This window comes from Anabrus simplex, chromosome 7 (genome assembly GCF_040414725.1).
Source record: "Anabrus simplex isolate iqAnaSimp1 chromosome 7, ASM4041472v1, whole genome shotgun sequence".
NCBI lineage: Eukaryota > Metazoa > Arthropoda > Insecta > Orthoptera > Tettigoniidae > Anabrus > Anabrus simplex.
This window is the reverse complement of record NC_090271.1, coordinates 342058711-342197783: the sequence shown is the minus strand read 5'-3', so window position 1 is coordinate 342197783 and position 139073 is coordinate 342058711. Positions and strand designations below refer to the sequence as shown.

General features: G+C 38.2%; 1 protein-coding gene across 3 annotated transcripts; it reads left to right on the top strand.

The window, feature by feature from the left end:
- Positions 1-52081: 52081 nt before the first annotated feature.
- On the top strand, positions 52082-118895 carry LOC136877636 (serine/Arginine-related protein 53). Of its 3 annotated transcripts, none has more exons than XM_067151827.2 (6): positions 52082-52311; positions 72265-72354; positions 72446-72565; positions 91543-92015; positions 105809-105987; positions 118569-118895. In XM_067151827.2, exons 2-6 carry the CDS (start codon positions 72272-72274, stop codon positions 118659-118661), a joined length of 948 nt encoding a protein of 315 aa, XP_067007928.1. In that variant the 5' UTR covers positions 52082-52311; positions 72265-72271; the 3' UTR covers positions 118662-118895. The 3 variants fall into 3 exon arrangements, with proteins under 3 accessions (XP_067007928.1, XP_067007930.1, XP_067007929.1); XM_067151829.2 differs by having other exon boundaries at positions 52120-52172; XM_067151828.1 differs by lacking the exon at positions 52082-52311 and adding an exon at positions 52525-52813.
- Positions 118896-139073: the final 20178 nt, after the last annotated feature.

Genomic DNA, 139073 nt, shown 5'->3' with positions numbered 1-139073 from the left:
GAAGTGCTTGAAAGACTGCGTAAAGCAGGTCTAACCCTCAAGACATCCAAGGTTTCCTTCGCACAACTCCAGATGTCCTTCTTAGGGTATATTGTGTCGGGGAGGGGTGTCTCAATCGATCAGTCTCGCACTGCCGCCATCCAGAATTTTGCCCCTCCAAAGGACGTCAAAGCTGTAGCCAGATTCATTGGCATGGTGTAATTTCTTTCGCAAATTCATTACCAATTTTCCTGAACGTGCAGTCTCCTTAAATGCTTTGAGAAGAACGGATGCCAAATTTGTGTGGGGTGAGGCCCAACGTGAAGCCTTCATGGACTTGAAATCTGCCTTATGTAACGCTCCTGTACTGGCTATGCCAGACTTTTCTAAACGCTTCATCCTTCAGACGGACGCTTCTTCCTCAGGCATATCGGGTGTTCTTCTTCAGGAATTTCAAGAAGGTCGTCATCCTATTTCTTATGCTTCACGTGCCCTGAATCCTGCTGAGCGAAATTATTCCATTTATGAGTTGGAAGCCTTGGCTGTTCTCTTCTCTTTAGAACGCTTCAGAATGTACCTGGAATATGTTCCTTTCGATCTGTTAACTGACAATCAGGCGTTGAGTTTGGTACTGGCCAAGCCGCCAAAGACCGGTCGTCTAGCACGTTGGCCAGTGCGCATCTCAGCCTTCCAATTTCAAGCCCGCCACATCCGTGGCACGGAAAACGTTGTGGCTGATGGCCTCAGCAGGATGTTCTATCCAGGCAGCTCTGACCCTCTATCACAGCAAGCAGACTCATCTCCCGAACAGGTATCAATTTTGTCAATGTATTTCTCACTGACTCTCCCTTCCTTTTCAATAATATAACCAAACATAAAGAGGACGATACTGAGTTAAAGGCTATTATCGACAGGATTAAATCCGGTGAGCATGTTGAGCCCTATATTCCTAAGAATGGTGTCCTGTGTTGTCCTGCTCGTGGTCGTAGAGACCCCAAAATTGTAGTCCCAACTAACCTGGTCCCGGCTCCCTTCAAATATTTTCATGAAGTCCCAGTGGGCGGTCATCTGGGCGATTTCAAAACAAGAGAGAAGTTTCGTAACCACTTCATTTTTAAATCCATGGATAGTGCGATCCGTACCCTTGTCGAGTCCTATAAGATTTGTAACATCAGCAAACCCGCGCCGAATACTCGTCGAGGTCTCTTGTCTTCTGAGTAAGCTTCTCGCCCAATGGAAAGACTGTTCATAGATTATATCGGGCCCTTCCCGAGATCTCGGAATGGTCACCGTTTCATACTTGTGTGTGTTGACGCCTTTTCGCGTTTTTACGTGGCCGTTCCTCGCTCGGATGGCTAACGCCAACACCACCATCTCGTGCTTGAAACAGATATTCGCCTCGTTTGGACCCTCTCAATTTTTGGTAAGTGATAACGCAAGAGCGTTTACTTCTGCCCAGTTCCGGAATTTCTGCTTTGATCTATCCATTGCTTATGTAACCACCACCCCGTATTATCCGAAGCCAAATTATGCTGACAGAGTGAATCGTAACCTGCGATGTGCCCTCATCGCTTATCACTCCTCAGACCACTCCAAGTGGGAAACCTCATTAAATTGGTTGTCATTTTGCATTTAACACTGCTGTCCATGAAAGCCACAAGCAAACCCATGCTTCGTTAATTTTGGCTTTTACTCCGAATTCTTCTCTGTCTAATCTGTGGACAATTAATGATCTTCTGCCCGACGATGCCAGCCCAGAAAAGATTCGAGCTAATTGGCACCGTGCACGGAAGAACTTGAAGGTTTATTACGCTGAGGTCCAGCGTAATTACAACCACAGGCGAAGGCCGCACGATCTGTCTGTGGATGACCAGGTTTTTATTAATACACATCCGGTCAGTAGTGCTGCGGACCATGTTATCAGTAATTTGGCCCCCAGATTTCGAAGTCCCTGCACCATCTTCAAGTTCCTTACCTCGATGACATTATTGGTGAGCGATCCCGAAAGGAAAAGGATCAGCAGAGTTCTCCTCTCCCAGATCAAGGTAGCTTAAGTCTGGTAGGGAGGGGTAAATACCATTGTTGGTGACCATGTAGATTTAGTTATAAGATAATGATAAGTTTATTGTAAGGTATTTATAAGGTAATAATAAGTTTTGCTGTAAGTTAGTTGTAAGTAATTGTGTAGGTGAATACTTCAGGTATCCTCTAGTGTAATAGATTTAGTATTATAAGTTAGGTAGGTTGTAGTTTAGGGTCACTCCTTGGAATTTATCCCCCTTACTTTTAGGCTTAGGCTAAGCTCCTATTGGTTCCATTCACCTCCACCATAATCTTGTCAAATGAATTATAGATAGTAGTGCTTACCCCGGCGCTGGTGCCCTAAAATCCCTGGTGTGCGAGGGAGAGTCCCTACTGCATACTCATTAAGCCACACTTTGGGTGACTGCGTAAGTGAGCCCAGCAGCATACTTTCCTTAAGTATTCCCTGTCTACTGCGGTTTTTTATGTTACAGTGGCTGCAGTGACCAGCTTCTTCTGACGACAACATGGAGTGCCAAGTTGGGAGGCACACTCTGTGCCTTGGGACCTACCATGCCGCACCACGATCCTGTGACGAACTTCCTATGGAGGCAGTCGGACTGGACGGTGTCTCACCCATCTGCCGATTCGGTTAAAAATACCACTGGACTGCAATTACATGGCTACCTGGGTCGGACTGAAATTTAATGGAGGCTGGTGGCAAACGGCCGTGTCGGCAGCCGCATCACCAGCGAGAACCTGTGGTATAGCTGTGTTGTGTCTGGTGTGGAAAAGTGGTGCAAAATACTTAGTCCATAACTCGCCTAATAGGAGGCTTTGAACGCTGTTTGGCAACAAAGTGAGAAGTTTCTGGATGACTAACATTTGGCAGAAGGAAAGTCTGTACATCCTTTGGTGGACAGAGTACTAATTGTCTAAACAACTGTGAAAGGGTCAGAAGGCATTTTCGAGTGTAAAGTGAATATCCATGTAGATTTTGTGATATTTATTGAATAGGTGGATCTATGAACACCTTTTTATTTTTGAAAATTATTGATTAAGCGTAAAATCTTGGCTACTGAAGGGACCTGTGTTGTGCTGGTAGTTTGTTTTGTTTGCCATCAGAAAGTCTACTTCAAGAAATCATGTGTGTTAGAGTAATGTATCTTCACTATCTGTACTGTGTGAGAACGTTTTATCGCTTTCTCCCCAGGGAAACTGTGTTAATGGTCGAGCGTGGCTCGACTTTCGAGGGGAGGAAGATGTCACAGGTGACCATATAGTGGAAGTGGAAAGTGTTTTTGAAGACCTTTTTTGTAAAGTATGATATAATGTTTTATTTGTGATGACCTAACCTGTACTGTGTAATATTTGTAACATATGTATTTGTAAATAGTAGTATTCAGTTCCACATTTACTAGAAGTATCCAGAAACTTTTGTTACATAAATTTTTGAACAGGGTGTGTTACCTTTTGTTGGTTAGGTATTCTAGAATGTATTTTCTGACTGTTCTGAAAATGGAAGGTTCGCGATCGCGTATTCGAGAATGTGGGTTAAAGTTCGCGACTGAAAGTAGGAATTGTGATTGGTGAAACTAGGTGGGGATGGGCGGACTAATGCATTCTGATTGGTTACTCCAAGGCCAGGGTTTACCTATATATAGAGAGCGAAGCTGCTTTCGTAATAATTCGGTCTTGTCTTGGCTTGATCTGCCTTAGTCTGTGTTGGTCTGTCTGAAGTTTTGCGTCGTGTGCGACGCCTCGCTACCGGGATGGCCACCTTCGGGTAAGCACTCTTGAATTCCGTTCCGGCTAAAATTTCCGTAATGTTCGGTTGCTATTTCGTATAGGAGTCTGCCCTAGCTAACCTAGATTCGCCAAATTATTTATTTATGACGCCTTAGCTTTTCAGCTGGGCTTGCCTGTTTGTTTTCGAGACATTCCCATTTCTTATTTCACTAAATATGTAGATTGTAATTTAATATATTTACCTTGGGGTTTGCCTCTGGTAGTTCAGTGTCACTTGATGTACGCTAGAGTTTTGGAGAGTACGTTTACTTCACTGTAAATTGCATTGTACAACTGGATTTGTAACTAGATGTATAGTTGGTTTGGAATTTTGTAACTTGTACGTAGATATTATCAAAGAAGCTCTAAGTTATGTGTATCAAGGAGCTTATAGTTCGTAAGTTGCAAGTTTGTGGATTTGTTTACGGAATGTATTTGTAAAATTTCACTTGTAAATAATATTTTTTTCAAATATAAGGATCATGGCGAATTATTTCGGAATCTGCAACCTAAGCCATGTCCTTGGCGTCAGCAGGTCGTAGTTCCTTCCACTTTCCTGGTTTATTGTCCACTAGTTGGCCCTACTGATATTTACGTATGTTTTGGTCGGCGGAGATCCGCGTAATTTCAGTTAATGTTTCTGAGTGTGTAGTGGTTTCTGATGTTGTGTAGTTGCTCTTACCTTCTCCCTTTACTGTGTTTAGTGCTTTGTTTTGTGTAACCACTGTAGAAAGGTTACAGTCCACATTAACACGAAAATGCAGTTTTTACTTTTCCGTAATTTCTGTCTGTCTGTATGTATGTATGTATGTATGTATGTATGTATGTATGTACACGCATCACGAGAAAACGGCTGAAGAGAATTTAATTAAAAAATCGGTATGTGGAGTCGGGGGGTGAGCCGCTACAATCTAGGCTATAAATTATTTTATTCACGCTGAGTGAAATGGTGTTTAGGAGAAGGCCTAAAATTCAATTCTCAAATATTTATATTATTAGTGGTCATATCGATAAATAGACTACTACATAACTAAAGTTATATAGAATTACATTTCTGATCATTTACGTCTTATGCATTTTTACCGTACCGGCTATGATAACACAGATATTCATGAATTTGGATTTTTGTTGCTAAGTCCATATCAACGCCGAGCCCCGACAAAATGGGTAAACAGAATTAAATGAAAATCGGTATATAGAGTCGGGGAATAAGAAACTACAGTTTAAGCTATAAACAATGTTATTCACCCTGGATGAAATTGTAGTTTAGGGGAAGGCACCTAAAATTTAATTTTTAAATACCTGTAATCTTGGTCCTATGGAAAAGTACTACATAACAAAAGTTATAGAGAATAATTTCCGATCATTTATGTTTTATTCAGTTTTACCGTATCGACTATGATAAGAGTGGTATTTCAGAACCGGAAGACAATTAATAATGTGAAGGCCTACAGTACCGAAAGCGCGTAACATAGATCAACAATAACATTACACTGACCGTTGTTTGTTGTAATGTTCTTTGTCTCTTATGCTGACATTCAACTCCGATAGATGGGATTACTGCTGCGTACCGAGTATAACAGCCTAACTGAATATTGGCGGGAAATATATGAGGAGGTAGATAACTTTCTTCTTTAACATGCCAATCCTCTGGTTCAAAAATTTATGATACTGCTGGTACGTAACACACTGTTTCAACGTAGTATTCCAGCTATTCGATACCTACTCTGACGCGTTGTTTTGAATGAGCAGTGTGTGCACTTAAGTCAGAGGCTAAGTTAGCAGTAGTAGGAGTAGTAGTATGAACTGGTCTGGAATTACAATTTAGCCCTATTCCAAATTATAGTACCACAATTCACTAAATAACTCAAAATTCAACCCTGAAAAGAGCCGTTTCTTAATAGAAGCTTCTTCCTATTCACTTTTATTAAATCTACATTAATTTTATTCCAAATTAGCAGCGAAGATGTGGTTTCTTCTCTGGCTTGGAGGAAAAATTGCCTCAACGTCAGGTAGTTCTTTCCTCCGCAAGTGTAGTGAATTGAGATTTTCCGAATCATCGGGTACTCCCAGGAAACAAGTAAGTAAACGGGCATAGTTTTTGCCCTGGGACTATCCACTATTTGAACACCCCGCCGAAAAAAGGACGAAGACTGTTCACGGATCACGGATGTCTGCGTCTTGGTTATTCCAGCTCTGTAGCTTTGGACTGTTAGTTCGGCAGCATAGTACTGTTCGATAAAAGTGAGAAAATGTTTGGTTTTTCATTTGATCGAGTATTTCATATGAAGGCATTGCTTTTAATCGCGCCATTCCTACTGACCTCATTGTAATGACCCATGTTCATTTCAGTTGGGAAAAACCACTAAGAGAGTCTTTCTGAGAATCTATAAAGGCAGGCGGAGAGTGAGTGTCTGCCGTTACAATGAAAACTTCCCAACCTGATTGTAGGGAAGCTGTCCTACCATTACAATGAAAATTCCCTAACCCAGTCTTCATATGAGAAAAGACATTGGTGACTTGCCCGTCGTGCTTCTAGGGCAACTTTAAGAGCTATGCAACTTAATACAATCTTGCTCACAACGTTTACACTACCTAACCTAGAATTCTGTATAAAATTTAGAATTCCGTAGCGAAGCACGGGTATATCAGCTAGTTATTGGTCCAGGGATTATGCTATTTTCCTTTCAACAAACAAGTAATAGATTTATAGGTCCAGGGATCATGATATTTTGCTGTTTGAACTGCCCGCACTAGTCATATGGACAACGATAATGACAATTCACAGACATAGCACTCCCATCCGTCGGTTCAAGGCCTGGGCTTCGAGAAAGAAACAAAAGACGGCACGTGCAGCGGAATGAGCAACATGAAGAAAACGACACCTAATCAGTTCAAACAACTTCAGTGAGCAAAGACATCACACATGAAAGTGTTAGAAAAAACCCACACACGGAAGCGCTGCGACATAGCAGAAAAAATAGTTGTAAGGTAATAATTTCGTGTGGCTATTTCTAGCCGAGTGCAGCATCTGCCATGTGTAGGTAACTGCGTGTTATTGTGGTGGAGGATAGTGTTAGTTGTGAGTTGCAGGGATGTTGGGGACAGCACAAACACCCAGTCCCCGCGCCAGTGGAATTAACCAATGAAAGTTAAAATCCCGGTCCGACCGGGAATCGAACCCGGGACCCTCTGAACCGAAGGCCAGTACGCTGAACATTCAGCTAACAAGTCCAATAGTTATACGATAGTAAAGTATGTAACCATATTATTTCCTGCAAATAAAATATTTCGTACTATTTTTTAATTTACCGCAGATTTTACACTTTATTTGAGTGGTAAATGAATTATTATATTCCATTTGGGACAAATAATGCAGTTATATTTCGCCGATTCCTTTGGTCTATATAACCACCGTTGTTTAGCAGAGAGAGATTTATTTCTGTTCGTAGGATGTTTTAACATATGCCCAATATCTATCAAAAGTTCTTCCACTTGTATTGTACTTAACCTAAAACGTCCATTGTATTGAAATACAGCGTTAAACCGGAAGTTTATTTCCATACAGAGACGGTAGACTTCATTTTCATTACCATCATTATCACTACTGCCAGACCACTTATTTATTAAAATGTATCTGAAATAAGTATATTTAAATAGCACTAGTATATTTATATATCATTGTCCTTTCATAGGTAGAGAATACGTCCCAATTTACTAGTAAGTTACAAGTACTAGTACTTTCGTGGAACACACCCATAAAATCTCACTGGTAATTTGTAGCCTAAGTATGGAGTAGCAAAGTACAACTGTAGAAAATTCTTTTATGGAATAGAAACTCTGGTATTTGTACTAATTACTAGAGAATTTACTTGTTATGTACAAGCCAATACTTTTGTGGAATAGGCCCCGTAATACTTCGTTATTTTAATACAATGGACAACAGGCCAAAAGAAGAACGACTAACCGAGGAGATGAAAAGATATCCCTGCCTTTATGATACGTCATCAAATTACTACAGACACTTGACAAGAAAGGAAAACTGTTGGCAGGAATTAAGTACAGTACTTCAAATTGATTGTAAGTAGGCTGCCATTTATAAATTAGCTATATAATCACAATTTTGATAGTTCTCATTGTTTGAGAACAATACATTTACATTCTTCACATGGCTTTACGCACATTATTTACAATTTATCACATACAGTTGAAGTGCATATTATGTAACTGTATGCGATATTCTGAAATATATCAACAGTTAATAAGAACGAGAAAGGTAAAATAATAACATATATTGTTTTAGGTAAAAAACTTAAAAACTTATGGAAAAGACTGTGATAATGCTTTAGCGAGGCACTAAAGAGACAAAAAGAGAGTAAAGGTGGACACGAAGGGAAAAATGAGTGGAAATTTCACAAGAAATGGAATTCCTTCTGCCTTGACCTGTCACTTTAACGTAGTATGAAGTTATAACTGAATTCATATATTGAGAATATTCTAATTTAAAACGCATGTAATTCATTCGAGGTTATAAGAAAATCAGAACATCTCGATTTGTTACGTCTTGCAGCTAATTAGGTATAAACATTTCACTAATAAAATGAACAACATGAATAATTGTGTTTGAAGCACAAGGACTAGGACAGTTCCATATGCTCATTCTCCATAAACAGATCTCCATGCGTCATTTCTTAATATACCGTCAACTGGGGCTACAATGGCCCTTACGAGGCTACTTTGGCCCACAGGAAAATAAAAGGTATTTATTTTTATTGCACACATATACCACAACCTTTACACGTAGTAAACTATCCTAGGCCATAGGTGGGAGCACCACTGAGGTTTTGTGATATTTGAAATGCTTCCATCATCATCCACCAGAGTGCAGTGCTACTGTTCGCAAACAACCAAGACGTATTTTTACGATGGCTTTCTACTTTGTTTTATAGACTGACTCACATAAGTAGGAGAAAATTAATAAGTTGACAATTCAATCCTCTAAACCCTTCGTTATGTGTGGTGAAGATGATATTAATCAAACTTTTTCCTTTTATTTCTTTAATTTTTAATTTTAAACATTTTATTCACAATCAATATCTTACATATACATACAGAGGCAGTAAAAGATACAGTGTGAATCCCACATAAGGTAAACTTGTGTGTGGGCTTCAAAAATACAATAGCTAGATTATGTACATGATGGCATCTGGTGAATATCATTTATTCCATTATCATTTTGGTGGTATTGCACTACAGTAATTTTATGATTTGTTTTCTGCATTTGGTGTAATTAACAGGAAGCTGGAAAGGAGGGACATGGGTTAAGGAGAAGGTTGGTTTCTTAGTAGAGAGGAATAGTGTGCTACTTGATTTAAATATTATAATGGAAATTTATATTTTGATCTACTTTGTAATAATTGTTAATGAGCCATGTGAATAGCCTTTTCTTGAGGGTATTCTGATTGCCACCGATCACGTCCGCAGGTAATTCATTCTATATCCGTGGCCCTAGACAACTTAGATTTCTTTGTCCAAGTAAAGTGTTCCGGCGTGGTATACCATTCCAATTCTGTCTTGCAGCCTAGTGCAAATTTTTGTCTTTTGTTCTTAGCAGAAGAGCTTTAAATTTTTTTGCATGTGTAGGGTTACTGACTGCACAAATAGCTGCCGTATGTTAAGTACCATGCTTAGCTGGAACAGTTCATCTGTTGGAAACATCAGTGGCTTTTTGTACATGACTTTCAGTATGTAGTTCTGGCATGTATTTACCTGAGCCAAGTGTGAATCAAGTATTCCACCCCAACTGTAAATTCCATATTGCAGTTGTGATTGAACTAAGGCAGAGTATACAGACTTCAAGGCTTTTGTTGAAATAACATTTCTAATTATGTAAAATATATAAATAAGTTTCTGAAGTTTAATGATCAAATTTGATGCATGAAAATTCCATTTCAGATAACTATCTACAATTATCCCTAGGTATGAAACAGTTATTGATTTCTGTAAAGTATAACAGTTGCAGCTTTCAGTATTTTTGCAAGTTGGTGTGCGGAGTGTTAGTGTTAGGTTGTCTGAGGGTTGCATTGTTTTCTTATGTGAGAACCAGAGGAATTTTGTTTTATTTTCATTTCAAGTAAGTAGGTGGTCGTTTAACCATTCCTGAACTATGACTAGGGTTTCTTGAGCTCTGTTGAAGGTGTCCTCCCAAGTTTCACCCATGACTGTGACTATCGTGTCATCAGCATATGAGTTAATTCTTGCATTACAGTTTAGCTCACACAGATCATTGATATATAAGAGAAAAGGAATTGGTCCTAACACTGTTCCTTGGGTACTCCGATTTTTTACTTGATCACTTTTACTGAGGTATCCTTGATTTTTACCTTTTGTATTCTGTTAGAAAGAAATCCTTTAATTAGATTTTGAGGAATTCCACGAATGCCAACTTTTTCAAGTTTTCTAACGAGTATATTGTGATCTACAGTACCAAATGCCTTTGTTAAATAGAAAAATATAGAAATAGTCCTTTTCGAGCTATCAATGGTTTCATACAAATAATCAGTTAAGGAAAATATTGCATCTTGAGCGCTAATTTTTGGTCTAAAACCAAACTGATTTGGAGACAATATGTTATACTTATTCAGGTAATTAAGTAATTTGGTTTTAGTGCATTTGTCTAGTAATTTTGAAAGGTGGGTTGTGAGAGAAATTGGGCGATAATTGTTTAACTCTCTCTTATCGCCTGATTTATGGATCATGACTATGATAACAATTTTGAATGGGTCTGGAAATTGTCCTTTCATTAGTGAAAGATTAAAAATATATTGCAGAGAGAATATGTCAACTAATTGTTTTAAGTGTTTTACTTGAGATATTGTCATAGCCATTGGCTGAATTATCTTCTAGTGCAGCTATGTGATTCATTATTTCTGTTTCTGTTATGGGAAGAGAAAAGATTGATTGTGGTTGAGGTATTGCATGAATGTCATATGTACATGTGTCATTAGGTTCTTTGCCGGTATTCATTATTTTGTCAACAAGTTCTCAACATATACCACTGAAATAATATACAAATTTGTCTACAATGATAGTTGGTTGGGTTGTTTCTTGTGAGCCTTTAAGACTTATGCTTTCTATATCTGAATTCCTTTTCTCCTTGCTACATGTTATATCATTATGCCTTTCCATAGGATTTTAGAATTGTTTCAGCCTGACATAATTTTATTAGAGTAGTATATCTCTTTTGTTAATTTAATGAGCCTGTTTATCCAGTTTCGGTATGCTTTATGTTTCTTAATAGTGCTTGTGATCTCGTCATCATTTGAGGACCACATCTTTTGTTTTACAATTCTCTGGTGTAATTTGTCCCTTATTCTAATGGAAGTTAGAATTCCAGTTGTGATCCATGGTGTTATATTTGAATTTTGATCTTACATGTCTTGTATTAGTAGAGTGTTCAGAGATATGTTGAGTTAATAGCCGCACAAAACTACCAATCGCTTTGTGGACATCATGTTCATTCAGGGCAGATTCCAAATTTTACTCTTTAAGGCTTTATTCAAAGCTTCATAATTTATTCTGGTGTTGTTCAGTATTTTCCCTTCCATTTGTGATATATGATGTTTCTGGGATTGTTTTGTATGCGAGAAATAGGACTGTGACCTGTGATACTAGTATGTAGAACATATGACTCAAAATTGTTATATCTATGGGATTTAACATGTATGTGATCTATACATGTTCTAGACTTTGGGGTTATCCTTGTTGCAGAGTTGATGTATGAAATGAAACCATTAGCACTTAAGGTGTTTATGTATTTAATTTTTTGAGTGTACTGATAAGTTCGGTTTAAATTGTCTTATGTTAATGTCTCCTATTAATATATAATGTGTGGCTGCAGGTAGTTGCTGAAGTGTATTCCTAGTTCTTCTGTGAATATCTTTGGGTTTCTGGAGGTGGATCTGTTCATAGCAAGTATCAAGTAACTTTCTTTATTATATGTTAAGTTGAGTAGGCTACCATTCGCTGCTTGTAGGGTTTTCACTGTAGATATTGCAAAATTTTGTATGAGGGTTACATGTGTGTATATCCTTAAACTGTCATGCGTAGAATTTTGTTGGGTATGAAGTACTCATTATATCCTAAAATAGAGAAGGGTATATCCCCAATGAGTTGGGTTTCAAATATTATTATAATGTCTGGTTTATGATCCAGTTGATTTCACATAACTAGCTTGCTTTCGAAATTTGTTATCGTTCAGGGGGTTATCCGTAGAGCAGAAAGAGGTGAAAGAAGGTGCTGGGTAGAATGGGTCTATCTACGATATCAAATATTGAATTAAAATTTTAAATAAAGGCTATATTTGTTTTCAAAAAACACACCTTACACATCTTCACTTAGTGAAATAACAGTGTCAAATTTGGGGAAAAATAGAGAACCCCAGAATAGTGAATTTAACAATTTTGGGCTTCGAGCCCTTAGTTTACACATTTACAATTTCAAAGGAACTGTTTAGACAAAGATAGAAATTTCCCAAAATTCAAGAACACTTGCTCCAAATGTTACAATCTCTAGCCTTCCAGAGGCACCCCTCACTATTATAGAAAACTTAGAAAAGAGCTTTCATGCTCTCCAACTCTCCGGCCTCTCTAGGCACAATTTACAATTGAAATTACTTTTACACAGGGGTATCTGTTACCCAAACTACTCTGCCTTCGTGGAAAAAGAACAGGTTAGATAACTGGCCCGAACACTAAATGAATGGAGGCGTACACTTGCACTCCTAGATAATGAAGTATAAAATTCTAACTGGGCCCTCGACCCGATTATACATGGGCTAACCGCAAGCTACTGAGGTGACCCGAAAGAAGGTAAAAATTAATGCATTACCGGAAATAAGTTACGAAATCGTAGTCACCTCAAACAAAATTGAAAGGGAACTCGAGAGGGTAACGCACTCTCTAACTGATTTAGAGTTGTAAGACTATGAAATTTTACATTGGCCGAAAGAAATATTTCAGTTTAGAGAACAGGGGGTTACATAATTAGAAATTAGGACCTTCCCCTCGTGTAAGTCAGCGGAGGTAGCTGCAGAAAAATAAGTCTGGTGGTCATTACCTTGGCTGCTGGACTGCCAGGTGAAGAATTTTTTGTTATTTGCTTTACGTCGCACCGACACGGATAGGTCTTATAGCGACGATGAGGGAGGAAGGGGCTAGGTGTGGAAAGGAAGCGGCCGTGGCCTTAATTAAGGTACAGCCCAAGCATTGGCCTGGTGTGAAAATGAAACTTTTCTATACATAGATATTGGCAGTGCTGTCGTATGGTATAGAACTTATCGGGAGAAACTAACAGTCTCCGATCTTTCCCCTATTGAAATTGTTAATGCCAGTTTTCTCAAAAGGGTCGTGGGTGTCTCAAAGACAATTCCATCAAGACTGACTGACGAGCTGACGAACGAATGTTTCCTTATAAAATATATGAGACTAAGACTACTCCTCAGTAGGTTACCAAAAGAGAAAAGAAATTTGGGAGGATTTCTACAGCACGAATGCAATTATTGATCGTAACTGGATGGAAGCAAACAAAGACTTACGCAGTCCGTTGACCAGATTGGCTGTTCATGGATTTCACCACACCTTATATCCGGCTCCAGGGCTAAATAGCTAGCGTGGTGGCCTTTGTACACAGGAGTCCCGGGTTCAATTCCCGGCAGAGTCCGGAATTTTAATAATCATTGGTTAATTTCGCTGACACGGGAGCTGGGTGTATGTGTCGGTTTAATCATTTCATCCTCATCACCACGCGCAGGTCGCCTACGGGAGTAAAATCAAAAGACCTGCACCTGGTGATACGAACTTGTCCTTGGACACTCCTGGCACTAAAAGCCATACGCCATTTCATTTTTACTACACCTTGGGACAAAATGTAGAACATTCTACAAGCACAAGGTATAAGTAAAATCATATGCTTTCAGCAAATACTGTCAAGTAAAAGCATTTGCTTAAATTGATATGAATAACCTTTTGCTTGTGGTGACTAGGAAGTGCTGCAAGTTTTTCCAGCATATGTTGACTTCTTAGAATATTCTAACTAGCATTTGCTAGTCGTACAAAGCATGCTGGTTGGAGATAAGAGGTTAAGTTAATATAAAAACACGTGTTGACCGCCGCAACCAAACGAGTTACTGGTGTTTACAGCTCGTTTCCATTTCCTGCAGTGCATATTCAGTGTTCTACGATGTTTGAGATATCAGAAACAGATGTAGAAATTGACGTAAATTTTCACTTCATTTCAATTGCTTTACGTCACACAGGCATAGGTAGATATATCTCGACGATGGGATAGGAAAGATCTAGAAGTGAGAAAGAAGCGGCCGTAGCCTTAATTAAGGTGTGCCTGGTGTGAAATGGGAAACCGCGGAATACAATCTTCAGACCTGCTTCGAACCCACTATCTCTCGGATGCAACCTCATAGCTGCGGCCCTAACCGCACAGCCAACTCGCCCGGTATTAAACTTTACTGGACTCATTGATGAAATACCGTTATCACTCCGCAAGCTGTGTAGTAATCATAAAAAGAATCATTAGGCGTAACGTCTTTCTTTCGTTTATTAATCATTCATGTCGAGTTCATTTTATTAATCTGTAGATCAAGGCCAGAAATTCTATTTCATCAATATTTCAGGAGGATGTGCTGTAGGAGGAATTAAGAAAGACGCAGCTGATATGAATGATGACAGAGTACGACACGACCATCAGGAAAATACAAGAAAATAAAGTTAGCTGCAGAGACTGAGGAGATGGAAAGAGTTTCGATCATTGAATTTCAGAGCCTGGTGTTATTGGAACAGTTCAAGTAAGCTCGCATGCAATTGCAAGGAGTAGAAGAACGGAAATTAGACCATACTTAAACTTAAGTGAACAAACCTACATGCACTTTGAATGATCAGAGAGACAATTGTTTGTATTTGTATTCAAATGAGGCGAAATTATACAGTAGCGTACAAGATGAATTGAACCTTAAATAAATCGATAACGATGAAAGAATATAAATTAATTGAAAAATATGAGCCATACAACTGATAAATTTGGTTGTCATTTCCAGATCACAGTGCTTCACAAGTGTCACAGTTAATTTACAGCAACTTGTTGTAACAAAATATTAGCAATTTCATTTCTTCTCTGTGCACCACGTCTTCTCACATCATCATAATCATATTCTTGTTCACCCCCATCACCAGCACTATCATAATAGTTTTCTTCAGTTTAAAGGTTATCAAAATTGTCCTCATCTCTTTAATGCTTAGAGACGTTATGCACCACAAAGCAACAGATTATAATGCGTGAAATGTTCTGTAGAGAGATTCTGACTGACTGCTAGTAGAGGGAAACGTCTCTTCAGCTGACCGAAATATATTTCAATAATTACTCTGCTTTGAGCATGCACGCGATTGTGATTTTCTTCTTGTGGATTTTGAGGGTTTCGGTAAGGAGTTAATAGACAAGGTACAAACCCGTTACCTGAATCACCCAACAGTATTGTAGCTCCCGCGAGGTCTCGCTATCATTCATACACACGTGAATTCTTAAATATGCGACTGTCGTGAACAGAACAAGGCCACATAGCATCAACACTTGTAAAATGTTCGCTTGAATTGCATGTTGCTTTACGTTGATAGATACGAATTTTTTGCTGTTGATGTATTCATCGCCGTGTAGTCGTGACTTTCAGATTAGTACATGTGTACAGGCAAGAGCACCGATCACATAAAGAAAGATAAAGCGTTGCTGCCATTCGTCTCTAGCTATATTGAATTCTTGTGGCCGTCACGGAAATTTTATCCAGTGATGTGATTTTTGAAAAATGTTCCCGCTGACGAAATCAATGGTTTTGATGTACTCCCGTACCTTCTCCTAACCCAACTTGGAAACACGGATCGCCAACAAAACGAAGAAATATCTGCTTCGTTCCTTAGGTAACTATAGGCCTATCTGCATTCTATCCATAATCTCCAAAATATTAGAAATTATCGTTAAAAAGAGACTTCTCACTTTTTAAACAAAAATAATTTCTTTTAAATGCACAATATAGCTTTCGTGAGAAGTCTAACCCTGAAATAGCAACAGTAGATCTCATAAATCTGCTGCAAGTGTCAATAGATGTTAATAATTTTGCTGGTGGGTTGTTTATAGATCTAAAGAAGGCCTTTGGTACAGTGGACCATGAAAGACTGTTGGCTAAATTAGAGAGAGCAGGAGTTCGTGGTGTTGCATTGAAGTGGTTTGATAATTATCTGTCTGATAGAAAACAGTATGTAGTGCTGAATAACTTTAGGAGATCAGCAATTAGGGTAACACGTGGTGTTCCACAGGGGTCGGTATTAAGGCCGATACTCTTTCTAGTCTACATCAACGACATTGCAACTTGCCGTTTGAAAGGACGTATCCCGCTATATGCCGACGACACAAACTTATTTATTTTATTTATTTTATTTTATGAAATACTTCCTCTCATGCAGAGGCTGCCTTGCGACAAAGTATACTTTTACATTTATATTTAGAAGAGAAATATATATTCTGTACTTTGTTGCAATATAGACTCCATTGATAAAGATATGCAGGAAGACCTCAATACTCTGTGCTTTTGCTTTCAAGCAAATATATTAACAATTATTGTGCAAAAGACTAATTATATGATAATGACAAAGCAAGGTCAGAATGAAATCCCACACAGTAAAGTATATATGCAGAATACTGAAATAAAATTAGATAGTATTGTCAAATATCTTGGGTTGTGATTGATAGGAACTTGAATTGAACAGACCATGTTGAATACTTTACTAAAAAGATCACACCTGTTGCAGGGAATTTAAATAAACTTAGTTATCTTATCCCACAACATCTTCTAAAACAGATCTACTACTCTGTAATTTATAGTCACCTACGATATTTGAACGTAATCTGGATGCGCTGTAAGAAGTCTGACTTGAATGAGCTAATGGTAGTACAAAATCGAGCTGTTAGAAATATACTTAATATTCCCTACTTAACGCCAATAAAATATATATACCTAAGTGCTAAAATACCACCCATAAGCATGAGTACAGAATTCAATACAGCTGTACTCATGTATAAAATAAAACAAATTTATACACCACAACAATACATATACTCTGAATTCTGACAACCATCCACATAGTACTAGGCACGTAAATGACTTTGTCTTATACAATGTTCGCTCTCATAAATATGGTATAAACAACTTGAAGTTATCTGCGATCCAATTATTTAATAACATCCCTGTGGAGGAAAAAACAGCACCTATTTGGCAAAATTCAAACAAAGAATCAAGCATTATTTTGGGAAAGGTACAGTGCTGTTGTCATTGAAGTCATTCTCCCAAACAATCTTGCAAACTGTCCGGAACTATTCTTGTACCTCTGCAAATTTTATGTTATGTATATGTAAATACTCTGTAATATGTTCGTGTAACTCTGCAACTCTGTGTTATGTATATGTACTGTAAATACTCTGTAATCAATTCGTGTACGTCTGCAACTTTTATATTATGTAATTGTAAATAATCTGAAATCTATTCTTGTTCTTCTGCAACTCTTACGTTATGTAAATGAAAATACTCTGTAATCTATTCTTGCAACTTTCATGTTATGTAAATGTAAATACAGTCAGAAATAATTCTCTGTAATCCTCATGTTGATGATGTACATATTTTATATATTGTATGTATTTATATGCTCAACCATTTACTAATAATCTTTTATACAAAAACTATATATTAATGTGTAAGTGCCCGCCAGTATGTAATGGCCTGTACAATTCCTATGTATGAGCCTGCAGGCTCGTTGGAATTAATTGAAATAAATAAATGGATTAATGAATGAATGAATGAATGAATGAATGTTAACGCACCACCAGGAGCCTCGACACTTTCTCCCAAAAAGCGTTCGAAATTAATTCAATATTTTCTTCGTTAAATCTATACAAATGTTTTATGCACGTTCAGCATTATGATGTCTGGGATTTTTTAGTTTCCTGCGTCGGATTTCACAATAATTATGTATTTATTGATGAAGAACATTACAGGTTCCGGCCCAAATACATGTTCCCGTTACAAAGAAAAATGTAAAAGAAAAAAGGAAAAACGGAATCCACCATGTGGACGTTCACATGGGCGGAAAACCGGGCCACACGCAAGCGCCACACTTATCAATACCTTTTAAAAATAAACTTAGTCTACTATGTGGATGCTCATACGGGCGGAAAACCTATCCACATGTAAGCGTCGCCCTTATAACTACTTTACTGATCGGCCGTGCCGTCCCCCCTGATGAGGAGAAAACGGAGCCGCCCCCCGTGGAACGACACGTCCGGCCCTCTACACAGTTTACAAAGCAACATCCTCACAATTCCGTTTGAATACAGGCCACACATGTGCTGGAATGCAGCACCCCATGCGCCCCCTCTCCCTCTCGACATCCATCTATTCACCTTTGCCAACAACATTTGGGATAGGCCCTCCCTATCCCCCCTCTTGTATCATTCCCTCCCGCCCCATTCCTACAAAAAATACAAATATACAAAATCTACTATGTGGACGCTCACATGGGCGGGTGTAAGCGTCACCCTTACGACTAACTTATTCCAAATTCCTCTGCCTTAACTCTTACACTCAGTTATTTACTCAAGACTTCAAGACCTGCCCTATTATATTCAATCCTCTTAAAATCAACATTTCGTCCTCAGCAGAACACTGTTTTATAGCTCCGTTTACTTAGCATTCTGTTATTCGCAGCGCATGTGCCTTCATTTTTATTACCTAATCGCCTTATTCACCCACTGACTTTGCAGTTCTTAATATTACTAAAAACCTACTTCCAAGTGCATTCCAGATCACTTGCGAGTCAACAGTTGAGACATGATTTTCCTTCTCTAACTTACTTACAACTACTATTTCTATTATACGTCCTTGTCTTGCCATATCATTATAAACATGACCTACCTTTATCACTTGCAACTTCCAAATTGCAATATCTTTCCGCTTCCCTACTCTTCTTTACACTTCACACACCTTTCCACTTCACCATATAACTCCACGTTTTACAAACATATATAACAGAACCTAATAATTTTTGTCTTTATCTTCACTATCTTTCATTCACTCCTCACCTACACTTGTAACCATACGTTTCCTACTTAAACGCACTAATCAATTCTAGACGTACATATCCTTATATCAAACAATTTTGCTTACCACTCATACACACTCCTCAAATTCATTCTCATTTTTCACCCTTAGCTCTTTAAACTTTCTTTCTATGAACTTTCCTATTTTAACATTATTTCACAAACTCTCCTTACCACACATAAATACCTGTTTAATTCTCCTCCTTTCTCCCATTCTTGGATAATTTACTCTACGATTTCTTGCTCATCCCCTTTTTGTAATAATTCCCTATTATTGGCCCTCAGAGTTTATTTCTTACTTTTCCGTACCTTTACAATTACCTATTAAGTGTAGGTCATTGCTTGATATCCCACATAAAACGCATAAGGACTTATCTTTACCCTTTGTCTATCTCTTATTCTTGTATAGCCCCATCAGCCACTATAGTAAACCTCCTCTGTTTAACCTATCTATATTCCTAATATATAACCCTGTCACTTCCATAACTTTATTTAAAAAACTATGCGATCCTCTGTTCCTGAACTCTTGTATCAATTTCTGCCTTTGAATATCTCTTATCCACCTCGAAAGCATCCCCTAACTTCTGGCTTCTTTCTTCTTCCAAACCCCTTCCCACATGTACCCCAATTCGACTATCTTCAAGTATAGTTAATTTTTTCTAGCCAGCACCCCTTATACATACACTTCTTTTGTTGTTCGTACGCATCCTGGAGCACCATCCCTCCTTCCTGGATGTCGTGCTGATAAAAACAGATGAGCTCTATAGGGAAACTGAAGTAATAGATTCATTCATTTTCATTCATTCATTTATTTCAATTAATTCCAACGAGCCTGCAGGCTCATACATAGGAATTGTACAGGACATTACATACTGGCGGGCACTTACACATCAAAATATAGTTTGTGTATATAAGATAATTAGTAAATGGTTGAACATATAAACACATACAACATATAAAATATGTACATCATCAATATGAGGATTACAGAGAATTATTTCTGACTGTATTTACATTTATGTAACATGAAAGTTGCAAAGGTACAAGAATGGATTATGGAGTATTTTCATTTACATAAGAGTTGCTGAAGTACAAGAATAGATTTCAGATTATTTACAATTACATAACACAAAAGTTGCAGACGTACAGGAATTGATTACAGAGTATTTACAGTATATATACATAACACAGAGTTGCAGAGGTACAAGAACAGATTACAGAGTATTTACATTTACATAACATAAAAGTTGTAGGGGAGAAGAATAGTTCCGGACAATTTGCAAGATTGTTTGGGAGAATGCCTTAAATGACAACTGATATTTTGATTTAAACAGCACTGTACCTTTCCCAAAAATAATGCTTGACTCTTTGTTTGAATTTTGCCAAAGTTGGTGCTGTTTTTATCTCCACAGGGATGTTATTAAATAACTGGATCGCAGAGAACTTCAAGCTGTTTATACCATATTTATAAGAGCAAACATTGTATAAGGCAAAGTCATTTGCATGCCTAGTACTATATGGATGGTTGTCAGAATTCAGAGTATATGTGGTGTTGTGTTGTATAAATTTATGTTTTATTTTATACATGAGTACAGCTGTATTGAATTCTGCACTCATGCTTAGGGGTGGTATTTTAGCACTTAGGTATAGATATTTTATTGGTGTTAAGTAGGGAAGATTAAGTATATTTCTAACAGCTCTATTTTGTACTACCATTAGCTCATTCAAGTCGGACTTCTTACAGCGCATCCAGATTACATTCAAATATTGTAGGTGACTATGAATTAAAGAGTAGTAGATGTGTTTTAGAAGATGTTGTGGGATAAGATAACTAAGTTTCTTTAAAATTCCTGCTACAGGTGTGATCTTTTTAGTAATGTATTCAACATGGTCTGTCCAGTTCAAGTTCCTATCAATCACCAACCCAAGATATTTGACAGTTCTAACTAGTTTTATTTCAGTATTTTGCATATATATTTTACTGTGTGGGATTTCATTCTGACCTTGTTTTGTCATTATCATATAATTAGTCTTTTGCACATTAATAGTTAATTTATTTGCTTGAAACCAAAAGCACAGAGTATTGAGGTCTTCCTGCATATCCTTAACAATGGAGTCTATATTACTACCAGTATAGAACAGGTTTGTGTCGTCGGCATACAGTGTGATACGTCCTTTCAAGCGGCAAGTTGCAATATCATTGATGTAGACTAGGAAGAGAATCGGCCCTAATACTGACCCCTGTGGAACGCCATGGGTTACCCTAATTGCTGAGCTCCTACAGTTATTCAGCACTACATACTGTTTTCTATCGGACAAATAATTATCAAACCACTTCAATGCAACACCACGAACTCCTGCTCTCTCTAATTTAGCTAACAGTCTTTCATGGTCTACTGTATCAAAGGCCTTCTTTAGATCTATAAACAACCCACCAGCAAAACTATTAAAATCTATTGACTCTTGCAGCATATTTATGAGATCTACGGTTGCTATTTCAGTGTTAGAGTTCTCACGAAAGCCATATTGTGCATTGTAAAAGAAATTATTTTTGTTTAAAAAAGTGAGAAGTCTCTTTTTAACAATAGTTTCTAATATTTTGGAGATTATGGAAAGAATACAGATAGGCCTGTAGTTACTAGGATTCCTCCCGTCCCCACCCTTGAAGACAGGAACTACTTTAGCTACTTTTAGCTCACTAGGTAATGTACCAGATGCCAAGGATTCGTTAATGATATCTGTTAGCATCCCACTTAAAGAATCCTGGAATTCTTTTAGAAAGTTGGCAGTTATACCATCCTGCCCACAGCTACTCTTGTTTTTTAGATTTGATATTATAGATCTTACTTCTGTTTCATCAGTTGGATATAGGTAAAATGAGTTCAAGTAACTAGGAACTGCAAGTGTTTCAGTGCTCTGGGGAGGGATTGCTGAAGCCAGGGTTTTAGCAATATTTGTAAAATATAAATTTAATGATTCACATATTTCCTGACTGTCTGTAATTATCTTGTTATCTATTTCTAGAGATGTACAATTATCGCCTTTTGTTGTTTTTCTGTTATGTATGATTTCATTGATTATTTTCCACGTTTCCTTTGGGTTCTTGTTATTAATTCTAAATTTTTCAGAGTAATATTTGTTTTTTAAGCTCCTTTTTAGATTTGTCACATTATTTCTACACCTGCGATATTCCTGATTGAGATTGATGTTATTCTTTAGGGAGGGATTTTTAAGTTTTGCATGTAAAATGTCACGTCGCTTAATAAGGCAGAGAAGTTCAGGAGATATCCATGGCAAGCTACCAGTTCTTTGTGTTCGATGACTTTGTGCTTTCTGTTTTTGTGTACCAAGCGGTAGCTGGTCAATAAAGGAATTATACATTATGTCAATTCTACTAGTAATGTTGTTTATGACTTTTGTGTTATGTTCAGTGATATTACTACTTTCAGGTCTATCATTATTTTGGTCTACATTAGTTGCTTTCAGCCTTTTCAGTTCAAGCGATTGTGATGGAGATTTAGAATTTGGCAAAAGAATATCAAATATTAATACATTATGGTCACTTATATAGCTACCAACATTTGATAAATAATAATATATTCCAGAATTATTTATAGACACATGATCTATTAAAGTGCTTGTGGTATCACATATTCGTGTTGGATATACATTATTGCATTGCTTGAAATCATAGCAAGAAAGCAGGTTCATGTATTTTCTTTTTAGTTGGTCACTAGTTAAGATATCAATATTCGTGTCACCCAAAAATCGGCATAAATTGTTAGTTGTTTTACTTATAAAATTTTCGAGTGATGCTAGAAATGGTATGGCATTATTCCTATTTGGGTTATATCCTGCAATTAAATCAATACTTTTATATTTACTACTAAATTTATCCCTATAAATTTCAACCCATATCAAGCTATGATCAAGTTCACAATTCATTTTCACATTTGCTTTCCAACAGTGCGAAATGTAAATACCTAAGCCACCTCCAGCTTTGCCGTCTCTGTGTGAAAAGATGCTTCTATAATTTGGTATATTATAGTATTTCGCCTCCTCACTTTTTACCCAAGTTTCTGTCACAACCAATATATCTACCTGGCCTATAATGTGCAACAGAATTTCTATTTCCTCAAGTTTGTTTCGGATACTCCTGCTGTTTAGGTACAAGCACCTAACCGCACTGTAAGATTTTGACGGGCCAGTAGAGCTGTTTCCGTCCAGGTGAGAAGCAACTGTATATGAACTGATGTTCTGTAAAACAAAATTATTTATGGAATCGTATTGTATTTCATAACAGCCTAATGGAAAAATGGAATATTTGTTGTAACACTTAGGTACTGCCATTAACGAGTGTTGGTATGATATCTTGGCTGTGCCGTTACACTTGTGTCTTCGCTCTGCAACTTTCTAATATCATCAATGCTCCTAATTCGCACTGATCGATGGTTTTCAGTCCTTCTTACGTAGATTTTGCAGTCCCTTGTCCAAATATATTTATATCCATGTTGCCGTAGATCCCTGGCCATCTTGTGGAGATATTTATTCCCCGATGTCAGATGTTCGTTGATATATACAGCTCGGTTAGCTGCTTGGATACCTAAATCTTTTGGGCTTAGAGTTGATTTATTCTTCCTTGCTGCGAGCAGCTGATCCTTTTTTAACCGGCTGCAAAATTTTACAAGGAGAGGTATTTTACAAGATGGTATTAGTGATCATGAAGCTGTTTTTGTGGTAGTTAAAAATAAATGTGATAGAAAGGAAGATCTTACAAGTAGGACTGTTAGACTGTTAGGCAGTAACATATAGCTGATAAAGCAGGCATGAGGCAGTTTCTAAAAAGTAACTATGATCGGTGGAAAACGGTAAATAAAAATATAAACAGACTCTGGGAAGGGTTTAAAGAAATTGTTGAGGAATGCGAAAACAGGTTTGTACCATTAAGGGTGGTAAGGAATGGTAAAGACCCACCTTATTATAATAGAGAAATAAAGAGACTAAGAAGGAGGTGCAGACTGGAAAATATAGAGTTAGAAATGGCTGTGGAAGTAAGGAGAAATTGAAGGAACTTACTAGAAAATTGAATCTAGCAAAGAAGGCAGCTAAGGATAAAATGATGGCAAGCATAATTGGCAGTCATACGAATTTTAGTGAAAAATGGAAGGGTATGTATAGGTATTTTAAGGCAGAAACAGGTTCCAAGAAGGACATTCCAGGAATAATTAATGAACAAGGGAAAGTGTATGTGAGGATCTTCAAAAGGCAGAAGTATTCAGTCACCATTATGTAAAGATTGTTGGTTACAAGGATAATGTCGAGATAGAGGAGGAGACTAAGGCCAAAGAAGTAATAAAATTTACATATGATAACAATGACATTTTCAATAAGATACAAAAGTTGAAAACTAGAAAAGTGGCTGGAATTGATCAGATTTCTGGGGATATACTAAAGACAATGGGTTGGGATACAGTACCATATCTGAAGTACTAATTTGATTATTGATAGGTCAGAGGAGCTACACCAGATGAATGGAGAGTTGCTATAGTAGCCCCTGTGTATAAAGGAAAGGGTGATAGACATAAAGCTGAAAATTACAGGCCAGTATGTTTGACATGCATTGTATGTAAGCTTTGGGAAGGCATTCTTTCTGATTATATTAGACATGTTTGTGAAATTTATAACCGGTTCGATAGAAGGCAATTCGGTTTTAGGAAAGGTTATTCCACTGAAGTTCAACTTGTAGGATTCCAGCAAGATATAGCAGATGTCTTGGATTCTGGAGGTCAAATGGACTGTATCGCGATTGACATGTCTAAAGAATTTGATAGGGTGTATCATGGGAGACTACTGGCAAAAATGAGTGCAATTGGACTAGACAAAAGAGTGACTGAATGGGTTGCTATATTTCTAGAAAATAGATCTCAGAGAATTAGAGTAGGTGAAGCTTTATCTGACCCTGTAATAATTAAGAGGGGAATTCCTCAAGGCGGTATTATCGGACCTTTATATTTTCTTATATATATAAATGATATGAGTAAAGGAGTGGAATCGGAAGTAAGGCTTTTTGCGGATGATGTTATTCTCTATAGAGTGATAAATAAGTTACAATATTGTGAGCAACTGCAACGTGACCTCGAAAATGTTGTGAGATGGACAGTAGGCAATGGTATGTTGATAAACGGGGTTAAAAGTCAGGTTGTGAGTTTCACAAATAGGAAAAGTCCTCTCAGTTTTAATTACTGCGTTGATGGGGTGAAAGTTCCTTTTGGGGATCATTGTAAGTATCTAGGTGTTAATATAAGGAAAGATCTTCATTGGGGTAATCACATAAATGGGATTGTAAATAAAGGGTACAGATCTCTGCACATGGTTTTGAGGGTGTTTAGGGGTTGTAGTAAGGATGTAAAGGAGAGTTCATGTAAGTCTCTGGTAAGACCCCAACTAGAGTATGGTTCTTGTGTATGGGACCCTCACCAGGATTACCTGATTCAAGAACTGGAAAAAATCCAAAGAAAAGCAGCTCGATTTGTTCTGGGTGATTTCCGACAAAAGAGTAGCGTTACAAATATATTGCAATGTTTGGGTTGGGAAGAATTGAGAGAAAGAAGAAGGGCTGCTCGACTAAGTGGTATGTTCCGAGCTGTCAGCGGAGAGATGGCGTGGAATGACATTAGTAGACGAATAAGTTTGAATGGCGTTTATAAAGGAAGGAAAGATCACAATATGGGGATAAAGTTGGAATTCAACAGGACAAACTGGGGCAAATATTTATTTATAGGAAGGGGAGTTAGGGATTGGAATAACTTAGCAAGGGAGATGTTCAATAAATTTCCAATTTCTTTGAAATCCTTTAGGAAAAGGCCCAATAAAGAATGGCTAAGGAGCGCGAGTGTAGTTTCTGTGGGTGTGGCGAGGCATTGAGGGGTATGAGGGAGGAGTTGGAAAGTTTGAGGGAAATAATTAGGATTCTCACAGAAGAGAGGAAGGAAGATAGGACTCCCTCAAACAACGTACAGGTTACAGTAGGTGTACAAGAGGGAGGGGAAGGAAAGGGAGGAGTTGTAGAAGACAGGTGGTCTAATGTTCTAAGGGGAAGGAGATTGCAGGCTAAGAGCTCTATTCAGGATCAGAATTCAGGACAGGTGTCTGTGCAAAATCGATACGAGTCACTCCAGGTAGAACAACAGAGGGAAGATGAGGGACAGGGAACTGTTGCTGAGATGTGTGGGAGTAGGAGGAAGGGAAAAGGTAGGAAAGGAAAATGTAGAGTAGATGATAGGAAAAGACAGGTGGAAGAGGGTCATGAGAAGGAGAAAAGGGAGGAGGAAGTAGCTTCTGCAGTTATCAGGAAAGATAGGGCTGACCAGGTGGGGAGGGGATCAAACGAGGTGGGTAGGTTTGAGGCTCTGGTCATGGGAGATTCCATCGTTAGACACGTGGGGAAAGTGTGTGGAGGAAAGGGTACCAGGGTAGAGTGTTATCCAGGAATTAGGTTGAGGCAGATGTTGAGGAAAGTAGAAGAGAGGGAGGAGGGGAAGGAGAAGGTGGTAGTGTTTCACGTTGATACCAACAACGTAAGGCAAGCTGATATATGTACCAACATAGTTGGAGATGTGTGGGATCTGGTAAATGCAGCACGAGTGAAGTTTAAGAAAGCGGAGATTGTTATTAGTGGAATACTGTGTAGAAGGGATACTGACTGGAGGGTGATTGGGGATTTAAATGAGACTATGGAGTGGGTATGTGGGAAACTGGGAGTGAAATTTCTAGATCCAAATGGGTGGGTAGGAGATAGGAATCTGCGCTCAGATGGCCTTCATTTAAACCGCAGTGGTACGTATAAGTTAGGAAATTTGTTTGGAAGGGTAATAGGGAGGTACATTCAGGGAAACGGGATGGCCTAGGGAGCGGTAATATGGGAATAGGGAACTGGAAATCAAGTAGGGATGACACAAAATTGTTAGTGTTGAACTGTAGAAGTATTGTAAGGAAAGGAATAGAATTAAGTAATTTAATAGATATATATTCACCAGATATTGTAATAGGAGTTGAATCATGGCTAAGAAATGATATAATGGATGCAGAAATTTTCTCACGGCAATGGAGTGTGTATCGTAGAGATAGGATAGGAAGGGTGGGAGGCGGAGTGTTCATTCTGGTGAAAGAAGAATTTGTAAGCTACGAAAATGTTAAAGATGAGACACATGAAATTCTAGGTGTAAGGCTTATTTCTAAAGATAATAGACAACTTGATATATTTGGAGTGTACAGATCGGGAATGGGTAGCAATGACGCGGATTCAGAATTATTTGATAGGATAGTCAGCTATGTGGGAAACGACATGGAAAGAAATGTGATTGTAGCGGGAGATCTGAATTTGCCAGATGTCAATTGGGAAGGAAATGCGAACAACAGAAAGCATGACCAAAAAATGGCAAATAAGTTAATATGGGAAGGACTGCTGATTCAGAAAGTGATGGAACCAACCAAAGGGAAAAGTATCCTGGATGTCGTGCTGATAAAACCAGATGAGCTCTATAGGGAAACTGAAGTAATAGATGATATTAGTCATCATGAATCTGTTTTTGTGGTAGTTAAAAATAAATGTGATAGAAAGGAAGGTCTTAAAAGTAGGACTGTTAGGCAGTACCACATGGCTGATAAAGCAGGCATGAGGCAGTTTCTAAAAAATAGCTATGATCGGTGGAAAACGGTAAATAGAAATGTAAACAGACTCTGGGATGGGTTTAAAGAAATTGTTGAGGAATGCGAAAACAGGTTTGTACCATTAAGGGTGGTAAGGAATCGTAAAGACCAACATTATTATAATAGAGAAATAAAGAGACTAAGAAGGAGGTGCAGACTGGAAAGAAATAGAGTTAGAAATGGCTGTGGAAGTAAGGAGAAATTGAAGGAACTTACTAGCAAATTGAATCTAGCAAAGAAGGCAGCTAAGGATAATATGATGGCAAGCATAATTGGCAGTCATACGAATTTTAGTGAAAAATGGAAGGGTATGTATAGGTATTTTAAGGCAGAAACAGGTTCCAAGAAGGACATTCCAGGAATAATTAATGAACAAGGGGAGTCTGTATGTGAGGATCTTCAAAAGGCAGAAGTATTCAGTCAGCAGTATGTAAAGATTGTTGGTTACAAGGATAATGTCGAGATAGAGGAGGAGACTAAGGCCAAACAAGTAATAAATTTTACATATGATAACAATGACATTTACAATAAGATACAAAAGTTAAAAACTAGAAAAGCGACTGGAATTGATCAGATTTCTGGGGATATACTAAAGACAATGGGTTGGGATATAGTACCATATCTTAAGTACTTATTTGATTATTGTTTGGTCGGAGGAGCTATACCAGATGAATGGAGAGTTGCTATAGTAGCCCCTGTGTATAAAGGAAAGGGTGATAGACATAAAGCTGAAAATTACAGGCCAGTAAGTTTGACATGCATTGTATGTAAGCTTTGGGAAGGCATTCTTTCTGATTATATTAGACATGCTTGTGAAATTAATAACTGGTTCGATAGAAGGCAATTCGGTTTTAGGAAAGGTTATTCCACTGAAGCTCAACTTGTAGGATTCCAGCAAGATATAGCAGATATCTTGGATTCAGGAGGTCAAATGGACTGTATCGCGATTGACCTGTCTAAAGCATTTGATAGTGTGGATCATGGGAGACTACTGGCAAAAATGAGTGCAATTGCACTAGACAAAAGAGTGACTGAATGGGTTGCTATATTTCTAGAAAATAGATCTCAGAGAATTAGAGTAGGTGAAGCTTTATCTGACCCTGTAATAATTAAGAGGGGAATTCCTCAAGGCGGTATTATCGGACCTTTATGTTTTCTTATATATATAAATGATATGAGTAAAGGAGTGGAATCGGAGGTAAGGCTTTTTGCGGATGATGTTATTCTCTATAGAGTGATAAATAAGTTACAAGATTGTGAGCAACTGCAACGTGACCTCGAAAATGTTGTGAGATGGACAGCAGGCAATGGTATGTTGATAAACGGGGTTAAAAGTCAGGTTGTGAGTTTTACAAGTAGGAAAAGTCCTCTCACTTTTAATTACTGCGTTGATGGAGTGAAAGTTCCTTTTGGGGATCATTGTAAGTATCTAGGTGTTAACATAAGGAAAGATCTTCATTGGGGTAATCACATAAATGGGATTGTAAATAAAGGGTACAGATCTCTGCACATGGTTTTGAGGGTGTTTAGGGGTTGTAGTAAGGATGTAAAGGAGAGGGCATATAAGTCTCTGGTAAGACCCCAACTAGAGTATGGTTCCAGTGTGTGGGACCCTCACCAGGGGTACCTGATTCAAGAACTGGAAAAAATCCAAAGAAAAGCAGCTCGATTTGTTCTGGGCGATTTCCGACAAAAGAGTAGCGTTACAAAAATGTTGCAATGTTTGGGTTGGGAAGAATTGAGAGAAAGAAGAAGAGCTGCTCGACTAATTGGTATGTTCCGTGCTGTCAGCGGAGAGATGGCGTGGAATGACATTAGTAGACGAATAAGTTTTAATGGCGTTTATAAAAGTAGGAAAGATCACAATATGAAGATAAAGTTGGAATTTAAGAGGACAAACTGGGGCAAATCTTCATTTATAGGAAGGGGAGTTAGGGATTGGAATAACTTACCAAGAGAGATGTTCAATAAATTTCCAATTTCTTTGAAATCAGTTAGGAAAAGGCTAGGGAAACAACGAATAGGGAATCTGCCACTTGGGCGACTGCCCTAAATGCAGATCAGTATTGATTGATTGATAGATAGGAAAGCAACAGATAGGGAATCTGCCACCTGGGCGACTGCCCTAAATGCAGATCAGTATTGATTGATTGATTCCAACCTCATCCAATATTTGACTACTCTTTTCACACTCGACCTCTATTACTTCCCGGCACATTAATTCCAACCCAGCATTTGCTGGGCACTGAGGGAGCCCCATCAATGTCTTACGAAATTTACTAATAATTTGTCTTAAGTGTACTCTCTTTTTGTCCAGCCCCACATTTCTACCCCATACATTATCCTACCGAATACTCCTGATCATAAGACTAACTTCAAGGTTTTATAGCTAATTCCCGAAAATTTAGCCACTAAAACTTTGACAGAGGCTAAGGCATCCAACCACTTACTCCTTGCTCTTTTAATTTGATCTTCCCATGTCCCTCTTCTGTTTAAAATCACTCCTAGATATTCTACCTTATTTACTCTTCCTGTAACGTCGACATGGTTTATGTTTTCTACATATTGTTTGTGCGTTACTAACACTTCAGATTTGTTCCCGTTCATTTTCAGGGGCCATTCCTTTGCATATTCTGACACTGCAGTTAAACTTTCTTGCATCCCAACTGCAGTTCATGTCAGCGATACCACATCGTCTGCAAAAATCAGTCCCGGTATCTCCAACCCATTAAGCTCCGGTGCCGCCGTTTTATTCCCGTCGTATCAATCCAAAATGCCATTAATAAATAAAATAAACAATATGGGGTATAATTTAATTAATTGTTTTAAAACCAACTTACCCTCTAATGGTCTACTCAACCTGTTTTCCTTCAGCTTAAGACAGCACCTGACCTCCTTATATATCGCCTCCACTGCACGTATCATCTTCCCCGAAACCCTCAACCTGCCCAATGTTTCTACGAACGCACTTCTGTTTACCTTATCACATGCTATTTCAAAATCAATTTCTGCCACAAACATTCTGCCTCTTCCCATACTCATATAATTCTCTAAAATCGTCTTCACTGTCATTATATTGTATTTTTCCTTTTCTAAAGCCCACTTGGTAAGCTGACAAAACAGAGTTCCTTTCCGCCCAGTCACTTAATCTGTTAGCTAAAACTCCTGTATAAATTTTACTTAGAGAATCTAACAGAGACATACCCTTTATAATTATTCGTGTTGTTTTTGTTACATTTTTTCACGTATATTCGATATACAATTCCTGTTTCCCAATCTTTAGGGCAATTACCTACATCAAAAATCGTGTTAAATAATTTCGCTATGCCATATATCATCAGCGCAATTTTGCTTACTTCTTTCCGAGACCTATTGTTAATGCCATTGCTTCCTCCCGCAGACATACCTTTGATTTTACTTATAACTTCTATCACTTATTCTTTTGAAATTTCTTTGTCCATTTCGAATATTGATACCCCTTTCACTCCAGATAACTTCTTCCCCCTTATCTTTATACCATCCCCCGCAGTAATTCACTAAAATAGTTCACCCACTGCTCATCCTCAATACTTGGTTTCTCAAATCTCCTTCCACCCTTGAGTATTATGTTATTTTTTCCCAATTTTTTCCATCTTATTCGTCCTAAACTCTTTATTTACCGCTTCCGTTTGATCTTTCATCCATGACTTTTTCTCTGACTGATTTTCCTTTTGTAGTCTTTCTTTAAATGACAGAAAACTTGTCTTTCTGAACTCCCACGTTTTTTCTATACTCTCCTATCGCACCCATAACCCTATTTCGCATTTCCTCACACTCCTTACTGTACCAGGCTTCCTCCTCTGTCTTTTTCTCCTCCTGCCTCTGTCAATCTGTACTATCATCTCGATTGGGTGTAAGATCAGTTCCAAAGGTCCGTCTATGTTGTTTTCCTCCAACGCAGCCTCCCATCCACACCTTATTAATAATTGTAATTGTTCTTTTATTATAGAATGAAATTCCCAGTCTGCTTTCTCTGTCCATTTATATTTAACATACCCTCTCCCTAGTTCTTCGATTTTCTTAACCTCTCTCTTCTTGTGCCTCCCTTCCCTCCTCCTTAATAACGCCCACACTGGACAATGATGTGATTCAATCCAACCACCTACCTTCATCCTTAAAATTTCCTCCAACATATCTTTCGAGCTTAATACTATGCCAATTACGCTTCCTCCCTGTTCTGTAACATACGTCAGTTTCCCAATATTGTCGATCCCCTTTCATCCGTTTAGAATGTATAAATATCCCGCTGACACATTTCTAAGAGTTTATATCCATAACTGTTTATGCCTTTATCTTCACTTCTACTTTTCCTCACTACCCCATTTCTTCTCTACTGTGCACTGGGCTCTGTTCCCCTATTCTCGCATCCCAGTATCCAAATAAGAACATACCATCTTCTTCTGCAAACTGCTCTCTTATCATACTAATATCCATCAATAAGTCCCAAAAATGTTTATTTGTGTATAACAAACTCCTATGGTGGCAATATGCAAATGCTAAACTTACCTTATTAACCCTCCCTTCTTCCCTCCCCATATTAAATCTAATCCAGATCACTTCTTGCATCTATGTCTCAATATCCTCTAATAGATCATTAATTTCTTGCTTTATTAGAACCACTATTCATCCTGGGGTTCTTCCCTTATTCCTCTCCTTTCTTTTGAGCCGAACTAGGGGAAAAATTTCTTGCACCGTTCTTACGGGTGACTATTTATCTACAGCCGTGCTACAGTGCCTATCTCACCTTTCGGTCCTCTTCAGCAATCAAGAAAATTCAATGTTCAAACAATATCTCAGGGAATAAGTTACATCAGCATTTTTTTTACCGTGAATCCGACTGGGATTACCCTCTCTACCTTTCGTTATATACGAACATCGATTGGAATATTTGGTCATGAAGACTCGGTTTCAAACTCAATTAATTATCATCATCAGGTAAGATATTACCTTAAATTAATCTTATAATCTATAAATAATATAAAATCACTTAAATTCTAAATTATTAATATTTATTCAAAATTATATCGTATTTTCAGATGAGCTAAATGTTTTCTAAATATTTTGTATGTACATTGGTATTTCATCCAAACAAAAAAAATCTTGAAATCGTCCTTGAAGTCCATGATCATTAATCAAAAACTACCTCATTATTGCGTATTGTCTCATCCTACCAAATAAATCTTCTCCTAAAATTTTTCATGGATTAAGATTGTTCGATGAATTCATCCTGACTTATTATGAATTACAATCTATCTTCATATTCTCATTCTCTTATTAAAAAAATATAATTGTATAGTTCTTTATATTGACATTTAGAAATTAATTAGATTAATGAATTAGCTTGAAATTGTGTAAATGACACAACAAGAGTAAAATAAAAGTGAAACTCTTTTATGAATAAAGTCAAATTCTCGTGAAATATAAGATTCTACTGTTAAGCTCCAGCAGAATGTCGAGTCCTGTCATACATCCAGTTTCGGTTATTGATATTTTACAAAGTTTCAAACTTAAGAATCCGAGAATATTTTTTTCTGTTTTTTTAACTTTTGGTAAGTAAGCTTAATTATCTGTCTGGGCTCTTCAACTAACTTTATATTTCAGGAAAACACACGCAGAATAAGAAATGTTTCATGACTGTAGCTCGTAATAGCTACCTACGTTAATATATATATATATAACCACACACACACATATATATATATATATCATTATTCATGACTAGATGTGATCAAAATATTCCTATGAAACCTGTAAAATCTTCAAGATAGACTCAACACCTTTGCATTCAAGGTTATACTATGTCGCATCGCTTAATAAATTCAATTATATGTTTGCAATAATTCAAAGCACACATTAGAGGACAGTTCCAAATCCAGTAATAGCGATAAGCTAATATTACGAGGACACTAATTTCATACCTGCCGACACTAATCTAGTGTTTCAGCTTAAATCAACTTGAATATCAAATAGGATGTAGAAATTTTCTTTGAGGTTGCCATAATAGCCTGAGTTGTAGGTTAATTAAGATTAATTTCCGATGACCATACTTCATTAACATCCTGTAAACCCATCTTCAATTTGCCAATACGTCACATATAGATTATTCGAGATTACGTCGCTTTAAGCATTAAATAAAACCTTAATTCTACACTACGTTACATACACTCTCATTAATTACTTATACGTGAGATTCTTTCCTCAAACGACCTTCCATTTATTATCATTCCCCAAACAAATATTCAAGGATATCTATTATTTATTATTCGCACTCCCTATCTCACATTTCCATCATATCCTTACATCACCGCATACATAAACTTCATTTGATCTATTCAATGTAACGCTCGATTTGAATAATTCCATATCCCAATGAAATTACAATATTATGGATCGACAACATCTATTTCTGACAATATGCACTTGATTTGTCAAAATATATATATAAATATAACCCATATTTACTCACGTTTGGCAATAAGTTGGTATTAATGATGATCTTGGTAACCTACGATTCGATATGCATTACCGGTATTTACTCACTCCAAGTACATTTGAACGGCTTGATTATAGCATAACTCTTTGAAAATCGACTGACAAGACGTTATTATTGTGCTTCATTGGCGAATGCGACATTTCCTACATATGGAAGTTCTTATCTGCTTTTGAAGATTACCAAACACCTTCATCTGAACAGCACTATCAATACGTTCACGATGAAACTATCTTTATAAGTCATCTCTCGAAGATCATCGATCCATTCCTTACATCAACACAACCAACAAATTGTTGCATGATACTACCCAAATATCTACTTTTGAAAAATACAGCTTTTAAACTTATCTTATTCTGCCTGTGTTTTGGGCTGGGACTGCTGTAATTTCGTCCTCTTATGTGGCGATCATCTCTGGTTTATATCTGCGGCATCTCCGAGTCTTGATCGCTGGACTTGTGTTGTCGGGCAAGGCCGGTTCGGTTTCCATCTGTCGCCAATCCCATCTCCATTTAGCAGGCCATCACAGCGTTTTCACGTACATGCATGAAAAACATAGACAAATATAACATTAATTCCACGGTCTCCATAGTTATAAAGCCTTCTTATATTCTTTAGGTTATTATGAGGAGAATATGATGACGTAAATTCAACTACTGCAGTTTTAACGACACGAATGGTGGCTTAAATACTGTCAGGTTAATGTTTAAATGCTTCAAGATATCATTTTCTTAGAAATCTACTTCAATAAACTTTCATCGATCCTCAGTTCAACCCTGCTTTCCGTTCAGTCGTCTTCTTCATTTCATGCAGTGTAATTTGCCCATGACCCTATATCTTTACGAGAAATATAACATTTGGACTTCGTATTTTTGTTAATTCTTCCGATAATGTTAGTATCTTCTCTCTAAAATCTGCTATTTCTTTATACAGTAGCTTCTTGAAATCTTCTGTGTATATTCTTCCTTTTTACGATCTTCGAGTGTTCCTACTGTTGGTTATAGTGAACTTTTCTTATATCACGGTTACCTGGATTCCGTTTGCCTGTATATTTTCCCTTATGTTAGCGACCACATGGATTCCATTAGTCTGTATTTCATAACTTCGAACTTTCTGCCGCACGATTTACGGAACTTTACCGCTATTCTCGGCAAATGACGATTTCAATTCCCTGTTATTTTTTATAAAAAATGTATATTTAGGGCAATGAAATGGTACATTTTCTCCCCTGCTATGGATAAATAAATGTACTGCTCGCAGTATATTTATTTCCATTTCATTTTTGTATATAAATGGAGCTTTCATTGACCTGTTTATATTATAGTGTCCTGCATAGTTCTAATGAAGCATTCTACATTCTATTCTCGGTCTTCTTCATAATTGACAAGTTTGTGTTTTCGTATTCAATTTCTGCTCTTCTCTATCTTGTCTTTTATCCTCCTGAAGTTCTAGACCCTCGGCTTCCTCTATATCTCCATTGATATGTCGACCTTTAATCGCTCCTTCCCATCTCTTCTTTTCTCTGGTTCGTTTTCTTTTAGTTTGATAATCCATTTCGTTCTTCCTTTCCTTCGGAAATTTCCTTGTCCGTTTGACATTCGTTCTTGCCTGTTCTGCTTTTATTTTCACCTTTGGATTCGGTTCACCTCCTCCATGGTGATGTACTTGATTTACACCTGTTATAGTTGTAAGCTCTCTCACGATTCTCTTCATCAGTATTTGGTCTGACGCAAATAAGTATCTTCCTTCTTGGTCCTGTTCGTTGATTTGGTTCCTCTCTAATTCGTTCTTCATTTGCCAAATTTCTGTTCGGACTATTCCAATTTCCACCTTTCTTCTTTTCTTCTGCCTCTCTTCCGTTCTTCTTATTTGTCCTAGCTGCTTCTGCCGCCATTCTTCTTGCTTCTTCTCCTGTTTCCCGGTTTCTTCATGTAATGATTTTGTGGACTTATACGTTCTTCTTCTTTTGTTTCCAATTCTTCACTAGCTTTTGATCTTTCTCGTTATTTTCTCCACTCAAATTTTTCATAAATTTTTGATGACTCTCATCTATTTGTCTCATGAATTCTTGATGTCTCTCCTGCATCCGTCTCATGGATTCTTCCATCTGGTTTCGATAACTTTCTTCTTGTTTCTTCATCATTTCTTTTAACAATTCTATTATTCCCTTCTGTTCTTCTTTCCCTTCTTCTTCTTGCAATTGTTTTCTCTTTGTTTCCTTTTCTCTTTCTTTTTCTTCCCTTTCACGTCTTTCTCTTTCTTGACTTAATTTTTTCATTTTTCTCTCGAATTTTATCTTCCACTCATCACTTCTTCTGTAAAGTTCTTCCATTCTTTTTCTTCCTTCTTCCGTCATGCCTTCCAATAATTTCTCTCTTCTTCTTCTTTCTTCCAACCATTCTCGCTCCTGCTCTTCTAGTTTTCTATCGTCTTCTAACTCCTCGGTTATCTTGTTTATTTGTTCGTCCTTCTGTTTCTGTTCTCCTTTTGCCTTTTGTACATCCTCTATTATCCTATTTATCCCCTCATCCTTTTCCCGTAATCTCTCTTGCTGCTCCTTCTGATACTCCTCGAATTGTGAGCGAATTTGATTTATATTGGACATTTTAATATGAATATATTTGTTTTCGGATTTTCACCCTATTTAACTCTCTGAGAGGTTCAATTTGTTGCTGACCTTCGGTTATGTAACGCCTAGGATATCATTTGAAATTTTAACTTCATAATTCAAAAGGTTTCATATAAATGCATATTTCTGTCATCATTCCTCACCCCCAAACAAAACCCCATTAGGGGTGTATTGTTTTAAGTCAACTTCGTACTTGTATCCACATAAAAATAACAATAATTTAACTATTTTACACCACCTTAAGTTGATTCCACACCACTCCCCCGCCACAAAATACGTGTGTTTTTAAAGGAGATTCCAAATACCAATTTTCTCCTCCGTAACATCCTTCGTTTTTGAGATATAAATAATTTCAAACAAAGAATTCAGCTCATTTCTCAATTCATTTATCTCCCCATCTCCATTAAGAGTACGTGTTTCTTTTTTAAGAGGAGATTTCAAATACAAATTTTCATGTCTGTGTCATCTTCAGTTATTGAGATATAAGTATCCTCATAAAAATTCATCTCCATATACAGCCCTTTTTACAACCCCCACCCGAAACAAAATTACGTGTTACTATATAATTAAAAGATTAAAAATACCAATTTTCATGTCTGTATTATGTGGTAAGTTTTTTATATACTGTAGATAAGCTCATTTTAAAAGTTCGCCCCCTTTAACACTTCCTCCTAAGTGTATTTTCAGAAAACAAATTATGCGTGTACCTTTACTTTTACAGGACATCCAAATACCAATTTTCACGTCTGTAACATCTTCACTATTCGTTATACAAGTATCCTCATAAAAATAATTAACACTTTCTTCAGTTTTTTTCACCTACCACACCCCCTTAAGTAGATTTTCCGGAAAGAAGACAAAACAGAAGAATATGTGTTCCTTTATTTTTAAAGGAGATTCGAAATACCAATTTTCACGTCCGTGATGTATTCACTTTTACAGATAACGATGTCCTAATAAAAATAACTTAACCCTTTTTTCAGGTATTTACCCCCGCCCCCTAATGTGTTTTCCGAAAACAAAAAATACGTGTTTCTTTAATTTTAAAGGAGATTCCGAATACCAATTTTCACGTCTGTAATATCTTCAGTTTTGGAGATACCAGCAACATAATAAAAATAATTCAACCCTTTTTCAGTAATGTTACCTCCTCCTTAACTGTTTTTCCGAAAACAAAAAATACATGTTAATGTACTTTTTAAAGATGTTAAAAATATCAATTTAACGTCTGTAACATGTTACGTTTTGAGAAATAATACAGATTGCTCATTTAAAGAATGTTCCCCCTTTAACACTTCCCCTTAAGTAGATTTTCAGAAAACAAATTGTGCGTGTTCTTTTACTTTTACAGGAGATTCCAAATACCAGTTTTCACGTCTGTAACATGTTACGTTTTTGAGATATATCTTAGATATACTCATTAAAATATTCACCCCCTTTGTGACTCCTGTTTACTTCTCTTAAGAAGATTTTAGAAAAACGAAAAGATACGTATTTCCTTATTTTTAAAGAAGATTTCATGTGCCAATTTTCAAGACTTAAAATCTACAGTTTTTTGAGATATATGTATTCTCATAAAAGGTACTCAACCCCTCTCGCCTTTTTTCACACCCCTTAAGAGGATTTTCCGAAAACAAAACAATACGTGTTTCCTTATTTTAAAGAAAATTTTTATACCAATACCAATTTTCACGCCTTTAAACTGTCAAGTTTTTGAGATATAGATAGCTTCATTTTTAAAATTCACCCCCTTAGCAACGGAATATCCGAAAATACTCCCTGAGCGAGCATCTACATTGTAATATAAATGTATCCTCAAAATTTCATTTCTTTATGTTCGGCAGTTTTGGCTCGGCGATGGTCAGTCAGTCAGTCAGTCAGTCAGTCAGTCAGGACATGTTATTGTATATATATATATATAAGGGTTGTTTCGTGAATAAATGAGCTTGGGAGAAGTTTATAAGTGGTTTAAGTCTGTAGGATACCGCTTCTAACTAATAAACTCTTGGAATAGTTTAAAAAACCCGCTAATACATAGGGCTCTTCCGCCTTCACGCCAGTGCGACTCACTACGGTGGCTTTCTATACTAAGCACAAACCATACCGGGTCAACACATAAAGGATACCACTTTACAGATGAATGTTTGCTTCCGATAAAAAGTGATAGAATCTGTTAGCGGTCTGAGGGGTACGATGTAGTACAAGCCACGAAGTTTGTGAGGGGAGTGGGAAAGTTGTATCTAACATAGGATATAGAATACACTTACGGATTGATTCATAAGTAGGACATTGGAATATTATGTGGTTTAGTGTACCAATGTGAAGTCTACAAGGACTGTGTTCGAATCGACTAATTTCATACGAAAAATGAGAAGGGGTGCAATCTTGATTAAATTGCATACGAATGATAACTGATATTCGAAAGCGACTTTCAATCTATTAGGTCGAGTTACGTGCATATAGTACGTGTAGAAGAGGTGTTAAGAACAGAATAAAAATGGCCAACCGGTCACCAGAGTGTCACCCAGGTAGCAGATTCACTATCTGTTGTTTTCCTAGCCTTTTCTTAAATGACTGAAAATTCCAACTTTGGTCAGTTATTCCAATCCCTAACTCCTCTTCCTTAAACGAATATTTGCCCCAATTTTTCCTCTTTAATTCCAACTTTATCTTCATAATGTGATCTTTCCTTCTTGTAAAGACACCACCCAAAATTATCCGTCTACTAATGTCATTCCACGCCATCTCTCCACTGACAGCTCGTCTCCTTTCTCCCAAGTCTCCCCAGCCCAACTTTACATCATTCTTGTAACGCTACTCCTGGCTACTCTTTTGTCGGAAATCGCCCAGAACAAATCGAGCTGTTTTTCTTTGGATTTTTCTAATTCTTGAATCAAGTATTTGCTGAGGGTCACATATATTGGAACCAAACTATTTAGGGTCTTACCAGTGATTTATATGCCCTCTCATTTCCATCATTTCTATAATCACTAAATACCCTCCTTTAGTAATGGATGAAATTTACAAATGTTGGCTTCATTTCTAGACTTGAAGCAAATACAGTAGAGACAATACGCGACACTTCCGGATTTAGCCTTGTTAAAATGGGAGACAAGTCGCAAGTGGCGCTCGTAGTGGCTTGACCTGAAAACTCGCGCTATATTCAAATATCAATGGAGATGTATATACGGAAATGGATACGGTACGTCTACAAAGGACGTTTTACTAAGATATTAAATTCAAAGTTTCTAAAGCAATTCTGGATAAATGAATGAAGAATTATTTAACGGGCTGAAAAGACTAAGACTGAAATTAGACATATAATCAAGATATGAAATTGACTGCTGTGAAAGGGCTTGATCTTTAATTTATGCATTACGTTTTTGGCTTTGGAATTCCTGCCTGAACGTTCACGGCTAGATTTTTCTTTTTTCTCATTTAAAAGCATTGTATCATCATATTAAAACACTTGTCAACAAAAATATCGGTACATTCCTTACACACTTGATTCAATGAATTTACATTTAAGAGCTGGAAAATTCTCCTTTTAACTTCAAGCCTACTAACAGAAAGAAAATCTATAAATTTAGCCTGAAAAACATTCAAAATTTCCCAATAAGCAATACTTGCCTTAATGTCATTACATTATGGTAAAGCAATTTTGTATCATCACATTGTTTCAACAAAATATGTACATTTCTTAAAACACCCATATTTTCTTCATTGCTTGACAACACATTACGGGAGTCCAAATGGGGTAACTTGGAACACAACCAGTCACACTCATATGCATATGTACATTTCTTAAATCATCCATATTTTCTTCAGTGCTTGACAACACATTACGGCATTTCAAATGGGGTAACTTGGAACACGACCAGTCACACTCATATGCATATGTATTTTCCTTAATTAAATCAAACCTACAGATCACACCTACAACAACACATCGGCATTGAAGGTTAACTGCTGCACTATACAATAAAATTTGCGTATTATATATTAAGCCAGTTAAAATAAGGGTCGAGCAGGTCAGAGTAATGAAGTACTATAAAAATATCTCTGTCACTGGAAGAATAGATATGCAAACACAATGTTACTTACATTTTCTTTTGCACAAGGGAAATTGAAGAAAGACCGCGCATTCTTCTGTACTTGATAGTTACTGCAGCCAAACACAGCACATACCTTTCCCCTCATGTTAAGAGGAGATATCAAGGAATTACACACGCTACTATTTAATTATGTCAACTCGCTGAAAACGCATAAATAACACCAAGAACTTCACACAAAAATGCACGTGCTCTTATGACAGAATCAGTAGTTCTCAGGTCAATCCGCTAGAGAGAGCTCTAATAATTGTCCCTCGATAACTCGCTGAGTGTCGCGTATTGTCTCTACTGTATTTGCTTGAAGTTATATGCAAGAAAACATGAATTTAAAGACTAGTTTTCAGTTAATGTATAGTGCAAGAGTGTGGAGTGTTCAGTAATAGTGCAGTGAATATATTAGTGAAGTGCAGTATACGAAGTGAGGATACAAGAAACGTTTTAAAAACAACACGTTTGTAACACGGTTAATTCCACTGCCTTACAAATACCATGCCCGAAGCAAGCACGAACGTGCAGCACGAAATGATGTCAGGCAAGGAATACGTTGAGAAACTAGACGTTTACCCTATCTGTGAGAAGAGAGTAGAAGATGAGACATCGGTGGAGTGTGACGGAGAGTGCCAGAGATGGCACCAATTGGCTTGCGCAGAGTTGCAACAGGGAAAATTCAATGCCCTGAAAGTAACCAGGAAGAAGATATCCAAGTTAATGTGGCTATGCAGCGGCTGCGAATAGGACTTATCACGATGTAGAACATTACTACAACATCCACAACCTCGCAAGCAAGGGAGAACGCGGACATCCAAGTGGAGGCATCTCTTGTCTAATCAAACCGTGGCAATCACCGCATCATGTTATCCAAAGAACGCCGAACCTGCTCGCAATGAAGGCCGAGGATTGAACATTATTGCTGCCTATTTCCAACCTCACAATACAGCACAGGATATAATTGAGATCCTGGTAGACACATTAACACTCATCAGTTACAAAGATGCCACCATAAAAGCAGGCGATTTTAACAGCCGCACGGATAAAGATGACATGAAAACAAAACAGTCCTAGAATTCCTAGAAGCGGAAGGTTTTATCCTAATGAACAAGCCACACACTCTAACCTATGTATGCCACAATGGCACTAGTACAATAGACTTGTTATTTGTCAACACCTACATCAGAAGCGGCGACTTCAAGCCTTTCGCAAACGAAGACGTGCCCCCCCCTAAGGAAACATATACTTGTATACGCTTAGGTCGCAATAGATGAGCCTCTACCAAAAAGCAGGGATCAAAAGAGAGTAACAATAAATAGAACACTGAATACCAGCATCCTAGCCGGAATATCACCATCATCGTGTGATCGCATTCTTGATCAAATAAAACAGGGAGAAATAGACATCGCAGCATCGAAACTGGACAGTTATATAAAGGACGCCCAAACGCACGGTTCAGGGAGCCTTGGTTCGACGTGACCTGTTATGACAAAGGGAAACAGGTTTTGGACCTCCTACTCACTGCAAGAACCTCCAAAACTACAGACCTACAGCGTTCAGAGACGCGCATACAAAAACCTACTAAGGAGAAGAGAGCAACCTGGGTAGAAGAAGAAGGGAAGAGACTAGTAGAGAAGGCTTCAGAATACCACTTTGCAGCTTTGAAACCTAGGTCACCAAAGTTCTCCCAAACTATCACAATGGAAACATGGAAATCACACTTTCAACAGATCTATAAGAGGCAATCAACCCCAAGGACAATCGAGGATGGTTGCCCAGTTATACTTCCTCTTAAAACAACCACCACCACCAAGGACAATCCACGCAACTTTGACTTCGGACTTCCCACGCATCACAACAGAGGAGGTAACAAATACGGTCATTGAACTGAAAGGCCAGAAATCTGCCGGACCAGACGAAATCTTTAATGAGCATCTGAAGGAAGCCTTGCCACACCTAGGGGAATTATAGACAGTCTTATTCAACAAGTGCCTAGAAATAGGCAAAGTACCGAGCAACTGGAGAGCAGCAACGCTAAAACTCGTGTAGAAAGGTAAAGATAGACCCGACCAGCCGGACTCCTAGAGAGGAATTGCCTTGGAGAATGCATTGTTCAAGGTATTCACCAGAATCGTATCTGCAAGATTAGAAAAGGAAACAATCGGACAAATACCGGATGAGCAATTTGGATTTAGAAAAGGCAGATCGACACTTCATGCAATAAGTAACTTCATGGATGAGATAAAGGAAGCACTGAGGCATCACAGAGGGAAACTTCACGTTCTATTCATTGACTATAAGAAGGCCTTCGACCTACTGGACCGTCAGATAATCATCGATAAGCTTAAACGTAGGATTGGGGAAGACAGTTATCTAACGATCATCATGGACAACATATTACAACCAAACGAGCTCATCATCAAAGACAACATCCAAACTTCGACCCCGATACCACAGACCAATGGAATTCTGCAGGGCGATCCAGCCACCCCCCTACTGTTCAATCTTGCAACATCAGACGTTACCCAATGCTTAGGAAATCTAAAGGAACAGGTCACTTTCTGGGCGTACGCAGACGACATGGCACTAGGCTCATTAAACCTCGAGGTACTATAGGAATGTACTGTATGTATTGCCTAACATTATGGGCAGAGAAGAATAAGCTAGAGATCAATGAACAAAAGACAGTCCATATGATATTTAGGTAGGGGGGAGAATAACGGCCAAAGACCAACTGTTCTTCACTCCAAACCATGAACCAATCAAAATAGCAAAGGAATTTAACTATCTTGGAATGGCACTACAGACCACTCGAACGACCCACACTAAGTACATCAGGAAAAGAGCAACTGCAGCCATAATGGCCATCAATTACATCCAACTCCTGTGCAGACTCTCTGTACCCACTGCCATAAAGATCTCTCCTAGTCAAGTACTTTTCACAAGTGATATAGATATCCTAACAGAAACCTTTCTAACTGAACTCATGGACGCTCCGGGCTACTACGGAGTGCACGCTCTGGCAATCCAAAAGCAGGAAGGCCGACCCTCAGGGGGTGTCTCCTGTCTTTATAACAACAAAATAGGCAAAGTAACGAAAACACAAACAGAGGACAACATGGCTATTGTCTTCAAAACAAATATCACAATCGTAGGACTTTACATACAGCCAAAATCATCAATGGAAGATGCGTTTGGGTCAGTTGCCCGAGCAGTCTCTCTAATCGAGTCTGAAGAAAATGTTATAATTGCTGGGGATCTAAACTGCAGGCTAGACAGGCCAGACCATAAAAGCGAGCTAATCTTCAATCTAATGACAGAAGAGAATTTCAAACTGGTAAACACCAAAGACCTTCTAACGAACTTTGCACACAACGGTGCAAGTGCCATAGATCTAGTGTTTATCAAGGGAAGATCACTAAGCTGTATATCACAAGGTGGACTCTGGTCGTCGGCCAACACACCCCTCACGAAGCACATTCCCATTAAGACATACATTGAAATCAAATCAACAGTGAAGGAAACACAAAATACCAACACGGCACCCACACTGGCGAGAAAAATAACTGAAAGCAGAACGGAGAATTTACGGAAGGGTGCGAAGGAAGCGATGCACCACCTTAAAACCAACAACCTCGATCTGGCTGTGAAAACCATAGAAGGCAGCATTAGGTCGGTCACCGTCCCCTATAAGAAAAGACACGCGAAGCCATGGTTTGACAAGGAATGCTATGAACTAAGACGCATATGACTGCAAGCCCTCCATAAAACGAGATATAGCCGAGAAATAGAGGACATTAAAGAATACTCAATGAAACGCAAACAGTACAAACTCACTCTAAAAGATTAAAAACGACATCATCAGGAACAAGAAGCAGAACAATTGTTCGAAGAAGCGAACAGAGGCCCGTACGTTGTCTTAATACGCAACAAAGTCCCTCAAACAACGACAGTTCAAATGGACGTGTGGGAAAACCATTTCAATAACATCCTCAATCTGAAGTGCACCACTCCAACCGCAAGTGTATCAACACGAACAGGAAGTCAACCAAAGTTGCACGCAATCCCAATAACGACTCATGAGGTAAAACAAGCCATATCAAAAACCAAAACAGTAAAGCTGCTGGTCCTGATGGGATCTACAATGAACTTATGAAGGCAACTCCTAGGAGTGTGGACTGAGTTATTTAACGCGTGTCTAGACACCGCACAAATATCTGAATCTTGCAGGAAGCCCATGATAAAAGTAATCTATAAAGGAAAAGGAGACAACATGGACCCTAACTCATTTAGAGGCATCGCCCTAGAAAACAATGCTTTCAAGATCTTTATGAGAATAATCACGGACCGAATAGTGAGGGAAACGGACCATCTCCTTCTTGAACGTCAGTATGTCTTCAGAAAACATCGCTCGACACTGCAGGCAGGAACGAACCTAATAAGTGAAATAGAGCAGGCCTTAAGATTTCCAAACGGAAAATACTACGCAGTATTCATCGACTACACAAAAGCCTTAGACACCCTAAACAGAAAAGTAGTGATTGAGAAACTAGCACAAAACCACTCAGAAGTTTATATTTCATATTCCCTTTTTCCACAATAGTATCAGGCTCAGCAGCCTCTAACTCCTCTCTACATTCGTCATACTTATCAGCACATACCAAGATATTCTCACTAAAATCAGTGCTGACCTCATCAGCTGTCACAGAAATATTCCGACTCAAATAGTCAGCTAACACATTATCAGTACCCTTAACATGAACAACTTTAGGGTCATACTCCTGTATCGCCAGAATCCAGCGTGACATTCTGTTGGAGGTTAACTTACACGTTTTCATAAAGACAAGAGCTTTATGATCTGTATGGATCTCAAAAGAATGGCCTAAAATGTAAATGCGGAATTTCTCTAAAGAATAAACAATCGCTAAAAGTTCCTGTTCGCTCGTAGTATACCGCCGTTCCGCTGTGCTAAGTCCTCGACTTGCCAGGGAAACAATGCCTAGATTACCTTGTTCATCACGCTGACAGAGAGCACCAGCTATACCAGAATTAGACGCGTCCATCATTACAATACAAGGCTTCTCAGTACATGGAAATTTCAGCGTGACAGCTTGGCGGAATCCACTTTTCAGGCGCTCAAATGCCTCATTGAGGTCATGGTTCCATCTCCATTTCGCATTCTTTACTAATAACTCGCGGAAAGGTTCAATTAAACAGAGTATCTGATTACAAAGCGCCTGAAATAATTACAGAGACCTAAAAATGACCTTAACTGCTTCGCATTGCTTGGGGTGCTAGCATTGAAGACGCTGTCCAGTTTCTCCCCCTGTGGTGTGACCCCGTTCCAATTGATGGTGTGCCCCAGAAAACTAATTTGATGCGTTGCGAAATTAGATTTAGATAGCTTCAAAGTGAAGCCCGCTTCCCTTAATTTTATAAAAAACACTCCGTAAGTGTGTCATGTGTTCTTAAAATGTACGAGATGCAAGGATCAAGTCGTCAATGTAACACGTAGTGAATTCCTCTGTGTCCGACCCTAGTGCAATAGATAGGGCTCTAATAAGCCCCGATGACGACGTCTTGGTTCCGAAAGGAATTCTGGTGAATTGAAACAACCTGTTCTTATAGAGAAAAGCAGTAAAAGGCCGGTCCTCCACCCGTAATGGTACCTGCCAGAAACTACTACGCAAGTCAACTGCAGTAAACCAATGACAACTTTCAAATCTCTGAACTAAACTCTCAATATTCTCAGGCCTCTGCTGATCCTCAGCTACCCGACGGTTCATAAGCCTAGCATCTAAACACAGTCTCACAGACCCATCCTTCTTGCCAATAACAACCAAAGGATTATCGTACTTGCTACAGAAAGGCTCAATAATCTTACCTGTAAGCATATTATGTATCACTTCCTGTACCGCCTGAGCATGAGCATGAGTAATCGGATATCTAGGACTGTTAAAACTAGACCTATCTAAAATATCAAATGAGTGTTCGTACACAGTAGTACACCCTAATTCACCAGAGAACACCTCCTTGTTCTCCATCAAAACATTCAAAAGTTCCCTCTTCTGCTGCTCCTCCAGGCATGTCTGTCGCAACGCTTTCTCCACCTCACTGACCAACTCCTGACTTTCCGATACCATACTGTCATTAATTCTGATACTTGCACTATTAACTTTAACATCGACTTCATCCTCAACAATTTACTCAATAACCTGAATATGACTACAATGAAGCACAAAACTACTCCTATCCACCTGATAATTAAGCTTAATCGGTTTACGTTCTTCACCAACAAGAAATTTCAAAACAGCAGTATCATAGTCAATCACACACTTGGTTTCAGATAGCCAGTCATTCCCCAGTATAACGGAATATACCAGATTAGGCACAACAAGACAACATTGCAACATGGTCTGACCACCAACCTCAATAGGAACAATAACCTGACTGCGAATACGATTACTCTTAGCATCAGCTTCTGTGATAATAAATGTGTTCCTCACAGGAATCTCCTCAATAATCTCACCTCTGCGACGAGCTTCCTCACAAAATTTAAAATTTACACAAGACTTATGAGTCCCCGAGTCTACAAGCAATTTCTCCATAACACCCCATATGGTAGCCTCCATAGCTGGGTTGATCAATAATTCAGACGAACCACCTTCCTTAGCACTATCCTGGTCACACAAAAAATCCTTACCAACATCAATCTCAAAAGCCTCCTTGATAACATGGATTTGCACATCAAGTGGGGATCTCCTAACAGACCTATTTAGGACATCCCGTTGGAGTTTAAATTCTGATTCTGCTGATTACCACTATTATTACCTCTCTCATCCCTTCTCCCCCTATCATTCAAATCCCTAGACTGATTACTAGAATTAAAATTCCTACTATCTTGATTCCTGAAATTAATCCTGGTTTCTTCCTGCCTATTCCCATTACCCTGATCCCTTCTGCTATAGTCATTCCCATTCCTACGATTACTTTCAAATGCTACTCCTCTCCTGTGATTATTTTCCCCCACACTCCTATTTCCTACCTGCCTACCCAAAGAATCGAAACGTTGCAACAGCCCTTCCATTCCCTTAATGGTCTTAACCTGCTGGATACACATGGCCAACTGAATATCTTCATTAAAATGTCTAGCCATCCTCCTAACAATATCCTGCTCTGGCAAACTCTCTTCTAAGTTCTGACTAATAGCCACGTGCAAAAGAAAATACTCCGTACGAGAAATACCCTCATTACCCTTATACTTCCCAGCCATAATCCTATCTCTTTCCCTACCCTGAATCTCCTCATCCCAAAACTTATCCATAAACAACTCCCTGAATCCCCTTAAACCCTTAATCTGACCTCTATAAACATCATACCAGCTCCTAGCTTCACCCGTAATCGCACTTGCTAACATATCATCTACCAAGTCCCACTCTAACACACCTTCTTCCAAGCTCCTAGTGAAACGTTTCTCCACTACCTTGAGAAATTCCAGAGGGTTGAACTGCTCACCATTAAACTTAGGCAGCTCAATTTCCTTAATAATATGCCTTTGTATGCTAGAACTCTGAACATGACCTGAGGACCTGACTGATTGAATCTTTTCGTCAACCCTCTGTAATACATCTGTCTTCCATACATCAATATGACTAGCGTTCTCTCTGACCTGATGTTCAATTACACCTTGTTTACGTATCACATTGTGAATACTGTTAAAGTTATCTAAAATTTTATCCTGACATTTAGAATTATTTTCAACAAGTTTAGCTTCAAGATTATTAGCAACGTTACAAATTACTCGGTTAAATTCACTTTTATTTGATTCAGATATACCCCTAATTTCTTCAATTTGCCTATCATGCTTAGACAATTTACCTTTAATTTCTACACATTGAGAGTTTAATTCCTTCCTCATCTCAATAATACCTGAATCGACTTTCTCACTTAACCTCTTTACTTGATTATCCATCCTATCACTAATTTCCTGAACTTGTTTTTCAATTTTAGCAACATTAATTTCCATTTTCTGATTATTATCCTCAAGTTTACTTTCAAGTTTCTGTGTTAACTCATCATTCTGCTCTCTAAGTTTACTTTCAAGTTTATTTGTAAATTCACTCAAAATATGAACTAATTGGTCTAGCTGCTGGTCACTACTATCGCTACTCTGTTCTGATAGAAATGATGAAGCATTGTCCCCGGTTACAATCGAATCTAACACAACATTTAAATTATTATCGCCCATTGTGGGTTCACTCTCTGAATTAATCATGTCAACGGTATAGTTTGCTCCCCCTGTACTACAATTAATATGCACTTTCCTTTCCACACTCCTATTTCTTAATTTTAACAGATTAATATTTTCTCTCGTCCAACTCATCACCTTGCGCTCCCACGTACGCAAAATTTCCACAAGACATATTATACACTCCACAGCGAACAAGAAATCTCCACAACAACTGTAAATATCATGAAATCTGAGAGCAACTATAACCATTTCTGTGTGCATACCCTATCGTGACTCAGATCAGTCTTGCCCCACGTTGCTAGCGACATTGAAATCTTTCTATTAAATATATATAAAACTGATAATGACTAATGGAATTTGGGAGCCATAAATATACAAATAAATAATTCTTAAAAATTGCCGGCTGTTGAGACTCATTTTCCAGGGTCGTTGCCTTGTAACAAGGAGATCTGAATCACTGATACCTGGAAAATGATATTGGAAAAGGAGTCCATCTGGTACTTTCCCCCACCCATAAAATTAAACAGAATATATCTTAATATCAGACAAATTTACTTAATCAATTAAACCTGAATATATCTTAAAATCTGAGCATAGCTCGTCGTAATACACCCTTGAACATATACATATATAGCAAAATAAACAGAATATTAATATGAATAATTAATGTCCCTATATTATGAAGTATCTCTCTCTATATAGGAACTCAGTTTATCCCGAAACGCATATTATACATACGCAGTCATGACTTTTTCGAAAATGGACTCTCTTTTGCTGATAGCGTTGATATACTGTATTTTGGAACGGGCCAACACGTTACCTGATGTAGATATTCTTAACCATAGAATATTGTCCCACTCCAGCATCACTCTTCCTGGTTCCGTCAACTGAAGATCTCCAAATACTCCCAACATGGCATGGGACCTCTTCCCTCAACTCGTACCAAACACTTCACTGATTACCACAAGTATCACCTCTGCACACTGCAAGCTGCAACTTCCGACTACTGACGCGTGCTTGCACCACACTAGCCCAAGCCAACACAACAGCAACTTAAAATAGCCCAGTTACGGGAATTTCTCTACCTCAGCTCCGTCAACACGTAAACATCCACTCGGAGAATCGTCACGTAGGTACACAACCAGGAGATAAACTGAGTGAACTAAACACGCTAGTCCCAAATAAATATCGAGATTATATACAATAATGAGAGTTCCAAAAAGAGTTACTAAGCCGCGACGGCTAAATACACACATAATTGAAATATACACATGAATAAATAATAATAATAATAATAATAATAATAATAATAATAATAATAATAATAATAATAATAATAATAATATCTGACCGGGGTTTGTCAGGTTACAACAGTAATGATGATCTTCAGAAAGGGAGGAAGAGCTGCAACAAAGGACAAAATTAAGTTTCAGAACAGAGACCTAAACATAACGAATTCCTTCAAATACATTGGAATAATCTTACAAGCGACAATCAACTCCTACGGAATGCACATAGAAGAAAGGACAACAACAGCCATCAAAGCGATATATAGAATTAAAGCCACCGCCAAAAATTTTTAAAAACAGCACTAGAGTTATTTTATGCTGCAATGAGCCCAATTGCCACTTATGGCTCTGAAATTATTTGGGAAAAGTTATCTGTGGCTGAACTTAGGGCTCTAGAGAAACTAAAAGCCAGATTTCTAAAGCGAGTATTAGGTGTGCCTACGAACACAAAGTCCAGGTTAGTGTACGAACTTTGTAAAGAACCATTCTCTATCGAGGATCTAGGAATCAATCTAGTTCTGCCTTTCACAAGACAAAGCGCAAAGATAATTGAAGAGAGAAGAATGATACGAGTCCAAATCGAGCTCGAATTCTAAGCCACCGACGCCATGCTGGAGCGAAAATGGCAGATTCGCTATCTCTAGTTTTCCTAGCCTTTTGCTAAAATGATTTCAAAGAAATTGGAAATTTATTGAACATCTCCCTTGGTAAGTTATTCCAATCCCTAACTCCCGCTTCCATAAGCTATGTGCGACTAAGCGATTCCATGAGGTGAACGACGAGTATGTGTGCTCTCTATATGAGGAAGTGTGTGATCGCTACCACGTACGTAAGTGAAAAAAAAAAGAACAATATCAATCAACGAATACAGTAAAGACAATTAACTATTAAACTCTTTGCACACTTGTGCGCATTTCACTTATATGTAAAGATCTTCAACACCAAAATAATGCACATAGTGACTTACGGACTAGAATTAATATGGACACATCTCACCAAATCAAATCTCAAAGACATGAGCAGATCAAAGCAACAAATCTTAAGAGACTATTATGTATATCGAAATTCACTCCCTCTAGACTAACATACCAGCTCGTCGGAGAACCTTTCTTCATAGAAGAATTAAGACAGAAAATGCCCCCACCATCCACAAAGACATATCAGGAACTCTTAGAAGAACTTCAGAACAAGAAAAAAGAGATATGGCTGGAATTCTACTCGACCGAAGCAATGATGTCTACAGGCTGGAAAGGTGCGGAGTACTATCTGCGCCACACGCTGACGCGATTCGCAGTGCATGGGTTCCACCATCGCGTATGAAAGAAAAAGGGTTTCCACACTCCGGAAGAAATATCGTGTATATGTGAGCAGTGCGATAAACAGTGTGATCGGTATCATGCGCTATGGTGTCACCAGAGACGTGTATCCCTAACACAACTTTGTAGCGACTAAACTGCTATATGCAGAACATCTATGCACGTTGTGCGCTTTTCTCTAGTTTTCGTTACTTTTGTTCGTGGATGTTGGCTAATCTGATTTGTTTATGTTGGTTTCTTTTTATGCTCCTATTCTTCAATGATGTTTCTCGCGGAGGTTGGCAAGAATGATTTAGTTTATTTTGTGTTTATGTTTGTGTTCCGGGGTATGAGCGGGTATGAGCACCAATTTGGTAAATACCGTGTGTATGGATTTGATTGTTGCTGCTCAACATAAATTGAAAGAAGCAGAGTGTAATTTTCTTATGGTATTGATTTTTTAAATCATAACCTTAGGTAGTGATTGTACAGTTTGGGATTTTGATAACATCGGTACGTATCCTGTTATAATTATTGATATATATTATAACTTCCCTAATTATAGGGTTGCCATTAGGAAAAAGTATACTTTATGTTTTCAATACAAAACCTATATCACTGCTTAACAGGTTATAGAAAAAATACTATGTAATAAATCACTTGAGCCTGGAACATTAAAAGTCTTATGCAACGAATTCCAGGCTGTGAAGAGACACAAGAAACTGACTTGGTCGAGAGATTAGATATCAAAACAGAATACCATCAAGTTATGATAGAAGAAGAAATCGTTTTTCTTGTTACGCAGGAATTTGATGAAGAAACAGATGCAGCTGATGAAGCAAGCACCTCAACTCAGGTGATTTCCCATTCTGAAGTAGCAAAGGCTCATGCTACAGCTGTTGACATCATGTTTATGAAGCGGTGGACAGGCTTTGTCTGATTCTGTACGCCAATACAAAAAGAAACAATAACTTACCATGTTATATTACTGTAAAACGATAATCTAAAATCATCTGTAAGTAAATGTAATTGTTACTTATCATTTTAAAACTGTATCTGAGTTTGTCGTTGGTATTTACCCATTTCAGCACATTTGCAATTTTAATTTTTCACTGATTTTGCTTTGGTTTATCTGGATTTTTAGACTAACAGGGTTCAGGCTAACAAGCTTGCACTGTACGCCTACAAGGATTCCTTTATTTCATTTATTTCATGGTCAATAATATTTCACTTATGTTGTAAAACCATTTGTTTTCTTATTATCTGTGATGTTAATGTTGTCTGCTGCCAAGAACAATCCCTTCTCTTGGTACGTAATATTAGGACATAAATTATGAAAAATCATTTTCAAACGCAGAACCTGCTTATAAACTTCCTTACGTTGGTAAATACAAGAACACTCAGTAATTTGTTCAGTGCTTTCTATGTACATTAAAGTGGGCCACAAACTTTGTCCTTGATTTTCTGATTAATTATTGTTTAACAATTCTCCATGCTTCAGCCATCCAATAGATCACATCTTTCATATTGACATTTTTAAGGATTTGGAGTATGCTTAAAGAAGGGTCGTCACTCTCAATCAGACCCCTAAGAATTTTTTTTAATTTTTAAATGTGTACATTTTTGAAGCACCTGCTGGTCCATTGGTTGTAGCAGTGGAGTAACATTTGGTGGCAGAAAAACAGCTTTGATATCTCCATTGAGCATGTTCATCTGTAGAGCTGTGTGCTGGGGCTTTATCAAGAACAACTAATGCCCTTGGCAGTAAACCATTTTCTTTATTGATCTTTGTTACTGCAAGGACAAACTATGAAGCCAGTCCTTGAATAATTCACTGGTCATCGACACTTTTTTTTTTTTTGGATGCATGTAGATCACAGGAAGTGAATTGACATTTATATTTTTAAAAGCTCTGATATTTTTTGATTTGCCATTGACCATAAGCGCTAACTTGTTACTCCCGGCTACATTACTGTTCGTCAACACACACTCCTTGCTCATCTTGAAACTCGGTGCACTAAGTTCTGTCTTTGTAGCAAGGCTCTTGTTTTGGCAACTGCTTAAAATTAAGTCCAATCTCATCGCAGCTGTACACTTCTTGTGGCGAGTAGTTTTCGTTTGAAATAATGTTGGCACATTCTGAAACATAGGCTAATGTGACCAGATGATCTGATGACAGTGACTCACCAGTAATTGCAAGCAAACATTTTTCACCATGCCTCCTTTTCCACCTGTCTGACAATCTGTTATTTGCAGTAAACTTAGCAGTGTCTTCCCCAGAAATTTTCGTCAGTCGGTTGACAGGATGAGTAGCCGGGTGGGGAATACTACATAAAAAAATGAATATGATAAAATTTCAATTTATTCCCCTGAGGGCAATAACAATAATAAACATCAACTGCAAAATTGAACTATTTTAGTGTTATTGTCATTAACAAGACATAACAGAGTATTATGAACTTCACCAGGGCTTACAACTCGATAGCTGTGAAATGTAACGTCATGTGGAACTGTATGCTCGCGCACGATACTACGTCAACTCTGATGTATTTTATGCAATTCTACTGACATTTATTTACCTTGGTGCAGCCAAGCCCAACACTGCAAGGGTAATCTCCCCTGCCACATCTATACAGACTCAAACCTCTTTTTTGGAAGGAGTAAAACTAGAATCAGTTTCTCACTTCAACTACCTCGGGAGCACAATCTCCAGTGACAGTACTGCCAAGCAGGAAATATTCAGCAGGACAGAGAAAGCATCAAACACTCAAGTCAGAAATCTACTGTGGCACTGAAAACTACCACAAAAAGAAAAAAACCACCCTGTACCACACCTACTTCGTACTGATTCTCACATGTGGTGTAGAGACATATGCTCTACTAAACAGTGACTACACCAGAATTCTGGCTACACAAATGAGATTCATGAGAACTATGAACAAAACTATTCGAAAGGACAATATTCGGAATAAACTAAACAGGAAGGTATGATGTCCCTATTACCAATGTAATAAAGAAGCATAGGCTTCAGTGGTATGGGCACATTATGAGAATGAAGATATTTCTACCTTACCGTCCAAGGGGAAGGCCATGGAAATGCTGGATAGAGATGTGGGTGAGAGAGGTCTCAAATGGGAAGGAGTTGAAATGATGATGATCCAATCACTCAGTCATTACTAATCTGCATTTAGGGCAGTCGCCCAGGTGGCAGATTCCCTATCTGTTGCTTTACTAATCTTTTTTTGTAAATTATTGCAAAGAAATTGGAAATTTGGTAAGTTATTCCAATCCCTAACTCCCCTTCATATAAACAAATATTTGCCCCAATTTGTCGTCTTGAATTCCAACTTTATCTTCATATTGTGATCTCTCCTACTTTTAAGGATACCACTCAAACTTATTCCTCTATTAATGTCATTCCACGCTATTTCTCCACTGACGGCTTGGATTAGTCGAGCAGCTCGTCTCCTTTCTCCCAAGTCTTCCCAGCTCAAACTTTGCACCATTTTTGTAACGCAACTCTTTTGTCGGAAATCACCCAGAACAAATCAAGCTGTTTTTCTTTGGATTTTTCCAGTTCTTGAATCAAGTAATCCTGGTGAGGGACCCATATACTGGAATTGTAGTGTAGATACGCTATATTAGATCGTATCTTGCCTGTTATATTCGTGTGTATTTTTTTGTAAATGGCAGGTTTCATTTCTATTACAGCATAGTAGGATAAATTAGTACTAATATTAATCTGTCTATGTGTTTAACTTTGTTAGTAATCCTTGAGTACCGGTAGTTCTTGTGAATATCTAATTTTAGGACTAATTGGAATTTTCATTTCTGTTTGTGCTTAGTAATAACCTGTTGTAATTAAAATACGTCTGAACGTAGTTTAAAATTATTGTAGTGTAATGTAGTATCTAAACGTAGTTTAAAATTATTGTAGTGTATTATACAGGGTGATTAATTTGAAAGTACAGAGCGGAGTGCCGAGGATTAGGCGTGCTGGGAAGCGGAGACAGCGAGCGTAGTGCCCGCCATGACAAACAGGCATAGTCGGCTCAAAGAAGCAGCATGATTACGCCTATAGAAACTAAACTGAACTCGCCGGCTACATAGATTCTCTGGACAAATAGGTAAATGAATAAACAAATAAATCAACTAGGGAATTAAACTGAACTCACCAGTATTTACAGACGATGCTGAAAGTGATCTCCTTCAGCTGCAATGCAAACTTCTCATCTTGTAATGAGATTTCGAAACAGTTTGTAGTTCATGGACACCAATAGAACACACAATGCTCCTAATTTCAGATTTTAATTCTTCTGCAGTTCGAGGATTATTCCTGTAAACTTTCCCTTTGAGATTTCCCCATAGATAAAAATCACATGCGAATCCCACTATCGGCAGCCCTGAAAATGGTTTTCCGTGGTTTCCCATTTTCACACCAGGCAAATGCTGGGGCTGTACCTTAATTAAGGCCACGGCCGCTTCCTTCGAACTCCTAGGCCTTTCCTATCCCATCATCGCCATAAGACCTATCTGTGTCGGTGCGACGTAAAGCCCATAGCAAAAAAAAAAAAATAATAATCACATGTGCTTAAATCAAGCAAACGAGGGGGCTATAAGCCTTTACCAATGATCTGATCATCATCGAACATTTCCCGTAACCGTCGCATAGAGCTACACGCCGTATGGGCCGACTGAAGCAAAAAATGGTTCCAGAATGTTGTGAATATAACGGTCAGAAGTAATCGTGTCCTAAAAAAATATCGGACCGATAGTTCGTCGGGCACTGATAGCGCACCACACACCCACCTTCACATCGTGCAGAGGTCTCGGCTGTAAAATGTGCGGGTTGTCTGTATCCCAGATTCTATTGTTCTGTGAATTGACATATCCACTCAAATGAAACCAGGCTTCATCGCTCATAAAAAGAAAGTTCGGATCCACAACACCATCGTGGACACTATTTATTAGCCAATTGGAAAATCGTATTCTTGCATTGAAATCTGTAGGCAGTATGTTATGGACTGAATGAGTCCGATAAGACCGTAAATGTAACAATTTTGTTTCATTACGGGCTGAAGAAGGTGAAATACCACTTTCCTGAGCTAATCTCCGAAGTGACTTATGTGGACTGACCTGGAGTCATGCCTGTATATCTTCTAAACTCTCTTGTGTGAGAGCTGTTCTCCTTCGCTTCTTTTTCTTATTGCTTACGGAACCAGTACTACGCCACTTGTAAACGAGCTGATGCACGTAACGTTTTGATGGTACTGTCGCACCGAGAAATTGTCTACGGAATTTTCGAAGGTACCTTTTAACAGGTTTCTTCTTCTTGTGCAAATAACACTCAACCAAAAATATTCTTTGCTCTATAGTGTATTTAACCATCGTGATAATAACCTCACAACACACCTTAAAAGTCCAATATTTTCTAACTAACTGAGGGACAGAGTGCTAAACGGCGCATTGCATTGAACACTTCTTATCTCGCCGTGTTGACAGAAGCCATATGGTGCTCGATCGGGACTTCTCACGGCATGCGAGAAGAAGTCGGAACACTTAAATTATTCTCCCTGTAGTATCTTATTAGAAAATTGTGTGTTTATTCTATTACTGTAAAATATTTATGTAGTATAGTGTCTGTGGTGTCTGTAGTAACTCTCGTACTAGAATTCCGTTGTAGTAATTAGGGTAGACTTAACTGCAGTTTAGAATTGTGTAATTCTTGTGCATTATTCTCTGTTTCCAGTAATTAACAGCAATTTTCATCCTGTTAGGTTGTTGTAGGAATACAAAATCGTACAACTAAGTAGTATTGTAGTATAGTAGTAGCCTATATTAATTACCTTATTGTCGTGTGATCTTTGTGAACTATCCTAGACAATATTTCTTTCCATTCATTCTAATTTTGCACAGAATAAAATATCTTATTTTTCTTTTTCTTTTCATTATTCAGTAAAAAATGGCTAAAGAGTGCAAGTGTAGGAACTGTGGGTGTGGCCAGGCATTAAGGAGTATGAGGGAGGGGTTGGAGATTTTGAGGGAGATAATTAGGATTCTCTCAGAGGACAGGAAGGAAAGTAGGCCTCCCTCAAACAATGTACTTGTACATGATACAGTAGATGTAAAAGAGGGATGGGAAGGAAAAGGGGAAATTGTAGAAGGCAGGTGGTCATACGTTTTAAGGGGAAGGAGATTGCAGGCTAAGGGCTCCATTCAGAATCAGAATTCAGGACAGGTGTCTGTGAGAAATCAGTACGAGTCAGTGCAGGTAGAACAACCGAGGGAAGATGAGGAACAGGGAACTGTTGCTGAGAAGTCTGGAAGTAGGAGAAAGGGAAGAGGTAGGAAAGGGAAATCTGGAGTAGTGGATATAGAAACACCGGTGGAACAGGGTCATGGGATGGAGAAAAGGGAGAAGGAAGTAGCTTCTGCAGCTATCAAGAAAGATAGGGCTGGCCAGAAAGGGAGGGGATCAGATGAGGTGGGTAGGGTTGAGGCTCTGGTCATGGGAGATTCCATCGTTACACATGTGGGGAAAGTGTGTGGAGGAAAGGGAACCAGGGTAGAGTGTTATTCAGGAATTAGGTTGAGGCAGATTTTGAGGAAAGTAGAAGAGAAGGAAGAGGGAAAGGAGAAGGTGTTAGTGTTTCACGTTGGTACTAAAAACCTAAGACAAGCAGGTATAAGTACCAACATAGTTGGGGATGTGTGGAACCTGCTAAATGCAGCACCGGTGTTGGAGATGTGTGGGACCTGCTAAATGCAGCACCGGTGAAGTTTAAGGAAGCGGAAATTGTTATCAGTGGAATACTGTGTAGGAGGGATACTGACTGGAAGGTGATTGGGGATTTAAATGAGACTATGGAGTGGGTATGTGGGAAACTGGGAGTGAGATTTCTAGATCGTAATGGGTGGGTAGGAGATAGGGATCTGCGCTCAGATGGCCTTCACTTAAACCGCAGTGGTACGTATAAGTTAGGATATTTGTTTAGAAGGGTTATAGACAGGTACATTCAGGGAAACAGGGTGGCCTAGGGAGCACTGATATGGGAACAGGGAACTGGAAATCAAGTAGGGATGACAAAAACGTTGGTGTTCAGCTGTAGAAGTATTGTAAAGAAAGGAATAGAATTAAGTGATTTAATAGATATATAGCCTACTTACCAGATATTGTAATTGGAGTTGAATCATGGCTGAGAATTGATATAATGGATGCAGAAATTTTCTCACAGAATTGGAGGGTGTATTGTAGAGATAGGATAGGAATGGTAGGAGGGGAGTATTCATTCTGGTGAAAGAAGAATTTGTAAGCTACATAAAAGTTAAAGATGACAAACATGAAATTCTAGATGTAAGGCTCATCTCTAAAGATAATAAGCAACTTGATGTCTTTGGAGTGTACAGACCGGGAAAGGGTAGCGCTGACGCTGATTCAGAATTATTTGATATGATAATCAGCTATGTGGGAAATGGTAAGGAAAGGAACGTGATCGTAGCAGGTGATCTCAATTTACCAAATGTCAATTGGGAAGGTAATGCGAATGACAGGAAGCATGACCAGCAAATGGCAAATAAAATAATATGGAAGGGCATCTGATTCAGAAAGTGATGGAACCAACTAGAAGGAAGAATATTCTAGATGTGGTGCTGGTACAACCAGATGAGCTCTATAGAGAAACCGAAGTAATAGATGGTATTAGTGATCTCAGAGCTGTTTTTGTGGTAGTTAAAAATAAATGTGAAAGAAAATGAAAACCTACAACCTGTTTTCCAGTCATTTACCGGGTCAGGGCTGTAATGAATGAAGCAGATATAGGCTGTTAGTACGATGGGGTCGCCACTCCCAAAGTGATTTATTAATGAATGATAGATGCAATGAAATGAGAATGGAGAGTGTTGCTGGAATGAAAGATGACAGGGAAAACCGGAGTACCCTGAGAAAAACCTGTCCCGCCTTCGCTTTGTCCAGCACAAATCTCACATGGAGTGACCAGGATTTGAACCACGGTATCCAGCGGTGAGAGGCTGCCACCTCAGCCACGGAGGCTCTCTAAATGTGAAAGAAAAGATATTAAAATTAGGACTATTAGGCAGTACCATATGGCTGATAAAACAGGCATGAGGGAGTTTTTAAAAAGTAACTACGATCGATGGAAAACGGTAAATAAAAATGTAAACAGACTCTGGGATGGATTTAAAGCAATTGTTGAGGAATGTGAAAATAGGTTTGTTCATTCATTCATTCATTTATTTAGCTTCCATAGACTGTACAATTACATATTTTGAAAGATGCCAACAGTATAGGAGTTATCAAGTGATTTCCTAATACTAACAATAATATATGGACAACAATGAACATTTTGAAGAATAAGAAAAACATCAACACCAAATACCTCAATGTTAGGACAGCACATCTTAATTTTTTTAAATAATATTAATAACCAATATTTACAAGACAAAATAAAAATATATTGGTGTGGTGTTAATAATATGAACATAGTCAATGTGACATTAACATATTTTTAAGGCTATATACTAGATTACAAGTTAATAAGTAGTAGCATCATTACCAGCACTTCGTCATGTGTTCTTCTGTACTGTAGAAGCAGCTGCTCAGAAGGAGATTTTTTAAAGCTGTGGTAAATGAACGACGGAACTAATATCTTTAATCTTATTTGGAAGCTTATTATACAATCTGATTCCAACAGAGTCTACATGTCTCAAGGCAATGGTTTTACTCTTGTGCTCGATAAAAATATTATTTCTTGTTCGCGTCTGATAATTGTGATTGTCAAAATTCTTTCTGAAGTGATCAATATTTTTTTTCACGTGTAGAATGCATTGCATGATGTATATGCTTGGAATTGGGAGTAGGCTATCCTTAGCCTCTTAAATAATGGTCTGCAATGATCTAACCTGTTACGTCTCAATATAATTCTGATAGCTCGTTTCTGTATTCGAAAAATAATATCAAGATTTGATTTGTAGCAGCCCCAGAGACCAATAGCATAAGTGATGACTGAATGGAAATATCCAAAATATGCTATTCTAACATATTCTTCACTACAACTATTAGACAAAATCTTTAAGGCAAAACAAACAGAACTCAGAGACTTCCCTATTTTTTTTATATGACAATCCCATCTTAATTTTTCATCTATATGGACACCTAAAAATTTTGTGGTCAACGTATTTTCAATTGCATTTGCATTTAATATAAGGTTGTGTTTTTTTGCAGTTTTGTCATGGTAGTTAGATGCCTTGAATTCCATGTATTGGGTCTTTTTAAAGTTCAATGTTAATTTGTTTTTCCTGAACCATGATTCTAACCTAGACAGGACTGTATTTGCTGTAGTTTCTATAGTCGTAGGGTCAGGATTATTAATAATTATGTTTGTATCATCAGCATACAGAACTGCTGTTTCTACTTGATTATTGTGAGGAAGATCATTCACATAGATCAAGAAAAGAACAGGCCCCAAAATACTACCCTGCGGTATACCTAAGTCTGTGCTTTTTTACCTGAGAGTGATATGTCTCATTATGCCCTTTACTGTTACAATGTGTAATTTCAACAAACTGGGATTGTTTATCCAGATATGATCTAAACCAGTCATTAACAATTCCTCTAACTCTAATCTGATATAATTTGTGCAACAATATTTCATGATCAGCAGTATCAAATGCCTTTGAAAGGTCAAGAAATAGTCCTATCACAGTTTCATCATTATTAAGAGCATTTACGACCAACTATGTAAAATGTGATAAAGCAGACAAAGTACTTCTGCCAGCTCTGGTAAGGAATGGTAAAGATCCACTATATTATAACAGAGCAGTAAAGAGACTACGAAGGAGGTGCAGGTTGGAAATAAATAGATTTAGAAATGGCTGTGGAAGTAAGGAGAAAATGGAGGAACTTCTTCTTCTTATTATTTTCTTCATGGGGCCTCTGAATATTAGTTCCTAATCAGCAGGTTGTTCTTTTGGGTCTTCTTGCATTTTCTCTCTCCTCACTTGATAGTCCTAGAGTGGAGAGTCTGATTCTACCCAGCGCCTCACATTCAAAAAGTATGTGTTCAGCTGATTCCTCTGCTTCATTGCATTTTCTACATATATTGTCTCTTATTAGTCCAATTCTATGTAGGTGTTTTTAGATGGCAGTGTCCTGTCAACAGCCCTACGACCAATCTTGTATTTTCTCGGCTGAGTTTTAACAGTTCTTTAGTATGCTTCTTGTTTGGTCCTTTTGTCAGTTCCTTTGCAAGCCTGCATCCTGGAGTATTTTTCCAGTCCTCCATTTGTTTCTTTTGTACCCATTTTCCTATGTAGTTTCAGGCTTGTCCATAGGAAATCCCGCATACAGGTTCTGGGCCTACAAAATATGTTTCTGCCCCTTTCCTGGCCAGTTTATCTGCCTTTTCATTTCCTTCTATATCTGCATGCACTGGTACCCATATTATTTTGACAATGTTGTACTTTGAGAGCTTCAGGAGAAGTGAATGGCAATACCAGACAATTTTGGATGTTATCCGGACTGCTTCTAGTGCCTTAATAGCCGCCTGGCTGTCCGTAAAAATGAAAATGTTCTTATTCCTATAGTTCATTTTTAGATTTCATTCAAGATATGTTGTGATAACTATCACTTCAGCTTGAAAGACTCTAGTGTGCTTGCCCAGGCTCATCTGGATTGATTTCTCAGGTCTTCCCCCGTTGATCCTCCTCCTGTGCCATCCACATTCTTTGAGCCATCAGTCCACTGCGCTATATCTTCTTTTTCAGTATTCCATTTGTTGATATCGCAGTCTTCTTTTTTTATTATCTGGGTCTCAAAGAGTTTTTCAAAGTTGTACTTTGGTATCATATGATCAGAAGGCACGTAGAACTTCCTCGGTTATTACTCTGTTCATTTTACAGTGTCGTAAATTGGGTCTTTGTGCATTCCAGCACTCTGATTGTACCAATCTATATGAACTCATTCTAGCCTGTCCTTTTATGAAATTACATAGTGATGGGAGGTCTAGTAAAATATTCAAGGCTTCTGTCGGCATAGTTCTCATAGCCCCAATTATGGCTATGCATGCCATTATCTGTAGCTATTTAGTCTACTTCTGACTTTTCCTTGACTTAATTTTCTGCCACCAGATGATTGCCGCATAGGCCATCAATGGTCTAATGATCATTGTGTATATCCACATTACCATTGATGGTCTTAGGCCCCACGTCTTCCTGACGGCTCTTTTACATGCATACATCAAGTTCTTGGCTCAGGTTATGTTCCTTTCTGTATGTGGATTCCAGGTTAGATTTTTATCTAACACTACACCTAGGTGCAGTGCCTGTTCTTCTGTATATATATCTTGTCCAAAGAGCTTCAGTGATCTCTTTCCCTCTAATTTTCTCCTTCTTGTAAAAGGGACCAGAGTTATCTTTTCGGGCTGACTGATAGTTGTTCTTCCCGACACCAGCTCTCCACACGGTTAAGTGATCTTTGCATGAGGTCCTGGATAACACTCATCACCTTACCTCGTACCACAATCACTAGGTCATCTGCGTATCTTTGTGTATAAAAACCGTGTTCGTTGAGCATAGCTACGTGATTCCACAGCAGAGGCGAAAGAACTCCTCTCTCAGCACAGTCTCGGGTGGCCCTAACCGTCAGCGTTTCTTCAAACAGGGTTGCTTTTATCTTCCTTCTGTCTAACATGAATTTAATCCATTTGACGACAGTTTTACTCACCTTGCTGTTTTCCAATGCTTTGATCATAGAGTCATAGGTTGTATTGCTGAAGGCTCCTTCTATATCTAGAAATGCCACCAGTGCAATTTCTTTATATTCTAGGCTTTCCTCTAGTTTACAAACCAACGGGTGGAGTGCTACTTCAGTGAATCTGCCAGGTCTGTATGCAAACTGATTTTCATGTAACATTGAGTTTGGTTGCACTGTTCTTGTGATATATTTATCCAGAATTTTCATTGTTTTCAGCATGAAAGAGGTTAAACATAATGGTTTGTATGCTTTGGCTTGGGGATAGTTTGCCTTTCCAGGCTTAAGTATGAATACTGCTTTAGCTTCAGACCATAATTTCGGCACGTACCCTAAAGCTAGACTAACTGTGAAAAGGTCCGTCAGGGCATTGACGAGTATCTCCCGTCCTTCCTGTAGGAGTATCAGAAGTATCTCATCTGGCCCCGGAGTCTTTATAGGATGAAACTTGACAATTGGCCATTTTACATTGTTATGTTTTATTATTCTGTTGGCACAGTTCCAATCTGCTCTTCGAGCTCTGGTCTCTGTTCCAACTGTTTCTTCTTCTGTCATCTCCTCATACTCAGGAAAGTGACACATCATTAGTATCTCCAGCTTGTCCTTCCCTGTCTGGTTAATTACCCGTCTGGTTTCTCTAGTGTCCCAACTTAATTTATATGGGTTGCTTTCAGAACCTTCTGGAGCCTTGCTGTTTCAGTGTGTGATTCTACTTTCGTACAGAACAGTCCCCAAGATTTTCTTTTTGCTTTCCGTATCTCTAGATTATACTCAGTGAGTTTCCTATGATATATGTCCCACATACCATTTCTAGATGTTATTCTGTACAACATCCTAACCTCTTTATTCATTTTGGCTAGTTTGATGTTCCACCACCTTACTTTTTTGGTGTGTGGTTTTTTTTTTTTTTTGCTAGTTGCTTTACGTCGCACCGACACAGATAGGTCTTATGGCGACGATGAGACAGGGAAGGGCTGGGAGTGGGAAGGAAGTGGCCATGGCCTTAATTAAGGTACAGCCCCAGCATTTGCCTGGTGTGAAAATGGGAAAACACGGAAAACCATCTTCAGGGCTGCCGACGGTTTCTTTTCTTTGAGAGGACAGTTGTCATAGAATGAGTCTATAATGGCCTCTTTAATAGTTCCACTGACTCATCCAATTCTTTCTGTTCTCTCATGTTAGTTGGAAATTTTTGTACAGCCTTCCCTAGAACTTCTCTGTATCTATCCCAGTTAGTTCTTTTTGGATCTCTGTACATCTCAGTCCCACATAGTCTCGCATCTGTTGCAAATTGTATGTGCTGGTGGTCTGCCAATGATGGTTCCTCTAGCACCTTTCAGTCTTTAATAAAGTTTGCAATATGTGTAGTGCTTAGTGTAATGTCTATTACCTCCCTACGATTTTGATTTATAAATGTAGGCTTGTTTCCTAGGTTTAGTATTGTCAACTCAGTTCCAGTAATAAACTCTAGTAAAGATTCACTTCTTGCATTGCAGTTCGTGTTGCCCCATGCTGTAAATTTGCATCTGCTCCAAGGACTAGGTGTTTGCCTTTCCTCTTTGCATTGCAAATTAGATTCTCAATTTCTTCTGATGGGGGAAGATTAGTTGAGTCATATGGGAGACATGCAGAGCCTGTGGTTATTTCTCTGGGTCCCTCCGAATTTCTAAGTTTAATCTTGGTTGAAGGAACTTACTAGGAAATTGAATATAGCAAAGAAGTCAGCTAAGGATAACATGATGGCAAGCATAAGTGGTGGTCATACAAATTTTAGTGAAAAATGGAAGAGTATGTATAGGTACTTCAAGGCAGAAAGAAACAGGTTCCAAGAAGGTTATTCCAGGAATCATTAATGTACAGGGGAAGTGTGTATGCAAGGATCTTCAAAAGTTAGAAGTATTCAGTCAGGAGTATGTAAAGATTGTTGGTTATAAGGATAATGTCCAGATAAAGGGGTGACTAATACTAAAGAAGTATTAAAATTGACCTATGATAACAATGACATCTACAGTAAGATACAAAAGTTGAAAACTAGAAAAGCAGCTGGAATTGATAATGTTTCAGGGAATATACAACACAATGGGTTTGGGCTATAGTATCATATCAGAAGTGATTAAGTTATATGATTATTGTTTGCATGAAGGAGCAATACCAAATGAATGGAGAGTTGCTATAGTAAGCCCTGCGTATAAAGGAAAGGGTGATAGACATAAAGCTGAAAATTACAGGCCCGTAAGTTTGACATGCATTGCATGTAAGATTATTCTTTCTGATTATATTACACATGTTTGCAAAATTAATAACTGGTTTGATAGAAGGCAGTTTAGGTTTAGGAAAGGTTATGCCACTGAAGCTCAACTTGTAAGATTCCAGCTATATATAGCAGATATCTTGGATTCACGATGTCATTTGGACTGTATCGCGATTGACCTATCTAAGGCATTTGATAGGGTAGATCATGGGACTGCTGGCAAAAATGAGTGCAGTTGGACTTGACAAAAGAGTGACTAAATGGGTGGCTATATTTCTAGAAAATAGAACCCAGTGAATTAGAGTAGGCAAATCTTTATCTGTCCCTGTAATAATTATGAGGGGAATTCCTCAAGGCAGTATTATTCAACCTTTATGTTTTCTTATATATATCAATGATATGTGTAAAGAAGTGGAATTAGAGATAAGGCTTCTTGCTGATGATGTTATTCTGTACAGAGTAATAAATAAGTTACAAGATTGTGAGCAACTCCAAAATGACCTCGATAATGTTGTGACCGGGACAGTAGTCAATGGTATGATGACAAATGGGGTTAAAAGTCAGATTGAGCCTTTCACAAATAGGAAAAGTCCTCTCAGTTTTAATTACTGCGTTGATGGGGTGAAAGTTCCCGTTGGGGATCATTGTTAATATAAGGAAAGATCTTTATTGGGGTAATCACGTAAATGGGATTGTAAATAAAGGGGAACAGATTTCTGCACATGGTTATGAGGGTATTTAGGGGTTGTAGTAAGGATGTAAAGGAGAGGGCAATAAAGTCTCTGGTAAGACCCCAACTAGAGTATGGTCCCAGTGTATGGGACCCTCACCAGAATTAATTGATTCAAGGACTGGGAAAAAATCCAAAGAAAAGCAGCTTGATTTGTTCTGGGTGATTTGATTTGATTTGATTTGTTTATTTATCATCAACAGAGTTATCGATTCTCCAATTACAGATGATATAATACATTCAAATAATAACAATATTAACAGAACTTACTACTACCACTAATTATAACTAAGCAATATATAATATATACATATTTACAAAACACGTAAGGAAGGAAAATAAAAGACATGAAACAGAAAAGTGTTTCTATATTTGGAATGACCAAAGGAGTGAAGTATAACTTTCAGTTACCAAATGCGCAGAACAAGATACAAGGAACACTCTGTGTATGAAGCGTCCATAAGATGTCTGCGAATTTCACTGGCTGACGAGTGAAATATATCCACTATCGCGCTAATTTCGTTCAGGGATCTTAGGGCCTGCATAAACCAAGAGTTCCTGTGTGATTCTGTTCTGCACCTGGGTAAGTGAATGGTGACAGCCTGTCGGGTATTGCAAGAAGGAACATGAATTGGTAGCAACTGGAGTAAATTGGGACAGTCAAGGAAATTACCAATACATTTGTGTATGAAACGTGCGTTGACATACATGCGCCTTGTCCTAAGCAACTCAATACACATGTTTGTACAAAACAAATCATAATCTGTCGATGACAGCTTGATACCCAAACACTTTTTATTGATCCATTTTGAGAATCTGATCTGTACTCGCTCTAAGGCATTAACTAAGTATTGATGTGAGGGGATCCACACTTCAGAGCAGTACTCTAGACGAGATCGTATAAGCGAAAAATACAGGGTTTTCAATGGAACAACAGATTTAAAACACTTGCAATTTCTTTTGAGGAAGCCTAACGTTTTAAATGCCTTGTTAACGATATTTAACACATGCTCATTGAAAGATAGACCATTTTGATTACTAAAAATAATACCAAGATCGTTAATTTTATTAACACGCTTCACTTCTTGATCCCCTGCATGATAATTGAATACATTAACTTGCATTTTTCTCGTGAAGGATATTGCACTGCACTTTGAAATATTTAGGGTTAAATGCCACTTTTTGCACCAATCACTAATATTATTTATGTCAGACTGTAACAATTCACAGTCACTCATCTTTTCAATTACCCTGTAGATTTTAAGGTCATCAGCATGGAGTAGGTAGTTGCTCGAATGGATTTGTGATGGTAGATCATTAACAAATAGAAGAAAACATAAAGGTCCCAGTAGTGAACCTTGTGGGATGCCAGACATAGGCTGATAAGGGCGATAAATGATACCCTCTTATTTTACTGAATACCTTCTTTCGTAAAGATAGCATTTAAACCATTCAAGCAAGCTTCCATGAATGCCATATGCTGACAACTTAGTCAGAAGAGCATTATGCTGCACTGAGTCGAAAGCCTTGGAAAAGTCCGTGTACACGGCATCAACCTGCTTGCAATTGTCCAGAGCGCTAGATATGAAGTGGGAGTACACAGCAAGATTGGTGGTAGTTGAGCGTTTCTGGACAAAACCATGCTGGTTAATATTAATTAAACCACTGACTGCACTGTACACGGCTTTGTATACGACTCTTTCTGCTATTTTGGAAATGAGTGAAAGAAGAACTCCTGGTCTGTAATTGACAAATAAAGATCTGTCACCTTTCTTAAAAACTGGAATAACATATCCTTTCTTCCATTCGGACGGGAAATTGCCTGTACGAAGAGACCAGTTGATTATCGCAGCTAGTGGGGTTGCCAGCTCCTCAGCACACTCACGTAACACAATTCCTGGAATTTGATCTGGACCACAAGACTTCTTCGTATCCATCGACTTCAAGATGTTGCAGACTTCCGATGCCGAAGTTACTACTGATGATAAATGAATTTCCCCGAATTGTTCGGGGTGAGAATTACAAGGAACACTGGGTGGATGGAACGTTTTGAAAGTGTCGGCAAAATTATCCAGAATTTCTTTCAATGAGCTAATTTCCTGGTCTTCATTAATCATCATAGATGGTAGCCGCCTAGATTTTGATTTGCAATTAACAAATTTCCAAAATCTTTGTGGATGTCTGATAATATCTTCCTCAACAGACCCGACATAATCCTTGTACTTTCTCTGCTGCATTTGTTCGTATTCCTTTCTTAGCGCTGCAAATTCGATGTAATCTGAAGGAAGTGAAGACCTTGCAGCTCGTTTCCTTGCTCTTTCCTTTGCCCGCATTTTGTCAGTAAGTTCGGAATCATACCAAGAGGGAAGACGCCTAGTCTTCATTACGCGGGAAGGTACGGCGTCCTTAAGAGCGCTGTGCAGTAAGTCATAAAACAAGTCAACTGCGGCATCAAGAGATGGACAGGATTCGAGCAAGTTCCACGGACAGCGGGATAAGATATTTCGCAGATGGGGAAAGTATGCTTTTGCCCAAACGAATAAGGATTTTGTAGTCTGTGGTAAGCGAGGAACACGGGAAATATGAAGTCTGAGCTCAAGCGCAGAATGATCTGATTGTACTAACTGTAAACATGGGATGAATCTTAACATCATACACTATTACAAGATATTAGAATCATTCCATATTGACGGTTTTCACTTTACAAAGGTAAAATTAAGTGTATCCTCGTAATTCAATACATCACATAATTCCATCATTAGATGGAGGAATCAAATTCAAACATGTTTCGGCTCGTTTGAGCCATCTTCAGTGAAAACGGGGGAGGGATTGAACTAATTTACATAATACAAGCTAAAAATGTGTCAAAAAACATAATGAAGGAACAAATAAAAAACAAGAGAGAGACATGATGGAAATAAAAACAACACACCCATTTTACCCTTCTTACTTATCAGCCCAAGTTTCTCACACAACCTCATTTTTTCCATTACAGATTGGAACTTCATTGACAGTTTCCACTAGGTCACTTACAGTTTACCATGCATCTGTCATCTGCTCTAACACAGCTTCTCAATTCTTGTCGCGGCCCTCCCGACCTTTTAAAATAAGGCAAACAAACCAGCCAACATTTTGAAACTATAATCGAGAACGGGACCGCTAGATTGAGAAGATATTGAGAATGCTGCTGTTCTAAAGTTTTAAATTTCATCGTCGTCTTTCCATCATTTGTCACGTGCATTTTGCCTGCACGTTATCTCGGGGTTGGTTTCTCAAACTTTTTTGCTCCCACTCCGCTCCTAGCCATTCGCTGTGATGGTGTTTCTACAAAGGCAGAATTTCGACCTGAGTTTTCGACACAGTGATTTCATCCTGTTTTGAATTGTTAATAACCAAATTTTGTAAACTAAGAGGTCTGCAACCTTGCTATGTGCACTTATTGTTCGTTTCCATCTATATCATTTGTTTTCATTTCTTTTCTTCTTAGGTAACACAGTTTTTAGATTCAACTATATTTTGTATTACCCCCTGTTTTCACTTAATTTTTACGCAGTGAGTTGTTTTTTGCTTCACATATGTAAATAATGTATATTGGGTTGTTTTTATTTCGGTCATGTCTCTCTTTTGTTTTTTTTATTTGATCCTTCATTACGTTTTTTGGCACATTTTTAGCTTGTATTATGTAAATTAGTTCAACCGCTCCCCTTTTTTCACTGAAGATGGCCAAACGAGCTGAAACATGTTTGAATTTGATTCCTCCATCTAAAGATGGAATTATATGATGTATTGAATTAGGAGGATACACTTCATTTTTACTTTTGTAAAATCATAAACTATGGCAATAATTCTCAGTCATGAGGTTATGTTACCTAATGTTAAGAAAACTGAACGAATGCTCAAATCTACAAATTTACAAAATATAAATAAAATTAATGAGTTGACTTATTAGTTGACTGGAACCTGTAGATACTCTGGGTTGATAATGTTGTTATTCTTCACATTCTGGTTGATGTCGGGGCTGGCTCTCCATTTAAATGGTCATGCTGATTAGAATATCCATTTTAATTCCGGCTAATCCCACGTTGAAAAGGGTGAAAAATGCCGTGATCCTCTTCATAATGTGATGTAGTCTCCTTCTTGCAGTATCTGAAACTTGAAAGAAAGACTTTAACTGTGTTCAGAATTCACACAACCATATGTTAGAGGCACATGGCCGTGTTCTCGCATCCGGGAGATAGTGGGTTCGAATCCCACTGTCAGCAACCCTGAAGATGGTTTTCCGTGGTTTCCCATTTTCACACCAGGCAAATGCACGAGCTGTACCTTAATTAAGGCCACAGCCGCTTCCTTCCAACTCCTAGGCCTTTCCTATCCCATCGTCGCCATAAGACCTATCTGTGTCGGTGCGACGTAAAGCCACTAGCAAAAAAAAAATATTCACACATACCATGTGTTGAACTGAAATTGTACGAATTGTACGTAAGTTTTAAATCCGTAGAATGTCTGCCTTGCGTGCCGTCCTAGTGAGAAGTAGCGCTCTGCTGCCTGCTGGGAAGGTGTTCCAAGTAATAGTAGTAGTAGTAGTAACGAGAATAAGAATGAGAGAATGAGAAGTAATATCGCCTATCATTTGTATGTTTCACGTTGTCATGTGATTACTGAAGGTTCCGATTGAGTCCCTATAGGTCTGTTGTATCACCTTATCCCTTTTAAGATTCGCCACTGCTCTAAAAAAATTAATTAATTATTTTTAATAAATGAATAATAATACTTTCCGATACGACCAGTAACATAGGTATTTAAAGAAATACATTTTAGGCACCTTTTCCTAAACCACCATTTCATCCATCGTGAATATAACCTAGACTGTAGCACTTCATTCCCAGACCTTTAATTATTCACAGTTATTAATATATTGGTTTGGGATACAGATTTAATTAATGAAAGTTTACATGTTCTTCCAGTTTAAATGAAAGATTCTTGTTCATTGTCAAAGTAAATATTATTTACTGTAGGTGACAGATTCACAGCTGATTGTCTGTCTCAGTACTTTCAAGATCTCTGGACATGAGCATAAACAAAACATCATAAAAACGGGTTCTTCAAGCTTATCGTCACCGAGCTCGATAGCTGCAGTCGCTTAAGTGCGGCCAGTATCCAGTATTTGGGAGATAGTAGGTTCGCAGCCCTGAATATGGTTTTCCGTGGTTTCCCATTTTCACACCAGGCAAATACTGGGGCTGTACCTGAATTAAGGCCACGGCTGCTTCCTTCCAACTCCTAGGCCTTTCCTATCCCATCGTCGCCATAAGACCTATCTGTGCCGGTGTGACGTAAAGCAATTACCAAAAAAAGCTTATCGTCTGCTTCCATAGTCCAAATGTCTTCGTTCACGTGGATGACTTACTTCGCTGGTCAGAGATCGTCATAAGTGTTAAGAATGAAACCGGCACCATACTAACGTAACATTCTTGTATTACTTAGTTGATATCGGTGACAAAGTTGCCTGAAGCTAGCCGGTGAGGCTCCTGTGAGAGAGACAGCTCATGCTGAAGTAATAATGAATAAATTTTTGTATTTTGTGGTGGTGTGAGTTCAACCGTGCAGCTCTGACTGAATACAGAACATTAACAGTATTAGGAACCGGTGTAAAAGAATAAATCTCTGTTGTATGTAATGGTTGTTTAAATTTTATGTGCTCTCTAATTTTTGTTTTAGGTAATCAATGAGCAGATATTCAAGCGATTCTGAATCTAGTCGAGCAGATGATCGTTACAGGAGAAAGAAAACTTCCAGTAGGAAGGGAAGGTTAGTGATCAGGTTAATTATAATTTTGTGCTAGTGATACTCATTTTATATATATATATATTACACTTACCTACCTGTATTGTTTTAATAGGTCGAGGAGTTCATCTTCTTCGAGCAGTGATAGTCACTATTCATCCAAGAAGAGATCCTATAAACATAAACGAAGCAAAGGACATCGTTCAAGAAGCAGGGATAAGTATAGTAAGTCTAGGTGGGTGCTTATCCTTTGTATTAGTTCACTGTGTGTAAGTGGGGAGGTGATGTCTTTGCTCCCTCATTGCTGAGGATTGTATTCTTCCTTGATATTGTTGGAGAGATTTCTTCATATTCTCTCTTGAGCTTCCCTGTATGTTACGTCAAACAAGACAGTAGTTCATGAAGCAGGTGTAGAATAATGTGTAGAAACACTGAAAAAACCTATATAATTATGCAGTATTTAGACAAACTGTACATAATTTAAGACGTGCACCCCAACTACCTGTTTGGCTAAATAATGTGATGCAGTAAAACGTTTTGTATAAGCTTCAATCCAGTGTGGATTATACACTTATTTTCTTTGGATTTCCTAGAGAATTTCTTTACTTTGCATATTAATTTATAATTTTTTTTTTACCACGAACCTGCTATGCTGGCGTAGCAGGGGGAGAGGTGATACTTCCACGTGGCGCGTCCCAGGTGGCGGATACGGGGGTCCTAACCGGCTTGCTGGCGGACTTGAGGGAAATAAAATACCTCTCACAGACCAAACACACACCCCCCTGTGGGTGGGGGACGCAGACGAAGAATACACTCACGGTATCCTCTGCCTGTCGTAAGAGGTGACTAAAAGGGGCGACCAAGGGATGATTGTGTTGGAACCATGAAAATACGTGTGATTAGTACCACCATGCGGAGAACACCATGGGTCGTTTTTACTTGCGTGTAGTACCACTATATTAGGTACCAAATAGGTTTGTGATTAGTAGCACACAGGAGCACCGTGTGGTCGGCTTTTGCAGTACCTGTGATTAGTACCACCATATGAGCAGGACCATGAGATGATAGCTACCATGGTTCTGCCTTGCCTATGATTAGTACCCACTATATGAGGAACACCACAGGATAGTGCAGGTCCGTGTGGTTAGTACTCTTATGTGATGAACACCATAGATTTGCGTTGCCTGTAAATGGCGCCGCAAAGTGAGAAAAACCATAGGTCTGTATTATATGTCGTATTTCATAAGCTGTGAGTAGTACCATAATGTGTGGAATATCGCGAGTCTCTGCTACTTTTGATTAGTACCGCAACATGACACATACCATGGCTCTACTTTCCTAGCGATAAGTACCGTTACGAGGGGCTGATAACTTGGATTTTGAACCCCCTTTAGACTGCAAACATCATCGATTCAGTGTTATGCTACAGCAGCAGTCCCTTGGTCAGTAATCCTGTTATTTTCCGTCAGCTTCTGTGAATGTAAGGCATTGCGGGTCGCATCCTCTGATTGTTTTAAATTCATATCCATCCATTCATTCTTCGTCCTCACGTTTTGAATTCTGGTCAGTGGAGAATTTTGGACTTTTAATTTGTCATTCCATTTCGTACCATTAGTGGCCGATGACCTCGATGTTAGGCCCCTTTAAACATCAAGCATCATCATGATCATCAAATTTTGTTTATATTTTTTTAATTTGCTACTGTGGGGTTTGGGTCACGTAGCTGTCAGCTTTAATTCAGGACGTAGTGGGCCAATTGCAGAAATGGTGACTAGACAACGTCTACCTAAACAACATATGAATAGTAACACAGTAAAGGTTTCCACCTATTCAATACTAATATGTATTTGCAATATTCAACCCACCTAGGGGTCATCATCAGCCATATTAAAGCATACATAAGTTTTGTCGAATCCTAAAACATGTTATTTTTAACTGTAATAATTTATAAAGTGAAGTGTGGTATTGAGATGAGAAATGTTAGTATGGTACACGTGAGTAGTAATTAATAATAATACGAGGAATATATATACAAAGAAGTTCGGAACAAAGTACAAGTGGGGTTCTTAGTGTTGTAAAAATATAAACTCATGGATATCAGTAGTCCTCGTACTAAAGAATACAATGTAAAATAACACATATAAACATATATACAAGTATGTACAAAGTCTAGAGAGTAAAAAGTGATACTCTCTTTTTTTTTAAATAATATTGCAAATACATATTAGTATTGAATAGGTGGAAACCTTTACTGTGTTACTGTTCATATGTTATTCTCAGTTCAATATGGACCAACAACATGAAATTCATAACCCTTGATACCTAAACAACGTCTAAATCGAGGACGATCTTCCATTGCATAAACAATATTCAGCCAATGTTTAACTAGACATCGTTTAAAGTTTCACTTGCCTTTTCCTGTCTCACAGTTGCCGAAAACTTATCTGAATTAGCGCAACGATTTTATATATATATATATAAACCATATACAACCTACTTTTTAGTATTCATTATTATGTGAGTTTACTTGGCAGTAAATATAAGTGAATCCCTCCCGGTTGATGTATGTGACAGCCCTCTGACGATTGGGACAAGTAATACTGACGTGTGTAGTCGAAGTGACCTATAATTCCATGGAAATTACCCCATGTATAATAAAATATATCGGTTGCCAGTAATTTTATTCAAGTTGACTTTTACTAGACTATCCCTTTGTCATTCTTAAGAAAGAAGTCTCTTGAAAAGCAAAATCTTATTTTAAGCTCTACCTCCCCGTACATGTCAAATGAATTGCTGCTATTTCGCAGCAGGCGACCCACAGAAAGGCCATCGAACTAAGCTTTCTTCCTGGAATTGTCTCAACATGATAATACAAATGACATGTTTCATGGTACATAACCTCTGATTGTGATTCACTCCTCTCATTTGAGGTTTGTTCTCGGCAGTGTTTATATATGGGCGGTTGAACATCGGTTTTAGACAGTGTTCAAGTGATAAATAACGTCTCTGCAATGCGGCAGCCAGAGCTAGACATCGTCTAAACGCTATTTCTGCAATTGGCCCATTGCGTTTTTAAAAGAATGTCTAGGAAACAAAATAATTCCCAAATTTTTAAAACCTTCCCAAAGAAAAAAATATATCAGCTCAATTTTACCTTTTGATTCAAAACAAGGTCAACCACTTGTAGTTAAGGAAAGAGATTGGGCCGATTGCAGAAACGATGACTAGTTTTAAGCCTTAGACATCGTCTACCTAAACAACGTCTAAATCATTCACGATCTTCCATTGCATAAACAATGTTCAGTCGATGTTTAACTAGACATCCCTTAAAGTTTCAATTTTGGTTTGAAAATGGAGACAGAAGTATCTTTCATGCAACTCTTTGCTTGTCGCAACCAATGAAATTCGTCGGTGCGCGCGCCGAACGCCAGTCAGCTGTTTGTCTTCCTACACATTACTCAAATATGGCTGAGCATGACTTGCCCACAGATAAGAGTATCGCTTTGGGTGCAAATTAAATCTCATAATATTATCGACACTAAAGCGACACGCCACCGTACGGGGAAGTGTAGCTTACGCTTTCATTGTTACAGTGAGTGTAATTTACTCATAAATACAGTAGAACAGAGTAATGTAGTGTGTAACCGAGTGTGTTGTATGGGCCATATAGCTTGCATTCTGGAGATCGTAGATTCGAAACGCATCATCGGCAGCCGTGAAGATTGTTTTCCATTGTTTCCCTATTTTTACACCAGGCAAATACTAGGGCTGTTATTATGGCCACATCACTTCTTCCCCAGTCCTCTTTAAACGATTATCACCACCACTTGCCTTTTTCTGTCTGATAGTTGCCGAAAACCTATGCGATTATATATATGTATATAAATCCCATACAACCTACTTTTTAGTTTTCACTATTATGTGTGTTTACTTGGCAGCAAATATAAGTGAACCTCTCCCGGTTGATGTATGTGACAGCCCTCAGACGATCGGGACACGTAATTGTGATATGTATGTAGTTGAAGTGACCTATAATTCCATGGAAAGTACCCCATGTATATAATAAAATATATCGATTGCCAAGAATTTATTCAAGTTAACAGTTACCGGACTGTCACTTTGTCAGTCTCAAGAAACAAGTCTCTCGTAAAGCGAAACCTTATTTTATGATTATCTCCCCGTGCATGTCAAACGAATTGCTGCGATTTAGCAGCGGGCGTCCCACAGAGAGGCCGTCGGACTAACCTTTCTTCCCGGAATCGTCTCAACATCATAATACAAATTACGTATTTCACGGTACATAACCTCTGATTGTTAGGCCCTATTCACTCCTGTCATTTGAGGTTAAACAGTGCTCTCGGCAGTGTTTAAACATGACCGGTTGGACATCGGTTTTAGACAGTGTCTAAGTGATAAATAACGTCTCTGCAATGCGGCAGCCATACTTAGGCATTGTTCAACCGTAGACATAGTCTAAATGCCGTTTCTGCAATCGGCCCATTGAATTTCTTTACAGAAAGAAATCCTTTTTAAATGAAAAGTTATATTTGGCTCATCTATGGCTGGTCCCTCTGGAATGGAATTAATTCCAATGTCATATTGCAAATAAAATTAAATGTATCTTAAGTAAGAAACAAGCCACGTTGGACAAGAAATTAGATAATCTAAAAGGGCGAAATATGATACGGAAATTCTTAATAATAATAATAGAAAATCTGGAATAACGGTTAAGACAAGTTAAGTTCAGCCAATTTGGTGAAAAACCTCTCTGGAATCCATTTCACAGACCAAGAATTAGACATTCTTAATAGAGGACCTAAATTTAATTGGCCAAGTTTTACAACTATCGCCGAAGCAGAAACTAATATCCATAAACTTCCTGTGGACTCTCAAGACGATCTTAGGTACGAATCCCTCGGTTAGTCAGCTTAAAACCAATATTCCATTAGGCAAGGTAAGATGTAACAAGGATCTTAGGTATAAACTTAAAGACAATGACGTTATCGAGACCAAGGCAGATAAAGGTAATTGTCCGGTCATATTGGATAGAAAAGATTACATTGAAAAAACAGAAAAGCTTTTCTCTTACGAGTTGTTTTCCAGAATCAATAAAGACCCCACACCTAGGATAGAAAAAAGTTTAATATCTTTATTGAAAAATTCTATGGTCATACTCAATGAAGACAAAATTCAGAAGATGATGAGTATGAACCCCTACCTACGGCTAGTGCGCTGCCAAAAATCCATGAAGTAGGAGTACCTTTTAGACCTATTATTAACTGTAAGAACACTCCTACGTATAAAATATCCAAATTTATACGCAGATTTCTTTCTAACAACTATAGGTTTCGCAATAAGTCAATAATAAGAAATTTAGTAGATTTCTGTAAAAGTTTGGAAAATTTCAGACTTCTCCCACATCATTACTTATGTTTGTATGACATAACTAATATGTGTGCAAATATCCTGGTCAGTAAAACAATAGATATTATTAGAACAAATTTAACTAGTCAAGGTCACCTAGGGAAGTTAGAGATTGAACAATTCATGAAAATTCTAGTTTGGCACAAATAACAACTATTTTACATTCAAAATTCATTAGATGAAAGAATAAAATTTACACTTGAAAACAAGAAGGACAATGCTTTAAATTTCTTGGATGTGACCGTTAAGAGGGAACCTGGTAAGTTCTCTTATAAAGTATATCGAGAGGATAGCATTAAAAATGAGGGTGGCTTATTTCAGTATGGTTTATCGAGCCTTCAGTTTACCGTTATCTCATACGGAAAGAGGAAAAGAATTGCGGTATATACAGAAGATAGCCATTATGAATGGGCTCAGTGTTAATACCATTAATAAAATTATAAGTAAAGTAAAAAGAAAGAACAACATAAGACTAACACCAGTGAATCGCAAGAGTTCAGTGTATTACATAAAATCAGCTTCATGGTCCGTATCGCACTTCAATAGATTCACAATTAAGTATTTATTTATTTTCCACCTAGTCGATACAATGATTGCTTAAGGCAATTTTTAATGGTCAAAAGTGGTACATGTTTCGTATATTATCAACATCTTCAGCCACATAACACTGTTTAGATGAAAAATATATAAAATTGACAAAGTAATGCTTTAGAGGAAGTGTCCTTAAAAAAGCATTACTTTGTCAATTTTATATATTTTTCATCTAAACAGTGTTATGTGGCTGAAGATGTTGGTAATATACGAAACATGTACCACTTTTGACCATTAAAAATTGCCTTAAGCAATCATTGTATCGACTAGGTGGAAAATAAATAAATACTTAATTGTGAATCTAGAGTTCAGTGTATGCGACTTTTACATTTACAAACCCAGGGATTTTTCAAATCACAAAATTATTTAAGAAACACGACTGTCATATATTTTATAACCATAATAGTGTAAATTACAATAAAGAGAATTTCTTAGATTCGGGAATCTATAAACTTAAGTGCGATCAATATTTTGTCACGTACGTGGGGCAAACGGGTAGGAGTTTTCAAACTAGATATCTCGAACATATCAATGCCAACAGACACAAGAAGTATTCTGCTATGAGTGCCCATATGGGGGGTACTGGTCATCAATATACTGATATAAATAGAGACTTGACCATTTACAAAAAAGTGAGCAAATGGAACCTGATGAGCAATTACGAAAATATTTATATAGGTTTGGACCAGAGTATTAACGCAAACGACAATTTGAGTAACATACAAGAGAACAAAAAAACTTATATGAACAGATACCGTCGCTTTTATCATCACGAAAAGTTAATAATTTGAAGTCACCTCCTCTAAAACAAACATCCCACCCTCCCGCTCTACCTATAGGCCGAGCTATTTCCCCTTCCCCTACTAAATAGCACTGCTCCTCCCCCTACTGCTCCTAGCCAAGTTCCGCCGGGTGAGAGGAAACATAATTATAACTAGAGCCCTGCACGGATGCGGATATCTGTCTTGGCGGATACAAACTGTATGGCAGTGTGGATAATTTTGCTGATAATTTCTGAATGATGGCGTTTATTTATTTTCACTTAGGTATACTCTTATTTTTGCTTATGGTTAGGCATCCCGTGACATTGGTATGGGAGAATAGTGATATATACAGAGCCTTGAGACCGAAAAGCCGTAAAACTGAAGTAAGCCTAACTGGCTCCTGCCCGCAGTTATTGGAAGGAAGCAACAAATATCAATACGTCGGTAGTTGTCGCAAGAGAAAATCCCTGATAAACCTGTGACTGGCGGTCTCGTGCCAGGTGTCAGGCCTATTGTATTATGTTAACAGATCTATTTGTTCCAATACCTTGGGTGCAGTATACTGTAGTTAAATATTTACCATATCAGCGGATAATCATTTTGCGGATGCGGATAACCTTTCGCGGCTCTAATTATAACATGTGCAGGAGCGTGATGAAAAGCAAGTCAGAGCGAGGCTCAGTTGTGAAGCAGCTATAGTGAGTTTCACCAAATTTGATGGTAAGCTTTTACGTCACGCATTCATGACGGAAATTCATTTCTTAAATTTCTGAGGGTTTTAAACATTTTTATATCTATTTCTTTCCAGACCTTGAAAAAAAAAAAGGAATATTCGTAAGAATTAAGCCATCAATATGGTGGTCATGCAGCGCTGATCTTTGCCATACAACGGGCTATCTCAGAAACATCAGATTCCTTCTGCCAGATATAGGTTATTTTTTGAAAGAAATTTTCCATATGAGTTAAGAGCTTTTAAATATTCCGATGTGGATTTGGTCCCACTCTCCCTCAGTCAGCACTACCAACACTGCATGTAATATTTTCATTCAAAATTTAACATCGAAGAAAGATTTTTTTGCAAGAAGTGTTGAACTATTTTATTGTAAATAATGTGTCTATTTGTCTTTATTTATTCTTAACAGTTCATAAAGGACGTGGGTTGTTCCGCTTTTGAATTGCTAGACAGCAACAATGAGCTTTGTATTCTGTTACGAGACATCAAGTTTGACATGTCATGTTTCAAATTTTAACATTGAAGGATATAAAAACATTTTGCAAGGAGTGAGGACAATTTTTTGTAAATAATGTGTATATTTTATCTTTAGTGTATTCTCAAATAGTTCTTAAAGGACATGGGTTCTTCCATTTTTTCAATTACTAGACGGCAACAATGAGATTTGTAATCTACTACGAGACATTACGGCTGATGAAGTCTCAAATGAGATGAAACCTGTTCCAGTATATGTTTACTTAATATGTTGCTATATTAAATAGTTTTCACTTGTAAAGTGAGGTGTATTGATTGGGTGGACCATTGAACCTAACGTTGTTTCTTATTATGTGTGCATACAAGGGTGCAGTTAAAGATGTATCTACTATTTCTGAAGATCAGAGGAAAGTATTAAAAGTTGTGAAGAACATGACAGACCACTGGGACTTATGCACAGTGTATTAAAATGTGTGGAAAACATGAGACATTTGCTTTAGGGCCCGTATTATTGCAGGTCACACTCTTCGACCATGAATTACTTTGGAATGTGCACTCTTCGATCTGTGAGAGAATTATTTTGGTTGCCGTTTTAAATGTGGCAACACTTTAGCAATACACGGGCATTGGTTCGGACAAACTTGAATTGAAGGGCCGAGGTTTAATATTAAGGGTTATGAACTTTTGTGTATGTTTTAATATGGCCGATGATGACCCCGAGTAGGGTTGAAAACTAGTCCCATGTGATGTAAATATTGTAAATACAACTTAGTATTGAATAATTGAGTCGCCTAAAAGCAAAACGGATAAAGTCCACTTTTTACAAAAAATGAGATAATGGTAGAAATATATCGGTAAAAGATGTGTCTACTGAAGCATGAAATAATATACTAGCAAAATCCATAACATCCTTAAGTATTTCCCCTTTAAAAACTCAGGTTAGATGCAAAACGGATAAAGTCCACTGCGTTTTAAAAGCAAAATGAGTAAAGGGCACTTCAACCAACCAGAACCTGACTTCTATGGCATATGACAACAACATATAACATAGCTACGATTATGCTAAAGCTGCATGCTTTCTACTAGTGCTTTATTCCTAGTTTTATATCAGAGATTGCCTGATTTCCATTTTTGAAAATGGAACTATCACCTTCTGTAGTGTCTCCATCAAAGGTGAGAAAGGAAAGAGTCAATCTCAGTGCGACTAAGAGAGCTTTCGCACAAGAGAACACACTAATGTTGACGATAGGACGATGATAGCTATGCTCCGAAGGTGGCTTCTGTAAGCACCAAGAGACGAAGAGGAGGTACAGTTAATGTTTCCAGTAAGAGGTCATTCCTTCATTCCCCCTGATCGGGTATTCGGTCGCTCTGAAAAAAATTCAAGAAGAGAGAAGAATCGAAGATTCACAAACCTACATTAACATCATTGAAAGATTTTTAACCATTCGTCAACCAAGGATTGACATGAATATATTTAACTGGAAACAAGAGGCAACAGAGCACATGAAACCTATTCAACAATGGCACTTTAAATGCATGCCTTGCAAGTGCTACTTTTTCAGACGATTAAAAACGTCTCATCACATGGTCCTTGTGGATGGGGAGCCGTTTTACTATCATAGAACTGGAACCTACAGATCCCTGATGAAAAGTAAGAAGAATGTGTTAGCTATAAACCCTTCACCTGTTATAAAGAACACTACTTCAGTCAACAAGAATAAAGTGTCAGATGTGAAAAGGTTTCTTGAATTGCACTTTGGCTCTGACTGGAAGTTGAGCCCATCACTAAAATTCTACGTTGACTTCTTCGACTCTTGGGAGTGTCATCAGTCGTCAACAAAAATGCTCCTAATGAACTTTGCAGTGCAAAAGAGGAAGCTCCTGAACTGTGTGTTTACATATCTACCCAGGGCACTCTTAAACCATAGTGAATGAAACATGGATATTATGTCTTCTTGTATTTTGTGCTTTTAATAAATAATAGCAAAACGAGTAAAATCCATACTGCTAACATGCAAAATGAATAAAGTCCACTTCTTAGAAGCAAAATCAATAAAGTCCACTTTTAAAACAACAATAACAGTCTAAATAATAATACTACGAGTATTATTACTTGCTCTAATAATCAGTGAATTTTTTTGTGATTTTATGCTTAATTTTTGTAAGCAACTGCCTTAATGGAAGGTGGTAGTGGTTTTTTGCCATTTTCTCAAAATGTGCTGGAGTGGACTTTATCCGTTTTGCTTTTAGGCGACTCAGTTAGAAAACTATAGTGTGCATTATTTTTATGTTAGCGAGGTTTAATATTCGCACCAACTCTATGTATTTAAGATGCTAATGCCTGTCCAGTACCTGAAGGATTTTAATTTTGGTTTCATTAATGAGCAATTTCACGACTTTTTACTTATCCACAACTAGGATATCACCGTGCTGTTCAACTTCTCAAAATTATGTTCGTAATCTGTACATAGGCTATCGCACGGCAGAACAATATTCACTCTCCTTCAGTGTACAGCTCAACACAAGCATAAGCAGGTTCACTGGTTCAAAATGCTGATCTGCAAGCAAAACTGAAGGTGTAATTTACCGTGTGAAGTTCAGATTCCTGTTATTACACAACTTTCTCTGACCTGCCTCCACATTCCATTCACAAGGGATGTCAAAGAACTAAGTGCTAATAGCAACATTTTGTGATGCTTTTAATATTAAAAACATCTTTGGTCCGTATTGAAAGGAGATTAACATACAATATCCACCTTATATCAATACAAAATGTGTTGCTAATACAAAATCAAACATTTTTGTTAGGTACCGGTTTCGATGTCTTTGGACACCATCATCAGCTACAATAGGTCAAATGAACAAATACGTATGTATATATGGATATTATAATATAAAATATAGACCATTAATAATAAAAAGACACTAATTGTATGAAATATACAATGTGATGGTGCTTAAAAGTCATGCTTACAAAATTACAAGTTAGGGACTTGAAGGTCGAATAATAAAATAGAAGTGAAAATATTAACAAATGGTTTTAAAAGTCTTTGACACTATGTAATGCCTAAAAGTCTTGTGCGTGGCGTGAATAAACACTGGATGAATGTTGACATCTAAAAGCTGACGTAAAATATTGTTCCTCTGTTGATAATACGTAACTTAGTAGTGGCTTATAGTATCAGTTTTCATAAGGTGAACAATAAATTATGAAGTAATTAAGCAAGTGGATCGTGTTAACAACGTTGACAGAAGTATTGTTGTTCTCCATACAAACAGGCCGATCAAGGTCCCGCATTAGATCAAGAACTTTCTACTTCTGTCAATGTCGTTAACACGATCCACTTGCTTAAGTACTTCATAATTTATTGTTCACCTTATAAAAACTGATACTACAAGCCACTACTAAGTTACGTATTATCAACAGAGGAACAATATTTTACGTCAGCTTTTAGATGTCAACATTCATCCAGTGTTTATTCACGCCACGCACAAGACTTTTAGGCATTACATAGTGTCAAAGACTTTTTAAACCATTTGTTAATATTATTCACTTCTATTTTATTATTCGACCTTCAAGTCCCTAACTTGTAATTTTGTAAGCATGACTTTTAAGCACCATCACATTGTATATTTCATACAATTAGTGTCTTTTTATTATTAATGGTCTATACTTTGTATTATCTATACTAATATTATAATGAGGAAAAATTTGTTTGTAACGAATAGACTCAAAAACTACTGAACCGATTTTCAAAATTACTTCACCTACAGAAAGCTACATTGCTAGTGGGTAACATGGGCTGCATTTTATTTTCAAAACAATTCGAGGTGGGGGGCGTGTATAAAAATAATAGGCTAATATAGGAAAAATATCGAATTTGTCGTATAAGGACGAGACAAAGCTCAATTTAATCCTCTTGACGCAAACAACAAAACTCGGTAAGCCCTACGGGCCCGAAAGCCATGTTTTAAGGCCCTAAAACCAACTGTTACAGAGATATTGGCACCACACTACCCCTGCTCTAGGAATCGGATAAAGTAATGAACTTCCATAACTATGGCAACGTCAGCTCCAGGATTCTACAGCAGCGAAATTATCTACAATAAATCACGAAAACCGAACATGTTACAGACATGAAAATTGATATTTGGAATCCCCCTTAAAAATAAAAGAACACAAATATTCGTTTTCAGAAAATCCACTTAAGGGGGGGGGGGGGGGGTTGAAAGAAGTGAGAAAGGAGTTGAATTATTTATATGAGGATACATATATCTCAAAAAATGAAGATGTTACAGACATTAATATTGGTACTTCGAATCTCCTTTAAAAATGAACAGACTCTTTTTGGAAAAGCCACTTAAGGGGGTGAAGAGAACAAAAAAGCGGGTGAATTTTAAAAATGAGTTTCTTCTTCTATCGCTTTACCCACACCTGTGGGGTTGCAGGTGCGAACTGTGTCGCATATGTGCATTTGACCCTGTTTTACAGCTGGATGCCCTTCCTGATGGCAACCGTATGTGTAGGGATGTAATTTATACTTCTATACTAATATTATATGAAAATGAAAACCTACAACCTGTTTTCCAATCATTGACCGGGTCAGGGATGTAATGAATGAAACATATATAGGCTGTTATTACAATGGGGTCACCACTCCCAAGGTATTTATTAATGAGTGATAAATGTTATGAAATGATAATGGAGAGTGTTGCTGGAATGAAAGATGACAGGGAAAACCGGAATACCTGGAGAAAAACCTGTCCCGCCTCCGCTTTGTCCAGCACAAATCTCACATGGAGTCACCGGGATTTGAACCACGGTATCCAGCGGTGAGAGGCCGACGCGCTGCCGTCTGCGCCACGGAGGCTACTAATATTATAAAGAGGAAAAATATGTATATTTGTTTGTAACAGATAGACTCGACAACTACTGAACCGATTTTAAAAATTACTTCACCTATAGAAAGCTACATTGCCACTGAGTAACATGGGCTGTATTTTATTTTCAAAAGAATTCGATGGGGGGGGGGGGGGTGAGATATAAAAATATTAAAATAATAGGCTAATATAGGCGAAATCGAATTTGTCGTACAAGGACGAGACAAAGCTCCTTTTAAGCCCCTTGATGCAAAGAACAAAACTTCAGACCAGAAAACCATGTTTTAAGGCCATAAAACCAACCGCTATGGAGAAATTGGAACCACACTACCCCTGCTCTGCGGTAGGAATCGGATAAAGAAACGAACGGCCGTTTGCAACGTCAGCTCCAGGATTCTACAGCAGCGAGATTTTGCATGTACGTTTGGGCATAGCTGCCAACCAAAATTGATACACATATGACTTACTATCTGGAAAAAATAAACTGTTGTGTAAGACGCTCATAGCACTCCTTTGGGCGGGGACGGAAAGGGAATGATGTATAAAAACAATAGCCCCGGAGATCTCCGTAGTACAGCGACGAGCGGTTGCCGATGAGCCTCCGTTTTTACGTACTGGCTGAGGTTTCAGCATTTTGTGGAGTCTGTTACCTATAGTTTAAACTATTTTCTATCAAATAATGGAGTAGTAGGATCACTGATGTTATTAGTGCCGATATTTTGGTCCACTTTTACGATCATTCTAACCTTAAAAACAACCTACCTATATACTTTACATAATTGTCAAGATTTGCCAGGACTTGAAAAAATTTATCAACATTTATATTCAGATTCATTATATGATGTGCGACATGAGTGACAAGCCCCGAGAATTATAATTCTCGATAATTATAGTAGTTTCTTTTATGCATCGCGTATTTCCTTGATCAATTGTAATAGTTACGAAATGTCAGATCAAACAAATACATTCAATAACATTTATATTTGTGGTTCTATCTGGCGAAAGTATTCTACCACTAAACCGGCAGCTTTGTGAAGGGAGCAGGTATATCTAGGTGTGAATGAAGGAAAAACATGGTAGCAAAAGATCTTAGAAGTCGACACTAATTAGGAACTAATATTTCGAGGCCCCCATAAAGAAAAGAAGAAGAAGATACACTATGATTCCAAACATGACAAATAATTTCTACGTACTTAAGTAAATACACCAGTGATATAAATATCTAATGAAGTCAGTCACACCGATAGTATGAGTAACTAAAGCCAGTTTCTGATAACCCGTACGAAGAACAGGTACTTCTGCTAGTAATATATATCTTTGTTCATTTGACCTATTATGGCTGATGATGGTGTCCAAAGACATCAAAACCGGTACCTAATAAAAATTTGTGATTTTGTATTAGCAACACATTTTATATTGATATAAGGTGGATCAGTTGTACTCTCCTTTAATTTGTGATGTGTTAAGCGAAGTGTTTTTATATGTATTTAACTACGATAATAATTCTGGCTTTGAATTTACAATGTGTTAAGCGAGAAAATGGTTTAATGACGTTTAACTGTATGTACTCTGATCAGCCAGAACATTATGACCACCTACCTAATAGCTGGTATGTCCACCTTTGGCACAGATAATAGCGGCGACGCGTCTTGGCATGGAAGGAATGAGGCTTTGTTACGTCACTGGAGGCAGTTGACACCACATCTGCACACACAAGTCACCTAACTCCCATAAATTCCGGGGAGGGGGGCAATGAGCTCTGGTGCCGCGTTCAATCACATCCGAAATGTGTTCGATGGGGTTAAGATCTGGCGAGTTGGGGGACCAGCACATCAATTGCAAGTCGTCACTGTGTTCCTTGAACCTCTCCATCACACTCCTGGCATTGTGACATGGCGCATTATCTTGTTGAAAAGTGCCACTGCCATTGGGAAATATGGTCCTCGTGGAGGGGTGTACATGGTCTACAACCGGTATACTATAGTTCTTGGCCGTCATGGTGCCTTGCACAAGCTCCACTGGACCCATGGATGTCAACATGAATGTTCCCCAGAGCATAATTGAGCTGCCGCCAGCTTGTCTCCGTCCCGCAGTACAGGTGTCGAGGAGCTGTTCCCCTGTGAAACATGCTAGTGTAGCATGGTTTCTAATTTGATTTTACCAATGTCTCCAAGTATAGGTATCTGACTGTTCCAATAGTTTATGTATTTCAACCTTCTGTCGACAGAGGGCAGCTCCCTGTGTCACGAGCGAGAAGGATCTTTTCTCGGTGAGACCTTTTCAATATCTTCTCCTTGAAATAAACGTTGTGTTGATTATGCTGGCCAGTTAAGACATGGAGCCCACACACACACAGAAGCGGCGTTTTTACTTTTCATATGGATGTTTTATAAGTTCAAAGCTGTGCTAAACTACTGAATCATTTGCATGCTTTGATGATTGATATAGACGGTAATGTAATGCTTTGAATTTGTATCATTTGATGTATTATCGTTCTTTTCCTTCTTTTCTTTTTTATTATGGCCGACCGAAGTCCATCTTGGTACTCAGGGCGAGAATGGCATGTGCGTGAGTTGAGAAAGTGATTGTGGTGCATCATAAATCTGGTCTCTGTTTATTTTAATGAGTTTCTCGATGGAACTTTTTGCCATCATTTGGAGGTATGGACTGTGTGTCGGCCGGAAGGTCTATTCTAGCCGTCCGCAGTGTGTAGATGGTGGATCTACGCATGACCATGGGGTCACAAACGTCCTGCTGTCATTTGCTCTCGATGAGCTGTATATCTAATATTGACGTGAGACCTTATTGGTGAAATGTTGTATTGCACTATGTGTTGCCTAATATTATTTACTCGCACCAATCTGCTGGAATGATTTGCCTTTGAGAGCAATAAGATTGCGTGTTTGAATGAATGTGTAAATGAATGAGCTGGGTACTAAGATGACATATCGGTCTGTTGAATTAATGCTTATTTGTTCCTTATCGCGCCTCATTTTCTCTTGGGTGCAAAGTCTTCAATCTGTTTGGTGTGCGCCCTGGTCGTTTACGACCTGTAGCGTGCCGTGTTGGTTTGTTTCTTTCGTGGTTGTGCGCAGGTCCATGTTACTCTTATTGTTTTGCTTTGCGTTCATTGCTCCATGGAGCATTCATTCTCTTTGCCCCTCATGGACAGTTTCCGTGGTCCAGCATTTCTCTGGTTTAATGACACTCCTAGAGCCAGACTTAAAAATCAGATTTATTACCCTAAACCTAATTGTGAAATATATCAACGTATTTTAAAAATTACAGATACAACGTGACTGCGACAAATCCAATTTACATGGCATTTAGAAAGAATGAACTCCACCAGACTTTTGTGTAAAATTTAAAACGTTTCTGCAAAACCAGGTCCCTACACCAAAGTGGTGTAAACTACCTTACTGAACTAGGATCACTAGATTGGAATGAAGTCAGAATTACACTTCAAACACAGAGATTAGACGAAGAAGAACAAAAACCTACAAGAGGTAAATGATTGAAGGAATGGCAATTTTCTCAGTTTTTAAGAATTACTTGGCAAGAAGGAAGGCTGATTCCACAAGGTCCTAGGTGTCCCATTTGTGAAGAAGAAATAATACTTTTCTAAAATGTTATTGCAAGTTGCAATTTGGCTCGTCTACTGTGCTGTACAAACAACATTCGGATTGCGACTTGTGCGTCTTGAGCATTATGAAAGGTGTCCTTTGAAGGGTCGGTCAATCGTACTGGCCCAATGAGGAAAGCAAACACAAACTACCTCACTCCACATCTTGCCTAGTATGCTTCAGTTTAGCACCACATTACTTCTAGTGGTGCTATTTGAGAATTCAACCAGCCTCTGGACTGATGACCTAACAGACTGTACAACACTACTTTGTGTTTTTTGCTAAGTAAAAATATGTTAGACAGCCAGGGTTCTCCAAAGTTGAGTTATATTTTGAGGGTTCTCCAAAATAAAAAGTGGCCTATCATCAGACAATGGAAGTCCCATTTTGATGTTTCAGTTCTGACTCTCATCTGAGTGAATTCAATCACATTCCTTCCAGTATGAACAAGAATATGCTTTAGCTAACAGCAAAAGATCACTCACTTGGTTTTGTTTAAATAGAAGAAGAAAATAACAGTCTAATTTGGTTGTTGGTCACTAATAACACCATAGCCTGGATATCACTACGTTCCATTTAATTAAAACATAGTGCGTTTTATACCTTGACGTGTGGGTATATTGGTCCTTGGTGTGTTTCGTATAGAAAATATACAACTTACAAAATGGTTTTCTAGCAGACAGAACTGTATTGTGGCAGTGATTCTGTTTTTACTATATGTAAACTACTGTATGCACAAATACCTGGATTAGTGCCGGAAATGGAGATGGAACTCTTTTGAGTTCAATTCCTAACTAACATTGTGTATTTTCCTTCTTTTCCACTGTAATTTCCATCATCAAGCAACAAAATCTTGGAATGACCAGAGCACCTAATTAATTATTTATATATTCATGATGGTCGTAAAACATGTCCAACTTCCCAGATTCCATGTGAGTTCTGTACTGATTGATACATAAAATTCCTGTAACATTTAGTGTTCATTTCTATAGAGCATCCAGCGTTAAGAAAAGACTACAGGCCTTATGGGCTTTTACTTCTATTGGTGTTACCCATTTTAGTTCTACATGTATATAAAAATTATAATGAATTCCTATCAAAATGTATAATTTTTCTTATGAAACAAGCATTGGTTGTGCCATACAGTACTAAAGAAGACGTAAAATCATTTTGATATCTTTGAGTTTATCCTTTTAAATATCGTATATGCGGTTCAGTACACGGAACAGCCGGCCATACTTGTCGCATTGCGCGCCACATTTCAGCGTGTAGTGCGGAAGTGTGTACAGCAGTCAACACGTGTAATAACTCAGCTTAACCACTGCGAATCATCATTGGTGAGGTCAGTGCGGCATGTTTCCCTTTTTGTGTGTGTCACTCATTACAGTGATTGCTTATGTAAGGGAGATATTCGGCAGAGTGAAGTGATCGTCTTCCTGGGGCGCATAGTGTTTTGTTATAAATACAGTATATTGTGTTTCATTTTTCGTGTATTGCATTGCTTTTTGTTGTGTGTATCGTGTATTGTCTTTTTCTGTTTAGTATTTTATATAATCAATCAGCGAGTAATACGTTTAAATTATAGCTGAACATGTGAAAAGGAGAAGTAGTGAAGTTGTCAGGAGAAAGGAACGGCAAATGGTGCTTAATTCATTTTCATATTTGAAAACAAGGCATCCAAGGCGAAGTGTAAACTGGGTAGTAGATAAAGCCGCAAAGTTTTTAGGAATTTCGAGGTCTTCTGTCTTCAAAATAAGGAAGGAAGCCAGCGAAGGGCCATTCCAGAGTCCCAGCAAGAAGCGGGAAAGGAACGCAGTAATTCCAGACTCATTAAATACGATGATTTTGTCAGAAGTGGAACACGGCGCACTGTTCATGAATTCTATTTTAGAGATGAACCGCCAACTCTGAACACAATCCTCACTTCCGTAAACAGCAACCCCGAACTACCTGATTTTAAGAAATCATACGAATAGGTCATTCAGCATTCTATATTTTATGTTGGGGAAGAATATTTAAGTTATCGTATTTTGTGATAAACATGAAGCCCTTGCATCTGTTGTCACTTACGAGTAAATTTATCTGAAATGAGCTGAAGGATACATCACCGAGATAGAGATATCTCGCCGTCAGCTTCCTGCGTTGTAACCACACAGTATTTGCCTTAATAATGAAATATTTCTGGCGGCTAATAGAATCAGCACTGCGCTCCCTTAAAGCAACAACGATCATGAAACGTTCTCAGATATAAGAAACAAGACTATCATTTCGGTTTCTGGGCTTGCTTATTATTATTATTATTATTATTATTTAGTTTGCATCCCTGCATGTTCAAACTCTTACTCTATTTCGAATGATACAGTCAGTGGCTATTATCCTTAGAAACGTTATGGCAAAACGAAATGTCATGACTGTAATTTCATTAATTCATTAATGACTGGAGATAATCTGGCATTTACAACAGCTGTACCAAGCGATGTATAATTTTATGTCATCACTGTATTTCACAAGCAGTGTCCGGGCCGCGGTGAGTGAGTATGGCAACAGTGGAAGGCAGCAGGCCCATAAGGCCTGTAGTCTTTTCTTAACTCTGGATGCTCTATAGTAATGTAATGTGACATGCAAGAAAATTAATACAATTCCACTTTGGTTCCTTTTTATCACACCATTTTTAGTTCTCTTTTTAGTTATGTGAATTTTCCACTTTTTTTCTTTGTAGAAGTCGCCATTTGAGAGCAGATGAGGGATCTCGAGGGAGCTACAGGTCTCGTTCTAGCAGCAAAGTTAAGAGTGGAAAATCGTCTAGAGATAGATCCAGATCCAGTTCAAGAGGAAGAGCGAGAGCTAGATCACGGTCAAGATCACGGGGTAGGAGATCAAGATCCAAGGACAGGAGTAGAAGACGATCTAGGTCAGATTCTCGTTCGAAAGGAAGGTACAAGCACAGCTCGTGTTCAAGATCTTCATCGAGGGACAGATCGAGATCACGCTGTAGATCGCCGTCTCACAGTTCTGCTGACTCGCGTACTCATTCGCAGTCTGGGTCCGTCGTCAAGGAGGCTAGCACCGAAGAGCAATTGAGAGCAAAGTTACAGAAGGCAATAAAAGCTGCTCAATCAGCAGACGACCAACTGCGACAACAGGGATTACTTTCAGGGACTTCATCTTCACGTAAAGATGATGTAGTTAAAGGTGAGATTTTGTTTCATTCCTTAACTGGACTTTAACATTGTCATTCTGCTTAGCGTGCCAGATAATGCTGCTATTTCTCCTGTGAAAGTGATCTTGTAATTTAATCCACATCATCTCTAGTTTTGAGTTAAGTTTCATTAATCCTCATTCTAGGTATTCCCTTTCAGCATTTATTAGTCATCAATGAACCTTGGGATATTTGGGTATTTTCAGTACAAATTAAAGTAAATACCACTTACTTGTGTATCTACCTCCATCGCATATTTTCCCAGCTCCATTTTTTTTTCTCCAGGAATGAAAACCAAATTTTATATTATTTTGTTAGTCATTTCCCCATCCTCCTGTTCAGCTCAATTACCCTAACACACTTGCCAATGTTTCGAAATGAAAAATAGGATGATTTTGTAAATGATGGGTATATTTTAGCATGATGCAGACGGAAGAGGGAAAGAGAAAATGCATGTAATGGGCATGAATTAAGATTAAATTCACAAAAAATTAAACACTTCTGTATAACTTCAATTTTCAAAATTTTTCATGGATAGCAAGAAATTTTCAGTCATCTTGAACTCTTTGTTGAAACATGACACGACAACGGGATATACTGGTAGTTTACAGTTCTACCTGTATCATTGCTACCATCAGTGGATATTCCAAAAGGTTCATTCATTAAAATTTGAATCATTTTTAGAATCTGCACCACTGGCCATTTCATTAACAATGGTGGATGTTTTTGTTCTTGTACATGAAACTCACAAGTGCACGCAGTTGTTGGGTTATATCTTTGTTGGTGCGCAGACTGGTTGAGTGTGTTTGTCCAGCTGTTGAAGTGGAGGCAAGCAAAGAATAGCAGAGAAGTGCAGTTCATTTCTGGTGGCTGAGAGTGTTGAAGTACACGAAACTCGACGCATGTCCGCTGTGTATGGCGAACACTGCATGTCCACAACAAGTCTTCATGGGTGACATAGGAGATTCTGAGAAGGACGCACATCACAGCAAGACATTGTGTGCCCAGGATAGGCCCATTGAGCTATTATTCCTGATGTGATAGGGCGGATTGATGTCCTTATCCGAGAAAACCAACGAATCACAGAGGAAGACATTCGTGTTCAGGTCGGCATTAGCCATGGCTCCATGCGTGCCAATATCAAAGATCACTCGCATTTCCGCAAAATTTGCGGTCAGTAGGTTTTGCATCAACTGAGGAAGGGACATATCTGAGTCATCTCAGTGGTACCACGAGGAAGAGTATGCGTTTCTGTCTCTTATCGTCACAGGGGACGAAACATGGTGCTACCATTAAGAGCCCAAGAGCAAACGGCAAAGCCAACAATGGAAACATTGCAATTCTCCCCCCGACGAAGAAATCCAAAGCTGTTCACATAAGTTCCGGTAAAGTCATGATGAACTTCTTTGACTCCGCGGGCCCTGTGCTTGTCGACTACCTCAAGCGTGGAACAACAATCAACGCGCAACATTATGAAGGCACTTCATAAACTGCGACGCGCCATAAAGTCATAACACCCTGGAATGCTGTCGGACGGAGTTATCCTGTTGCATAATAACCTTCACCCTCATACTTCCAATCTGGCAAAGGCTACGCTTCAGCGATTTGGTTGAGAAATACTTCAACATCCTCAGTACAGAGCAAATCTTTCACCTTGTGATTTTCACATTTTTGGCGACCTGAAAAAAAGACATTTGTGGAAGTCGGTTTTATTCGGATGAGTGGGTGCGGTTGTGGATCCGTCATAGACCTACCTCTTTCTAAAAACTGGAATTGATAGTCTCGTCTCCCAGTGGGATAAATGTATTAATGCTTTTGGTTAAAAAACCATTCTATTGTCATGTTGTAGCAGGTGTTCGGTTTTCATTTGACTGCCCCCTGGTATATATACACTCTGAAGTTGTACTTAACAATGGTATATGGTAACTATGACCATAGCAGAGTACGTACATGTTGTTGAAAAGCTGTCTGTGTTGCTCTTGGCTAAGTAGAATCCTACAGCAAAAATGTGTTGTACATTAATGGGCTGTAGCAAAACTGCCATTGAGTTTGGAAAACTTGAAACAGTCATTTTGGTAACCTTGTTATCTCTCAAATATTTAAAAAACAGAACTCTAGTTTGCGCAGCTGTGAGCTTGCATCCGCAAGATAGTGGGTTCGAATCCCACTGTTGGCAGCCCTGAAGATGGTTTTCCGTTGTTTCCCATTTTCACACCAAGCAAATGCTGGGGCTGTACACTAATTAAGGCCATGGCCGCTTCCTTCCAACTCCTTGCCCTTTCATATCCCATAAGACCTATCTTTTTCGGTGCAACGTAAAGCCACTAGCAAAACGAGAAAAGGAACTTTAATTTTTTTTTAAATATAAAATAATACTACAGTAAAACCTGCCTTAACGGACACCTCTCACCTGCAGACACCCCTCATTGGCGGACGATTTTCTAGGTCGATAATTATATACCATGTTGTGTATGAGTAATTTACGGATGCCCTTTATTACTGATGCAAACACACCATTGCCACGAGAAACTCCAATTAAACCTCTCCTACCGGACACTTTCTTTTTCAAAAAATACTGTATTTGTGTCCTGCACAGTATGTATTCAGGGGCTGCCTGGCCGAGGCATTAAAGGCATGCTCGGTTCGCCCGGAAGGATGTGAGTTTGAATCCCCGTTAGGAAGTCGTAAAATTTAAGAAACGAGATTTCTACTTCTGGAGATGCATATGGCCCTGAAGTTCACTCAGCCTACACCAAAAATGAGTACCAAGTTAATTCCTGGGGGCAAAGGCGGCTGGGAGTAGAGCTAACCACTCTACCCCATCACGTGCCGCGGTTAACAATGGTGGAAGCCTTCACCCTCCACTCCTCCAAAGGCCTTCCTGGCCTGTACGGAGGTGACTTTGCTTTTCTTTGTTTTACTTTGCTTTTACAGTATGTATTCGCTTACTTTTTGCACATTCAAATCTAAGAATTTCATTTTTTGTCCATATTGAACTGAGAACGTAAGATAGGTAACTTAGAGTCCACCTTTTCAATACAAATAAATGTTATAATGTTTATTTACAACATATTTTTACTTGGAACTAGTTTCAATGCTATTTAGCGTCATCTTCAGCCTAAATGTGAGAAATAGGCACAGGCGTATACATGCAGACATGTACATTACACAAAATGTTGCATCATTATGATTAAATAAGAGTAAAAGAGACATAAAATAGTGAATTACGAAGTCAGAAATTGTCAGTCATCAAAATGGTCTATGAAGGGTGAATCAAAACTTACGAACATGAGTTAGGGTTCAACTTTTAAAAATGCATATAACTCTTCAAAACCCAAGTACGAGATGAACTTGGCAGTTAAAGTTTCATTTGACAAGAATACAAACTTCGATTTATGTAAAATGTTCCTCTGAGAGCTTTGAAGTTGAATGTGCTATTATCTGTGGTCAACTTCAGTCAACTTCAAAGCTCTCAGAGGAACATTTTACATAAATCAAAGTTTGTATTCTTGTCAAATGAATCTTTAACTGCCAAGTTCATCTCGAACCATGTGCAATTTTGAGAAGATTGTTTCTGTTGAGTCCTAACTCGTGTTTGTACTACACTCGCACCAGTGACATTTAATGAATAAAGGAACACAAATCTTTAAGTGCCAAGTTCATCTCGAGCTTACACAAAGTTCAAATGTGTCACCTGTATTTCACAAGATCGTGTTTATCCAGTCCTCACTCGTGTTTGTACAATTTTATTTCACCCTTCACAGCCTGTTTTGAATTGACACTTAGTGAAAAAGTGACTACAAATTTGAATCCTCAACTGCCATATCGAGTTGGTTATGGCGAGGTAGGCAGGCAGTGACTTGTGTTCTAGGCTTTCAAGATTTTATAGTGGATATAGTGATGTTTGGCTGAAAAGGATGCAATTATTTCAAACTGTAAGTACTCATGTTTAAACTGACGTAAAATCATTTCAATTATAGCTCAACTAAGTGCTGTAAATCAGTTTTTAAACTGTAGTGAGATTCAGTGCAATCTATAACAGTGTTTACAAAGTTGCTACCAACATAGAGTGTTGAAATTTCTGTGGCGTCAAGTGAACTATCGATTCTTACAAACTGCTACCAACTTCAGTGTCCACTGTTTCCAAGGAGTAAAAGTGTATTGTACTGAATCGATTGCAACGAATACAGCTAACATTACGAAAGTTTATCTGTACAGAGCACAACTTGTAAAATGGGTGTGTGCGGAAATTGTTCTAAAGCTGTGGCACGTCAGGATGTAAATGGAAAAATTCAGTGCAAGTTATGCAGTAATCTATTTCATAGTGCATGTGTAAATCTTACGGAAGAGTACGTGAAAAACTTGCGATCCAATGATGAGATGTGGTTATGCAGTAATTGTGAGAAAACTCCCTGTAGTAATGTAAGTGATCAGGAGGGCAGTAAAGTTGTAGAAAATATACCGACTGTAAGCGCGATATATCGACTTCTGCTTTCAGTTAGTAAAGAAGTTAAGGAATCGTGTAAGAATCTTGAGGTAGAGCTCGGTAAATCTCTGAACTCGGTTCATGAGAAACTGGAGTAAAACTTTATTTTACTCAAGAGTCATGGAGAAGAACTGAAATCATGTAAGGGAGTTATTGAGAGCCTTAAATCAGAGAACTGTGCATTAAAGAACAAGATCAGCAACTTACAGCAACAAATAGATGACCTAGACCAATATGGAAGGCAGAATACACTGGAAATACATGGAATTCCTGAAACGCCAATTGAAGATGTGATCTCCTTAGTGAGAAATGTAGGTCGGGCATTAGATGTTACTGTGACTGATAATATGATTGACACATGTCATAGGTTAAAAAAGCCAGTAAGTCAACCTCACGCAGGAGTTATCGTGAAATTTGATAGGGATATGTTTCTCCAGAGGAGTAAGATTAAATGTAACTTAAGCTGTGCTGACATTGGACTTACCTCTGGGGGGGCCTATCTATGTCAACCAAAATCTCACTTTAAACAGAAGGATTATTTTCAGTGAAGCGAGAAAGGTGAAAAGGGAGAGAGATTTTGCATATTTGTGTGGATAATGCAGGAAATATTAAACTTAGGAAGAAAGTAAGTGACACTTATGTATATACTCTTAGAACGATTGATGATGTTAAGAATTTGGCATGATATAGATGGCTGTAAGGGATAAATTGTTATTATTTTACTATCAGAATGTTAGAGGGTTGAACACCAAAATAAGCGACATATACACAAGTGTCCTTGCTAGTAATTATGACGTGATTATGGTTACAGAGTCATGGTTGACGAAGAACGTATATAATGGAGAAATATTTGATACAAGATATACAGTAGAACCTCGATAATTCAAAATCGGTTAATTCAAAATCCTGCCTAATTCGAAGAAGCTCTCGTTCCCGGAAACATGAGATACAGTTTTGCATGTTATTTCAATTGTTTAATTCGAAATACGGATAATTCGTAATTCGAAGTACAATGTCGGCCCCATTACCGAAATTCAGACTTTTAATTCGAAACTGCCTTTACATTTTAAAACAATAGTCGTTACAGAGAAATTTCAACTCGAAATTTATCCGCTGCGCGTCATAATAGAACGCGCGTTCCGGAACGTGGAGGGGTAGCTTTCCGCATTTACACTCACTTCGGTGGGTCTACAGTGCGCTTCATGATTGCTAAGTTGAATGAAATCGGAATTCTTTTGTATTCAACTTTTTAAGGAACGCCGTAATATCACGCAACAGGCAGTGTGCGGGAAAACAGAATCCGCGAACACTGGCGATACCAACAGTTGACGAAAAAACGTGGTTCATATAATAAATTCGTACGCACCGAACAATATTTTCATTGCCGGTGAAACTGCATTGCTTTATTTTAATGCGAGCCCAAACGGTCTTATGGTTTTAAGGGAGAAATTGCCAGCCGGGAAATCGTACAAGGGTGAGGGATGGGGGTCATAGTAGTGCACATGGATGCAAGATACTTTATCGCCTCGCCATAAGAGAATTCGATAAGCTACAATGTTTTAAGGGCGTCGGGCACTTTCCATGCCAGTACAAAGCATCTAAAAATGCAAACAGTACAGAAATCCAAAAAATAATGCATTTGCACAGGGGAACCGTCATAATTTATCCTCGTCTTTGAATTGTGCGATTTTTTTCTTTCGTTGCGTGAGGTTATGTTTGTCAGTGATTTATCCAAGTGCATTATTTGAACACTGTAAATGTACCTTGTTGGATACATTTCGGAAATCGTTTTTTCCATGGCATTTGAAAGGTTTAAACTGTGAATCGAAGTGATTGCATGTATTAATGGGTCTTAGAATACTTTGTGACGCTGCAAGGGTTGGTACTTCTGAATTGCGAATTGGCGGTTAATTCGAAATCACGTAATTCGAAGTTTGATTTTTGAGTCCCAACGACTTCGAATTAACGAGGTTTTACTGTAATGTTTTTCAGCGGGATCGTGTTCATAAAAAGGGTGGTGGTGTTTTGATAGCTGTTGCCAATACTTTTAAATCTGTTCTTGTAGAAATTGATGTAGAGAACATCGAATGTATCTGTGTTAAATTTATTTTAGGTGAAAAGGTATATCTCGTGGTAACTTGTTTACTTTCCACCAAACTCTGATTTAGAAACTTATAATAATTTTTTTGCTGTACTTGAAAACATCGAATTCATACAACATTATAATGTTATTATAACGGGTGATTTTAACTTACCTTTGATCAATGATAGTAACTGTAATTTACTTAACTGTGGACCAAAATGTCTTGCTCTGGCTAATTTTATTGCTTTACTCAATCTGAATTCATTTAATAATGTAAAAAATGCCAATGGTAAAACACTTGATTTAGTTCTGTCCAACTATGTAGGAAATATTAATGTACAGTAGAACCTCGATAATTCGAAATCGGTTAATTCAAAATCCCGCCTAATTCGAAGAAGCTCTCGTTCCCAGAAACATGAGATACAGTTTTGCATATTATTTCAATGTTTAATTCGAAATACGGATAATTCGTAATTCGAAGTACAATATCGGCCCCATTACCGAAATTCAGACTTTTAATTCGAAACTGCCTTTCCATTTTAAAACAGTAGTACCGGTATGTTACAGAGTAATTTCAACTCAAAATATTATCCGCTCCGCGTCATAATAAAACATAATAAAACGCGCGTTCCGGAACGTGGAGGGGTAGCTTTACGCACTTACACTCACTTCGGTGGGTCTACAGTGCGCTTCATGATTGCTAAGTTGAATGAAATCGGAATTATTTTGTATTCAACCTTTTAAGGAACGCCGTAATATCACGCAACAGGCAGTGTGCGGGAAAACAGAATCCGCGAACACTGGCGATGCCGACAGTTGACGAACAAACGTGGCTCATATAATAAATTCGTAGGCACCGAACACTATTGTCATTGCCGGTGAAACTGCGTTGCTTTATTTTAATGCGAGCCCAAACGGTCTTATGGTTTTAAAGGAGAAATTGCCAGCCGGGAAATCGTACAAGGGTGAGGGATGGGGGTCATAGTAGTGCGTTGCAATGCACATGGAAGCGAGATACTTTATCCCCTCATCATAGGAAAGTTCGATAAGCTACAATGTTTTAAGGGCGTCGGTCAATTTCCATGCCAGTATTTTGTATGCAAACAGTACAGAAATCCAAAAAATAATGCATTTGCACAGGGGAACCGGCATAATTTATCCTCGTCTTTGAATTGTGCGATTTTTTTTCTTTCGTTGCGTGAGGTTATGTTTGGCAGTGATTTATCCAAGTGCATTATTTGAACATTGTAAATGCACCTTGTTGGATACATTTCGGAAATAGTTTTATTCCATGGCATTTGAAAGGTTTAAACTGTGAATCGAGGTGATTGTATGTATTAATGGGTCTTAGAACACTTTGTGACGAGGCAAATGTTTACATTTCTGAAGTACGAGAGAAGTGCCATGGCGGGAAATCGTACAAGGATAGAGTCATAGGAAAGTTCGATTTTAAGGGCATCGGGTACTTTCTGTGTAAATACAAGGCATCTAAAATGCATACAGTATAGTAATCCAATCAACAAAGCACTTACACATGGGAGCCAGCATAGATTTCTCCTCGTCTTTGAATCGTGCTTTTTCTTTCTTTCGTTGCGTGAGGTTATGTTTACCAGTGAGATATCCGAGTGCATTATTTGAATACATTCTTGGATACATTTTGGAAATAGTTCTTTTTTCACGGCATTTGAAAGGTATAAACTGTGAATCAAGGTTAACTGCATGCAGTAACGGGCCTTAGGATATTTTGTAACGCGGCAAGGGTTGGTACTTCTTAATTGCGAATTGGCGGTTAATTCGAAATCACGTAATTCGAAGTCCGATTTTTGAGTCCCAACGACTTCGAATTAACGAGGTTTTACTGTATTCAGAAGAGATTACCCCCTTGTGCCTGAAGATTCTAATCATCCTGCTTTGTATTTTGAACTGGTTGCTAACATTGAGCAAGTCAAAATATTACCTGTCAGCATCTACAATTTCAAGAAGGCCTTTTTATATGAGTTGTATGCATCGTTACAAAAATATGACTGGAATCAGTTACTATTGAGTAAAGACCCCAACAATGCAGTAAGCTATTTTTATGAAGTCCTTAATAACCTTTTCACAAAATATGTTCCTAAAAAAAAAAACAGTGAATAAGAAAAGAATGTACCCTTGTTGGTTTACATTAGATATAATTAAAATGTTGAAATTAGAGGAGATTCACAGGAAGCACATGAAGCATTCTGAATACAGTGCTCACATGTACAAACAATTAAGAAAACAGTCTAAGACACTTATTGCAAGGGCAAATAAATTGTATATATTACAGTCACAGGATAATATAAAAAAAGATCCGAAAACGTTTTGGGGTTTCATAAAAAGTAAACGAAATAATAGTTTGTTCAAACAGTGTATGACATATGGTGGAAACCATTTTGTAACTGCGCAAGGAATAGCCAACGTGTTTGCATGTTATTTTCAAACTGTTTATGCACCCCAGCCTTCTTTATATATAGCCTCCGAGTCAGTGTCAATGATTACTGCTCATAGTTTGCAGATGGGTCCTATACGCGAAGACGAGTACAAAGATGCAGTAACAAAACTTAAGGCTTCTAAATCGGCGGGAATTGATCACATACCTCCTTACATTATTAAAGGATGTGCAGAGGTGCTAATGGTTCCACTATGTACCATATATAATTTAATTTTAAAGACGCAAATATTTCCTGAAATTTGGAAAGTAAGAAAAATAACTCTGATCCTTAAATCTGGTGATAGTTCGAAAATTGAGAACTACAGAGCTATCTCAATAATATGTGCTCCAGCGAAGCTCTTTGAACAAATACTCTATGTTAGAATATTTAATCATATCAAACCATACGTATCAGAATTTCAGCATGGGTTTTATCCCAAGCGTTCTACTACGACTAATCTTATGAACTTTATTCAGGATATTTCTGATTCAATGAATGAAGGGCTTCCTATCGATGCAGTTTATACTGATTTTGCAAAAGCTTTTGATAAAATTGATCATGGTATTCTTTTGAGAAAATTATCATTATTTGGTCTATCTTCTGAGTTTCTGAAATTAATTTCTTCATATCTGTTAGACAGAAAACAGTTTGTATCTTACGCACAAAATACTTCATTCAAGTTCAAAGTTAATTCTGGAGTCCCTCAGGGCTCAAACCTTGGTCCACTGTTCTTTTTATTATTTATAAATGACTTACCGAATGTAATAAAATATTCAAAATGCTTACTCTTTGCTGACGATGTAAAGATTTATAAGCAAATTACCGGGTATGATGATGCTATGGAATTGCAAGCCAATCTGAACAACTGTTACAAATGGTGTGTTGCAAACAGGCTTTTTTTTTTTTTCGATATTAAAAAGTGTTTTGTGATCACATTTTCTCGTAATAAGAATGTGACTGTGAATAACTACAGTATAAATGGTGAGATCTTGCAGAGGTGTAATTTAGTAAATGATCTATGTGTTATGCTTGATTCAAAACTTTCATTCAACAGTCACATTCACAAAATTACAAATGATGGATTTAGACAATTAGGGTTTATTATTAGAAATACTCGGGAACTTGGCGATGAATATAATTTAAAAATGTTATTCAGTCATCTTGTTAGAATTAAACTTGAATATGCATGTGTAGTGTGGACTCCTCAGTACATGTGTACAATTAACAAAATAGAAAAAGTACAAAACAAATTTTTGCGATATTTATATTTTAAAAAGTATAACCGATCATCATATCATCAAAGAGTTTCTTATAGAACTCTATTAAATGAATTTGGTTTAATGCAGCTCAGTACACGTAGAATATTAGCTCAACAGATATTTCTTTACAAGACAGTTAATGGAATATTAGATAACCAAGAGTTTCTTAAAAGAATCAACTTCAATACAAAGAGGGTAATTCTTCATTTGAGACAAACATTTTACTGCCCCTTCTCAAGCACCTCACATCATAAAAATTCACCTGTTGTAAAAATGTGTGAAGTATATAACAGAATATCTTCAGACAGCAGACAAATAGATTTTGCTTTATCACTGCCTTTATTTTCAAAAATGTTAAAACAATATTTACATTATAATGAATAATTTATTGGAGAAAATTCAGCACTGAAATATGATGTATGTAATGCCACTATTATTTTTCAAATGTATATGTGTTCATGTATTTGCTGTTCTTATGAATATTTTTCTTTTTTCTCTGCTTATTTGTTTTATCTTCCTTAACTTTAATACTTTCTATATTTGTATGTTTTATTGAAAATGTGTTTAAATTATTCTTAATTTAGTCAAGGCTGTCTTGATTTTTTAATTGTTATATATTATTTTGTACATATAGGTACCATTTATATATTGAATATATTTTGTACCATCCATTGTAATTGGGGATATACCCTGTTATGGATGTATTAATAAATAATAATCTTGATCTCAATCCTAAGTTTTTAAAAATGTTATGTGCATTTTTGAGACGATTGTATTTGTTGAATCCTAACTTATGTTTATACTACATCGTGGCAGGAGACATTTAATGGAAGAATGTCTGAAAAAATTTGAATCTTCAATGCCAAGTTCATCTTGAACTTCCGCGTGATTTTGTTGTGTTGTATGGTTATTGGGGGATTGTGTTTTTGAGTCCTAACTCATGTTCGTACAGTTTTGATTCACCCTTCATAGACCATTTTGATGACTGACAATTTCTGACCTTGTAATTTACTATTTTATGTCTCTTTTACTCTTATTTAATCATAATGATGCAACATTTTGTGTAATGTATATGCCTGTGTGTATACGCCTGTGCCTATTTCTCACATTTTGGCTGAAGATGACGCTAAATAGCATTGAAACTAGTTCCAAGTAAAAATATGTTGTAAATAAACATTATAACATTTATTTGTATTGAAAAGGTGGACTCTTTAAGTTACCTATCTTACTCTTTGCACAGGCGGTACTTCCAAGAATCGCAGACACCATAACTTTTGGTGCAGGCTGTACACATTCTTGGAAGGCAACACTAAACTACACTATCACTCCCGGAAGTTGTGTGATCTGACATGCTCGACAGCGCTGGAATTCGTACCTTCACTGTCAGGTTACTTTTCATTGACTCGTGGGCTTTTGATGTTTTCAGTTTTACGTTAATAAGTTGGTGCAAAAACATGGCTCCGAGGAAGTTTTTAACTCTAAAAGAAAAGGTAGGCATAATAGACTATCATAAATGTGAGAAGTGTGGTGTGTGTGTAAACTGTCCGAAGTGTTCAAGATTGGAAAGACACAGACAGCTGAAATTGTGAAAAAGCAAGAGGTACGAGTGAACGAATGGCATTTAAATGGCAACAAACAGCGCATTAAACTGTTTCAAAGTGGTAGTGGAGCTCTCATTGACAAGGCAACGCTAGAGTGTTTCGCTAAAATAAGAAGTCAGAATGTCCTGGTGTCAGGACCAATGATACAAGCAAAAGCGTTAGAATTCGCGGCAGAATTAGGTATCGGGGATTTCAAAGCCTCGAACGGCTGGCTAGAAACATTCAGAAAGTGACATGGTATGAACTTCAGAGTGATTTACGGAGAATCATCCAGTGTTAATATGGAGATTGTTGAAAACTGGAAAGAAAAAATACCTTCAATCATAGACGGGTATGCTCCGGAAAATAGTTTGAATGCCGATGAAACTGGATTATTTTTCCGTGCTTTACCCGACAAAACTTTGTGTTTCAAAAGAAATCGTCGTACTGGTGGAAAAGTTGCGAAAGAACGTCTTACGGTCTTGCTGTGTGCAAGTATGAGTGGAGAACGGGAGACGCCCCTTGTGATAGGAAAAGCTGCAAAACGAAGGTGTTTTAAGAATATGGACGTTACGAAGTTTGGCAAAGAATATGGACGTTACGAAGTTTGGCATTGAATGGAAAGCGAATACGAAAGCATGGATGACTAGAGAAATAATGACAGGGTGGCTAGGACAATTGAACAGAAAAATGATATGCCAGAAGCGAAAAGTTTTATTATTCCTCAATAATGCAGTATCGCATCCGGATGCAATTAAGTTGCAAAATGTGAAGATCGTCTTTTTCCCATCAAATTTAACATCAGTTTCTCAGCTGCTTGACCAAGGTTTGATCCAGAACTTCAAGGTTATGTACAGACAGTGATGAAGCACATAGTATTCGAATTTAACGGGAATGAAGTAACCCTTCAAACACTGACAAAGGGACTGAATGTTCTCGAAGCAATTTCGTGGATAACCAATGCATGGGAAAACGTTACAGCCTCAACAATTCGTAGGCCTAACTGCTTTCTGAAACCTGGGTTTCTCGCTAGTGATGGACATCCTGAAATAGAATCGGATACCCTTACTGACAGCATGGAAACAACACAACAGTTGAGTAATGCAGCAGGTTACAGTGTACAAGTGAACACCTGTATCAACATTGATTCAGATATTCTAACAGAGTGTGAGAGTGGAGACACGAAAACGATTCTTCGGTCAATCCAAGGGAAGAAGGACAAAAATTAATGTTCTGACGAAAGCAAGAGTGAAGGTGATGCTAATGTTGACTTTGAAGAAAATATGGAAATTAATGTGCTGCCAATAACCTCGTACTCTGAGGCTCTTGGCTTTGTTAAGCGACTGAAAGAATTCTGTTATAAACAAAATGATGAAAAAGGTGTAAATTTGACCCAGGATTTAATTGCACATAGTGAAAATATCATTGCTAAACTGAAATGGACAAAACAAACAAACATTAAGGATTTTTCCAAGTAAGTAACCTTGTATCCTCATCCTGAGATAATGCAGCTCTTTTCAGGCACATGCGCCAGCCCCAGTATACTGTATACAGTTAGAGATACATTTACGAGAATTGTCAACACTTGTGTACCAACTTATGTTTTACGGTACCCTCTCGGGCGGTCACCCCTTCATAGCGGACATTTTTTTTGGTCCCAAAGGTGTCCCTTATAGAGAGGTTTTACTGTATATTACAACAGGTATGTGATAAAAATGTTCGTATATTTAAATTAGTTAACAAAGCAAGCACATATCAGATTGTCCCTCTCATGAGCCATATTTTGTATTCATTGTGTGAAGAATATTTGATAAGGATTACTGTTCATAAATGTTAACTAGCATACATTATACTGAGGTAACAATGAAGAGGCAGCTAGTTATATGAATATGCATGTTAAATGATGTTGTGGTTTCTTATTTCAGAACCAACTCTTAGTATCTTAGATGAATTGAACAATCCAGGTTTTGTTCCAAAACATTTTACATCATCAAGAACAAATCAGGCATCTGATCCACCTGTGATTGACTTGGCCAGTGAATCATTCCCTGCTTCACTGACAGAACCAGTTGGAAGTGACTCAAACAGTATATTCCATTCAAGTGTAAGTATACAAATTTAACAACTCAGAAATCAAGAATTGAACCTCGACTTTTAGTAATTTTGAGAATAGTTGGAAAGAAATCTATTTGAAGATATACATTGATACATCCCAGCTGTATTCACATGTATTATAGCTCGTAAAAAGGAAGCCATATTTCCCATATTGCTTAGTGGTATATAATTTTTACGATTATACAAATAATTTGTTAAAAATTAATAAGTAATAAAACAAGTCTATGCTACGTGTTGCCAATAAGAGCACAATGACGTTTTTTTTCTTCTCTCCTGAGTTATGACTTGTGGCATCTAAGATACCGATTTGTTATATTACTTGCAGTTTCATAACGGTCATAGGTCGATAAAGTTTGTATAGTGACGTGGAATGATGTGTACCAGAAGGTGACAAAACTGTTCATTTCCATGGCAAAAACATTTTGTTAAGTCATATTTGTCACATGACAATACACTACAAAATGTGGAAACTGCACCACCACAAAGGAATGGGTCATTTGTGTTGATATTGAAGAAATGGAACAGTGGCAGGAGGTATGTAAACGATACTGGTCTCACGTCAATCAGATTGTTCACATGACCATTCGCACCTGATCGGTCAAGGATGAACCACCTCTGATATGCTAAGGCTGGTAGAGCTTAGCTGGCTTGAACCTCACTGATGGGCTGTAACAGCAGGTATTGGCCAAAATGCATTTATGGGTATAACATGTATGCCACCAGTGGCAAAAGAAGCTGACAGACGGCAATGCGGGAGGAATTAGAACATTAGAATGTCCTAGACATTTGAGCTAAAGTAGCACCACATAATAGTCCGGCTCCATGGCTGAATGGTTAGCGTGCTGGCGTTTGGTCCAGAGCGTCCCGGGTTCGATTCCCGGCCGGGTCGGGGATTTTAACCTTAATTGGTTATTTCCAATGGCTCGGGGGCTGGGTGTGTGTGCCGTCTTCAGCATTAGAATTCATCACAGGTAGGGCCCCATTCTCATAGACGCGCAGGTCACCTATACGGTGTCAACTCGAAAGACCTGCACCCGGCCTCTTCGGAGGTCACACGGCATTAATTAATTACCACATAATACGGAACAAACAATTGGTAATCATTTGTGTACATCTGGCTTAGCTTACGTCCCATGTTCCTACTGTAAATATTCAACAGCACTTATGCATGACGCTGTCCTGCTATCCCGGACTGACAAATGGCATAGTGACATCTTCAGTAATGAATCAAGCTTTTGTCTTGACCAGAGCAATGAAGTGACCGTGCCATTAATCCGTACCTGAGAGGCAAAAGGGGATATGTCCATTTTTTGTGATTCTTAGTTACGGCCATTTTTGTGTTCGGTATAATCGACCACATCTATGGAATAAAGGTGGTTGTCCTGTTGCCATTCCCTGTGGATTTAGAGTGTGGCATAAAGGTGGTAGTCCAGAGTGCTTTTAGGACGGAAAGGGCGCATGTGGGACATCCGCCCTTTTTTTTTTTTTTTTTTTTTCCAAGTAAATTCTCCGCGGGAAGAAAGAGTCAATAAACATTGGCCTTATGCCTACATTATTATTGTGAACGTTATTATTGTTACCTCTGTTACGGCAATATAAAAGACCTGCATTATTGCATGCAAATTAGCGTGAAAACAACAACATTGAAATATTGTAAGCCACAGGAAGTTGACTTTGGTGTTTGAACGTACGCAAAATGAATAGTTTTTCAAGAGGAAATAAGATATTGCAACATGCTCTGAAGCAAGCACGTGAAGTGAGAGGTAAATATATTTATGTTTCTTACTCAAGAATTCCGTAGTAACCCACGCTTTGTTACCGACTATGTTTTGTGGGAGTTACGCCCTAATCACTAACTACGATGTATAGAATGAAGTAATACTAACTTCAACTTATTAAAATTAGATCCCATTAACGTATGCTGTATTTTTAATAATATCATAATCACCGTTATTATTACTGTTTTAGTGTTATTTATCAACATAAACTTGGCTCCTAAACTTCCACTACAAATATCGCATATTGCTAACATTTAAAAAAAAAAAAATTCTCAGGTGAAGAGACACTGGACAGCAAGCATTCACACGAGAAACCTGTGGATGAAGAGCATATGGAAGACTTGCAGGATGACTTGGACCCAAGTTACGAACCTGAAGGGAGTGAAAGTAGTGGGCTTTCTCTAGACGGTCAGTTTGATTTTTTGTACCCACGACATTATCCCAATTAGAATTAATATTATTACTGTTAGTATTAATATTGTTATCATAAAGTTTCTTTTCAATTTAGAATATCAAAATAACAGAGGCATGTGAATTACCTGCAACTAATGGAAAAGTAAAAGAAGGAGTAGTACATCGTTGAAGAAAAATAATCCGAGACCCCTCAAGTTCATAAAGAAATAGTGCTAAAAGAAGCAGGTTGATTGGGGCACCTTATAAATCAGTGAAGAGTGGGAAGGAAATACCAGCACACACACTTAAGCCTCCATGTACCGTCAAACGGGGTAATTTTGGACGGTTTTGAAGGTATTTTCATCTTAAATTGTATTGTTTATTATCTTAATAATGAGGAATATATCCAGTTAATACATTACTCTACAAGCGAAAAATATACGCCAACACAGGTTTTCCTGAGAAAACAAAAAGTAGTGTCTGAATTAACCCCGTACTTCGGGGTGATTTCGGACATAAATAGTCCTTTATTCAATTCTTCGTTCTTTTTGCTTTAGTTTTGTGATATTTAAAGTCTTCTGAGGGTGTCCAAACTGTGACTAGCTGGTTCAAATCATTGTAATGATAAATGTAATGTGTTACTGGTTGATCTTTTTTTCTGACTAGGTAAATGTAAAGTTTTCCAGTCTAAATTAAATGTTAATAGTTATAAACCGTACAGAGATCCTATTGAGAAATCTTAATAATTTTTCTTACAAACGATACAAAACTCAAAGCAAAGAAAGGTTGATACAATGAACATGTAGTTGCCACGGCCTATAACTCTAAAATACGTTTTCTTTGAAAATGAACATTCCTCTCTTCTCAACTTGGACTGGAAGTATTTTCGAAATTTGTTCTTTAGCTATTGTATCCTCAGCAGGGATGTTGGGGAACACAAACACTTTTCTGCTGTTTTTATATGGGCGCAAGTATTTGACATCCACATCCCTTGAACGAATATTTCAGGCTAGGCCAAAATACTGCCTGTATGCTCTTTGTTCCTCAACTTGTATTTATAATCTGCAAAAAGGAAAGCCTCTTCTTGCAACACCAGAACGTCATTTGTTCATTGTGTGCTTCATCGTATTCATTTTCACTGCTGCTGCCATCGCCATCTCTTGTTTCTGCACTGCTTTCATCTCGACGGAAGTCACGGCCAAAAATCGATTTCCCAGGAAGAACATTTTATTTGCGGTGGCGGCGGGAAGTAGCAGGTTGTGTTGGGCTGGAGCATGGCCGGAGGGTGACGAGCTTCCTCGAGTATTTCCTTCTTCCTCCTCCATTATTTTTTGGATGTACATTCCGCACTTTATTTTGTAGGTGGACCAAGGCATACCATAGAAATCAAATGCTTTCCTATAAGAGAACTTGCCACTTTTAATATCACGTACAGCTTTTTCTAATAATTTTGGATCGTAATTACCCCTCGAAGCAGCTTCTTTCTGCCTCTGATAATTTCTAGGCATTGTCCGAAATCACCCAGACTGTTTTCAATTTTCACTTAAATGTGTGTGAAACACTATTTTTCACTAAATCACACCAACATTCCACAGCAATCGTTTATAAACACTTCAGTCAGTTGATCTCACTAAGAACCATAGTTATAATGCATTCCTTCCGACCGCGACAATCGAAAGTATCCACTAATGACAATGCATGAACTTTAAACAATGCCAGTGCACACGGGAAATTTCCCAAAGTATGAAGTTGATTCGTAATAAAAAGCACAGGACGTGGGAAACATAACCTCAAGGTCAAACTAAAATGCGCGCGGAAGTGCAAAGCACTGGCGGCTCGTTGCTATGTGACAAAATACGGCAAATCTACCATACTGTCCGAAACCACCTCTGTGTCCGAAATCACCCCGTTTGACGGTAAGTATAGGATGAAATGTGCCAAGATATTAACTGAAGAGGAATGGAAAAAATATATTTGACGCATTTTGGAAGGAGTCTAGTTCTTGGGACCAGAAACGTCAGATAATAGGAACTTTGGTGAAGGAAGTTCCAAAAAATAGACAGAGAACTCGTAAAGAAATGGGCAGTTCTACAGAGAGGAGAAAGATGACAAAACCCTACACACTGGAAAATAAACATGAAATAATTCCTGTGTGTAAAATTGTTTTTGAATACACTGTGTGTCACTGACAAGTTTGTCTGGGTTTCTATACAAATATATATGAACGGGGTAGTTGCATGTGATCTAAGAGGAAAATCTACACCGACCAGTAAAATACCGGAGACAGTGATACAAAGTGTAAAATCTCATATTTTGAAATACCCACAATATGAGAACCATTATTCCAGACAAAGGACAGAAAGGAAGTATCTTGGGCCTCAGTACAGAGCATACATCACAGAATGGAAGGAAAATAACATCCCTGAAGAAAATGTAGCCAAAGAAGGGTTATATAGAAAGATTTTCAACAAATATTTCAATCTCTCTTTCCAGTTCCCCAACAAAGACACTTGCAACGATTGTGATTGGTTCCATAAACAATTGAAAAATGCTAAAAAATTAGGAGGAGAAGCAGAAATTTGTAAACGAATTGGAAAATCATCACACGGAAGGTAAATGGCAGGTACGGCTTTAAGAAAAAATAAAGAGGAATCACAATGGACCTTCCTACACCTTGCCTATCAAACTGTCAGTCATTATATTTGCGCAAGCTCGGGACAATCCACGACGCCGCTTCAAACGATGGGTACTGTGTGTCATGGCATGAAACAATTGCAGGGAGAGGAGGATTCAGTGTCATTTGTCAGATGAAACTCTGTGGTCCGAGAAATGTGCCGGTCAGAACAGACACATTCAAATTTGTCTAATGTACAACTGGATTCTGACACAGTTTCCAGAAGTTCAAGAGACCAACCATAAATTTCTTCTGAAAGACCACACACACATGGAAGTGGACAGCATTCATTCAACCATTGAAAGGAAAAAGTCGAGATTGCTGTACCACGCGATTGGGCTCAGTTCGTGAGAACATGCCAGGTGAAGAAGCCGCTAATAGTCCATGAAATGCAATGTGGCGATTTCAAAAATTTTATATCTTTAACTGAAAAATCTGGATCCCCTTTCACAAATCGCAAGAAATCTACTGCTGGTGAAATGTTTCTACAGCTGACAAACCTGGAATTACAAGACATCCTTCAACGACACCTGTTTTCGATATCAGAAGACATTGTAGAAATGCTCTCCTGTTACCGTACGAAGCGGTCCCAAACCCGTTAGTTCAGCAAAATACACGGACCTGCAAATGTTAACTCAGTGGATTCCACGGCAGTACTGTACATAGATAAATTGAAATTCTCTTTGCACGTTATAAATTTCATATTAGAGCCCATATTGTCAAAGTATCAACTTGTGAAAATTTAGATTTTATAATTCCACCTTTACAATACTGTAATTATCTTTATTACAAAGACTACATTAAATTACACTCGTGAAACATGTTTCGTCCTTTTATAGGACATCTTCAGTCACAAATACAAATACATAACATTAAAAATAAGGCAAGGACACATTAAAATAAGTAAATGCAAAATCTTTGTATACTGTAACGCGGCGTGATAGCGTCTTGTCAATCTTCAATGTTAAAATGGTGCGGTGTGATCATGATATGAAGCATGAAGTCCAATTAAAATCATATGTTAAAACTGTTGTTCAAAACAACGCATTGTCAATTATAAAACTCCATAAGTGGCTATGCAAATAAAATTATGTGCATGTTGTACATAAAACAGTGTTCTGGTGATGCCACATTGTAATAGATTTCTTGATTAGGAGGTGGAGTTATACTGATGCAAGTTGAACCTGATTGTGTGTTGACAATAGGGGCCAAAAAGAAAAAGAAAATATGAATGAACTGAAGAATAAAATGCCGTTGAAATGTGAACTAAGTGCCCATCCCGTCACTGACCTCCTTGCCCGTCCTACATCGACCACTCCACCTCAAGTGCTAAGGCTAACTGAGTGACGTCCTCGAAGGTCGTTGATGACTGACTGTGAGGGGAGTTTGACGTAAGGGGAGAGGCGTGAGGTGACGTATTACTCACGTGCCTTCGTGAAAAGAATTTATTTATTAACTCCTCGAAAAGTATATTAATATCCTCCGATATCTCATGAAGATTATAAATCGGGTTGCATTTTTGATCAATATTTATAAAGATGTTTTCTAAAATATTCAATAGATTTCCTTTCTTACATAAATGGAGAATTTGAAGGTCTTGTTGTATGTCCGTGAATATATGATTTGTATTTGTGACTGAAGATGTCCTATAAGAGGATGAAATATGTTTCACGAGTGTAATTTAATGTAGTCTTTGTAATAAAGACAATTACAGTGTTGTAAAGGTGGAATTATAAAATCTAAATTTTCACAAGTTGAAATTCTCTGGAGAACATTTCATTGGGAAAAAGTAATTTACAATAATTATCTTACAGAGAACTTCAGTGACTAAAAAATTTGTGAAAATTTTCTCATTGTGATTATTATTATTATAAAGTCTTGTGTGTACTATATTATGTTTTCCTTGTTCATTTACCTACAGAACAGATAAAAATTGATATTACAAACAGTTGTTTACATATTATCTTACTTTTACATCATCCAGAAATTTAATAAGGAATTAAGAAGAAAAAAGGTGTATGTCCATTTTCACGGTTTTCCCAATAAAATTTAGATTGGAATTTATTTCACATCTGCATAAATATATGATATACATAATAAATATACATAAACCATTTACAATTCTTCTGCATTTGTATAACGAGCAATTGGCATATTGTGTAGCCAGTTACTGTTTTTAGCTTATACTGTAAAATCAACAAAATGGACAAGTATTTAAGGTAGAGCCTTAGTGTTTGCCTGGTGTGAAAATTGGAAATCACTGAAAGGCAAGGTTCAAACTCACCATCTCCTGAATGCAAGCTCACAGCAGTCAACTCGCTTTGATGGCGATCATTGAATGTAGGACTGTTGCTCATGAGGAACATGAATAGCCTCCCCAAAACACAGGACGTGCAGTATTCAGCAATCTATACCCTGTACTCACTGCCTCACTCCCATCCACCATACACAGGAACACTCCTTCATGGTGTTGCAATTTCCATTTTCCCTATTTATTTGTGCCTGAAACATTTCATCTTCAGTGTGAGAAGATGGACGCATGTTTAATGGTTTGTTCTTCACCGCGTTCGCACTTGATGGTAGCCCTATCTTGTAAGGTTCTCTCCACTTCTGTCCTCAGTCTGTGGGCAGGAGAGGTATAACACTCACGGTATCCCCTGTCTGTCGTAAGAGGCGATTCAAAGGGATCCCGGGGTTTCTCAACTTGGGAGCGTGCGTTGGCGACCACGGGGCCCTTAGCTGGGTCCTGGCATTGCTTCCACTTACTTGTGTCAGGCTCGTCACTTTCATCTATCCTATCCGACCTCCCTTGGGCAACTCTAGTTCTTTTCTGACCGCTTCGCTATTAGAGCGTTCGAGGGCTAGGGAGACTTCCATTTTCGTGTCCTGTGTGGCACTTGTTTTTCTTTGCCTGATATCTTCATTCTTTGAAGTGTTGGACCCCTTCTGTTTTTTCTCTCTAATTGAGGATGGTTGTCTAGCTTGTTCTTCCTCTTAAAACAATAATCACCAACAGTCTATTCAAACAGTCCAGTACCGAGCTCGATAGCTGCAGTCGCTTAAGTGCGGCCAGTATCCAGTATTCGGGAGATAGTGGGTTCGAACCCCACTGTCGGCAGCCCTGAAGGTGGTTTTCCGTGGTTTCCTATTTTCACACCAGTTAAATGCTGGGGCTGTACCTTAATTAAGGCCACGGCCGCTTCCTTCCCAGTCCTAGCCCTTTCCTGTCCCATCGTTGCTATAAGACCTTTGTGTGTTGGTGTGATGTAAAGCCAATAGCAAAGAAAAAAAAAAAGAGTTCAGTTTTCATTGTAGCCCGATGGTAAACTTTCCACTACTCTTATCTGTCCTGAGATATTAGGGATTTTTCTTTTTCCACAACTGTACTCTTGCTGTTTCAGGTGATCCAATTAATTCCGATGATGTTGACAGGAGTCTTTGAACTTTCTCCCGCTAATCCAGTTCTCTTCTTATTTGCAGCTATTTCTCTATAAATACAAGGTGGAGAAATCGTTGCAAGCTGATATGGTCTGTCGACTGGAGTAGACTTAAAGCATCCTGTAGCTGCAAGCTTGCATTCGGGAGGGCAGCCCTGAAGATACTTTTCCGTTTTCCCACTCCTAGACTATCTGTCGGTGCATTGTAAAGCATATTGTTAAAAAACAAAGACAAGGGCCAAGTCCATGCGAGATGATGAATACCAAACTGGAACCCCAGCCTATTTATGAGCTTCTTAAATGTGAGAGTTCTGTTAAGCGTTATTCCCAAATATTTTGGATCGTAGTTGATTTGTTTTAAAACAATAATCACCACCAATACCTGAGCTTATGACGTGCTTCCTTATTTCTCAGATGAAAGGCACATCTGGGTCTTGGCAGTCATTCAAGGGAAGTAGACAGATTTTATTCCACTGAACCGGGCTGAGTAGCTCAGACGGTAGAACGCTGGCCTTCTCAGCTCAAGGTGGCAGGTTCGATCTCGGCTCAGTTCCCTGGTATTTGAAGGTGCACAGATCCGCTGGCACGTGAAAGAACTCCTGCGGGACAAAATTCCAGCACTTTGAGTCTCCAAAAACCGCAAAAGTAGCTCTTGGGACGTAAAAAAATATTATCACCACTGTTTCAAGCTCTGTGCTTTGTGTGGCCTAGGCAAGGTTGTCATCATTTGTATAGACGTTGAAAAAGATTGGAGCCAAAACACTTGATAGGGGTAGACCATTTCTCTGCATCCTCCTATGACTCTGGAGAAGAGTGGCAATGAAGTTGATGGTTGTCAGTACATTACCTGTGATCTTGCAAGTTTCAAATCCATCAGCAGTTGCCTATTGCAGCTCTTCCCAGGACGAAACCCAGCTCGCTGTGGGTCATAGGTAGGATGCATTTCAGAATCAGTCTTTTCAGCACATTTTAGAGGTGGTGTGAAGGCACAGTAGATCTGAAATCATTTGGATTGCTCCCATCTCTTCCAGGTTTCCTTAGTACCGGTATGTAACTTAATGACGTCTTTATTGCGACTATCCCTTTTCTTTCACCTTCATTCCGATACATCATGATAGGTGGAGTCATGACAATTCTTTTGTGAAGTTTGGCAAATGACTTGGCAATACAACATTTGCACACAACTAACTCCATCATAATTTTCTTTTCCCGGGCCATCCATTCGTCTTTGTGAACAGTTCCCTATCTGTTTCAAGTCCTTATTTTTGCTTGTGAGGCAACAGTATTATGCTGTGCACAGCACTACTGGTTGTATCATTGTATAAATGTTCAGTTTTGATTTTCTTGATAGCAATGCCTGCGTAGTGCATAATAAAATATTTTCTAAACATGATACTGTATAGGCTTTTGGGCTTATGCCGTGTCAAGAAAATAATGTGAAATTCTTTACGTTTTGCAGAGAACTGTGCTCTGTGTCATCAGAAGAAAATCCCGACTGACCACAAGAAAGGCTTCTTAAACAATGACTTTTTAAATTTAGACGTTATAATAGAAGTGGAAATGGTGCGTTCATTCTCCACCAGATGGCTCCCCAGACGTGGCACAGCCCTAGCGTTCGAAGTGGAAGCTCACCGAACCATCAGAATGAGTTTAAGAGGTTCACATAACACATGTACGTAGCCTATGACATTGACGCAAGCCTGGAAGAAAACATCTGGCGATGAAGAACGTACAAATTTCGAAAACACAGATATGAAATAACCATAGTGAAGGGACAGGGAAGGGAACTACCTACGTAAATTCTTAATGGCTGGCAACTGGGTATTACTTAATTGATAGCCAGTTCGAGGCTTGTGTCAATGTCATACACCTGACAATCTCATATGTTACGTACACACGTTATGTGAACCTCTTAGACTGATTCTGATCATTAGGTCAGCTTTTGCTTTGAACACTAGCACTGTGCCACATCCGGGGAGCCATCTGATGGCCATTTCTGCTTCTATTATAATGTCTAAATTTTAAAAGTAATTGTTTAAGAAGCCTTTCTTGTGGACAGTCGAGATTTTCTTCTGATGACGCAGAGCACAGTTCTCTGCGAAACGTAAAGAGTTTCACATTATTTTCTTGACACGGCATAAGCCCAAAAACCTATACAGTATCATATCTATAAGTACGGCCCGTGGAAGCATCAATGGCAACATATTTTCTGCCTGTACATCTTGTTTTCATCAGTTATTAATGATCCAAGGTATTTAAAATTGGTGTCTGTTTATCTCTCTTCTTCACTTGGGGTTTTTGCGTAACACAGTATTGTATGTTTCCCTACTTTATTTCCAGATGTACTTTCCTCCTCTAGTTGTCTAAATCCTTTATAAGGGTACGTTTATGCTGCAGCCTCGCTGCTCGATGTTAGGTGATGATGAAACAAACCAATGGATCTCAATCGGTGCTTTTACCCTGGAACCCGGCTCATAGCTGTGTTGATGGCTGCTATCCTCGCCACATCCATGGTCTCAAACACGTTTGATTTTCGAGCCTGGCTCATCGCCGGCTATCCAGTAACTCGGACTGTGATTGGTTATTTCAAGGTCACCCTCTCTTCCCCTCTTCGCACTCTATACACACGTTCAGTGATCACTTGCTCACTTGCTATCTGAACCTGTCTTTGAACGCAATGCGATTTGGAACCAGCGGCATAACCAAGAGGTTCATATGGGACAAAAGGAGTGACGAGATGACGAGCGGCCAGTAGACCTTTTTCTACGTTTTATGAGGGAGAGTGGCTTGTCGCCATAAGACCTATCTGTGTCGGTGCGACGTAAAACAAATAGCAAAAAAAAAACCTGTTTTTTTCTATTGACTATGTGTTTATCTTTATGTATTTTTAATTTGAATTAAATATATTATTTTACTTTTATGTCAGTGCCTTATTCAGTTTTATTACGTTATACTCTTTTTAATTTTAGAGGAAAATAAGGCATTGCGAATTAGATCCACAACTTATTTTAAATTCATAATAATTTTCCTCATCATTATCATTTTTCTAATCCTAGTCAGTGGGTTAATTATAATTTTTAATCCATTTCATCTCATCTCGTACCATCAGGGGCCGATGACTTAGCCCACTTTAAACAACAAGCAGGATCATCATCAAACTATGGAATGACATGGCGAAAGAATGTGGAACGATTACGTCAACTTTGTTCTTTTATTCTCGCCATTTAGGGGACCTCTATCATTACAAGCAGGTGATTTATATGAAGTACCTCGTTTTTCATGGAAAGTTCGACAGTTATTTTTTCAAACCGTAAACACATTTTGTTAGGGAGACCTAAAAGTCAAAATGAGATACTCCATAATCCCTTATTTTATATTATTCTAAAGTACACTATTAAATTACGAAATGAAGCATTTGTAGCTTCATTCTTCAATCAACTCCCGCAGTAGAAATGCACTGAAAAATCCAGGTGAAGCATTTTAAACTTTTTATTTCACATTCAGTACACCAAATTATTGTAAGATACACTCGCCAACAGAACTGCGACTCACTCTTTAAAAAAATTTCTGAATTTATTCCGCACTTCAAAAGCTTCAGCTGGAGCTGTGTTGTTTCTCCTCGGCGGGGTAGCTGTTGGAAGTACGTCTTCGTAGTCTAAGTGTTCATACCCTCTATATCTATAATCAAATTATGCAAAATACAAACCGCGTTAACTAGCAGTTCCTCTGTTTTGAATTTTCGACTACAGCTGAGAGCTGCTAGCAGTGTGCGCACGCGGCTGCTGCAGAGTAAAGGCTCCACGGCAAGCAGCGAGATGTTAGGGCGAGCATCCACGTCACAGCAGCGAAGCTGCAGCATAAACGTACCCTAAAACACCTGGGTCCTCATCAGCATATGTTAGATAGTTTAGCATTTTGTTCAACATTGTTTCATTTACTTTAAGACGGAAGAGGAAATTAAGGAAGAATTGGAGGTCATATGAGAAAGATTTTTCTATGCTCCTCCGCCAGCATGAGAGCTCTAGAAGACTGTAGAGGTAGAGTTGGCTAAGAAACTGAATATATTGCTGATAGAAGACACTGTCATGCACAGTCCAGGTAGAGGAGTTGTGTGCCTGTGCAGAGTTTTTCATCCCCAAATACAAGACGGTAAATTCTGATGCTGGGTGAAAGTAATTGAAAATGGTGACCACTACGTTAGATGGTAATAAATAATGTACTATTTTCAGGGAAACATTTCTCGGCCAATGTATGTTTCTTCATATTCTTGTGTTTATTCCTATTTCAGCTAATGATGGATTCAGGTCAGAAGTTGGAAAAATGGATCAAAAAGCTGTTCCACTTGCGTCAGAAAGCGATCAATGGGGAACCTATTGCTTGACGGGATACGCCGTGAAGCAATAAGGAGTGAAGAATATTCCAGTTCATTTGTGTAATGTGATACTGACAGACCAGCCATCAAGCTAGTACAGTTTCTTGTGTGATTTTGTTACCATCCAGTAATATCCGTTATCAGCTTGTGATACATGTAATGCTTTGTGTATTATACTGTTATAATTGCAGATGTGTGTTTAATCTGCTATTTCAAATACATGATACAACTTTATAATAGTATGCATCCTTCTCAGCGAACATACTGGTGACTGAGAAGCACATCATTATTATAGTAGCTGCTTGCCTTGACCCTATTTCCTATGACCTTCACAAAGTTGAGCAAAGTGATCCAGTTGTTGTTACTTAGAGCAAATGATTGTATTCTTCCCTGCAGCTAGTCTTAATGAGACTTGGTGCAGTATTTCAGATACATATCAGCAGGGTTAAAACAGCTGCGACCTTTTACACTTCCGTTTTTGTACTATAAATCGCTCTTTATTAGACCTACTTGCTACCTGTGAACTGGAAGCTGCAATACTGTCCAGTGGACTACAAACATTAGAAATGAAGCTCCTTAGATTGAGTATACGGAAGAGTAGAAGGAGCAAAATGGGAAGAAATCAGTCCACCTCCGACTAGCGCTACAACTGTGTGTGTGCTTGGTATTCTAAAAGAATCGTGACTGAAGTGGTCTGGCAACATTATCAGGTTGGAAAATGCACTACTTTTGAAAGAAAGGTTACTGGGGAAAGATGGCTGGATGAAGCAGATAGAAAAAGACATAACCAAGAGGAGGTGATACTGGAGAGAAGTGGTGACGTACGTACCCTGCTGGCATGGAGGTTGGTCTTCCAGACAAAGTAACTCTTATCTATCAGTCCGAGGGTAACTGTAACAAGTTGTCCACTCATACGGAAAACAGGGAAAAACCTGGAAATGTTGCACTTTAAATAAGAGTGTCACACCAGCACCAGGTGTACACTGTTGAGGCAAGAGTGGAGAGGAGATGGGAGATATAACCAATAGCACCATAGAATACAAGTGATTACAGAACACTTCCTCTCTACAGAACGGCCATGTGGAAGAAGTGTCGGAGAAAACCAAACCAGGACAAATAGGATTTGTTACCCTCAGGACCCGTATTCTACTAAATCCACGTAAATAACAAAAAGACTTCCTTAAATTATGAAAGGAAAAGTGAATGCAAAAGGCAAACTATAAATTAATTTAAAACATGCAATTTAAATAAGAATTCAGTAGTCAACCAGCAGATGCCAACGCAAAATATTACATATTAATCAGTTAAATCTCTGCATTACAGCTTGAAATCAATTCCAGTTTCCCTCATATTAAATACATTTTTGAGGAATCATGACTTGGTTAGGGAGGTTTGTAGTCCAAAACACTAAATGCTATGAAGCTTCAATCATTTAACCCCTTTCCTTACTATATACAGTAAACATGTGCTCTGAACTTTCGATCTACCATTTAAATTCTGGTGCAAATGACATTCATACATGGTTGTATTTAAGTATTAAAATCTCCGCAACTATTTGTTCCAATAATGTGAAACCGGTAAGTTACACAAACACTCAGAATTAAACAGTAGCACTTTACAAAGAACTAAAACTTCAGTTGCTGTTCTCCCGTCATCTTTAAGTCATGAGCTGGGCAGCAGCCGCCTTGTTCTCCAAACGCCAACGCAGTACAAATAACTATTTCAATTAAATTTGCTACATTACAGCAAAAAATATACTGTAGGAAATAAACTTACTTAGTAATGCTTATCTGTTTGTCTCATCACACACACTTTGCCAAAAGTCATCACCGAGAAATTGATCTAGAATGTTTTTAGCCATAAGTTCATTGTTTTGAAAAATAGGACTTACGCCAAGCATTCCCATAAATAGCACGTTAGTACGAATATCTTGTAATGGACAGGTAGATTTTCGCATTCACTCTTCTACTTTCTGTTTTTTGTTACGGTGTACACGAACATTTACAGTCGCAATATTTGCGCCTGCTTCATCACTCGTATCATTACCACTAAGTTCACCAAGCACAGATAAGGTGCCTTCCATCACTACATTCACTAGAAGAATTGTCAGATATTTGGGCCGATGACCTTCGATGTTAGGCCCCTTAAAACAACAAGCATCATCAAGCAAGCAGCAGCAATTTTCACAATCACTATCTAGTAAGATATCCCCAACTTCCTACTCGGTTATAGCTTTGTACATGTTCATCTTTACTGACTGAATAATAGCAAGAACAGCTGTTCACTTATCTTCAAATACAGCGGTTATTCACTGAAAGCTCATGTAGATACTTCCTTGTAATATAAAGGAGCATTTTAATGTGATATGTTGAATTAATAATCAATTACTTCACTGTTTCGTTGATAACACTGGGCACGGCATGCCCCGTCTATTCAGCGGCTACGTAAGTCGCGTACAGGGTAGCACACCCTGTCGATTCGATGGTTAGGTAAGCCAAGCCGAATCACCCAAAATACACTGAGTGTCTAAAAGTCATGGGAAGACACTGAATGTAATGTTAATAACAAGTTGCTCCTCCTCAAGCCCTCAAAATGGCAGCAATATGGTGGGGCATTGACTCTACAAGGTGTTGGGATCTGGACCCACACATCTTGGTCTTGTGTACACCAGCATCAACAGCGTCCCATAAATGTTTGATTGGTGAAGCCTAAAAGTAAGATTCTATTAGAACAAAATTTATTGTAGTCACCTATTCAGTACAATTCACCGTTTGTGATGATTAAATTCTAAGTGACTTGTCAATCAATCAATCAATACTGATCTGCATTTAGGGCAGTCGCCCAGGTGGCAGATTCCCTGTCTACTAGCCTTTTCCTAAATAATTTCAAAGAAATTGGAAATTTATTGAACGTCTCCCTTGGTAAATTATTCCAATCCCTAACTCCCCTTCCTATAAACGAATATTTACCCCAGTTTGTCCTCTTGAATTCCGACTTTATCTTCATATTGTGATCTTTCCTACTTTTATAAATGCCATTCAAACTTATTCATCTACTAATGTCATTCCAAGCCATCTCTCCGCTGACAGCCTGGAACATACCACTTATGATGATATAGATGTTGATTCCCATAGGGATTCTGAAATATTTGTCCTGAATGAGCAAATTTATAATACCAATATAAATGGTCCGTTATTGGACATTATAAATTTTCCAGCTAGCTCATTCTTGGTTGCCAGCGTTTCGCCCTCGTGTGCCTACGCAGTGGCCTCCACAGTATGCACTAGCCAGCGTATTGGTAGGTGTGCTAGGTACCAACTGATGAGCCCACCCTAGCACACGAGGGCGAAACGCTGGCAACCAAGAATGAGCTAGCTGGAAAATTTATAATGTCCAATAACGGACCATTTATATTGGTATTACATACCACTTAGTCGAGCAGCTCGTCTTCTTTCTATCAGTTCTTCCCAACCCAAACATTGCAACACTATGTAGGTACATGTTTCACACTGTTTGTGGGCATCTTCAGCCTATTGTCAATCTTAACGTCAAGCCCCAGGTCTTGTCTGAGTTAAACATTTGGAACCAATGTATACAAATATGACCTTATACTAACAATCTTCCTATTTTTTACAAAAAATTACTTTAGGTGATATGTAAAAAAATTATAAAAATATGCAACTTCAATTAAAACAAAATTTTGTACATGAATACATTTAAAATTATCTAACAATTTACAAACTGCACAAAGCAACAATTGGATCTCTTCATCATTGGATGAATCGTTAGGTTGGTAGTTTGTAGAAAGTATGTTCGTCCAATGTTCTTTTTGTTCACCTATGCCAGGGATGGCGAACCTTTCCCAACTAGTGTGCCGTTGTAAGTCTGGTTTATTTTTCTCAACTGTATACCCCTTTCAGACCGTATTCGTATTTTATTTATATCTGAGCTTATTTGACGTTTTCTTGGCGCTATACCGGACAGCAGTGCTTGTGCGGGACACGTAGCATGTACTTCAGCTGTTTTTATTTAGTATTTGACCACCAGGGGGCAGGAAGAAGAGTTTAAAAATACAGTTCATTAGCAAAATGGTGGGAAGCAGTAATGCCTAAAGTAAGTATTTATTTATTGCATTCATATTAATCTAGAAGCTTTACCGAATATCAGAATATAATCAATGAAGTGTGTAAATTGTGTAGCAAACATAAATTGTGAACTTACAACATCGTACATAATACCATGAGGTTTTGATTGTGCGGGCAAGGTTTCCTTACAGGCAATGCATGCGGGAGTGTTGGGTGCTGTCACAAAAAGGACTCGTACTCTACATGAGAAATGTGATGTATAAGATTTTAATTGTTTAAAATCGTTCCACACTGTAAAATAGAACATTTGATCATATACATATGTACATTCACATGCATTGAGGTAATATTTCTTTTTTGTAAGTAGTGAATAAAGTCCTGACACACACAATTGTGTGGGTGCTTTTTCTCAGATGTTAATTTTCATTTTGTAGAATAAACTAAAAATATATGTATTTAAGAGCATTTTAGTCAGTTTTTGACATACAAACAAAAATTCACACCGCCAGTTTTCTTTCAGGTTTGAAAGGGATACTGTGCGAATTGTTATTTTTCTTTGGAATGTCTACAACCACCCTCTCCAACCCCCAAACCACCCCGACTTCATCCCTAATTCCAAATTATGTTTCATAATATGTTATTGCAAACACACCGTAAAATAATACATTTCATTGCATGTCCTGTGGTCGTATTTTGCCAATACCGCAAAAATACGTACCTTAATTTGGGAACGGTAATTAACAAGCTAAAAACCATTGCTGAGGAAAACGCTCCCGTTAAAAAGAGAAAAAAACATGCTTGGTGGAATGAGGAGTGCGATGCAGTGATTCAACACCGACACAAGGCATGGTTGATTGATCAACAACGGAAAACAGAACAGTCACGCGAAGAACTTGTTACTGCTAGACGACATACAGCTAAAATCATCCGAAGGGTTAAGAGAAATTATCACACGGAGATGTTACACTCTATTGACGAAGCATTTACTCAACATAAGACAAGAGATAACTATAAAACATTTCGGCAGTACCAAACTAATTATACTCCCCCAACACTCCTAATGAGAGATACTAATGGAAAACAGGCACATACTAATCAAGATAATGCGGAAATTTTAGCTAGATACTTTGAGAACTTACTTAACAGTGAGGAACCTTCAGAATATCTGCAATATGACACACATCCAAAAAAATAGGATACCTTTAGAAAAGGTTACACCGCCCGTTTATAATGAAGTACGAGCAGCAATTGATTCCCTTAAAAAACATAAAGCACCGGGAGAGAACCAAATTGTCCCAGAGGTATGGAAGAATGCTAATGACCAAACCGTTCAGAATCTACACATCTAAACATCTTATAGATATTTGGAATATTGGTACAATGCCTGAAGAGTGGAATATGGCAATAATTCAACCATTGCATAAAAAGGGCGATAGATCTGATCCAAATAATTATTGGGGAGTATCATTATTAGATATTACATATAAGATTTTATCTAAGATTATCTATAACAGAATACAGAGACATCTTGACTGTGAACTAGGGGAATATCAAGGTGGATTTCATCCAGGAAGAAGCTGCCCTGACCAAATCATCAGTTTAAAATGGATTATGAAACATCATAGATCTAGAAACAAAAATTTAGTTATTACGTTTGTTGATTTTCAAAAGGCGTATGGTAGTATACATCGTGAATCACTGTTGAATGTCCTTCAGGAATTTGGTCTACATTCCAAACTTATTAGCCTGATTGGTATGACTCTTAAGAATACTCAATCTAAAGTTAGATTCAGAAATGAGTTATCTAAATCATTTGCAATTACAACAGGCCTCCGCCAGGGAGATGGTCCTTCGCCATTATTGTTCAATTGTGTATTGGAAAAGGTCATGCGAGAGTGGACTAAGGTATGTCCTCCAAAAGTCAAAATTGGAAAAAATATCAAACAAAATTGCTTGGCATTCACTGATGATCTTGCGATACTGGCAAATGGTTTCGAAGAGGCTAAAGTTCAATTGGAAGAACTTGCAAATGTAGCGAAAAAAGTTGGATTGCAAATTTCGTATGATAAAACAAAAATAATGCCTACTTTCAGAACTTTAAATTCAGTGCTATTATTAAATAATAATAAACGAATTGAAATTGTAAGTACATTTAAATATTTGGGTGAAAATCTCACTTGGAATTGCAATGAAAAACCATCAATGGAGAGCAGAATATATAAACTGAAGCAGGCACAACGGATAACTTGGCCTACATACAAAAAGAAATGTCTTTCGATTAATGCTAAATTTAGGCATTATAACTCTGTTATTAAACCAGAAGCAACTTATGCTTGTGAAACATTATTTAAACTCAATACTAGATCAACAACAGAACGCTTACAACGAGTTGATCGAAGGATACTCAGGACGATCATAAACAAGAAACATCAGGTGGATGGACAGTGGAGATTGTTGCCGAATGAGGTTATCTGTCGGGAAAGTGAGTCCATCACAGACACGATGAGAAAAAGAAGAATTGCCTTTTTTTTGTCATGTATATCTATCGGGAAAGTGAGTCCATCACAGACACGATGAGAAAAAGAAGAATTGCCTTTTTTTGTCATATATTTCGACTAAGTGATAACAGAGTTTTAAAACAATTATTTAATTACTTTTGGAATAGTAAATCAAAAAATAATTGGTTTAAAGAAGTTCAAAGTGATTTGGAGGAGTTGAATATTACCATGCAAACCATAGAAATATGAGGTTTTGAAATAAAGTGCGATAGTTTCTCTAAATCTTGAAGTTGGGATAATCTCTTGGCAATTATTTGTCTTACAAAATTCGAAACAATAAACAGTTACACACTACGAATAATTACGCGATGCTGGCAACCACACACAAGCCAAACTTGGCTAATTGACTGATGTGGTTGAGCAAATGGTTCGTTGGACACATCTAACATTTATCTCAGTTGACTTCCGGACCTATCAGTGTTGAAGTGTTGCTATAATGCACGTCCGAATGGAACTAGGACTTATATTTTCGGTATTTATTTCTTAAACCTGAAACACTATAACTATACCATGCATGAGATATGTATAGTCTATAGTACAAAACGTACACGAAAACGTTAATATGTGGATGTGGTGTGCCACTGAAATCATGTTCGCATGTCACCTAGTGACACGTGTGGCATAGGTTCGCCATCCCTGACCTATGCCATTTGTTTGGCAGCAACAAAATACAAACCATGTTTGTTGTCGTTCTTGCAAAGCTTGAAATATCCCATGAGGAAAGAAGCCTACTAGGTTGTTACTATTATAAGGAATTAAGTAATTTTTGTGGATTAAACTTTGTGTATTTTGGAGTACGTTATCCAATGTTATTCAGTAGTTAGCTGTTCCTCTATGAAGTGTTACTTGGATGCTTTTTAGACTAATGTTATCGATGTTTCATTCTTCTGCCATGGGATTGTTAATGTATATTGTCTGTAAAAAATAGAAGAAAAAGAAATGTAGAATTATGAATGTTATAACCTGCGTTAATAATAATAGTGTATGTATATTCCATGACTGTGGTTGAACTTAAACTTTCAATCTGATGTTAGCTGGATCCACTTGTTCTGGTTGCGCCTGAACGACTAACCTTTCTACTTCTACTGAAATACTGATGTGGTAGCGGATGGTTGGAGCGTAGAGGGGAGAAAGGGAGTGGGTTGTGCTTTGTGCTTATGTGTTGTTGCTAAGGAGGTGTTGCCAAAACTGGTGTGGGCGGGTCTAAGATTAGGCGTGGTAATTGGAACAGAGTGCTGTGGTTAGAAAATAATAGAGACCTTATTATGATTTACAGTATGGATCTCATATAACAGATTTTTTTTTTTTTTTTTTTGGTCAATGACGTCATTAAGATTAATTTCTTTACTATAGGTTTGGTCCAAGAATATGTACAAGTTCTTCATTTCACTCAATAATTTCCCCTTATCTAATTATCTAACGATGGTTAGATCTTTCTCGCTTGAAGTGAATTTGTGCCCCGTTTCTTTCATATGCTGGCTCATGGCTGAATACTTGTTATGTTTGGAGGCATTGTAGTGTTCCAAATACCTTGCATAAAAGCTTCTCGCAGTATGACCCAGATACATGAACACACGTTGTGTGCACATTAATTTATAAACTCCAGATCTTGAGTAAACATTACTATTATTGACCCTATTATGGTTAAAAAAATATGTTTTGGTTATTGTTTACTGTCCTGAAAGCTATATTGACATGTTTTTTAGAACATTAGTGATCTGGTGAATAGTCGGGTTATATGTAAATGTGGCGTAATTATTTTTCTTAGGTTTATCTGGTACTAAATTGGAGGATAGTTTAATTTTTATTTTATTAATTATCGATTGACCATACTTATAAAACCATTGAAATGAGCTAATTGTCTTATATATTTTTAGTTCTGTTTTTAAATTATCTGGAGGAAGTGGAAGTTTTATGGCCCTACATATTAAACTTTGAAAAGCAGCTTGTTTTTGAGTCTAGGGTGCAGGGATGATATTTACATGGATTCAATAGAACTTACAAAAAATCATTTCACAAATAAAGGGCATTTGTTTATGGCTTAGATATGTTGATGATACTTTTGTGGTTATAAACAAAGACATTACTAGTAGTGATGACATACTGGATTCATTAAACAAAATAGACCCTAATATTAAATTTACCAAAGAAGTTGAAGTCAAAAATTCTTTAAATTTTTTAGATCTAACAATCACGCATTTGCATAACACCTTTGAATTTCATATTCATAGGAAACCTACTCATTCACCCATAACTATTAAAGATTCAACATCTATATCATCTGATAGCCAAGCAGCCATCATTTTTTGGTAAAGAGACAAAGTCTCTCATGGTGCATTGGTTCTTGCCGGTGGCTCCAAGTAGCCTATGCAGTGGCCTCCACGGTATGCACTAGCCAGCATCTTGGTAGGTGTGCTAGGTACCAACTGATGAGCCCAACCTAGCACACGAGAGCGAAATGCTGGCAACCAGGAATGAGTTAGCTGGAAAATTTATAATGTCCAATAACGGACCATTTATATTGGTATTATTCGTGGGTGCAGGATTCATGGCACGGAGCCTGCGTTCCAGAACATCCTAGATGTGCTCGATAGGGTTTATATCGGGGCTCCTGGGTGGCCATGGCAGTCGTTGGACCTCTGCTGCATGTTCCTGGAACCATTCCCGGGCGACGTAGGAGCGATGTGGCGGCACGTTATCATCTTGAAACACCGCAGAACCGTCTGGGCACTGGAAGGCCAAAAATGGGTGGAGATGGTCTCCGAGCAGCTCAACATACCCCGTACCATTCAAAGTCTCTCCCAGAACAACTAGGGGGCCCATTCCATACCAGGAAAATGCACCCCAGACCATAACAGAGACACCAGCGCCCTGGACCACACCTTCGAGGCAGGCGGGATCCATCGCTTCATGTGGTCTGCACCGTACACGGTGCCTCCCATCGGCATGGTGCAGTTGAAATCGTGATTCGTCCGACCATATCACATTACGCCATTGTTCCAGTGTCCATCCCTTGTGACTGGACACAAATGGGCGTTGTTGTGCCCGATGACGTTGGGTTAACAATGGCACCTGTGTGCGGCGCCGGCTCCCATACCCCATAGAACCCATGTTCCTACGGATTGTCCACTGGGAGACGTGTCTAGCACGGCCTGTGTTGAATTGAACCCTGGTTTGTTACACGGTTGCCCGTCTGTCACTATTTACAATCCGTCTTAGATGTCGCCGGTCACGGTCATTGAGGGTGGCTGGACGGCCGGTCGTTCGTCTGTTGTGGACGGTGACACCCGCATTCAACCATTCACAGTACACCCTGGACACGGTTGATCATGTGAAGCTGAATTCCCGCACTACTTCCGAAATCGCACTTCCCATCCGTCGGGCACCGACCACCATACCCCGTTCGAATGGTGTCATCTCATGGTGACGTTCCATGTTACACCTGTCACATGCACAGCCCCTGCTCACAAGGTCTCCTATACGACTGCCGCTGGCACAGGGGGCGTGTGGTGCGCAGACAACACACCTGCGCATCAGTGCTCTGCTATCCCGTGACATTTGCCCAGTCAGTGTATAGACTCAGATGCTCAGTATGTAATTTTTCTTATGTTGGCCAAACTGGCCGTTGTTTCTCAACTAGATGTGCAGAACATTATAACGCCCAAAAACATAATAAGGAAACAGGTCACAATTTTTTTTTGCTAGGGGCTTTACGTCGCACCGACACAAATAGGTCTCATGGCGACGATGGGATAGGAAAGGCCTAGGAGTTGGAAGGAAGCGGCCGTGGCCTTGATTAAGGTACAGCCCCAGCATTTGCCTGGTGTGAAAATGGGAAACCACGGAAAACCATTTTCAGGGCTGCCGATAGTGGGATTCGAACCTACTATCTCCCGGATGCAAGCTCAACCGGCTTACCTAACCGCCAAATCGACGGGATGCGCGAGCCTGTGCCTGGCTTACCTAACCGTTGAATCGACGGGGTAATGCAGCATCCTGTTTTATCGAGGGTAAAGGGAAGGTAGTACGTTAAAAGCTCAACAGATGGCATTACAATCATTCCTTATATCTTACGGAAGTCTCTTCCGCTGTATTTGAGTCATGTTTAGGGGATTAACCGCATAAAGTGAAGATAGCATTGAGCCGATGTAACGGCTATTACCAAGTGAGAAGTCGTGGATATTTTACTGAATAGCGATTGTGAAGAAGATCATAATATATCGGAAAGTTCTACCTGTGAACCTAGTGATGTGGATACGTTATCTCTGCTTAGTGAAGTTAGGGATAGTAATACGAGTCAAGAAGCAGATGTAATTATTCATCATCATCATCATTATCTAAAGGCTTTGCCTTGTCACTGCAACCATTGATCTCTTCTCTCTGCTATCCTTTTCATCTCTCCATAACCTTGGCATCCCATCATCTCAACTACCTCTTCAATGATCTTCTTCCGTGGTTTCCCTCTGTCTTTCTTTCCCATCACCTTGCCTTCGAACAAGTTCTGTACTTTCCCTTTCTTCATAAAGAACATGTAATGTTCAGATGCACCGTAAGAATTCAATTGAAATTTTTATTTTTTAGTATTTCTATGAAAGTTTGGCAATGTTTGAGCCCAGTCTTGCATGGACCTTATAAACACCAGATCTGGAACTGATGTTTATAAGGTAAGCGGATGGGTTAATCATTCCGCCAAGATGTTCGCTTTTTCCTGTCTTTACACAAGTTGTTCCTAGGCATTCCCTTGCTGTTTCTACTACAGCATCCCTGTATGCCACCCCTTCTCTTTCTATATCCTGCACCTGCTTACTGTGTACTGTTTGAAACTTCTCACTAATCATATCCATGTACTTCAGTCTAATTTCCTTGTCCTGGAGATTTTCCACCCTTATTCGTTTGCAGACAGATTTCACTTTCACGCTACCCTAGGCCTAGAGATACTTAGTTCACTACAGATCAGATAGTAATCTGTATTATCAAAAGATCCCCGAAAAACCTGTACTTTCCCATCAGATTCAAAGTCGGTTAAGATATGGTCTATTATGGATCTGGTACCTGTTGCCTCGCAAGTGTACTGGTGAGTAGCCTTATGCCGGGCCGAGTTGCTCAGACGGTTAAGGCACTGGCCTTCTGACCCCAACTTGGCAGGTTGAAACATGCTGCTTCAGCATGGTTTCCATAATTTATTACCTATGTTTCACTGAATTGGTTTCGACCTGTTATTATATGTGCTTCCGGTTTTAATCGATAGAGGACAGCCCCCTCTGTCGAGAACATTAATGATCTTTCCTCGACTAAGTCTTTAACTATCTTCTCTTTGGTTTATATTCTGTTCGGAAGATGGTAGCTTATAATAATATGGGACCCTCACACACAGGAGCTATGTTAACGCTTTTCAAATGGATGTATCGTAAGTTTAAAACCGTGCTAGATCGCTGCACGATTAACGTGTTCTGATGCTTGATATTGTGGGTGATCTACCATTTAGTATTTGTATTTCTCCCTTTTTTATTGGCCGACCGTAACCCGTCTTGATACTCGGAGAGTGGAAGGCGTGTGTGAAAGTGTGTTGTTGATATAACAGTGGTGCATTCATAATCTGAGTCTCTGTGCATTATAATGAATTTCTCAATGAGACATCTTTGCTCTCGTTTGAAATTATAATCTGTGTGTCGACCGTCGTATTATTATGGCCGTACACAGCGATGTTTGTGACAGATCTACGCGTGGCCTTGAAGCCACGACATGTGCTGTTGTCGTTCAACTATTATTGACGTTTGGCCTCATTGATGTTAGGTAATATTGCACTCTACGAGTTGGCTGGATTGATCCATTCGCACCAGTTGTCACTGTTATCCGCCCTCGAGGCGATTTGTTCGTATGGCTGTCATGGATGAATTAATGAATGAGTCGAGTGTTTTGATGTAGCAGTGTCGGCCTAGTTATTTATGTTTAACTTTTCGTTATTTGCCCCTTTTATCTCGGGTTCTATTTTTCTCTTTATTTGGTGCGCGCCCTGATCTTTTTCGACCTGGGCGTCGCCATGTTGATTTATTTTTGTTCCTTGGCCGCACGATGGCCCGTCTTTATCTGATTGATCCATCCTGTGTATCTTTTTCTCTTTGCCCGCTGGGGTTATTCTTTTCTGGTCTACCCTTTTTTGGGTGTGTGCGCTCCTTGGTGTGTGGGGGATCCTAATGAAAGGAGACCATAGTATTGTTTAAAAAAAAAAAAAGAGAGAGAACGGATAAGAAGTAGGGGGTGGAATGAATAAGGTACTCCCGATTTGTAATCATGTATTGACCCTCATTAGTTATTCTTCTCGCAATTGTTATATGCGAAATCTTCGTGAGTAAAAATGCTAAGATCCCTTGCGTAATTCTGCAACTGTGCATGTACATATTGATGAGATATGGATATCACGATTAATTGTCATTGGTGTTAACCCATATACGTATGTATCACCCTATTATATCTTATGTTTTCTTTTTCAATTAATTCTTTAATTAACGTTGCTTTTCAATAAACATTCATTTATCACTTATTCGGGTTTCGACTCTTAGTAGTGTTAGTTTATGCTAGAACTAATTAGGTGAATAACATTTCCAGTTCAGGGCAGATTTATACGCCCTTCTTGATCGTGATTCACGTGCAGTTTCCTCTTGAGGGAGGGTGTGGCTCAAGGTTCGATCCTGGCTCAGTCCGGTGGTATTTGAAGGTGGTCAAATACGGCAGCCTCGTGTCGGTAGATTTACTGGCACGTAAGAGAACTCCTGTGGGACTAAATTCCGACACCTCGGCATCTCCGAAAACTGTAAAAGAGTAGTTAGTGGGACGTAAAGCAAATAACATTACAACATTATTATTATTAATAGCCTTATGCTTGAAGAATGTATTTGAAGTGCTAAACACGTACTAGCACAGATGTCCAGCAAACCCTTCCCATTCCCATTAGCTTCCATATCTTCCCCACATTTACCAGTCACTCTTTCGTATCCTTCAGTTCTATTCCCAACTCTCGCATTGAAATTGCCCATTAGCACTATTCTATCCTTGCTGTTGACCCTGACCACGATGTTACTCAATGCCTCATAAAACTTGTCAACTTCATCCTCATCTGCACCCTCACATGGTGAATACATGGAGACAATTCTAGTACATCCAGATGCATGGTCTTTGCTGACTCAGCTAGTTCTACTTTCTTTCTTCCATAAGCCCCATTAAGAGGGGATGTAATGAATTTTGTGTCAAAAATAAATTTTTTGGAAACATGTTATTTGTAATCTACGTAGTGTAATTTACATTGCATATAAATTTTATAGTTATTGGAGGCATGGAAGTTCATTGAAAAACATATTTGCATTTTTCATATTTGAATATGGTAACCAAATGTTTAAATGCATTTTTCTCTAACATACATTTTTTGTAGAATCTGAAGCCTTTTCTCAAAAACTATAAATCGCAGAGCTATGATTTTTTCAGGAGTTGTTCATTACACATTGTGGAACTATAATTGTAATCATTACTTATTTAATTTTTTATTCATAGGGTTTTATATGATGAAGAAATTTCTTCTTTCTGCAACAATAAGTTAAAGAATATTTAAGTAAAAAAACTAACTTGCATATGTAATTTATTTTAGTTGAGTATTCATATTGTAGTGATACAGTAAAAATTTCAAAGTGATTCTATTATTAGAATTCCTGTTGTGGCTTTCATGCCAAAAGTGCATAACTGTTAAATGTATATGCATTACATCTAGGTCTCTAATTATATATTTTTTCATTTATTACAGTTAGTAACTATGGTTGTAATGATTTTTAAGGAAAAGGTTACATATCTGATTACATCCCCCATTAATATTGATACCTCCCCATCGAATTCCATTTCGTTCGCCATGTTGCTTCCAAGGAGTCCCTCGCCTGTCAAATGGGAGTGGGACTCCATTACTCCCATAGGTCCAAGGATTGCTTAAAATGTTCTGAGCTCGGTAAATTCATGAAGCAGGATGCTACCCTACTTGCACCCTACTTGACTCAGAATATGTCCGAGATACCCACTCCCATTCCATAGCGACTGGTATCCTGACTCTCAGGACCACTTACTAGGCCACTCAGCCGTTGCCCATGGTTCACGAACTAGGACGTGACTACAGTAACCCACACCATGAACCACGTAAAGCCAATCATGTTATTATTTAAATATTAAATAAGATGAAACACACATACACAAAAGTTAAAATGAAAATTTAAAGCGTCCGCCAGTAAGAAGAAAGTGAAATATTGAAAAAGATACACCTTACCAAATCAGAAAATAAAACGAAAAGTGTTCTGGCGTTTCTTGGAATTATGTTATTGTTTAGTTGCCACACTGTCATCTTTTTTGTTTCACTCTAGAACAACAGGCATTAATTACTTCATTTGGAGCCATTTTGCAGTTGTGAGAGGTTCAGTCATTTTTAAGAAGAAATATTCTCAAACAGCATTGTGTTTTTAATGTTTAACGGGCTTCAACCCTTTCTTGGTAAGTCCCTGTTTCTTTTTTACTAAAACATAATGAATGGTTTTATCTATAAATATGCTGATAACCACCCCTACGTTTGTTGTTTATTTGGTAGTGGTGGTCCAGTTATCCCGAAAAAGTTTTGAAAAAGGGTCATTAGGACCCAGTTAACCCAAAATGGCTCCCGGTAATGACGACGTAGTGTTTTATCCTCCGAGTAAATTAACTGTAAAATGTGACGAAAAGTGCGGAAGAAAAGATTAGTGAAAAATGGAATGTTGTGTGATTCATGTGATCGATGATGGCATTATAAGTGCGGAAATTGCCCTAGAGACGTAAAAACTAATGAAAATGTTGACTGGATTTGTGAGCAGTGTGTTCGGAATGTAGTTCGCGACGGCGTTGACGATGAAGCACCGAAAACAATCGATGAGGAATATAAAAGTGCATTAGAAATTATAAACATTCTACAAAAGGACAATGAGACTCTTAAATTTGAAAATCAAGAATTAAAAGAAAGACTGCGATCGCTAGAATTTGGGACTGACAATTCTTCGAGTGACATACCGGTACCAGTAACAAACTCGAGCACGTGGTGTCAAGTAGTTCATGGATGGCCGGCTAAGAAGAAATCTACAACCGAATTTCCGGAAATAAACATCAGAAATAGGTTTTCTGCCCTAAATAATTTAATTCTGGAAGAAAGTGATCGCGCGATCCGCTGCCGTTGTCGTGCCGAGTTTAAAATTTAGGCCTAGAATTCAGATTCAAGATCCAGTTAGGCCTAAATCAGCGAAGGTAGCTGTGTTTGGTGATAGCCAAGGAAGGGGAATTGCGAGAGTGATAAACGACGAGAATATAGCAGCAACCGGAGAAATATATCCAGGAGCTTCTATCAGCAGTGTTCTGGAAAACGTAGAAGCAGCAACTAGGAACTTCGGGAGCGGCGATGCAGTGCTTATCATCGGTGGGACGAACGACGAACGGCGTAGCTCGCGACGCCAAGAATGTAAGATCACAACTTAAACATACACTAGGGAAGCTGACCCACGCTAACGTTTTTGTAGTGAACGTGCCCCACAGGCATGATTTGAGTAGAGACTCGTGTGTGAACATTGAAGTGGACAAGGTCAATACAGATATTGTAAAAATTTGTAAACATTTTCGGAATACTCAGGTTATTGAATGCAGCAGTTTTGAGAGATACTGTTATACAAAACATGGCCTCCATCTAAACAATTCAGGTAAACGAAAGATAGCAAATATTGTTCTAGATTTTATTAATCTTAAGATATGTACTGTAAAACAGGCAACTCCCTTGAGTTATAATACTGACCAGGAAAACTAGTAGAAAGAGCCAGCTGTACTTCAAGCTGGGTCAGTCAACTAGAAAATGAAACTCAGGAAAGTACCGTATAGAATTTCACCTTACCCAATTGCAACAGTCAAGTTTTAGGGAGGAAGGGGGTCTGAGATTGCTCTTGGTAAACTATCAAAGTGTAGTAAATAAATACGGTAATTAAAATTCGGTACATTGATGGAATCTTATGAGACTGATGTGGTGATAGGAGTGGAATCGTGGTTGAGAGAAGGGGTGAGTAATAGAGAAGTATTTCCAGAAGGGTACACAGTCTATCGTAGAGACCGAGGAGATAAAAAGGGAGGCGGGGTGTTTATACTGGTGAAGGAAACTTATTGTCCACATGAATGGTTTACCGATGAAAGGGATAAAATTAGTTTGTGATAATATGAAGGAGGTGGGAATTATAGGAACATACAGGCCTGGAAGAGAGGAAAGAGACATGGAAATATTTGAGAAAATAATAGATTATACTCATAAAAACAATAATAATGATTGGGGGAGATCTAAATTTGCCTGAAGTTGAATGGAATGGAGCTGCAAGTGAAGCCCATGAACAGACACTGGCAAATAAGTTAATTTGGGGGCGAGGATTTACACAAGTAATACAAGAACCGACTCGTCTCAATAACTTACTAGGTGTATTCTTGGTTAAACCATGGGAAATTGTTAATAAAACTCAGGTAATTGAAGGAATAGGAGATCATAAGGCTGTAATAATGGATGTAGGACTCGTACCAAAAAGGCTTAATAAGAGGGTTAATAAGGGAAATGTCTCTCAAGGTCCAAATAAAGGTGACGCAGCTGTAAAATCTATCTCTTTACTGCCGATGAAGAAGAACTTGCCTCACTCATCAGGAGGTTTTAGATATAGTTCAATGTTACATTGTCCAAAACACGTTGAAATCTATAGTAAAAATTCCGGGCCTTGCAAAGACTGATTTCAGTCATTTCAAAAGGGGAATTCTCTATATATTAAGCTGCCACGAAGCATTGAACATTCTCACTGTAACCAGACCGATGATTTTTTTTGATAAATTAACACAGCTTGTTAAGAAAATGGGACTAAATGGGAAGCCTGGGCAAAAATACAACTGTGATGACAACTGTAAAGGCTTTACAAAAAGAGAATGAAGGCTACATGGTTCTTTTCTAAAAAGACGTTTGTGGACAAGGAAATTTAAAGGAAGCAATGAAGAATCCTGCATTAGAGAGTTTAACTATGTCCAGAAAATTCCACAACCAGTAACACGGACTCAAATACTAATTGTTTAAACTCCAATTTATTTTAATTACTTTATTTGTGATTAATATTTTAGTTTTCTTTTTTTGTTTCTGTAATGTCTTGGTAGGAAACAAATTTCTTTAAATGAATGTAGAGTAGAACCTCGATTATACGTTCCCAAAAAGTTTTTCCCGTATTATTCGTTTAAATTACGTGATCCCGTGAGCATCCTAATTAAATCACTTAAAGATCCCTCATCCGTTTCTCGAAGAAACGATTTCCCGGATCTGCCATCCACAAATGTCGATCTCATCAACGCTAAATCCTCAATCACACTCTTTTCATGAACGGACGACTTTGGCATACTTACAGGTCTTGGTGTTAACGACCCGTCATCACGGTAATTAAAGGAAGTACGCTACTGGTAGGTGAACTTGCATAAGGGACCATCCTAGCATCGCATTCCGGTGGTATTGATTAGAGAATCCTCGGAAATCATAAAGCAGTGAGTGTCCACAACAAATGGAAGGACATAGAGCAGATTTCGACACCTCTACTTGAAGATGGAACGAATTTCGTCAAATGTTCACATACTTGCAAAACGTCTACATTACATCCAGGGTTTGATCTTTATTTTATTTTATTTTTTACTTTTTTCGAGTGTATCGCCAAACAGGTTTTCGACACTTCCCCCAGGACACTGGGCTTTCAGGCAGGAATAGAAACTACTCCTTTTTAAGTAACACAAATTTAGTATTTTAATGTTATCGTATAGGCCTACGATTCTGTTATCGAAACCAGAACAAATGTTGCACCTTACATACATAAAGCCATTGGAGGTTTTGGGATTGCCTATTACTATTTTGGTCCTAATATAAGATTGGGAAATTTACATTTTTGTGTTAAAATATTATAAAAACCGCAGTTGTTTTATTTGCGAACGTTACATTTTAGAAGTTTGTATCAAATTGCACTCGTACCGACTTGTGCAGCGAGATTCACAACTATTTTTTTTTCCAACCTTGTCGATACACTAAATTGCTTAAGGCAACTTATTGGTTAAAAGTGGTAAATTTTTCGTATATTATCAACATCTTCAGCCACATAACACTGTTTAGATGAAACATTCATATATTGACAAAGTATCAATGTTTTACAGGAAGTGTCCTTAAAATTAACATAAGAATAGCTGTAATTTCTGAAGTTTTGATGATATTCTTTCTCTTTCCAATTTGATTGTGATTAGTGACGGGCAGAATTAAATATAACCCGTTTGAGAACTTGAGAATCTATACTAACATTCAAAACCATATTCTCGAGTTCAACATAACATAACTTTTTTTTTTTTTTTTTTTTTTTGCTATTTGCTTTACGACGCACCAACACAGATATGTCTTATGGCGACGATATGGGGTAGGGAAGGCCTAGGATTTGGAAGGAAGCAGCCGTGGCCTTATCTAAGGTACAGCCCCGGCATTTGCCTGGTGTGAAAATGGGAAACCCCGGAAAACAATATTCAGGGCTGCCGAGAGTGGGGCTCGAACCCACTATCTCCCGATTACTGGATACTGGCTGCACTTAAGCGACTGCAGCTATCGAGCTCGGTAACATAACCTTTAAAAGTCGATGTAGGCCTAATTTACACGGTACAAGATTTCCATAAACTGACTACAAACAGTACACCGGTGACCAAATTAGAATGGAAGATTTTTAAAAAGGGGGGATTTTGCCATCATGTTGGGCGCTTTTGTATCTAATGTGCTTTATTTTATTGGATTAGAGAATTAAAAACTACTTGTGGTCGTTGGCGTTACGGGTATTAGATTTTTCAAAGAGTTTGTCTGATCAAAGTTGGTAAACTGAACGTAAAGTTTCAAGATTCTTTTTTGCGTACCGGTAATTAGGTAATGTTTGAAGCCGGCCCTGCGGTCTAAGTTGCCTGCCTCTCACTCGGATGGCCAGGGTTCGATTGCTGGCAAGGTCAGGCATTTTTACCTGGATATGAGGGCCGGTTCCAGGTTCACTCATTCTACAATTACCTCTAATTGAGGAGCTATTTAATGGTGAGATAGCGATCCCGGTCTAGAGAGCCAGGAATAACGGCCGAAAGGATTCGTCACACTGACCATCCATCACCTCGTAATTTGCAGGCCTTCGGACCGAGCAGCGGTCGCTTGGTAGATGAACGGCCCATTGGGGCTGTAGTTTGGTTTGGTTTAGGAGTGTTTGTAAAATTATAATTATACATGGTATTTCATTTTTGTGATGTTTAGCCAAATTGTTGATGGTTCATTCGTTCCTGGATTTTCCGTTTTCCCGTGTTGTACGGTACTTTTTTTACGAGGTCCCTCCAAAAATGGAGAATCGAGGTTCCACTGTATAAATATATTATTATTCCTTGTTATTTGGAGTTTTTCCTTGCCCATATCAGTGTCCTGGAACAACAGCTGAAATGTGTGCTTATATCAGTCAATTGATCTCCTTCTTCTCCTCCCAGAACCTCTTCATTTTTCAAAATGGCGCCCGGTAATGATGAAGTAGTGTTTTATCCTCCGAGTAAATTAACCGTAAAATGTGACGAAAAGTGCGGAAAATGAAGTATATAGGAAAATATTTAATATTTATTTCCACCTATTCAATACAATACAAGATGTTGGTATTTAAGTTAAATTTTTTCAAATGTGAGAGATGTTT

Excerpts from the sequence above, each read along its gene's own strand:
- LOC136877636 (XM_067151827.2), top strand. The coding sequence starts at position 72,272 with ATGAGCAGATATTCAAGCGATTCTGAATCTAGTCGAGCAGATGATCGT. Across the intron at positions 72,355-72,445 it reads ACTTCCAGTAGGAAGGGAAG|GTCGAGGAGTTCATCTTCTT; the intron begins GTTAGTGATCAG and ends TTGTTTTAATAG. Across the intron at positions 105,988-118,568 it reads ACAGTATATTCCATTCAAGT|CTAATGATGGATTCAGGTCA; the intron begins GTAAGTATACAA and ends TTCCTATTTCAG.